We start from the raw sequence: 144179 nt of genomic DNA, 5'->3' as shown, positions 1-144179 counted from the left end.
TCATCGCGGAATATCTGTGCGTATCATCTTTTTACACAGCTCATCTAGATGCTCTCCTGATGCCAAATACTTGTCTATAGCAGTTCCTAAAATTCTTGTGCTGCTTGCTTCTTTAATCCTCTCTCTATTTATTTTAATATTTGCATTATAAATTTCACTCCGTTTGGTTTGAAACACTATATACATTTTTTTAGGCTGATTCACAAAAAAAGATATTCGTTTGCATTTTCAATATGCAGGAGCACTTCCTTTTAGGTTCCCCCCTTTGTCTTGCCTGTGCAGAGAATTGTTGCATCAACAGCATACATTGTAAGTTTCTGATTTATATAGACTGGGAAATCATTTATGCAGAGAATAAATAGTATTGACCATAGTACGGTACCTTGTGGCACACCATGTCTGACAGTTTGTAACTTAGATTTGCAAATGATTATATTTCTTCCACTAGTATGTCTGATTTCTGTAAATTGTTTCTGAGTCATAATGTACAATTTAATCATATCATGGGATTTCCCTCGAATCCAATATGGACCATATGGACAGAGAGATGAATAAATAAATCTTGATCTGCTCTTACTTGCTGAAATTCAGCAAATAAGCAGGAGGCACTGACTTGTGACAACAATTAAAAGTGTACATGTTGTTCTTTGATCTACTGATTTACTTTGCTGATGTTTATGTTTTCTCTTAGTTTTTTGGACAGTTGATTATGTAGAACTGTCAAAGCATATTTTTGAATAGTGGAAATAAAATCAGTTTATTCAGTTATGGGAGTATTGGTGAATCATTACAGTGTGTATTATGGAAGAATCCTACAAGCTGGTGACCTCTGGCACACAAAGACATAGAAACCCCAGTTAATGAACAAAGTTTAACAGTGACTATTCATCAAGACTTCATATGGGTTCAGATGGAAAGACAACTTTTATGACATTCCCATAAGTGATAAGACAGACTGCATGTATGACAAACAATATGTCTACTGAAACAGTAAATTCCAAAATTCCTACCTGAGAAACAAGAACTGTGCTTTGCAGTGTTAGACTTGACATAAACAAATAGACACACACCAGAACATTTAAAGAAGATAGTCTCTCATTCTGCTGGTAAAACAGATAACCAAATGACACTAGGAAAACATTATCACACAGTGTGCTGGTACCTCAGGCATTTTGGGAGTCAGGCCACAAGGTGCAAATCTCCATGCACATTCACTAATGGCGTCAGAGGCCTGCAGTAAATGTTGCAGGCTGCACTGTACCGAAGAAGAAGAAGAAGAAGAAGAAGAAGAAAAAAAAACCAAATCATAAACAAAGGATCCACCATCAGTCTCGGAAGCACCACCAACCACATAACCAAAATTAAACAAGCAGTATCATATGCAGATCTGACAACCCGTGGGTATCACCATTATGTCTGGTCAAGAAGAAAGATGGCACCTGGAGGCTCCGCATAGGTTACTATGCTTTGAATGCACTTACCCCCCTGACTGCTGTCCAGTATCTAATATAAGGAATTTCACAAAAGTATTGACCATAACTACAATTTTTAGCTTCGTTGACTGTAAAAAGGCTTATAACCAGAATCAATGGCAAAAGGCAACTTGTGTAACACTGCAGTGATATCTTTTGGTGTATCTAGGCATGCTATTCAGTCTAAAAAAAAAAATGCCATTTTGTAAATGAAGTGTTATGGGAATTGAATCTCTGTTCCATCTAGCTAGAAGATATTTTGGTGTTTCCCAGACAACAGCATTATGTGAAAAACACCTCAAGCAACTTCAACAGGATTCAAAAGCATGGTTTGATAGCGAATGAAACAAAATGTGTTCTGCACTAAAAGCAAGTAACATTCCTCACTCATGCAGTTTTGCAGCTGGTATTTGTCCACTCATAGAGAAGATGGAGGTCTTCAATACATCTTATGATGTCCAGTGCTTTTTACCAGCTAAGAAGATTCCTGGGCATCATTAACTTCTACCACTGACACCTGCTGGGAGCGGCAGAGATACAGACACCGCCAACAGCATCACTGGCAGATATGAAACATCACATGCCAACACCCCCTGCTATGGATGCCAGTGATGCAATATGCCTTTTGAATGGTAAATGCCAACGTACAAAACGCAGTTTTCTTGTCTCACCAGTCTGTAATGTGCTGTGAGAGTAGTGGTAGATGCCAACTAGCATGCTACCAACACAGCTCTCCATCCATATACTGAAAAATGTTGGAAACATTTACATCGTTTCTTCGCAGAAACTGATGGAGGCACAAACCAACTGGAGTGCATACAACTGAGAGCTGCTGGCCAACTATGAAGCTATGTGTCACTTCTGCTGTTATGTAGAAGCCAGCTTTTAAGCAATTCAAGGAGGGTTGTTCTCCAAATTGGCAATAAGTGCTCCAGATGAAACAGGCAAAAGGTTTTTTCACAAACTTCCTAACTCAGTTAAGGAAATAAAAGGAATTACAATTTTTGAAAACCACTGAAAAGTGTATCTCGCAGAGATTATTTAAAATGAAATTTCTAAGTTGTTATAGATGTTATATTGTTACAGGAAATATGTAATAATACTTTGTGTGTCTGTAAATTGTAATTCAGTTTTCTTTTATTGTACACATGTAGCATAATCTTGTATTTAAGCCTCTATATAATGTAATGTGGTAACTGCAATCACAACACAGATGTGCATGCCTTCTTCTTAAACTGTGTGACCCACCCAATACTCTCAACTAAAAATTATCAACTGGAGTCCATGGGCAAAGAATAAATAAAAAGATGACCTAGTGGCACCTTGAGATATGTCAATGATGTGACACTAAAACTGACATTTAATTTAAAAGAATTCAGATCTACATCTACATCTATACTCAGCAAACCATTGTGAAGTGCATGGCAGAGGGTACGTCTCACTGTACTACTTGTAAGGTTTTTCTCCATTCATTTCAATGTATGGAGTGTGGGAAGAATGACTGTTGAAATGCATCTGTGTGTGCTATAATGTATCAAATCTTGTCCTCACAGTCCATATGGGAGTGATATGTAGGGGGTTGTAGTATAATTCTTCAGTCACTATTTGAAACATTTTAAGTTGAGTTTCTCGGGATAAATTATGTCTATCATCAAATGTCTGCCAGTGCAGTTCTGTCAGCATCTCTGTGACACTCTCTTGCATGTCAGACAAACCTGTAACCATTCATGCTGCACTTCTCAGATGGCATAAATGTTGTCATTAAAGATGAAGAACAGATTAAGGGCACTTAAGAGTTATTCCAGTTTTGATTGTAGAGTGAGCAAGTACAACTTTTATTCAAAGGCATGTGATCCACGTTGGTGTCATTCTTTATAATGCACTATGTTGGAGAAGAAAACAACTGCTATTGAGAAATATTTCTAAATTGTATGCGAATATGTTAGCTTACTGAAATACTAGGCCCTTGTTTTTTGTTAAGCACATTTTAATCTTTTAACAGGTTTGCCACTTATTATGTGGTGTGTGTCTTTGCACAAGAATGTTTTCACTGTCGGTTTCCTGTTTTCTGATGTAGATGCAGAGCTGCTCACACCTTTCCAGAAAAGGGAGTCACAGTAGCAAGAATAGTTGTTCAAATGGCTTTGAGCACTATGGGACCTAACAGCGGAGGTCATCAGTCCCCTAGAACTTAGAACTACTTAAACCTAACTAACCTAAGGACATCACACACATCCATGCCCGAGGCAGGATTTGAAGCTGCGACCATAGCGGTCGCGCGGTTCCAGACTGTAGCGCCTAGAACCGCTCGGCCACTTTGGCCGGCCAAGAATAGTTGTGACTGATATAGTGTTGGCAGGTGTTCACATGTTCAGGTGTTTACATCTTTCGGAAGGTAAAATAATGTGCTCATGTGTTTGTATTTTTCAGAAGACTAATATGTTAGGGCATGCTTATATTTTTCAGGAGTTTAACATAATAAAGTTTCTTTGATTACATTTCTTGTGGATGATGTAAGCTCTTTGTAGACTATGTACCTGTCGTTTTATTTCCACATCATATACTGAGCAACATGGTTAAGACAGTGTTAATAACCTGCACTCACATTTGGGAGGAGTGGGTTTGTACCGTGCCCAGCCATCCTGACTTGTGTTTTCTGTGATTTCCCCATCTTGATAGAAAATGAAGCATTTATTGGCTGGGATATCCTCTTTGGGGTTTGGCTGCCATATTGCAAGTCTTTTTAGTTGATGCCACTTCGGCAACTTGCGTGTCAATGATGATGAAAATAGTGATGAAGGACACACAATACCCAGTCCCCTGCCAGGAATCGAACTCGAGCCCCCTTGCATGGAAGGCGGTAACGGTACCGCTGCGGTATGGAGGCGGACATCTTGATAAGGTTCCCTGCCATATTACAGGTCTTTTTAGTTGATGCCACTTCGGCAACTTGCGTGTCAATGATGATGAAAATAGTGATGAAGGACACACAATACCTAGTCCCCTGCCGGGAATCGAACTCGAGCCCCCTTGCATGGAAGGCAGTAACGGTACCGCTGCGGTATGGAGGCGGACATCTTGATAAGGTTCCCTAATAAGGCCACGGTTGACTCAGTGCCCTATCTTCATCTAATCGTATCCTACTGGTACTTAGTATTTGGTTGGTGCATTATCTCGTAGCATTTTTCCAGAAGGTTAATAAATGCAACAGATACACATAACAGAGACTTTAATCATTAATAATATAGACTCCTCCACTACTTACAACAATGCTGGGGTAACTAGTGACTAGAATACAAGTGGTTTTCAGGCGAAGACCTCACTGAGTCATGTTCAGAGTACATTTTCATCCAAAAAGGAAGTTACTTGAAGGTTGTTTGATAGAGAAGAGAAAAGGTGAAAATCTGAGGATGAAAGATCAGCTGAATAAGGTGAGTGTGGACGACTTCCCAGCCTAACTCTGGCATGGTGTTTTCTGTCAGTCTATCAGAATGCTGTTTTGTTTGCATTCAACCTTCTTTCCTTTATGTTAGCATAAAGACACCATCTCTCATCACCACTTATGATAAAGGATAGTAATGGTTGGTGTTGATTAACCAAAACAGAAGGTGTGTTGACGTGTTGGTGGAGGATATGGGCTAGCAAAGAGTGAGCCCAGGGAAGGGGGGGGGGGGGAGGGGGTGTATGGGCACAAACTTTTCACCTATGCAGTTCAGGAAAGCTGGTGTTCATAGCAAGTATCCAGATGATGCAGGCTGTGAAGCACATTATGTTCAACAACTGGATGGTCCAGCTGTCTCTAGGCCACAGTTTGGCAGTGTCCATCCATATGGATGAACATTGTTAATTGTCATGCCCACGAAAAAAACAGCAGGAGTTGCAGCTTAGTTTGTAGATCACATGGGTGCTTTCACAGGTGGCCCTGCCTTTGATGATATAGGACGTGCCTGTAACGGGACTCAAGTATGTGGGACAGGTCTTGCATCTAGGTATATTGCAGGGATTTGAGCCATGAGGCAAGAGGATGGGAGTAGAGGTGAGAAAGGAGGGACAATGCTCCTGGCAGGTTCAGTGGGTGGTAGAACAGTGGAGGATACCCAGGAGGATTTCCCTCATTTCATAGCATGATGAGATGTAGTTGCAACTCTGGCAGAGAATGTAATTCGATTGCACCAGTCCAGTGTGTACTTAGCTATGAGAGGAGTGCTCCTTTACGGTCAGACAGTGGGTATGTGGGGGTGTGGTAGGTGACTGGAGAGACAAGGCACAGGAGATCTGTTTTTGAACAAGGTTGGGAGGGTAATTTCGGTCTATGAAGACCTCAATGAGGCCGTTGGCATATTTGCAGAGGGACTACTCATCACTACAGATGTGATGACCACACATTGCTAGACTGTTTGGAATGGATGGCAACTGTTGATGTGATGGTATTGTTGGTGATTGGTAGATCCGATGTGGATGGAGGTACTGATGTAGCCATCCTTGAGATAGAGGTAATCATTGAGGAAGGTGACTTGTTAGGTTGAGAAGGATCAGATGAAATGAATGAGGGAGGTGTGGAGGTTCCGGAGTAGTGTGGATAGAGCGTCCTCACCCTAAGTCCAGATCACACAGATGTCATCAATGAATCTGAACCAGTTGAGTGAATTGGGATTCTTGTTTGTTGGCAAGGATTCCTGTAGATGGCCCACAAATCGACTGGCATAGGATGGTGGCATGTGGGTGTCCATTGCTGTACCATAGATCTGTTTGCAGGTGATGCCTTCAAAGGAGCAGTAATTGTGGTTGAGGATTTAGTTGGTTATGGTGACCAGGAAGGAGATTTTAGGTTTGGAGCTAATCTGGCATAGGGAAAGGCAGTGTTCAATAGCAGCAAGGTCATGGACATTAGGGATGTTAGTGTAGAGTGACAAGGCACTGACAGTGACGAGCAGGGTACAGGGCAGTAAAGGAACAGGATCTGTGAAGAGGCAGTGGAGGACATGGTCGATATCTTTTATATAGGTGAGTGGTTACAGGTGTTGGTCCATGAGAGCAGAAATTCTCTCAGTAGGGGCACAATAACTGGCCACAGTGGAGCATCCTGGATGGCTGGGTTTATGGACTTAGGAAACATTTAGAAGGTAGAAGTGCAGGGAGTGGTGGGGTTGAGGAGAGAGAGATAGACTCAGGGGAGAGATTGTGGGATGGGCCCAAGGATTTGAGGAGAGACTGGAGATCTTGCTGGATTTCTGGAATGGGGTCACTGTGGCAGGGTTCATAGGTGAACATACCAGGCAGTTGGCAGAGTCCTTCCACCAATAAGCCCTATGGTTCTCTACCAGGTTATAAAATTGGGATCAGTTTTTAGGTGTAGGATTGCAGTTCTTTCTGTGACTATAATACTGGTTTCCATGTTGAGGGATTTGGGGAATGGTGGTAAGACAAGGTTAGAGATTGGGAAATTGTTGAAAGTTAATAGAGGGTGATCTGTGTGCAGTGGAGATGGATCACGATTCGTTAGAAGGGTGACTTGAATCAGGCAGAGTTCAGTATTGGCTTTAGATTGAGTCTGATTGGTAGTGTTGGTGGTGAAAATGTGTTTCCACTGTAGAGACCCAGAGAAGGATGGAAGGTCATTAACAAGTCCATCATGACTGAATTTGGAAGTGTGGCAAAAAGCAAGATCTTTGGAAAGGACTGATACTTTGGTGGGACTGAGGCATTTTTAGGACAGGTTTATGACAGTATTTATGGTCTGGATTCTGTATGGTGGTGATAGGGAGTTCTGAGCATGTGGCAAATGTAGCAGCTTTGCCAGTGTTTGTAAGCTGTGAGAGAATGTGGGGGGAGGTTTGATGGAGGCTCTTGTAGGGGTTGTGGGTGATGGTAGTCCAAGGCAGGAGTAGGAGGTGAACAGGTTGAGAATTTTTTGACGTGGCATTGTGTGTGCTGATCTAGTTCCTAGAGGACAAGGGTTTCGATGTGGGAAATGAAATGCAGTAATTTGGGATTGCCTACCAGTAGATTTTTACAGATGAAGAGGCGGTGGTTTCAGCCTGATCTATATTGTTTTGCAGAACTATGGTAGTAAGGATTATAGACTGATGGACTCTGAAATGATGTAGGTGGAGGGGTTGCAGCTGGAGATGGGTCATTTGATGGTGTATCCTTTCTACACACACCAGCTTTTCTGAAATGATGGGTGGGAACCCTCCACACAACAGATCCTCTGTTCCCACAACCTCCCTGGCCCCAACCTTTGCTAGGTCCCTGTGCTGAAATGTAAAAAGAGATCACAAAAATCTTTTCTGTTTAATATATTCCAACCAAAATATTAAAATCTTCTTGACTTGGTAGTGCCTTCCTTGAGTAACCTTAGTAAACATTTGATAAGTGTCCTCACAACCAAGAAATCTACAGACTGCTTACAAATTTCATTTGAAAACCCATATGATTTCCAGAATTTTTTTTTTTTTTTTTTTTTTTTTTTTTTTTTTTTTTTTTTTTTTTTTTTTTTTGCATAGGCTGTATACCACAGAGGGACATTATCATCATGAACTGGTCTATAATTAACTATCTATACTGTGCTTGGTCAACAATTCCTCTAAACTTGAGCACAGGTCCGGCATTCCCCAAGGAAGTGTTGTAGGCCCTCTATTGTTCCTGATCTATATTAACGACATAGGAGACAATGTGAGTAGCCGTCTTAGATTGTTTGCAGATGATGCTGTCATTTACTGTTTTGTAAAGTTATCAGATGATCAAAATGACTTGCAAAATGATTTAGATAAGATATATGTATAGTGTGAAAAGTGGCAATTAACCCTGAATAAGGAAAAGTGTGAAGTTATTCACATGAGTACTAAAAGAAATCAGCTAAATTTCGATTATGCGATAAGTCACACAAATCTGAAGGCTGTAAATTCAACTAAATACTTAAGGATTACAATTACAAATAACCTAAATTGGAATGATCACATAGATAATATTGTGGGTAGAGCAAACCAAAGACTATGATTCATTGGCAGAACACTTAGAAGGTGCAACAGGTCTACTAAAGAGACTGCTTACACCAAGCTTGTCTGCCCTATTATGGAGTGTTGCTGTGCGGTGTGGGATCCGCATCAGGTGGGATTGATGGATGACATCGAAAAAGTACAAAGAAGGGCAGCTCATTTTGTATTATCGCGAAATAGGGGTGATAGTGTCACATACATGGTACGTGAATTGGAGTGGCAATCATTAAAACAAAGGCTTTTTTTGTTGCGACGGGATCTTATGAAATTTCAATCGCCAGTTTTCTCCTCCGATTGCAAAAATGTTCTGTTGGCACCCACCTACATAGGGAGAAATGATCATCATGATAAAATAAGAGAAATCAGGGCTCACACAGAAAAATTTAAGTGCTGATTTTTCCCGCATGCCGTTCGAGAGTGAAATGGTAGAGAGACAGCCTGAAGGTGGTTCATTGAACACACTGCCACGCACTTTATTATGAATAGCAGAGTAATCATGTAGATGTAGATGTACACGCTTCTGCTCAAAGCTGAATATTTAGCTTACATCCTTGAGGTATGAAACTATTGGGTCTTTGTGTAGTTTACTGAAAATATAAATCTTCTTTCTTCTTTTAGTTACCTTTCATACTTTTGTAATAATTGTTGCTATAACTGCTTCGTGATCACTGTGGACATAATCAAAGAGGTCAGATTTATTTTTTTGGTGGTAGATCCTGTCATGGGTGTGATTTCAAATTATCTGTTCTAACGTAAGCTATTTTCAGACAAGCAAATTCGTATTATTTTTCAGGGTGACTTGTTGTGGCTACCACTTACAAAATTGTAATTACCAAAACTGATCGATGTACATTTAAGGTCTCCTTCAATGATTAGGGAATGTGCACTGGTGAAGCAAAACATTGTGACCACTGTCCACAGCATGACTGACTGCTGCTTGGTGGTGTTGTGTTTGCATGTGACACAGTGTTGAAAGTATTTAAGTGGAGCAGAGACAAATGGGAAATCATTCTAGTGACAATATGAGCTTCAAATGGTGAAATTCACTGACTTAAGTGACTCTGACAACGGACAGACTGGTAAGGCCTGATGCTTGCAAACAAGCATTTCAGAAATGGTGAAGCTGTCCATGGGAGCATCTAAAGAAAGTGGTTAAAGGACAATGAAACCACGAATGTGACAGTGTGTTGGTCGTCCATGTCACGTCACAGAACATGGTTGTTGAAGACTTGCCTGCTCTGTAAAGCATGATAGGCAGCTATCTGTGGCAGATCTTATGGCAGTTTATAATCCTGGTGCAGAAGCATGTGTCTTGGAGCACACTGTTCAACACACATTGTGAACATGGGGGTCATCAGCAGACAACACATGCTTGTTCCCGTGTTGACCAAATGACATTGTCAGTTATGATTTCAGTGGGCACACAATCATTGAGGCTGAACTGTAGATCAACAGAAATGTGTCACTCGGACAGATGAATCGTGTTTCTTGTTGCACCAGGTCAATGGTCATGACTGGATATACTGTTACCTAGATGAACTACTGTTAGAATCATGCTCTACACCATGGACACAGGTCAGTGGGGGACAGTATTATAGCATGGAGGACACACACCTAGACTTCCACAAGGCCTGCAATAGTACTCAATGGTACCATGACAACCGTGGACAATGTGAAAATTATTACAGATCACTGCACGTGATGGCCTCCTGATGGGGTTGGCATCTTCCAGCAGGATAACTGCCCTTGTCACGAGGCCAGAATCAAGCTGCAGTGGTTTAAGGACCATCATAGTGAACTTGTGCTGATGCCTCAGTCACCAAATTTGCCTGATCTGAACCTGATGTAACAAGTCTCGGACACTATCAGATGATGGGTCTGATACTACAGACCAATAGCTTGTAATTTATAGTAACTGTGTGATCTGTGCATAGACATTTAGTGTTGCCTACCTCCAGAAACCCTCTAAGAATTCTTTGAGTTCATGCCAGGGAGAACCACTGCTGTATTGCATCCCGAGGTGGACCAACATGCTACTGAGCATGGGGTCATGATGTGACTTGGTAGACTTTACGGGTGTAATAATTCTTGATAACCTCCTTGGGTTTGCTGCCAGATCCTGAAATCAACATGATTCAATATTCTGGTGATCCATCTGTCTGCCATCTTCATATGAACACTGCTGCTGTCGAGTCCCACCAAAAACTGATGCCAACGCTGCACATCATCATCCTGCAAAGACCCTCATCCTGTAAAGACCCTCATACCGTTCACGGCAGACACACCACCCCCATAGTTGCTGCCTTCCAAGACTGTGCTGGTGCCGTGCCCTTAGCAGAACATCAGTGGAAATGATATATCATACTCAATGACAGTTTTCAAACACCTGGCCTGGCCGAACGGAAGAACATTGTATATTTAACCGTGACAGTACAGGAATCCATGTCCTACTATGAGGAAAACCATTGTCTCTATTGGTCAGATATCTGACAATCTAATTTCAATTGCTTTTTTATGAACACTGTTTTCTCCATAAGTACTAGTAACTATCACAGCCTCATCAAATTTCATCTCTTGTCCCTCATTTAAGCAATATTCTGCTACTGCCAATTTTCCCAGCTGTTGGCACCTCATGTAATTGCAATGTTTCACACACCTGTCCTGAACTGTGCAAATCCAGTCAATGTAAGCCTTCCGATGATGACAAAGAATTTTATATATGCCAGGCTTCCTAAGTCCCAAATCATTTTTCACAGAGCTGAGTAGTGCCTTATTCTTGGAAGGTGAATGTCACACACTCTTAAAATTAATACTCCTTAAAATTCTTCTAATCTTAAACAATACAGCACCAGCATAAGAAATAAAGGCCACAGACCCATACTTCTCTTCATGCACCTCTGAGGATGGTCCAGATGTCACAGCCTGATGAATTACTTCTCAGAGTATCCATTTTACTTAAACACAGCCATCAAATGTGCAATTTCTTGGGTTAAACTGTCCACATCAGAAATGACATATGCTCTGTGCACCAAAGTCCTAGGGACGCCATTACATTGGTATGGTGGACAGAAACTTTTAGCAGGATGGTTTGTGTGTTGGTTTGCAGAGTGTAGATTTAGATATAGGACTCTGGTGGCCTTTATTACTCATGATGGAGGCATATTATTTAAGACTGGAAGAATTTTAAGGAATTTTAGCATTAAGAGTGTGTTCCACCCACCTTCCAAGATTAGGGTACAACTTGGATCTGTGAAAGACGATTTGGGACTTAGGAATCCAGGCATATATAAAATTATGTGTCATTGTGGGAAGGCTTACATCAGCCAATTGATTAATACAGTTCAGTGCAGGTATGTGGAACATTGCCATCACATGAGGCTACAACAGTCAGGAAAATTGGTGGTAGCAGAACATTGGAAACACAGGATGAAATTTCATAAGAATGTGATAGTTGTCAGTACTTCTGGCCTGCAGAACAGTGCTTGTAAAGAGGCTCTTAAAATTGGGTTGGAAGGCAATTTGATGAATAGACACAATGGTTTTCCCCATAGCAGAAAAGGAACCCTGTACTATCCCACATGAAAACACAATGTTCTTTGGTGTGGTCAGCTTCAGTGTTTGAAAATAGCCCTTGGGTGCGATGTATCAGAACCGCTGGTGTTCTACTAAGGGTGGCGCCACCAGTCCAGTCTTGGAGGGCAGCAGCTGCAGTGGGTGGTGTATACACCACGTAGGGTAAAGAGGCCTATACGGGATGATGATTTGCAGACGTGGCATCAGTTTTCTGTGTGACTCAGCAGCAGCATTAGCCTGAAGATGGTGGACAGATGAACTGCCAAAATATTGAATCATTTTGATTTTAGGATCCAGGAAAACCTGAGGAGACTATCAGACGGTCATAATATTTTGGCTCACCACTTTACACCCACCCTGGATACTGAGACTCACCGAAACAATCTCGCATGTAGCTTCAATTTATATCTGAGTAGGGTTGGGTTGGGTTGGGTTGGGTTGGGTTGGGTTGGGTTGGGTTGTTTGGGAGAAGAGACCAAACAGCTAGGTCATTGGTCTCATCAGATTACGGAAGGACGGTGAAGGAAGTCAGCCATGCCCTTTCAAGGGAACCATCCCGGCATTTGCCTGGAGTGATTTTAGGGAAATCACGGAAAACCTAAATCAGGACGGCCGGACGCGGGATTGAACTGTTGTCCTCCCAAATGCGAGTCCAGTATATCTGAGTAGATTCAAGTTCCTAGTCTGCTACAACAGATACATCTCTATTTATTGTTTCCCTATTCTTTCAATATACACTTAGATTTGCACAAAAAATCTCATTTCTATAAATTTCTGGTTTCACCAATTTTCTATACTTAGCATAACGTGAGCTCCACTGCTTTTAGGAGTGCTTCAAACTCTGTCACTCTATTATGAATGTCTTTGTCAACTTATCACTAGGATTTTAGTAGTATCATATATGGGGACCTTTCTTTGGATTTTACACTAACACTTTGGGGTCTCCCACAAACCAAAATAATTTTAAATGCAGTAAATAAAGAAGCAGAACTTTGCCCTGACAGCAATGTCAAAATCATTGTTCCAAACATCAAAAATTCTAAAATAATGAAAAAGAAGGTTAGCGTTGGCCATAATACTGATGTTTTATTGATGGCAAAATCGATTTTCAATCACATAGTGATCATCTTCAGTGCTGTGGTGTACAAATTAAACTCATAGCCACTGGTATCTAGTTATCAGTAACCAACGCTGAGAAGTGATCATAATAACTCAATAACTAAAATAACTGACAGCAAGAAAATTGTTGAAACTTTCAACAAACATTTTTTTAATGGTCACATCACAAATAGGTTCTAGTGGTTCATTAGATGAACTCTTAAAAAATTAAAAAATATCATTCAATCTTTGTAGATCAAGAATTCTACATGTATTGATAGTATCTCCACCAAGCTATTGAGAGGATGTTCTGATGAAATAAGCAAGGTCTTAGCTCATATAGGCCTATACAACATATCAGTGCACCTAAGAGTATTTCCTGGGAAAATGAAATATGCTGTAATCAGATCACTTTACAAATGTGGAGATGAAATGAGTAGCATAAATTATTAACCTCTCTCTCTCTCGACCAAATTTTCAAATACAGTTCTTCCCACTCCATGGCGTATCTGGTACAGGAACTGCAGATAGTATTTTGAAAGAGAAATAGTTTTGGTTGCATGGAAAAGAGTGCTTTTATTGACATGTTGCACCCTTCTGGGACATCATCAGAAAATTGGTATGCCTGTAACAGCACCCGAACCTAGTATGTTCCAAAACAACACACATAAACATGGAATTTTCCAGTTTTTATACCTCAGGTTCTATTGGTGATAAAAAGTTAGAGTCAAATGTTTTGCATAGCCCTCGGGCTATGGACCGTTTGTATACCCAGCAGGAGGACTGTCTTAGCCCCACCGTCCTACAGCACAGGGTCAAGGTAGGAATATTACACACTCTCTCCTGCTTAGGCAAATGGAGCAAATCGGGTAGTTCTTTTTGTATTTGATGTTGTCTGTGGTGGGTTTGATGGGACTTGTGGAGGCACCATTAGTTCATGGGTGGTTCCTCAGAAAACTGCACAGAAAGGGTATTTTTATTCGATTTTTGTCATCATCACTAGTGGACTAAAATCCAATCAAGGATTGCAAGATGGCTACGCTCAGAAAATCGCCGAAATTTTTATGATAAATTCCTAAGATCCCAATCTCAGACAACCGTGAAATTTTTTTTTGATATCTCTGTCTGTTTCCAAATTTCAGGGGTTCAAAGTTACCCTACCACTAAACGTAAAATCCGGTATGAGGCGAAGCCTAAATAATAAATAACCACAGTGAATTGCTCAAATTTTAATGGTATATTCTCTAGGCATTTATCTAGAAGAGCCATCTCCACATTTTCAAATACCTTAATCTGTTACAACACCTAAAAAAAACATGTTTTTTGGATACCAAAACCCAGCCATGCATTCTGAGATGGCTATGAGCAACAAATGGCTGTAATTTTTAGAATGTATTCCTAATATCTTGGTCTCAAACAACCTGGAAAATTTTCTTCATATCTTTATTCGTTTCTGAGATACAGATGTTCAGAGTCACCCTACTTGTACATGTAAAATACTCATGTAAGATCCAGTGTGGGGCAAATTTTCCATTGTTTGATTTTGACTGACAGTCTTCTTCCATCTCATAATCCCAATGCTGTTTTCCTTTGTTACTGCTTTCTAATGCCCGTCCTTCTCACATGAGTTACATGCCCTGCTCTTGCAGGGAAAAGAAGGGTACCAGCAGAAAGATGCTCCTACTGAAGCTCAAAAAATGGAAATACCTGTTTAATTAGAAGATTCTGACTGAAAAGTGTGGTACCAGCTGCCACGTTCTACCTTCCTCAGCACCTTTAAAATTTTTCCCAAAAATTTTGGCACACAAAAATATTTGCACTTTTCTATGCTGGGACAGAAGAAGTGGCAGTGGCCAAGAGAGAGGAAAGTAAATAATACAGGAAGAAAGCAGACAGTGGTTGTGTTATAGAAAGAGCGAATGTGACAGTCTCAATGTGAGGGGAAGAGAGGGACACAATGGCAGTGGAACACAGTTGACAGTGACAGAACAGTGCTATGTAAAGAGTGAAGGAGACAGTGCCAGGGGAGAGGAATATAGAGAAACAGGAACTGGAAGTGGATGAGAGCCAGTGATAATGTGAGACAGAGTATACAACAATGACAATAAGGAAGAGAGCGATAGTAACAGTGAGAAGAGAGAGCAGCAGTAGGAAGGAAGGAAGGAATGAGATAGTAACAGTAAGAGAGAACAAGGAGGAGACAGTGACAGTGAGAGCAAGGTGTATTAGCAGGACAGAATGAAGGAGACTGTGGCTGTGATAGAGAGAGCAGCAGTAATGACAGTGAGCTGGGCTGAATGAGTGAGTGAGAAAGGGCAACTGCAAGTAGATGGGTATAAGCGACTTACAGTGATGGTCTAGTGGGTGTGAGTGAGCTACAGTTAGAAGAGCTTGTGGGAGATTGAGGTGAGCTACAGTTAGGAGAGCTGTGGGAGATTGAAGTGAGCTACAGTTAGGAGAGCTTGTGGGAGATTGAGGTGAGCTGCATGTTAAAAAAGCGCAAATATATTCACATGCCAAAATTTTTGAGAAAATTTTTAAAGGTGGCAAAGAAGGTAGAATGAGGTGGCTGGTACCCCATTTTTCAGTGAACAAAAACATATTTGCTTTTTTTGTGATCTGATAGAAGCATTTTTCCACAGGTTACAATATTCTGCAAAATTTGCATTCATCACATCTGTGGGGACCACTGTGTGTACCTTACACACAGCGGAGTTAATTGGTAAAGTAGTGCTGGCATAGGACCCACCTACAGGTTTTGAAACCACTTAACACAATCTGTACAATAAGCAATAATTCATTTCAGCTAGACTTAAAAATTCGCTGTAAGTTGGTTCTCTGACAGCACTGCTTTTTCGACTGACCCTGGTGTGTAAGGTACACAAAACGGTCCTCAGAGATGTGATGAATGCAAATTTTGCAGTGTATTAAAATTTTCTGAAGAGCAAAATGCATCAATAAAAGTATTGTTTTCCCTACAACCAAGACTGTTTTTTTTTCTTTTTTTCCTTAAAATTTCTCAAGAGAGCATTGGTTTTCGAGCATCTTGGAAACTTAAAATGACATTAACAAGAAACAGTTTGCCTTCAGAAAGACGCTTCTATGCATGAAATGTATAGCACAATGGAAATGGTCGTCTAAATTTAGATGGTGTATGTGATTGTGCAATTATCTAATTCCGTTATATTACACTGAATGAACTTAAGTGTGTTAGATAACAGTGATTAATTCCATGTGTGAGATTCTGAGGCAAAAGAGTGATATTAAATTTACTGTGAAACTCAAAAGCAGTAAAGCTGTACTCATATACTCACCCTGTACCTCTAGGCTCAAACATGAAAAACCAGTATAAAGAAAATTAAATAAGAGAATTATGAGAGTTTCTTCCTGTTCCATTCATGTATGGAGTGTTGGAAGAATGATTATTTGAATGCCTCTGCGAGTGCTGTAATTATTCTAATCTTGTCCTCATGATCCCTATGTGAGCAATACATATGGGATTGTAGTATACTACTAACCATCATTGAAACCCAATTCTTGAAATTTTGTTACTTTATTTCCTTGGGACAGTTTATGTCTATCTTGAAGAGTCTGCAAGTTCAGTTTCTTGAGCATCTCTGTAGCACTTGCCCACGGGTCAAGCAAACCTGTGACCATTCATGCTGCTCTTCTCTATATATGTTCAATATCCCCTGTTAGTCCTACTTGGTATGGATCCCACACAACAATATTGTAGAATGGGTCACAGACGTGATTTGTAAGCAATCTCCTTTGTAGACTGATAGCATTTCCCCAGTATTCTACCAATAAATCAAACTCTACCACCAGCTTTACTCACAAATGAGCCTATATGATCATTCCACTTCATATCCCTACAAAGCACTACATCCAGGTTTTTGTATGAACTGGCCGATTCCAGGCTCATTGGTATTACAGTCATATGATGCTATGGTTTTTCAAATGCGTAATTGTACATTTATAAACATTTGATCTTCACACCACTTTGAAATCTTACTAAAATCTGACTGAATATGTATATGTATGCAGCATCTTTCAGACAGTAATTCATTATAGATCACTGTATCTCCGGCAAAAATTTGAGGTTACTGTTAATATTGTCCGTACGGTAATTAATATACAACATGAACAGCTAGGGTCTCAACACACTTCCCTGGGGCACAACTAGCTCCCAACATACTTCCCTAGGGTACACCCAAAGTTACTTCTACATCTGGTGATGAGTCTTCATCCAAGATAACATGCTGTGTCCTCCTACCAAAAACTCCTCAATCCAGTCACAAATTTAACTTGATACCCCGTAAGACTGAACTATTGACAGTGAAATATTGAGTCAAATGATTTTCAATAAGAAAGACAGTATATACTTGACTGCCTTGATCCAAAGTTTCACACAATCAATATTTTCAGAATCCATGCTGGTTGAAATGGAGGAGATCATTCTGTTCAAGATATCTCATTATCTTTGAGCACAAAATGGTTCAAATGGCTCTGAGCAGTATGGGACTTAACATCCGAGGTCATCAGTCCCCTAGAACTAAAAACTACTTAAACCTAACTAATCTAAGGACATCACACACATCCATGCCCGAGGCAAGATTTGAACCTGCAACCGCAGCAGTCACACGATTCCAGAGTGAATTGCCTAGAACCGCTCGGCCACACTGGCCAGCCTTTGAGCACAGAATAAGTTCTATGATTCTACAACAAATTGATGTCAAAGATATTGGATAGTAGTTTTGTGGATCACTTCTACTATCCTTAGAGATTGGCGTGACCTGTTGCACTAGTAGTAGTAGTAGTAGTAGTAGTAGTAGTAGTAGTAGAGGGTTTTTTTGGGCGCACAACAGCAAGGTGTTCAGCGCCCGCTCAGTAACATAGTGAGACGGGTGTCAAGAAAATACTCAGAACAGTAAGATAAAACAGAACATAAAACAAAGGTAACAAGCTTTGAAAAATATGTGCCTACCCACACCGAAGTGTGGGACGAAGCAGGGCGTCAGCAGTAAAATATGGACAACACAGGAAGAAAGTGGTAGAGGGAGCTAAAACAATGTAGCAGATGGAAGTGGCTGGCTGACTGCAAGGAAAAAAGGAAGGAGTCAGCCACTCTGCAATACACTAAAACCTCCAGCCTAAAAGTTTAGGCCAGAGTCCAGACACATCACAAAACTTTAAAACCCTAGACACACACGTCTCATCGTTAGCTAAAACACAAGGCAGATCCCCATCAACTCGTGCTTCTGCCCTTGCTTCACGGTATAAAATGCAGTCTGTTAAAATGTGCTGGACAGAGATGTGCACACCACAAGCATCACAAAACGGAGGATCCTCCCACCGTAATAAAAAGCTATGTGTGAGAGGACAGTGCCCGATCCAAAGACGTGTGAGAGCCACTTCTTCCCACCTGAGCAACTGGCAGGAGGAATGCCACGGCCGAGTTGTTGACTCCACCAACCTCAGTTTATTGGCCGTCACCGCCAGCCATTCTTCCTCCCACAACTCCATGCACTTCCTGTGGAGTGCAGAGATGACAGACTACAAGGAAACAGGACACTGGACCACATCCTGCTCACTGCAGGCCTCCTTGGCAGCCCGATTGGCCTGTTCATTCCCCCATATTCCTACATGACCAGACACCCAGCAGAAGGATACGTCCTTACCCCGCTGTTGGAGCAAGTACAGTTGGTCATATATCAGCTGGACCATTTCAGTTGGGTACAGATTCTGCAGTGATTGTAAGGCACTAAGAGAACCGGAGCAGAGAAGAAATCGATCACCCCGAACACGATTCATCTGCTCCAGTGCCTTCAGGATCGCGTGGAGCTCTGCTGCGAAAACGGTATATTCATCAGGGAGGCAAAGCCGGGTAACATGATAAGGGAACACCACAGAACAGCCAAGGAAATTCTCCTGTTTGGAGCCATCAGTGTAAATGACAGTGAAACCGTGATGCACATCTAAAATGTTAAAAAACAGAGATTGGAATCTAAAATCTGGTGTGCTACCTTTCTTAAAATTAGTCAAATCTAAAATAAGTTTGGGTCTCCGGAGGAGCCAAGGTGGAAATCTGCTCCAACCGCGACGTAAAACACGAAGACCAGCCATAGACATCGCAGCGAGGCAATCCTGTGCGCGAATCCCATAGGGCTGCGTCGCACATTGCCAGTTATGAAATAGGCGTGCCAGAGGAGGATGAGCAACGGTATGGTATTCAGGTGTGTATGGTGTGGACAAAGTTTTATAGGCCTGGCACACTGTAAGTAGCCGTCGCCGCATATGAAGTGCCGATTCACCAGCCTCCGCACAGAGGCTTGGTATGGGGCTAGTTCTGAATGCCCCGGTGGCCAACCGACGTCCTTCATGATGCACAACATCCAACATCTTTAAGTAAGAAGGCCTCGCAGACCCATACACTGTGCACCCATAATCGAGCCGAGATCGCACAAACGCCCTGTAAAACTGGAGCAGACAAGTCCTGTCAGCTCCCCATGTACTGTGGCTAAGACATTTTAAAATACTTAATGCCTTAAGTGACCGTCGTTTCAGCTCTTTAAGACGAGGTAACCATGTAAGCTTCAAGTCAAAAACGAGCCCCAGAAATTTCACCGTGTCTTTAAAAGTAAGAATAGTGTCCCTCGTCCTCAACTCAGGAAAGGTTAAAATCGAATGAGAACAGTGAAAAAGAACACATACGGACTTCTCGGTGGAAAAATTAAAACCACTCTTCTGCGCCCAGTCATCCAAATGTCTAAGAGTAAGTTGCAACTGATGCGTTGTCATTGCAAGGCTTTTAGAAGAGCAAAACAAAGAGAAATCATCCACAAACAAGGAACACTGGACAGGACTTTTCACTATGGACGTAATGCTATTAATAGCGATGGCAAAGAGAGTCACACTTAAAATGCTACCCTGAGGGACACCGTTCTCCTGCTCAAAGCGATCAGGCAGGACGTCACCAATTCAGTATCTAAAATATCATGGCGAGAGGAAAGACTGAATAAAAAGAGGAAGACAACCACGAAAACCCCATTCCTGAAGCTGCTCCAGGATGGGATGCCTCCAAGTGGTATTGTAGGCCTTCTCGATGTCGCAAAATACACCTAGAAGGTGATGACGGCATAGGAAAGCTTGTTGTATAGCCGCCTCCAGGAGGGCAAGGTTATTGAAGGTGGAACGAAACCTCCTGAACACACACTGAAAGTGACTAAGGAGTTGTCAGGATTCAAACATCCAGACAAGGCAGCGGTTGACCATCCACTCCAAGGTCTTTCCCATGCAACTAGTGAGGGCAACACTACGGTAGCTACTCGGGCTCGTGCGGTCTTTCCCAGGTTTTAAAAAAGGAATTAAAACTGCCTCACGACATGAGTCAGGAAAGTGACCTCACTCCCAAATGGCATTAAAAAGTGCGAGGATTTCTTTGTTGCGCATTGTGAGGTGCCTTAGCATACTGTAATGGATCTTGTCATGACCAGGGGATGTGTCACGAGCTGCAGACAATGCAGAATCCAGCTTCCACATAGAAAATGGGCAGTTGTAAACTTCATGATAGGTGGACTGGAAGTCCAGACTACACCTCTAAGCAACCGCTCTATGGCACTGGAAACCCGGATCCTGACTGGTTGTTGCAGTAACCATGGCAAAATACACTGCCATAGTCTGGGCAATGTCTCGCGGATCTGTGTGGAGAGTGCCGTTATTCATTACAGCAGCCATGGGGCACCTCCCTCCTCTGCCAAAAATTCTCCTGATGATCTCCCACACATTGGAACTTTTGGTGGAACGATTAATGGTGTTCAGGAACTTTTGCCATGACCTCTTCTTGCTCTCACGAAAAATGCGGCGACATCTTGCCCTTGCCACCCGAAAGGCTGCAAGATTCTCAGCAGTCGGCCGACACTGGAACCGACGCAGAGCTGCACGCTTGGTCCTGATTGCAGAGCGGCATTCGGCACTCCACCAAGGGACAGGCTGCCTCTTCTGGTGGCCTGTGGAATGGATGCTGCAGCGGCATGGTGGACCATTTTGGTAATATGATCCACCCATGCCTCAACATTCACAGTGTTCAAACTGGGCCAACTGGCTATAAAGTGTCCAGTTGGCTCCACTGAGCACCCATCTTGGTGGTCTCCTTTCGGGGCCCACGCCATCTGGCAGGTGAATCAAGATTGGGAAATGATCACTGCCATGCAATTCAGCAACCACTTCCCAGTGAGCACTGGTGGCAAGAGCTGGAGAGCAAAGCGAGAGATCAATGGCAGAGAACGACTCAGTTGCTGTGCAGAAATGAGTGCTCTGTCCTCCATTGAGCAAGTAGGCACAGGATGACAGGAGAAGCCTCTCAATTGCTTGACCCCTGGGGCAGGTAACTGCAGAGCCCCAAAGCACATTGTGGGCATTAAAATCACCACAAACAATGAATGGCTGGGGGAGCTGTGTAAGAAGGTCGGTGAGAGCCGCTTCATCAAGTGCATCATGTGGAGACAAGTAAAGCGAACATACAGTCAATGGATGATGGACGTGCACGGACACAGCAATGGCCTGTAAAGTCATCGTAAGCGAGAGAGGCGAGGAGTGGTAGTCCGTCCTGACGAAAATAACTACGCCTCCTCTAGCTCTCTCTCCACGCAGGTCATCCTTTTTGTGGAGCGTATAGCCTCGTAGCTCAGGGGAGTATGATGGATGGAAATAAGTCTCTTGGAGACACAGACACAGAGGTCTACCCTGAGAGAGTAGACGAAGTTCCTCCACATGCGTCCTGAACCCTTGCAAGTTCCACTGAAGGATGGGAGCCATCTATGATGGGGGTAGCACCTTCATCCTGTCTCTCCGACGGAGCGGGGAGACTGCAGCAGGTGGAGGGGCAGGCGTGGGGCGAGATGATTGCCCCACACATACGTCGTATTCCATCAACTCTGGGCAAGAGTCAGATGAAGCCTCACGTAAAACAATATCTGCATGGTCAGGCGGTTTACCACGGGATTTGACCCGCTGTTGCTGCTGTACAGGAGCTTTCTGCGGTTTGGTGGGCTTTGGGGGAGCCGACGTGGGAGTGGTAATGGCCGTACAGGGCTTCGGAACAACCTCAGCTGTTGGGCGACAGGGGCTGGCCCAAGTTCGCCATTGTACATTTGTCTGCCGTTCGAGTAGGGGGCTACAGGCTCTGAAATGCTGGCTGCATTGCAAGTGCACTGACATCTGCAGGTGTTATTGCCAACACTCACTACTTCTGCCTGTGTTGAGGCATTGGCTTTTGAAGTAGGCTTCTGATCGATGGATGCAAAAGATGTAGCAAATGGGGGAGGTTGCATCGACTTGTAGATCTTTTTGGCCTCACCATAGGGGATACGCTTGGTTGTTTTTATTTCCTGGACTTTGCGTTCCTCTAAAAATATTCGGCAGTCCCTACTCCAAACAGGGTGGTTTCCAGAGCAATTGATACATTTGCCTGGAGACGAGCAACCAACTCCTTCATGAGCAGCCTTACCACAGTTGCCACAAGTCACTTCGCCTTTACATCCTAAGGTGGTATGCCCAAAATGCTGGCATTTAAAACAGCGCATTGGGGTCGGGAAATAAGGCCTCACACTAAGGCGAAGGAAGCCAGCTTTAACATGTTCAGGAAGTTTCGTGCTACTGAAGGTCAGAATGTAGATTTGCCAAGATTGCCATCAACCCTCTTCCTGATATGTTGGACATCAACGATACCTTCCAGAGCCCACTCACGTTGCAGTCCTTCCTTGGGAATGTCAACTACATCCTGGCATGCTGTAATTCATGGTGCTGTGCAGTTCAGTGTCTATGGCATACTCTCCAAGGCATTTAGCAGATTGGAGGTTAGCTGCTTGCTGGGAAGTGGAAGTTTCCATTAGCAAGGTCCCATTACGGAAGTGCTTCACCGATTTTAAGGAGCCACAGATTCCCTCCAAACCCTTTTGTATATAGAAGGGCGAAACCTTCTCGAAACCACCCTCCTTCCGTTTCACAATGAGAAACACATTATGATTACCAGAATGCATTCCGTTACCTAAGAGACTGGGTGTTAGAACCTTCCAGCGGCCCACCCTTTCCGCTGGGAGGAAGAAAAGAGGATTTCAAAGGATCAATCTCGGTACCACGAGCAGCTAGGGAACTAGTAGTCCACCTAGACAGAGCCCCGCGTGCCTAGGTAAGCCTTATACAACTGAGGTGCGGCAGGTTCCCCAGAGGTTGCCCGCAAACGACTGTTCCACCTCAACAGCCATGCATATCATCAGCGCGCAGCACACCTTGAGATTGAGGGGTTGTTTATAGGGGTTTATTCCATCCTCGCAATCCGGGCGGTCAAGCCAAGATCCCCATTCCCTGAGACACACAACGTCCCACCGCTGCGCCGCATGGTGGTCGCTGAAGTATGCCCAGAGCTTACGGTGACAGGGGACTGGCAGTAGAAAATAGTTAGAAAAGGAGGGCTAACTCAGCAGAAAGTTCAGAATAGAATCTGATAGGGATTCTGTCGGGCCCTGGAGCACCATTCAGTTTTAACGATTTCAGCTGTTTTTCAACACCACTTACACTAATACTGAGTTCACTCATCTTTTCAGTTGTATGAGGATTAAACTGGGGGAATTCTCCTGGGTTTTCCTTTTTAAAGGAATATTTGAAAACAGAGTTAAGCATTTCGGCTTTTGCTTCACTACCCTCAATTTCAGCTCCTGTCTCATTTGCTAGGATCTGGGCACTAACTATGGTGCCACTAACAGCCCTTACATATAACCAGAATTTCTTTGGGTTTTGTGAAAGGTCATTTGACAATATTCTGCTACAATAGTCACTGAAGGGTTCAGATATTGTCCTCTTGAGGGCCAAATGAGTTTCATTCAACGTCTTTCTGTCTATAGTCATACACTTTATTTTGCACCCATTACGCAGTAGTCTGTTTTTTTTTTTAGAAATTTCTTTCCAATGGCTGTATACCATAGATCCTATAATTTTGATATACAATTAAATTTTTCTTCAAAAATTTGCTGCTATCTATTTCAGGTGTGGAAACCCTATTTAATGTTATTCCGTTTTCTTGATCATGTTTTTAGCATTTAAGGTGCCAAGTGAGTACATGAATACAGCTTCATTACATTTGAGTTGCACAGTAATTTAATTCCATTCTTTTAGCTCAGAACCTCACACATGGAATGAATCACTGTTAACTAACCCAGTTAAGTTAATTCATTGTAATATGATCAGATTAGGCCACCACTTTATTACACAGCTATTACACTATTTAAAATTGGGTCGATTATTACCGTTGTGTTATACATTGTGTCATGCGTGACAGGACTTGGGAATTTTATATTCAACAGTCCTGAACCTGCAGCTTGGGGGGAGAAGTCAGGTACTGTTTAGCAGGTTACAGAGTCAATTTTGTTAGGTTTCACACTGTGTGTTCAAAATAATAATAATAATAAATCACATGGCAACTACACATCACTTTAGAAATGCATATGAAATATGTACAAAATTTACAAATTTAAAGACATATTATTTACATTACTGGTCACATCTGCAGTAGAATCCAAGAAATCTGAGAGGTTTCCTGGAAACAAATTTCGAGGGCACCCTTCAACAATATAACTTGAAAAGCAATTGATCCATTCCACAGCAATTATCTTTCTCCATCTGTGTAATATGACACTGCTTCTTCCATGGTTAATCTGGATCCTGTTGACTGTACTGTATATCCTACAGGGCAGTGGTGGACTGTTATTACACCATACTTGCATCCAAGCTTCAGGAATATTGAAGTTATGTTCCACCAGGTTGCTAGCTATTCAGAGTGGAGTTATGTCTGGAGCAAAATCTGTTGATTTGAATAGCAGGTATGTCCTCTTTAATTGCCAGTTACTGATTGTTGCAGATTTTTTTTTATATTCCATAAGAAGAAGAGGGGAGGCATAGTTTTCAAGTGGTAGGAGATAAAGCAACCCGGAAAATATTAGGAAAGAAATATAAATGGGATCAGATATCAGTACGAATTGATAATGAAAAGGATGTGGATAATATGTTACAAACATTATTATAGACAATCTATGGGGCCACTGCTGGAGTGAAAGATGTTGAATCTAAAATCAGTGGTGTTGAATCTTAAATAAGGTGTGTTGAATCTAAAACTCATGAGGTCAATGGTAAAGTGCAATATAAAATGAAGGCCCACAAAAAATTTATGAAGGATTAAATGGGTAATTCATTGGGCTCAAAAAGCAATGGGAAATGTTTAATTTAAAGATAAAGGAGGAGGTGGAAGATAAGGTACAAGAAACAGTAAAAGGATTTAAAGAGGAGGTAGCAGGATTTAAAAACAAAATGAGGGAAATAATTTCAGAAACTACTGAGGATAACTATATCAAACAAAAAAAATTAGAATTGAGAATAAATAGACGAAGGCAAAACTTGGATAAAGTTATTGAATACTAAGCAAAAGAATGTAGTCAAGGCAAAGACCAAGTTAAAATTCACTGCTGTCGTGTTTTCCAAGACCAAAGGAACATGCTATGGAAAAGGTGGAAAAAAATAATATAGACCACATCTTCAACACAGGTCAGAATGGGGTTACTTGAAAAGGAGGTTCAGGAAGGGCATACTGCAGTTCAAACAGTACACATAAAAGGCAGCATGTCACTTAAAGGGGTCAAGTTCAGACTGGAGTATGGATATTTCAGAAAGGTTTGAGACTTCTAATGCTTTTGCAAAAGGCTTTCTCAATAAATACTGACCCAGAGCTAAGCAGGAAGATGTAACAGAGAGTGTAAGAAGAAAACCCAAGTATAATAGTCAGTCAGAGAAAACATTAAAGGAATACTACAAAGAACTGGCCAAAAAATGAAGTTTTTAATTTTTTTAAAATTCTGTTTTTGCATGTTTGGGGCAACTATAAAAGAACAGTTGTAAACTAAATTTTCTACGGGGCAAGTATATAATAACAGTTGTACAGTAAATTTTCTCCTTTGAATCACTCTCCACTATTACCCCTAAGTTCTTTCAATGTAACAATGAGATTAGGTGCACACTTGATTACATTGTCACTTATACTATTTAAATTTAGGTTGACCATTTCTATTGTTTTATAAACCCTTTTCTTGTTCACAAACAACACCTTGGACTCTCTGAACTGTAAAAGTGTCCAACAGGTATTGCTGTAAATTGACAAAGGGCGGGTCATCAGATACTCATAGAGGAAGCCCTCCGTATAGCGTCATCGGATGAGAAGTTAATGTTTTAAAATCATACTTCAAAGGCAGGAGCAGAGGATGGCTCTAGATGTCTTGAAAAGAGCTTGGATAATGTGTCTATGGTGACTTAGAATGTTATGTCAATGCCATACCCAAAGAAGTCATGCTGTGGTTCACGACAAACTCTCTATCAATAAGAAAGTAAAATTAGGGTCATTCAACTCCACAAACACAAGACTCCAGAAGGAATTATTGTCATATGTAACAACTAACTAATCAAGCATATAAATTTTTCTAAGATTTTAGAACTGGAAACATCACATTCTCCAGACAATAACAAGATTACCTTCAGTGAAATGTGCCCCAAGAATTCTATATTGGAAATGCCGTGTGGCTAGGGCCTCCCGTCGGGTAGACCGTTAATGACATCACCATCACTAAATCAGCCTCTTCAGTTATTTTTGTTCCCTTATGTGTTATTGTATAATCATGAGGAATAGCATGCTAACTTCATAGAAAATCTTTATGGGACAGAAAAAAGTGGGAAACTTATGTGCAGCATACGTCCAAGAGTATCATGTTGAATCCCTTTAAGGATTTCTTGATGGGCTGTCCACTGGGCCCTCTTACCACTAATCTGAGGGGTGTACAATGGGGAGTTTCCCTTGTAAGTTGGAGGTAAGGAATTCCTGGAAGGTGGCAAATGGGTCTCTACTTGTCACAGTGGACGCCACCTCCCTATACACCAACATCCCTCATGTCCATGGTCTTACTGCTATTGAAAATAATCTTTCCCAACATGCTTCAGACTCCAAACCCACTACCTCATACATATTATTAACTTTATCTTAACCCACAACCATTTCTCCTGTGAAGGGAAGGTACATAAAGAAATCCGCGGCAAAGCCGTGGGCACCTAGATGGCACCCTACCATGCCGACCTTTTTATGGGCCATGTAAAGGCGACCTTTGTAGCTTCCCAAAATGCCAAATCCCTAGTCAGGTTCAGGTTCATTGATGATACCTTCACGATCTGGTCTCAGGGCCAAGACATCCTATCTTCGTTCCAATACTTTCTCTCCTATCCACTTCACATGGTCCCCCCACAACCCAGCATGCCATCTTCCTGGACGTTGACCACCTCCTCTCTGATGGCTCCATCCACACCTCTGTCCACATTAAATTCACCAACAGTACCTGCATTTCAACAGCTGTCATCCGTTTCACACAAAAAAATCTCTCCCATACAGCCTAGGCACCTGGAGACAGCGTACCTGCAGTGACAAGAACTCCTTTGCTCAATGTGCTGAGGGTCTCACCAAGGCCTTCACAGAAAGGCACCGTCCCCCAGACCTTGTAAGCAAACAGATCTCATGTGCCATTTCCCATCACACCCCCAATCCCGCACCAGACCCAAGAACCAGCCTCAAAGGAGTGTCCCCTCCATCACCCAGTACCACCCCAGACTGGAACAACTGAACCACATCCTTCATCAGGGCTTTGGTTGACTACCATCATGCCCTGAAATGAGGGACATCCTACCTGAGATACATCCCGCCCCCTCCTAAAGTGGTGTCCCCGTCACCCACCCAACCTCCACAACATCATAGTCTATCCCTATGCCACTCTAAATCCCAACCCCTTGCCACAAGGACCATGTCCCTGTGGAAGTCCCAGGTGTGAGACCTGCTCAGTCCACCTACCAAGCACTTGCTATTCCAGTCCTGTCACAGGTTTTTTCCTACCCCATCAGGGGCGGGCCACCTGTGAAAGCAGCCATGTCATTTACCAGCTCTGCTGCAATCATTGCACAGCTTTTTATATTGGTATGACTACCAACCAGCTGTACACAAGGATGAATGTTCAGTGCCAAATTGTGGCCAACAGCAAAGTAGACCACCCTGTTGCACAACATGCAGCTGAACGTAACATACTTGATATCAATGGCAGCTTCACTATCCCAACCATCTGGATCCTTCCCTCCATCAGCAGCTTTTCGGAAATGTGCAGATGGGAGTTATCCTTACAAAACATTCTGAGCTCCCATAATTATCCCAGCTTCAACGTACGGTAACATACTGTCCCCACAACCTCCACCCAACAGTTTCCAGATCCCCATTGTTCTGTCCTCTCCTCCCCACCCTCGTCTCCCACCTTGTTTATTTGCCACTGTCTTCCAATGCTCCTACCCAACTTTCCCCGCTTGTCTCCTTTTTTCCCCCACCTCCCAGCCCCAAAACCTTCTGACCCTTTGCTTGTTGGCATTCTAGTCCCTGCACACTCCACCAGACAGCGTTCATCTCTCCCCCACCCAAACACTGCTATCCCTTCCCCTTCCCCTCCTACTCCAGTTTGCTGCTTTCACCCCACGATAGTTGCTTTCCAGAACAATATGCTGGAGTTGGCAGTCATGTGCGCACAAGATGTGCTTGCTTGTGTGTATGAATGGTGTATTTCTCTTTTGCTGGTGAAGCCCTGTGGCTGAAAGCTTTATGCAAGTATCTTTTAATTGCGCCTATCTGAATTCACCCGCAGATGTCAATTTCTTTATGCATCTGGTATGTGTGCCAAAAATTTGATATAACATATAAAAAGTAGGATACATCATTCAGACTTTTTATGACAACTGTTGAATGATACACTTTTTCAATGCTATGCTTTAAGTTCATTTTTTTTAAAGCATAACTCTGTGCAGGGAAACAATAAACACCTCAGCTTGTGCACTGTAACTCTCTAGTCCTAGCATTAAGTAAAAATAATAACGAAAAGTATCTGGCATTACCATTAACACAGTGCATCTGCAAAGTCTCTCTGCAGTGGTAGCCTCATGTGTCTCATCCAGGTGGGATGCACAAGGTTGGCAGCACTGTCAAGTCCTCCCTGCACGTGTTCCGTGGACCTACAGTGGTAGGGTGGGGTTAGTAGTGTTGCGTGAGCATTGCAGCTGTTAGTTTTGTTATTGTCTAGTTCCTGTGTAAGTGAAAGCTTACTATTGCAGAGGGAGGTTTTTAATGGAAGACATTTTCCATGCAGGAGGAACATGTGAGGTGGAAATTTAGATTTGGTTTTCCTGCTTCAAGGTGTCAACATCGTGACACTGTACGTTGTTTAATTCACCAATTCCAGACAACAGGTTGAGTTCATAATGCACCACAAACTGGTAGGCCCACAACAGAACAGACATCACGTTGCAGAGTTCAACAAAATCAGTGAGCAGATTATGACAAGAGGAAGTTTTTCATACAACAGCACATAAGGCCATAACCAAAGAACTGGGGATGTACCCGTATAAAATTACTGCTGTGCAACAATTACATTGTATGGATCATGTGAAATGAATATCATATTCTGAATGGTTTCAGCTATTTATTAACCGACGTCAAGTTGGTGTTTTAGATCTAACCTTTTTTCAATGATGAGGCTTGGTTTCACCCATACAGCTACATTAATGCCCAAAATTCACTAATTTGGTGATCAGAAAATTAACATGCCTTAAGAAAAACGCCACTGCATTGCCAAAATGCAAGCACAGATTATAGGGCTGATCTTTTTGGATACTATTATCTCTTCTGATGTCTACTGTTCCCAGATAATTTGTACATTTATTACCCAGCTCAATGAAAACATACCACTCCCTACAACTTTTAGATGAAATCTTTGGTGACAGAGTAATTACAAAACGTCTCAGGCTCCTGCACTCACTGACTATTTCCTCTGTGGTGTGGCTAAAACTGTGTATCAAAACAATCCAAAGAATATAGATGAACAGAAGACAGCAATAATTGATTATCTACATTTGATTACATGTGAAACATTGGTAAAAGTGCTCACAAATAAATGTGAATGTGTTGAACAATGCCTTCAAGAAAGACGAAAATGTTTCCAGCACCTACTGTGGTATTGGTGAGTACAGTGTTTTTAATTGTAATTAATATAATTAATTTCATTATTTTAATTGAAATAATGTTGAATCCCACTTCTCAACATTACTGCAGCCACTACCAGCAAATCCTGGCCCCTAGCTTCTACAGCAACATGCAAGTGCTGCCAAACTTACGTCCTCCCTTCTACGCGAGACCTGCGAAGCTCGCTGCCATGGAGGGACTTTGTGGATGCACTATAGTTCTTACTTTCACTTAAAGATGACTACTGGGGAAAAAACGTCACATTTGATGAACTTCTATATCTTGGGGGTACATAGTAAATTGAATCTCAACTCAATTTTTTGCTGAAATGATTACAAATCTATTTTTACATATCTGGTAGCAATCTTGGGAGTGTTTATCTTTTCTGTGTTTTCAACATAGTATTTTGTGTAAGTTTCTCTGTTTAAGAGGTTTAATCTTGAGTTTTTGTAAGTGTAAATTCATTCAGCCTTAGCACAATAGTTGCTCACTGAACAGCCAGCTATGCAGCTCATTAATGCATTGGCGTACATTGATGACACATTAGGAGCATAACAAATTGCATATCTAGGATTGTCTGTTTTTATAGTTCACTTCTTCAGTTGGTCTTGCTAGGATGTGTGCATGCTGTGTGCAGACACAGGAGGAGGTGGTCGCAGTTCGTGCATTGCTGAATGTGCGTTTGGCTATGGTCAGTCACCTTCGGGCTGCTGCCTTGGGTTGCAGCGGTGGCAGAGAATCTGGCACGTCACATGGGACACCTCAGGTATCACTTGTTTAGCCCACAAGCTCGGCTTCCAAGGCACCTTCTAGTGCACTCGATGCAGTGGATCTGCCCTCACAGCAGGGTGAGTGGCTGGTGGTAACACGTTCGCGTAGCTCGGGGCAGAGGGCTAATGTGGATACTGGCTGCCTGGCACCACCCATTAACCCTGTGAGTGAACAGGTGGCTACTCCTTCAGCAGGGTCTGAGATGGCACATAGAGAGGGGGGGGGGGGGCGTTTCTTACTAGTTATTGGGAACTGCAGTGTTAAGCACGTTAAGGAGCTCCTTAGCAGTAATCGTTTAGGGCTGGAAAAAATGCCAATGTGCACTTGGTATGTCTGCTGGGGGGCCTCATCTGAGATGTGGAGGCAGCCTTTCCTGTGACTATCCAGTGTCCAGTCGTCTGTATGTTGTGGCTCACGTTGACACCAACAACGCATGTCGCAAGGGTTCCGAGGTGATTCTCAGTTCGTACAGAAGGCTTGCGGAGGTGGTGAAGACCACTGGCCTCACACACACACGCTGCAAGCAGAGCTCGCAATTTGCAGCATCGTTCCCAGAGTTGATCAGGGATCCTTTGGTTTGGAGCCGAGTTGAGGGTCTCAACCAAAAGCTTCATCGACTCTGTGATGGTCTTGGCTGCAGATTTCTAAACCTGTGTTATCGTGTGGGGATTCGTAGGACTCCCCTTGATATGTCATGGGTGCACAACACACAGAGGAAGCAGCTACTTTGGTAACAGAGTACTTGTGGAGTGCACTTGAGGGTTTTTTTAGGCTACGCAGTAGTTTGAGGTGTTCTGATGAACACTCGCCAGTCGATATGCTGCAAGGGAAGTCAAATGGCATTCGAGATAAAGGCACTCCGTCAGTCACAATTTCATCAGTAAACTGTCGAAGTATTTGTAATGAAGTTCCTGAATTTACTGCCCTCCAGGAAAGATCTCCTGCTCAAATTATTCTTGGAATTAAGAGCTGGCTGAAACCCGAAGTAGAAGGCTCTGAGATATTTAGCAAGTCATGGATTGTGTATCGGAAAGACAGGTTGGAGGCCATAGGAAAGGGAGTGTTCACTGCAGTTGACAAAAATATTGTATCTATTGAGGTCAAAGTTAAGTGTGGCAGTGAAGTTATCTTGTTGCATATAACAAGTGTAGGTGAAACCAAGTTAATTGTTGGATGTTTTTACTGGCCAGCCAATTTTGCTATGACAATTCTAGAGTCATTCAAAGAAAGTCTACGGTCAATAGTGTGTAAATACCCAGAACATGCAATACTACTTGGAGGCGACTTTAACCTGCCAAAGGATTGACTGGGATGTCTACGGATTCATTGCGGGGGAGGGGGGGACAGGCACACAGTCAAGCAACTTGCTGGGGAGCCCACATGAAATGGAAATATATTAGGCCTTGTAGCTAAGAACAGGCTGGACCTTATCGACAATACCAGTATAGAAACAGGGATTAGTGATCATGATGTCATTATAGCAACTATGATTATGGAAGTCAATAAATCAGACAATAAGGCTAGGATAGTGTTTCTGCTAGACAGAGCAGATAAGTAGTTATTAATATTTCACTTAGACAGTGAATTGGCATTACTTAGTTCCAGTAAGATGGATGTAGAGGAATTATGGGCAAAGTTTAAGGAGATAGTAAAATCTGGTCTGGAGAGTTATGTGCATAGTGAGTGGACACAGGATGGAAAAGAACCATCACGGTTCAGTAACGAAATTTTGGGATGCTGAGGAAGCAGAGGCTGCTGCACTCTCGTTCAAAAGGGAACGCACAAATGACAACAAGCGAAGGTTAGTAGAGATTCTTGTGTCTGTGAAAAGACCTATGCACAAAGCATATAACAACTACCACTGTCATACCTTAACAAAAGATCTGGCAGAGAACCCGAGAAAATTCTGCCAAACATACCATCATTTGACCATCGGACAGACTCCCACAGACACAGTAATAAGCATACCTGGTGTAGTGGAACAACTGAAATATTTGAAAGCAAATAAGAACCAGGTCCAGATGGAATTGGTTTCACAAAGACTCCTCTACGACATTGGCCCCTTACCTAGCTTGAATTTCTCACCCAGCAGACAGTTCCAAGCGACTGTAAAAAAGTGCAGGTGACTCCAGTATATAAGAAATATAATAGAACGGACCCGCAAAATTACAGAATGATATGCCTAACTTCTGTCTGCTGTAGAATCTTTGAATATATTCTCAGTTCGAATACAATAAACTTTGTTGAGACAGAGAAGGTTATGTCTACCAATCAGCATGGTTTTAGAAAGCATCACTTGTGTGAAACTCAGCTTGCCTTTTTCTCACGATATACCGAGAACTATGGATGAAGGACAACGGGCAGGTTCTGAATTTCTAGATTTCCAGAAAGCATTTGCCACGTACCCTATTGCATGCTGTTAATGGAGGTAAGAGCGTATGGAATAAGTTCATAGATATGTGAATGGACCAAAGACTTCTTAAATAATAGAACCAAGTATGTTGTCCTTGACGGCGAGTGTTCATGAGAGACAAGGGTATCGTCAGGAATGCTCCAGAGAAGTGTGACAGGACCACTGTTGTTCTCTGTACATGTAAATGATTTGATGGATAGGGTGGGCAGCAATCTGTGGTTGTTAGCTGGCGATGACATGTTGTATGGTAAGTTGTCAAAGTTGAGTGACTGTAGGAAGATACAAGACAAATTAGACCAAATTTCCAGTTGGTGTGATGAATGGTAGCTAGGCCTGAATGCAGAAAAATGTAAGTTAATGCAGATGAATATGATACTGTATTACAAGTATCCTGCTTGACAGTCAAGTCGTTTAAATATTTGGGCATAATGCTGCAAAACGAAATGAGGTAAAACGAGCATGTGAGAACTGTGGTATGGAAGGCAAATGGTTGACTTCAGTTTATTGGGAGAATTTTAGGAAAGAGTGGTTCATCTGTAAATGAGACCACATATAGAATGCTGGTGCGACCTATTCTTTAGTACTGCTTGAGTGTTTGGTATTTGTACCAGGTAGGACTGAAGGAAGACACTGAAGCAATTCAGAGGTGAGCTGCTAGATTTGTTACCAGTACATTTGAACAACACGTTAAGTGATACAGAGATGCTTCAGGAACTCAAATGGGAATTCCTGGAGAGAAGGCGATGTACTTTTCGAGAAACACTATTGAGAAAATTTATAGGACTGGCATTTGAAGCTGACTGCCGAATAATTCTACTGCTGCCAACATACATTGTACGTAAGGACCACGAAGATAAGATACGAGACATTAGGGCTCATATGGAGGCATACAGACAGTAGTTTCTCTCTCACTATTTGCAAGTGGGACGGAAAGTGAATGACAAGTAGTGGTACAAGGTACCCCTCTGCCATGCACTGTATGGTGGCTTGCAGAGTATTTATGTAGATGTAAAGAATAATATGAAAATGCCACTTACACTTACCATCTACATTCACCACTACAAGGAACTGGTAAATACAAACCATGTGTATTCGTTGACAAAGTGTTCCTACTTGGGGATGACCTCTAGGTCAGACCTGTAAATAGGTGAGAGCTGAAAATAATTATCAATCATTTTTCTTAATATATATGTTGTAATTCACCATTAAATGGCTTTTCAGTGTAACAAATTACAAGAGAGAGTTTAGGGTGCACAAATATGGTAATATGTTCTTATTCTGTTACTGTACATTAAAAAGTCAACTACAATAAACAAAAGAAAAGATGCAAGCAATAATTTTAGACATTAATAATTGTTTGTATATATACCACTATACACCAAAATAAATGTTCTGCAATGAACAGTTTCATACACAAACTCAAATATAAAGAACGAAATTGCGTCTTTAAAACTCCTCCACCTTGCATACAACATTGTTTTCCTTGATCCAAAAATGTAATAGGTTCATTTACAGGTGAGAGGTACAATGTTTTCATGACACTTATTGTCAGTCTTCCAAATGATAGAGCACAGCAATCAGTTGTCTTTTTTTTTTTTTTGCAGGTTTTATTTGACAAAGTGTGAGCTGAACTACATTTCTGAGTGAGGAGCTCCATTACAATGTTCACATGGTCACTCCACAAAATGCAGGGCACTAACAAAAAATGGTTCAAATGGCTCTGAGCACTATGGGACTCAACTGCTGAGGTCATTAGTCCCCTAGAACTTAGAACTAGTTAAACCTAACTAACCTAAGGACATCACAAACATCCATGCCCGAGGCAGGATTCGAACCTGCGACCATAGCGGTCTTGCGGTTCCAGACTGCAGCGCCTTTAACCGCATGGCCACTTCGGCTGGCCAGGGCACTAACACGTTTTTGCTTCTTCACAGGAGAGCAAATTGTATGAAGTTTTCTTGGAACAAAGGAACATGATTGCACTTGAATTGTTAGTCACTGCTACTAACACCTTTCTAATGAAGAGACTTTCAAAAGATGCAAATGAGACCACTCTTGCTCTGGCAGCTTGTGGACATAATTCATTAAAAAAAAGCTACAGGTGGGGCAGTATGCTATTTTCAAATAGGCCGAATACTGGCTCATAGGACACATTTCCCAGGTATCACAAGAATTTAAAGATATTTAGATTAACAGCACACCTCCTGCTGACTCGCAATTCTTTTCATGACTCAGCAAGAAAGATGTAGTTTGGGTCCACTTCTCCAGTGTTACATGTAAGCTGGCTGACCGATAATTAGAAAATCACAGTGCATGCCTGTGTAAATTTGGCAACAAATGTTATGAAAAGATTTTGTCACCAACCTTTAAGTGATCCTATTTCATTCTCTAATCAAGAGTTCTAGATACAATTGCTTCTTTATATCTGAGTTTGTTGATGAAACTGTCCTTTGCAGAATATTTAGTTCAGTGTATATTGGTACATATGTAAATAATTTTAATGTCTCTCATTATTGATTGCATCTTTTCTTTTGTTTCATATAAGCTAACTTTTTAATTTAGAGTAACAGAATAAGGATCTACAAACAATGGAAAATCCAGAATGGAATATTGACAATATTATGAAAAGGACAGTTTACTACTCACCAACAGGTACAACAGAAAGACAGCTAAACAAGTAAGCTCTCAGCCAAAATGCCTTCCTCTGGACTCAACATCTCCACTATATAGTCAGTAGCAGCCTAGCCTTTTCATAATAAGGATATATAACCATATTTGTGCACCCAAGTTGTCTCAGAATGACAAGGCATTTAACAGTGAAATGCAACATATACATTAAGAAAAATGACTGAAAACTATTTTCAGCTCTCATCTATTTACAGTTATGACCTACAGGTATTCCACAAGTACTTTAGGGACAATTTATCAAGGAATACACACTGTTTTTATTTACCAATTCCCTGTGGTGTTCAGTGTGGATGGCATGTGTAAGTGGCACTTTTATTTTATTTTTTGCCCATGAATAAAGTGAGTTATGATATTATTCTTTGCACCTATGTTTGCTTTCAGGTATGTAAACATTTCAGCAAAAAAAATCTAGTTGATTTACAATCGCCTACATACCACGCCCTCCTCACCCAAGACATTGAAGTTTGTCAAATTTGACTTTTTTCCCATGGAGTCATCTTCAAGTGAAGATAAGAACTATTAATTGCAACACTAAATGCTTTTCATTATTATTCAAGATTAATATTAGGACTAATGAGTTACAGAGCACCAGCTTAGGTCTATACTGTCTCCCTGTACAAACTTATGCTTAAAAAAAGCAGTATGGGAAAAAGTGTTTCTCAACATTCTTTATAAAAAATCTGAATGGTGTTTTCTACTTTTTATACACTATGAACTTTTTAGCATACATATTAGATGCATAAAAAAAATTGAGGCCTGTAGGCGAACTCATTACTAAATGGTAGGGCTCTGAAAACGGGGAAATTGGTACCTGACTAATGACCAGATACATACCCTTGAGCCTTCAGACCCTGCCAGTTAGCAGTTTTATTATTAAAACTTGTAGGTATCCATGTAACAGATATGATTATTCTGAAATGGTCACCTTACCACTCTCTGTGAGACTACTCAGAATCACCCAATATCAAGCTGAAAATGTATGCAAAACTTTATAGGCGCTCCTACAACCATGTTATACCTTATATATAAAAAGTGATGACTCTTGTTTCCATTTATTTCCTTCCCTTTTTGCTCTATTGACAAAAATGAAGACTCGTTCACTTGTTTCACATTCTTGCTAGAATAATACACTCCTCTTTCCAACTGTAACTTTTCTCTTGCATTTTGGACTGATTTACAGTACTTCCTATTCTGTTTCATTTCTGAGATAGATAGATAGAGAGAGAGAGAGAGAGAGAGAGAGAGAGAGAGAGATGAAGTTTAATTCAAACGTAGGATATGTGGAGTGCAGTGGCAGAAATGACAGGATTTCTGGCCACATAAGTACAGGGTTATAAATACAAAATTAAACAGGGGGTAATGCTGGGATAGATCTAATACGTACAGGTTCGTGTGCCTACTAGATAAAATAGACGATGAAGGTATTGTAAGAATGTATGATGAGATAAAAGAATTTATACAGTTCGCTAAGGGAGATGAAAATAATATTATTAAGGGGGACTACAAGAACATAATTTAAGCATTGCTAACATTTTGTTTAAGAATCATTAAAGAAGGCCACGTATGTGGAAGAGAGCTGGAGATATCGAAATGTTTCTGATGGATTATGTAATGATACAGCAGATTTCAAAAGGAGATTGTAAACTTCAAAACACATCTAGGGGCAGATGTAAACTTAGGCAATCCTGAATTTTGGTGATGAAAAAAAAAAAAAAAAAACTGCAGGAAGGTAGGAAATATAAGAGATACGACCTAGATAAATTGAAAGAATCAGACTGTTTAGAGTTTCAAAAGGACTGTTGGACAACAACTGACTAGAACACAAGAAAAAAAGGAGACAAAATGATAGCTTTCAGAGATAAAATAGTGAAAGTGGCAGATGATCAAATAAGCAAAAAGACAACGCCTAGTAAAAATCATTTGATAACCCAAAACATATTGCCTTTAACTAACAAAAGCAGTAAATATAAAAATGCAACTGAAACAGGTGAAAAACAACAGAAACATCTAAAAAAAATGAGTGTGACAGAAAATGCAAAATTGCAAAGCAGGAGAACTGCAAGCCTATGGAAGCATACATGACCAAGGGAAAACTAGATGCTGCCTACAAGAGAGAGAAATTTTGGAGAAGAAAAAAAGCATCTGCATGGATATTAGCAGTGCAGATGGTAAATCAGTAGTAAGCAGAGAAGGAAAATAAAAAATAAAATAAAAAAAGATGAAATAAATAGAAGCGATTAGGAGATACTGCAATAATAATTAGGCACAGCACTAAAAAGCCTAGGTTAAAATAGGCACATTGTATGGATGGCGTTCACTGAGAATTACCGAGACTCTTGACAGGGTAGACCAAGATAAAACTATTCCCACTGGTATGCAAGATACACGAGAAGAACGTAATAATTCCAATTCCAAAGAAGGCAGGTGCTGACAGGTGTAATATAATCGGACTGTCAGTCTAATAAGTCATGGTTGCATAATACTGACACGAATTACTAACAGAAGTAGAGAGAAACTGGCAGAAGGGTACCTCGAGGAACAGCAGTTTGGGTTTCAGAGAAATATAGGTATGCAAGAGGCAGTCCTGACCCTACAACTTCTTAATATATAGGATAAAGAAAGACTAGCCTACATATGGATTTGGAGGAATTTTTGGGTTGGAACGCACTATTTGAAATACTAAAAGTAGTATAAAATACAGGGAGTGAAATTTTTTTATAGCTTGTATAGATGTCATATTGCAGAGAAAAATTTCGTGAAAGGGAAGCAGTGGTTGAGAAGGGTGAGACAGGGTGGTGGTCCATCCCTGACATTATTTGTTATGCACACTGAGGAAGCAGTAAAGGAAGCAGAGGGAAAGAAATAACTTGAGGATTGCTGATAACATAGTAATACAGTCATTGAATGCAAAGTACTTGGAAGAGCAACTGAACAAAATACACTCCTGGAAATGGAAAAAAGAACACATTGACACCGGTGTGTCAGACCCACCATACTTGCTCCGGACACTGCGAGACGGCTGTACAAGCAATGATCACACGCACAGCACAGCGGACACACCAGGAACCGCGGTGTTGGCCGTCGAATGGCGCTAGCTGCGCAGCATTTGTGCACCGCCGCCGTCAGTGTCAGCCAGTTTGCCGTGGCATACGGAGCTCCATCGCAGTCTTTAACACTGGTAGCATGCCGCGACAGCGTGGATGTGAACCGTAAGTGCAGTTGACGGACTTTGAGCGAGGGCGTATAGTGGGCATGCGGGAGGCCGGGTGGACGTACCGCCGAATTGCTCAACACGTGGGGCGTGAGGTCTCCACAGTACATCGATGTTGTCGCCAGTGGTCGGCGGAAGGTGCACGTGCCCGTCGACCTGGGACCGGACCGCAGCGACGCACGGATGCACGCCAAGACCGTAGGATCCTACGCAGTGCCGTAGGGGACCGCACCGCCACTTCCCAGCAAATTAGGGACACTGTTGCTCCTGGGGTATCGGCGAGGACCATTCGCAACCGTCTCCATGAAGCTGGGCTACGGTCCCGCACACCGTTAGGCCGCCTTCCGCTCACGCCCAAACATCGTGCAGCCCGCCTCCAGTGGTGTCGCGACAGGCGTGAATGGAGGGACGAATGGAGACGTGTTGTCTTCAGCGATGAGAGTCGCTTCTGCCTTGGAGCCAATGATGGTCGTATGCGTGTTTGGCGCCATGCAGGTGAGCGCCACAATCAGGACTGCATACGACCGAGGCACACAGGGCCAACACCCGGCATCATGGTGTGGGGAGCGATCTCCTACACTGGCCGTACACCACTGGTGATCGTCGAGGGGACACTGAATAGTGCACGGTACATCCAAACCGTCATCGAACCCATCGTTCTACCATTCCTAGACCGGCAAGGGAACTTGCTGTTCCAACAGGACAATGCACGTCCGCATGTATCCCGTGCCACCCAACGTGCTCTAGAAGGTGTAAGTCAACTACCCTGGCCAGCAAGATCTCCGGATCTGTCCCCCATTGAGCATGTTTGGGACTGGATGAAGCGTCGTCTCACGCGGTCTGCACGTCCAGCACGAACGCTGGTCCAACTGAGGCGTCAGGTGGAAATGGCATGGCAAGCCGTTCCACAGGACTACATCCAGCATCTCTACGATCGTCTCCATGGGAGAATAGCAGCCTGCATTGCTGCGAAAGGTGGATATACACTGTACTAGTGCCGACATTGTGCATGCTCTGTTGCCTGTGTCTATGTGCCTGTGGTTCTGTCAGTGTGATCATGTGATGTATCTGACCCCAGGAATGTGTCAATAAAGTTTCCCCTTCCTGGGACAATGAATTCACGGTGTTCTTATTTCAATTTCCAGGAGTGTAGATACTGTCTTCAAAAACAAACATAAGCAAAAATAAAACATGGGTAATGGAATGCAGTCAAATTAAAATCGGCTAATGCTGAGAAAATTAGATCAGAAATGTTACACTAAAAGCAGTAGATGACTTTTGTTACTTTGGCAGCAACATAAGTTGTGGTGGTTGAAACAAAGAGCTATAAAATGCAATGGAAATAAATCATTTTTAAAAAAGAGAAATTTACTACACTGCATATAAATTTTAAATGTTATATAGTCATTTCTTAAGTTTATCTGCCTGGGCTATAGCCTTGTAGAAATGTGAAACATGGACAATAAGTGATTCACACAAGAAAAGAAGCTTTTCACATGTGGTACTACAGAATCTTAGATGAGCAGATCAAGTAGCTAAAGAAGAGGTACTTAATTGAATTGTGGAAAAAAAACAAAAATTATGGCAAAACTTTACTAAAAGAAGGCACTCATTGATAGGACACACCCTTTCCTAATCTAAAAGCCACTGGGTGAATGAATAACTCTTCTGCTGACCCTAATTATTGCTTCCCTACCTTTTACTGTCTACGGTATGGTAACCCTGACAGAAGGGTCTCTGGTCTCACAGGTTGGGTGTTGTGCTTAGGGCTAACAACCCTCTCAGCAAAAAGAAATAGTTACAAATCCCTAACTTACACATCGGAATGGATTAAGAAACAATGCTTTATGATGATATGGCAAACAAAAAACTGACTTATGAATTGGTATATGGAATGCAAGGAGTCTCTATAAACCTGGAAACATGCAAACATTGCAATACAAGATAAAGAAATACAAGTAACAATTCTGCAATGCAACAAGATTTCCTGGAGAATACATGCAGAACCTCTGACAATACATTATGTATAACAGCGGTGCACAAACAGAAAAGCATGAATTTGTAACAGCATCTCTCATTTCAAAGGAGCTGGTTGAAACAGTTATCAGTTTGAGGCAATTAATGAAAGAATATATCATATACTGGTGTAAGGTCGATTGTCAACAGTCATGCACCTACAAACAACAAAGAAGATGATGTAAAAGACAATTTCTATGAATACCTGGAGGGAGTGTGTATGACAACCAACTGCAACATGACACCTAAATTGTACTGGGAAACTTTAATGTCAAGATAGGGAAACAGAAAATTTGGAACCAATGACAGGTAATGAAAGCCTCTATGATGAAACCAATTAAATGGACTGAGAATGATCCATATCACTGAATCAGAAAGCACAAATGTTAGAAATATAAACTTTCCACGCAATGAGACATTGTACTCTGCAAATGGAGACACATCAAACCAAATCAACCACATATTGATCTCAGACTATGGAGTACAATCAGCGATCTGCATGTACTGGGATTCCAACGTAGCCTATGACTCAACTTGGTGGTTGCATCCATGGAACTCAACCTCAAAACAAATCACAGAAAGCACAGTGCATATGATGTCCAACCATTGAGGGACAATCCTGAAACTAGTCAGTAACAAGTGGAAGTGAGCTTCAGATTGGAAGTACTTGGCAAAAAACAGGAGAGATGAATGAAAGCAAGACTAAAGAATCAATGTACTCTGGATTAATTTCAAGAAAGTAATTTAAGAGTCAGTCGAAAATACATTACCAGAAGTAGAATGAAAGAAGTGATTCAACATTACATATGCAAAACAGTGGTAGCAGCTCACATCATAGCTAGGAAGGCATCGCTACAGGACAGAAAAAAAACGAAGAATCAGAACACACCTACAGAGAGAAACAAAAGGAAACACAAGGAAGACCCTACAAAGAGGAAAAAGGCTTTACCTGAAGTACACGATAGAGAGTATTGAGAATGACCAGAACGAAAACAACATTCGCAAAGTATATGGCACTGTCAATAACAGCAGAAAGGGATGTCAACTGCAAACAGCAGCTATTGGCAATATAAATGGAAACATTATCGCTAGATCAGATGATATACAGAAGGCTTGGAAGGAATATTTTGACAACTTATTACACAGGCCCGAGGTAAACAACAGTTTGAAAAAACTGACAGACCACATAGTGGCAGACAATGATGAAACACCAGGGGAATTGCTGAAATATGGTGGTCATAAATAGACCGCGGATTTTAGGTAAAAACCTATTTTGTTCCTGAGTTCCTATTTGCATAAAATTTTGTATTTATGCATTTCATGACTATTTACACTTAATAGCGTTAATTCTATAGGACCTAAAAAAGCCTATTTCGACGTTAGTGCCTATTTCGGCTTTAATATCCTAAAAAGTGCATATTTCATTATATAAGACAGTGGCTTCAAGTTTTTCCACACTATACAACAGATGGGAAAAAAATATTTTCTGCCCAGCGTGCGCTCATGCTTCATATTTGCCTAACACTTCGGTCTTTTTTTATATCGCTATCCCTGTTAATACCAAATACTCTTTATAAGTGTTTTATTATTCACATGTAAAAAATAGATCACGGATTAGGTTAAATTGAAGCAAATTCTTTTAATCAATAAATCTGGTGAATCCTCTGAAAGAAACAAGTTCAGCAGTGATTTGTGTCATGCACTTGCGGCAGCAAACATCCCCTTTCGGAAACTAAAAAACCCTATTTTCAGAGGTTTTCTCGAGAAGTACTGCTATCAGACTATTCCTGCAGAGTAAACTTTACGTAAGAATTATGTGGATTCAGCTTACAATGCTGCATTGCACAGAATCCGAGAAGATGTTGGAGAATCTTGTATATGGATTTCTATGGATGAAACTACTGACAGTCTTGGCCGTTATATTGCAAACCTGATTATTGGCAAGCTAGATCCAGATGCTCCATCCAGGGCTCATTTGGTATACTCAAAACAGCTGGCAAAAACTAACCAACCAATAGCACAGTTTGTGAACAATGGGCTTCAGGTGCTATACCCAACCGTAGTGGATGAGAATAAGGTGCTTCTGGCCGTCACTGATGCTGCTGCATATATTATAGCAACGTTTCAAGTATTAAAAGTATTCTACCCATTGATGCTGCACGTAACATGTGTAGTGCATGGGATCAACCGCATAGCAGGGCAAATAATGCTACAATTTCCTAAAGTAAATAAAATAATATCTATGGCGAAGAAAATTTTTGTTAAGGCACCATCAAGAATACAGGCATTCAAAGAGCAGCTTCCAGATGTCCCATTGCCACCAGAGCCTGTTGTAACCCACTGGGGCACGTGGCTGATAGCAGAATACTGTAGTATGCATCTCTCAGCTGTCCGGAAGGTGGTTGAAACTATACCGGAGGATGCTGCATCCGTAACTGCAGCAATGGAGTTACTCAAAGATTCTTCTTTAAAACGGGACTTATCTTACACTAGGGCCCACTACACATTTATGGCAAGAATAATTTCACACTTAGAAGGCTCACGGAGACCTATCTACGACAATATTTCTTTGCTTGAAGAAGTCAAAATGAAAATTAATGAAGTGCCATGTGAAGTAGGGGAAAAAGTACGGGCAAAAATGCAGAAGAAAACTGGCCTGAAGGAGTTGTGTGCAGTTGCTGACATACTTAGTGGAAAATCCAGCACTCCTGACTGCAGCATTCCTGTTCAACATGTGCCGAAAATGAAGTATGCTCCTGTCACATCTGTTGATGTAGAACGTTCTTTTTCAGCGTATAAATTGATTCTGACTGACTAGCGCCACAGTTTTTCACAAGAAAACCTAGAAAAGATTGTGGTTATTTATTGTGAAGCTATGGTCATCTTTTTTACGGAGATCTTTACCTTGCAGGAACTCAAAAATATTTGGAGTTATGTTCAACATTAATGTTGTAGATTGCTGTGCTCTGTAACTGTGTAAATATTCATTCTCCTTGTTTTAATGACTAATGAGATGTTCATACTGTCAACACTGTGTATTTTAATTTATTTTTATTTTCTCTGCATCATTTTTATTAGAGCCTATTTTAGGTTTTATATAACCTAAATGAACTACTGAAGGAGCCTATTTTAGGTGCCTAAAACACACTTTTTTACGACCTAAAAATCCGTGGTCTAGTCATAAATTTCATGAAAAATTGTTTCATTTTATCCTTAAGATTTGGCGAGATTTGATGAATGGAGGGATCAACCATTGTCCCTAAACACAAGAAAGGAGATAAATGAAAATGCAAGAATTATAGACTAATATTCCTACCAGCCACGTACAAAGTACTGTCACATTTAATATCGCAAAGACTCACCACCTATACTGAGGGCACAGCAGGGGACTATCAAATGGTTTTCAGAAAAATAGACCAACAATAGACAGCATATTCTGCATCAAGACCATCAATGAAAAAAAATTGGTAATACAAGAGCATCTATTACCTGTTCATATACTTCCAAAAAGCCTACAATTTGGTGCACAGAAAAACGGTATGGGAAATCGTGGCAGAATATGGAATTCTCAAGAAGCTCATCAGCTTGGTCAAAATACATATGGAGAAGGCAGCAAGCAAGGTGACATACTGTGGCTGACTATCAGACTTTTGAGAACAAAACTGGACTAAAGCAAGGTGATATTCTATCCCCACTTATTATCAACCTTGTCAGAGGAAAATTGGTAAGAAAAACCAAATGAGCAACAAATGCGAGCATCATTGACAAACAAAAAAATATCCCGGTCCATGCAGATGACCTAGTTCCAATAGGAAGTAACAGTGATGAAACTGAAAAACTGTTCAAGAAATTAAATGAAACAGGCATGAAAATGAGTTTAAAAATTAATGAAGAAGACAGAGAATACATGATCATATGACAGGAAAATATGACTACATGACAATGTGATAACCTTCACATAGAAAATGACACTTCCAAGAACACACTCAATTCTAAATGTCTAGGTGTAAATATAAAAATGGAAATTAAATGAACTCCCATGCTTCTTTACAGAGTGTAGGGGAACGATGCGGGAGACCCGCACCGCCTTACTAGGCAAGGTCCTAATGGAGGTGGTTTGCCGTTGCCTTCCTCCGACCGTAATGGGGATGAATGATGACAATGAAGACGACACAACAACACCCAGTCATCTCGAGGCAGGAAAAATCCCTGACCCCGCCGGGAATCGAACCCGGGACCCCGTGCTCGGGAAGCGAGAACGCTACCGCGAGACCACGAGGGGCGGACAGGTGTAAATATAACTGATTGCAATAAGAGACAAGTCTAACACTAAACTTGACTATGGAATGCAAATAAAGTTTACTTTTCCCTCCAAGAACTTCTATCCCCAAACTCTTGATGAGGAAAACCAAGCTGAAACTCTACAAAGCAATCATCAGGCTATACAGAGCTGAAGTATGGAGCATGACCAAAACTTCCTAAATAAAGCGTACAGAAAAATCTTTGGGTCAACACTTGGCAAAGTAATACAAAGATGGATTTGGAGATCCAATGAAGAACTAATTAAGCTAACTGACCAACCCTCGTTAGCGAGCATCGCCAAAGTGAGAAATTTGCAATGGGCAGGCCATGTTAGAATGGACCAGGACAGAATAGTGCATCTGATATATGACAAGAAGATGGAAGGCTCCAGACCCCCTGGAAGACCAGAAGCAGATGGTAACACAAGGCGATCTCAGACTGCAGAATGCTGGGTATCACTAAATGCGAGGAAGTGGCAAAAAGACAGGAAGAACAGGAGGCAGATAGTGAGAGCGGCATGGGATTGTCATGTCCCAAAGAAGCCAACAGTGTGAGTGTAACATGGCCTTTCTCTGTCAAAGTCACGAAATTTCTACCTTGCCCTTTCAGTTTAATTACAAAAAGCATATAGAGTAATCTGGGAGGTATATAACAGAACATCAATATCCTAGAATCCGAAAGTACAACATCGAAACATTAGGTACACATGAATTCTTATATGCACTGGAACCCTTTATTTTTGGGGGGTAAGTCAGGATTTAAAGTTTTGGAAAAATATGACTTAACGGATAATAAGTGACCATCTTCTTGTAATAACAAACATTTCGAAATGCAGTTACTAATTTTAACCAGCCAGAGGTTGTCGTCAGAGTGTAATTGCAAGTGCTGGAAGCTATGAAGTTAAATTTCTGCTGTATTGTCTACATAGAATAGACCTATAATGAAAATAATTTAACGGCAAAGAAAACCACTTACCAAACTGTAGAAATGTAGAGGGCACACTATTGTGTGTACTTGTCAACAGCTAACACTACTGCTTTATGGTGAGTGGTGTCCTTTATTCTTAAATTATTTTCATTCTGGCAGAACTTTCCCTACTACAGTGGTGTGCAAAACTTATGGACAAAAATACCTTCCGCAATGATATGTCACTGCCAAGTAACACGGCTTGATGAAACTTCAGCCATAAATAGAAAGAAATGCTACAGAATGCCTCTGAAAGAAAACACAATGAGAATTTAATTCATTTTTTCAAAGACAATTCCACTGAAACCACAATGATTTACGATGGTTCCCTGGATATTATAAAATACTGGACATGATTCTTAATAGTGATCAACACACCATAGATGCAAATTTGTGTTTTGCAATGTGTTCTCATGCTGGCCACATGGTTGGTAGGGAGTTCTTCGGCTAGGGCATTCCATTTCTTCACCAGCACAGCTGACAAGTGCTGGATGGTCATTGGTGTATATGGATATGCTGCAACACCTCCCCCAAATGCATCCCACATGTGCTTGATGATATATAAGTCAGGGTAACGAGCGGGGCAATCCATTCACCACATGTCCTCTTGTTCCAAGAGCTGCTCCCCCTGGCCAGATTGGACTGGTCATGCACAGCCATCATAAAACTGTCAGGTCTGAATGCATCTAGGAAAAGATGCACAAGGGAGAGATAACAGGTTTACAATAACACTGACCAGAGAGTTTACTATGCTCAAAGATCTAGAAGTCAGTATGTCCACACAACATAATGCCTACCCACACCATAACAGCTGGACCACCAAAAGAATGTTTGACATTGTTACTGGGTGCAGCACATACCCTCATATGGCGAGAGGTGGGAAAGTGTAATGCAACTAGGAACACTGTCAAAAATGATTGTTTTAGTGGTCCAGATGTTATGGTGTGGGGAGGCATACTGTTGCATGGGCGTACTGACCTAGAAATCTTCTGAACACGGCACACTCTCCGATTAAAGTTATTGTGACACCGTACTCTTTTCTGACGTGCATTTGGGCCTGAATTCATTTTTATGAATGACAATGCACGACCAATTTGAAATGTGCAGACAAAGCCGCTCTTGGAACGACAAGCTATTTGGCGAATGGACTGGTGTGGCCTGGGCTGCCCTGCTGCCCCCCCCCCCCCCCCCCCCCTACTTCCCAAGACTTAAATTCCAAAGCCCATCAAGCACGTGTAGGATACACTGGGGAGACATTTCAGTATGCCCAAATGTACCACCAACGATCCACCAATCACACTGGTGGAGGAGTGGAATGCCCTACAAGAACTCTTGAGAACCTGGTGGCCAGCACAAGCACACATTGCAGAGCATGCACTGTTGACCGCCGTGATCACACATCCTATTTAGGACAATGTTCCCACTTTTGTTTTCTTTGCAGGATCACAAGTTGCAGTGACTCCTTCATAATTATTGTCTTTGAACAAATATATCATTTCTGTTCGTCTCGTTGCATTTTTCTCCAGTTACATTCTATACTACACCGTAGCAGTTCCTTCTATGTATTGCCCAGGTTTCATCGAGTTATGTTACTTGACTGTGACATCATGTGAATGTTACTTTTGTCCTTAAGTTATGCACACCAATGTCTCATTGACAAAGAAGTGGAAAACTTATATTACTGGTTGCTGCACCTGTTGACAACTGCCTGGCCAAAACCAGTAACTGCATTTTAGTTCTTTTTGTGGAAATTGTCACAACAAAATGTTATAGAAAAGCAAGACTTAAATCTACGAAGAAAAGCTTTAGTTAGATGAAAAGTAAGCCCCCAGAAATTATACAAACATTCCAAGAAACATGAAGTCTGATTCAGTGAGCAACCACAACTGAGGATCATATTGATAAGATTCAGTTTTCAAAGCTATTTTATTGGCATGGCTACTGTACCATCATTGGATGCTACACAGCACTTAAGCCGCCTGAGAAGCGCCTGTCTTCTCCACACCAACAATGAAGCAATAGTCACGCTAATAAACTATCATTTACAAACCCGCAGATTTCTCCGTTTCTTCAACATTCTAAGAAAGCAGCTGACACTGAAGATGCAAAAAAAATTATACAAGTACACTGCCTCAAAGAAAAGGCACAGGGCACACCAGCCAATAGTACAGCTTGTAACACCAATGCACGTAACTTTAGATGCACACTAAATAGATGACAGAGTTAAAGAAATTCTGTACATTACATGCAACTTTTGGTTACATGAAAAATGTACCAAAGTATGTTTGAAATCCATTAGTGACAATCTATAGTGATTGTGTTCCTACTGTTTAGAACAAGAAAACATGTGCTTAGCCTCTGCAGTGACACCAACTGATAAAATTATAAAAGTGTTATTAATTGATACAGACATTTTGTAAAGTGAGATATGATTATTGACAGCAGAAAATAAAGACCTGAAGTGCGAAGTGAACTGTAGTTGTACAAAAACAAGTTGTTGTGGACCATAAACAAGGAAATGAGCAAAACATTAACAATGGGCAAAGATGCGAAAATGGGCTGAGTGATACATGCAAAAATTGATGTACATCCAGGAATCAAGTCTTAAGAGATCAATAAACACCTCAGTAATATATGCTTGGAAGAAACTTCACAAGATGAATCCAGCTGAAATACAAAACTGCATTCCTACACATAGGGACAAATTCTCTTCGAAGCAGCAGTGCGGTAGAAATCACCGGTGAGACAAGTAACATTATTCCAACAGCAATAGACTTCTACAAAGCTTCTACGATTGTAATAAGTGACATAATATACAGATCAGTGAGCAAACTGTACATAATGAGAATAAATTCCCGAATCAAGGAGTACTGTAATGGGGTAGGAGCTGTATTTATAGATTCTAGTAAATTCTTATATTATAAATGTCTGGAGAAAGATGATTTACATTTTAAAAGACTGGGTTCCGAAACATATAGTAGAATGTTCACTGACACCTGTGGTACAATATGAAATAAGGGGATGTTAAAGAATCTAAACAAGTTCCAACCAATAGTAAATCTAAAACTGTTAAGTAGAGCTGAGACTAGGTTGCATATATCATGCACTAAAATGTAAATGGATTATATGCTGAATACTCAGATGATGAAAGTTCTAAACTAGATGAGCTTCAAATTTTGTTCAAGTTTAAAATACTGAAGTCATTTGTGTAAATGAACTCTGGTTTAGTGGAGGTTACTGAAAAATACGAGATTTTGGAAAACCAATGTGGCTTTCAGTGTGGAAAAAGCACAGACACAATTAACAAGTTTGTGGTGAACATTAGCACATCACTAGACAATATAAATAAAGTTGCAAGGATCTTTTGTGTCCTCAAAAGCTTTCGTCTTTTTATCACTCACTTCTTATCCATAAACTTGACAAGTATGGAATTAGGGGTAGGTAGTGTTCTACACTGACTTACTTCATACATGTGAAATAAGAAGCAAAGAGTGGATGTCTCTACAAATGCAGCAAATTATTCTCCCAAATACTAAGACAGTAATATAACGTGTCCCTCAAGTTTCTATCCTAGAACCTATTTTGTTTCTATTCTACATTAACGATCTGTCAATCAACATAAATGCCCCATCGGTTTTATCTGCAGATGACATCTGTATTACTTGAGGAGCATGAGAACATTCCTGTCAGTATCATCAGTACAATAGGTCACTTAGAAACATGGTTTCATCCCAAGAACCCGTGTGATCCAGTTCAGAACAAAACAGTCAACACCCCACGAAACTGATAAACCATAAAAATCAAAATCTAGACGTGAATTCTATGAAACTTTTAAGATGAACCGAATTTAAATGGGAATAAACATGTGGAATATCTAGTAAACAAACTATGTAGCTTTGCAATGCAAATATTGGCAAATGCCACTGACATGGACACAAAGAAAATTGTGTACCATAGCTACTTCCAGTCAATTGTAAGGTACAGTGGTATTTTTTTTTTTGGGCAACTCTAGTGACCTGATGCGCATTCTGAAATTACAGAAAAGAATTATTAGAAATGTCTGCTGTACACTCAAGGAAATCATGTCATCCATTGTAAAAAAAATCTGGAATCATTAACAGTACCCTCTATATACAGGGTGTTACAAAAAGGTAAGGCCAAACTTTCAGGAAACATTCCTCACACACAAATAAAAAAAGACGTTATGTGGACATGTGTCCAGAAACGCTTAATTTCCATGTTAGAGCTCATTTTAGTTTCGTCAGTATGTACTGTACTTCCTCAATTCACCCCCAGTTGGCCCAATTGAAGGAAGGTAATGTTGACTTCGGTGCTCGTGTTGACATGCGACTCATTGCTCTACAGTACTAGCACCAAACACATCAGTACGTAGCATCAACAAGTTAGTGTTAATCACGAACGTGGTTTTGCAGTCAGAGCAATGTTTACAAATGCGGAGTTGGCAGATGCCCATTTGATGTATGGATTAGCACGGTGCAATAGCCATGGCGCGGTACGTTTGTATAGAGACAGATTTCCAGAACGAAGGTCCCGACATGACGACGTTCGAAGCAACTGATCGCCGTCTTACGGAGCACAGAACATTCCAGCCTATGACTCGCGACTGGGAAAGACCCTCTTGACTTTCATTTATGGGGGGATTTGAAAGCTCTTGTCTACGCAACCCCGGTACCAAATGTAGAAACTCTTCGTGCTCGTATTGTGGACGGCTGTGATATAATACGCCATTCTCCAGGGCTGCATCAGCGCATCAGGGATTCCATGCGACGGATGGTGGATGCATGTATCCTCGCTGATGGAAGACATTTTGAACATTTCCTGTAACAAAGCGTTTGAAGTCACACTGGTACGTTCTGTTGCTGTGTGTTTCCATTCCATGATTAATGTGATTTGAAGAGAAGTAATAAAATCAGCTCTAACATGGAAAGTAAGCATTTCCAGAGACATGTCCACATAACATACTTTCTTTCTTTGTGTGCGAGGAAATGTTTCCTGAAAGTTTGGCTGCACCTTTTTGTAACACCCTGTATATCTGATTTCTTTTTTTTTGTGTACCAATTTAGAATATGCAAGAATAACTGCTTTGATCACACTCATAAGACAAGAAATACAAAAACGAACCATGGAGATTCCGTGATGGAAAGTAACAATATTATGAAAATGACAGTTCCTACTCAGCATATGTTGGAAAGTGAGCTTTCAGCCAGCAACACCTCACCCCCCCCCCCTCTCTCTCTCTCTCTCTCTCTCTCTCACACACACACACACACACACACACACACACACACACACACACACACACACAGGGAGGGGGCTGCAAACACAACTCACGGCCACAGAGTCTGGCCAAGTCTGGCTCCAGCTGCCAGACACTGCGGTTGCATGCTCGCATGCGTGTTTTCAACAAGGCCAGCTCACTTTCCAACAGTCTTTTTGTAGTGACTATCTGTGACTCAGCATCTCCTCTGTACAGCGAATAGCAACTATCCTTTTCATAATAAATACAGAAAATTTTATGCTCCCTGCTCGGCATTTAAACTCCTATGCTAAAACTCCCCAGTATTTGGGAATGAAAATTTATAACCAATCAAAACCCAAGAACATTTTGCATATCAACCTAGATTCACTGAAACGAAAACTACATGATACTTTGCTTCAGCAATGCTACTACTCAGCTGAATATTTCATGAACAATGAACTGAACATTTGAGCAGAATGCAGTTTATAAATTGTCTTCTTATGTGAATATGTAAAGGTATCTTTTCACAAAAAAGTTGCATTAATGCATAAATAGAACTCTGATCTTATTAATGGTAGCTTTATATAACTGAAATTGTATTAACCATATTTTGACATGTCTCCAGTATTCTATCAAATGATTAGCATATGTATGTTACATTCTCACTGTTATAAACTTTTTTATAGAATTATGGACACTCAAAGTTGGACTATCAAAAATATTAGGAAAAAGATAGATTGTTACTTACTGCAAAGATGACCCACTGAGTTGCAGAAAGGCATGATGAAAATACTGCTAGCTTTCAGCTCAAACCTTCTTCAACAAAGAAGTGTGCGTGCGCACGCACGCACGCACGCACGCACACACACACACACACACACACACACACACACACACACACACACACACACACACACAAAACCACCACTAGCTTCTCCGATTGGAATGTGGCTGTCCTGTGAACAGCATTCTGGAGTGGGGCAGAGAAGGGGGAAGGATAGCAGGGTACAATTGGGGGGGGGGGGAGGGGGAAGCACTGTCTGGTGGGGCATGCAGGCACTAGAAACTGCCAGCTGCAGCATCGCGAAGTGGAATGTGGAGGGGAAAATCAGGAGCGGAAAAGGAGAGGAGCGGGGAAGGGGACAGAATTGGCAGGTACCTGGCCGAGGGCGACACACCAAGAGGGTGAGGGAATGCGAAAAGGGAGGAGGCGACAGGACAAGGGGGCAAAAACTGTTGGATGGAGGGTGTGGGAACAGCATATTGCCAAAGATTGAGATCAAAATAATTTCAGGAGCAGAGATTGTGTTATCCTTAAAACAACATTCCCTCACCCTATTCGTGTGCTGCCCTCTGCCAATGTACCCGACTGTCTTTTCCCCTTCTCTGCTCCTTTCCTTTTCCGCTCACCATTTTTTCCCCTACACCCCACCTCCAAGTGCTGCACATGCAACGCCTTGCCAAGTAGCTCTCTTGCCCACCTGTACCGTTTCCCCTCTCCTTCCCTCCCCACTCTAGATTGCTATTCGTATTGACAGTATCATTCTGGTCAGAGCTGCCAGTGGCACTGGCCATGTGCGCTTGTCTGTGTGAATGTGTGTGTTTTATTTACTGAAGAAGGTTGTGGACAGAAGCTATAATATGTGTCTTTTTCATTGTGCCTGTGTGCAACTTGACAGGTATCTTCACGGTGAGTAGCAAACTATTCTTTTCCTAACATCATTGTTTATAGATTTATGGAACATATGTTGCACTTGCATACTACAAGTTTTCTGGAGATATTACACATAGTATGTAGGAATTAAGTGGTTTACACCAAGTGCTGATCATGTGAAATCCAACTTTCTTTGTTCATTCAGGAGCTGCACAAAGCAGCAGATAGCAGAGCTCAGGTAGATGCTGTATTTTTTTTTACTTCCTGAAAGCCATCACCCAGTAAACAAAATACTGAGAACACACAAGGCAAGACAGATGACTTCCTAGCAAACGGTATTCAGTATGCCTTTCTTAATTGAGAGGCATCATCAGACATGTCATAAAATTCCAGATGCTTCTGGCATTCCTCAAAGTGGGTTCACCATGCCACTGCTGTTGATGATTGTACATATGAACTTGGTGGATATCTGTATTCTTATGAAGATGTTTGCAGACAAAGTAGTTACAACTGTTAGGGAATCACTACAAAATCTGGATCAACTTGCAGATGATCAGCACACTGAGCAAAGATTGGCTGCTAATTATGAGTAAACCAATGTAAATAACACAGATAAACAGCAACACTGATTACACAGCTTACAAGAAAGATTTTTACAAAACCCTCACTCAACCAATCCTTTTGTTTTGTACACCATCCTGGACCCTAATCAAGTCAGACCAATAGAAGAGCTACAAAGGGTTTAAAGAACTGTACAATACATCATGGGTTTGTTTAATCAATGCAAGTGTCACAAATGTCTAGCAAAATGCCATAGGAGGCAGATAAGGAACACTGCGCATGATAGAGAACCTTACACACAAAATTCAGTTTGAGTTTGTTCCAAAGCGAATCACGTAATAAATTACTTCCACCTACATAAATTTTCATAATGACAATGACACTTCCAAGTAACAATATTAATAATTATTATACTTTAATTTATATGATAATAAACACAACTTGTTTTTCACAGTTTACTTTTATTTTCCTCCCAGAATAATTTTTGTCATAAAATTCTAGCCTTTGCTTGCCCAAAATCTTACATTAAAATTCTTACATTTTAAAACAAAACTTTCTGTAGTTGTAGTAAATGTTATATGACAAACTTTATTGTATTATTACGAACTATGTAACAAAATCAGAACATTACATAACCAAGCATGAGGGGGACAAAAAATACATCAAACAGCAAAGTTGTCAATATGTAAATAAATCTTTTATCAACACAAATAATGATATAAGCAGAACTTATACGTATTGTAGGATATTTGTTCTGATTTTAGGTATTACATCCCTATAATTACATAAAATCCAATTCAATTTAAACCAACAGAACATTTAACAGAAATTCATGCTGAAATGAACTATATATTTGCAAACAAAGTTGGTTAAATTCAGAATAGGAATCACTTCATAAATGTAAGACTCTAATATTAAAATCTGATACTCTAAGTAACTTCCACTTCTCTCAAAATAAATTTCTGTCTTTGATAGAATTCCACACAGTCAATCGTCTTGCCATACTATCAAACTGTCACATAGTTTACTTCAAACGCAATACCTTGAAGATATTAAGGCATAGTACATATTTCAACTCCCTCCAGTTACAAATGAGATAATATGATTGATATAATACTAATGTGAAAAATAAGCTATTTCTAAAATGTAACTGCTTAAGCTAAGAATATGAAATGCACAAGACAAGGATTTTAAAAAAATATGTGCAAATATAAACCACTCTAACAATGTATATGCTCCCTCTGATGGCACCAGAAAAAGCAAAGCTTCTTTCAGATCTACACTTTCAACATTTGTTACATATTTTTTCTATTTCAATATTTCAATTATCTCTTAAAATAATGCAAAAAATGTTCATGGCATTTATTGATACTCTATATAATGAAGCACAACAGGAGAGTGCTATTTTCAACCAGGACAGAATAATGGTCTACTATATACACAATTGGCTACATCAACTTCCACAGTCCTAAAAGTCATATCTCTAAATGTGGTATTCAGTCAGTAAAATATGAACACACTGCTATAAATTTCTTGCTCTACTTGTAGAATTTCTGACAGTTAAGGTTACAGAAGAATATAACATTCCCCATAAACTTCAGGTTACCAGAAATTAATTCAACAGTTCAATAAAGAAATCACTGTTCAAAAGCTAAAAACAATAATTTGTTTAAATTCATTTCATTCAGCGTGTGCAAACAAATGAATATTTACATTATTCAAAAACATTTCAAACAAGATAATTTATGTAGTAACATGGTGACACTTAACATCGTGCTGTCAGTTTTTAAGTTCCCATGAACTTAAAACATTTCTTCCAGTAATCAGGTTGATATCTGAGGTCGCTGTGAGTGTAAATCATGTAGGGTTTCACTATCTCCTGAAAACCTGAAAAGAAACAGTGGGCAATTATAGTTACAGTGTATTTACAAATCTAAATATGCACTAATGATATGAATTAATAGAGGGAAACATTCCACATGGGAAAAATATATCTAAAAACCAAGATGATGTGACTTACCAAACGAAAGCGCTGGCACGTCGATAGACACACAAACAAACACAAACATACATACAAAACTCAAGCTTTCGCAACAAACTGTTGCCTCATCAGGAAAGAGGGAAGGAGAGGCAAACACAAAAGGATGTGGGTTTTAAGGGAGAGGGTAAGGAGTCATTCCAATCCCGGGAGCGGAAAGACTTACCTTAGGGGGAAAAAAGGACGGGTATACACTCGCACACACACACATATCCATCCACACATATACAGACACAAGCAGACATATACAGACGCAAAGATGTTGTTGAATGACAGGTGAGGTAGAGTGGCGGCAACTTGAAATTAGCAGAGATTGAGGCCTGGTGGATAACGGGAAGAGAGGATATATTGTAGAGCAAGTTCCCATCTCCGGAGTTCGGATAGGTTGGTGTTAGTGGGAAGTATCCAGATAACCCGGACAGTGTAACACTGTGCCAAGATGTGCTGGCCGTGCACCAAGGCATGTTTAGCCACAGGGTGATCCTCATTACCAAACAAACACTGTCTGCCTGTGTCCATTCATGCGAATGGACAGTTTGTTGCTGGTCATTCCCACATAGAATGCGTCACAGTGTAGGCAGGTCAGTTGGTAAATCATGTGGGTGCTTTCACACATGGCTCTGCCTTTCCGGGATACAGGACTGGAGTAGGTGGTGGTGGGAGGGTGCATGGGACAGGTTTTGCATCGGTGGCGGTTACAAGGGTAGGAGCCAGAGGGTAGGGAAGGTGGTTTGGGGATTTCATAGGGATGAACTAAGAGGTTATGAAGGTTAGGTGGACGGCGGAAAGACACTCTTGGTGGAGTGGGGAGGATTTCATGAAGGATGGATCTCATTTCAGGGCAGGATTTGAGGAAGTCGTATCCCTGCTGGAGGGCCACATTCAGAGTCTGATCCAGTCCCGGAAAGTATCCTGTTAGAAGTGGGGCACTTTTGGGGTTCTTCTGTGGGAGGTTCTGGGTTTGAGAAGATGAGGAAGTAGCTCTGGTTATTTGGTTCTGTACCAGATCGGGAGGGTAGTTGCGGGATGCGAAAGCTGTTGCCAGGTTGTTGGTGTAATGGTTCAGGAATTCCGGACTGGAGCAGATTCGTTTGCCACGAAGACCTAGGCTGTAGGGAAGGGACCGTTTGATGTGGAATGGGTGGCAGCTGTCATAATGGAGGTACTGTTGCTTGTTGGTGGGTTTGATGTGGACAGACGTGTGAAGCTGGCCATTGGAAAGGTGGAGGTCAACATCAAGGAAAGTGGCATGGGATATGGAGTAGGACCAGGTGAATCTGATAGAACCAAAGGAGTTGAGGTTGAAGAGGAAATTCTGGAGTTCTTCTTCACTGTGAGTCCAGATCATGAAGATGTCATCAATAAATCTGTACCAAACTTTGGGTAGGCAGGCTTGGGTAACCAAGAAGGCTTCCTCTAAGCAACCCATGAATAGGTTGGCATACGAGGGCGCCATCCTGGTACCCATGGCTGTTCCCTTTAATTGTTGGTATGTCTGGCCTTCAAAAGTGAAGAAGTTGTGGATCAGGATGAAGCTGGCTAAGGTAATGAGGAAAGAGGTTTCAGGTAGGGTGGCAGGTGATCAGCGTGAAAGGAAGTGCTCCATCGCAGTGAGGCCCTGGACGTGCGGAATATTTGTGTATAAGGAAGTGGCATCAATGGTTACAAGGATGGTTTCCGGGGGTAACGGATTGGGTAAGGATTCCAGGCGTTTGAGAAAGTGGTTGGTGTCTGATGAAGGATGGGAGACTGCATGTAATGGGTTGCAGGTGTTGATCTACGTAGGCAGAGATACGTTCTGTGGGGGCTTGGTAACCAGCTACAATGGGGCGGCCGGGATGATTGGGTTTGTGAATTTTAGGAAGAAGGTAGAAGGTAGGGGTGCGGGGTGTCAGTGGGGTCAGGAGGTTGATGGAGTCAGGTGAAAGGTTTTGGAGGGGGCATAAGGTTCTGAGGATTCCTTGAAGCTCCGCCTGGACATCATCAGGAACGGGATTACCTTGGCAAACTTTGTATGTGGTGTTGCCTGAAAGCTGACGCAGTCCCTCAGCCACATACTCCCGATGATCAAGTACCACGGTCGTGGAACCCTTGTCCGCCGGAAGGATGACGATGGACCGGTCAGCCTTCAGATCACGGATAGCCTGGGCTTCAGCAGTGGTGATGTTGGGAGTAGGATTAAGGTTTTTTAAGAAGGATTGAGAGGCAAGGCTGGAAGTCAGAAATTCCTGGAAGGTTTGGAGAGGGTGATTTTGAGGAAGAGGAGGTGGGCCCCGCTGTGACGGAGGACGGAACTGTTCCAGCAGGGTTAAATTTGGATAGTGTCTTGGGGAGTTGGATCATTAGGAGTAGGATTAGGATCATTTTTCTTCGTGGCAAAGTGATACTTCCAGCAGAGAGTACGAGTGTAGGAAAGTAAATCTTTGACGAGGGCTGTTTGGTTGAATCTGGGAGTGGGGCTGAAGGTGAGGCCTTTGGATAGGACAGAGGTTTCGGATTGGGAGAGAGGTTTGGAGGAAAGGTTAACTACTGAATTAGGGTGTTGTGGTTCCAGATTGTGTTGGTTGGAATTTTGAGGTTTTGGAGGGAGTGGGGCTGGAAGTGGGAGGTTGAGTAGATGGGAGAGACTGGGTTTGTGTGCAATGAGAGGAGGTTGAGGTTTGCTGGAAAGGTTGTGAAGGGTGAGTGAGTTGCCTTTCCGGAGGTGGGAAACCAGGAGATTTGATAGTTTTTTTGAGGTGAAGGGTGGCATGCTGTTCTAATTTGCGGTTGGCCTGTAGGAGGATGCTCTGAACAGCCGGTGTGGATGTGGGAGAGGAAAGATTCAGGACTTTCATTAAGGATAGGAGTTGACGGTTGTGTTCATTGGCTGAGTTGATGTGTAGGTGAAGGATTAGGTGGGTGAGGGCAATGGATTGTTCAGTTTGGAACTGGTATAGGGACTGATGGAAAGAAGGGTTGCAGCCAGAGATGGGAATTTTAAGTGTGAGGCCTTTGGGGGTAATGCCAAATGCCAGACAAGCCTGAGAAAATAAAATATGCGAGCGTAATCTGGCTAGCGTGAAGGCATGCTTGCGGAGGGAATGTAAATAAAACTTAATGGGGCCGTTGTGGGGGTGTTGTGAGGGTGACATGGTATTAGAAAGTGGAAAGTGTAACATGAGGTTGAAATGAAAATGAAAATAACTGGAGAAAGTAACTGGAGATCTGTTGTGAAAAAGGCGAAAAAGTGTTGGATAAAGCTGGGCTATGTTGATCCTGTGGTGAACTTGAGTTGGTAGACAACGATGTGCACAAAGGTTAGGTGGTTGTGTTGCCGCCAAAACACGTTAAAGGATAGAGAGATTCGGGAAAATTTCGAAAAAACGGCGTGTAAATGTATTAAAAAGAGTGGTTTTGTGGTGGCAGATTATGAAAATGAGGCTAACAATTGTCTGGCGAAGAAATAATGACGTTAAAACCTATGGGAAGCGGCTAAAAAATTATCAGTGATGTGGGAAAAACGGAAACGGAAATAAAGCGAAAGTTATCAGAACTAGACGAAATGGTTGTTTAATAGGTGAAAGGAACTGTTTGTGTAGTAGAAACGGTGGATTTTATAGCAGCGGTAGTGTTGAAAGCGGAAAAAAATTTTTTGGTTATGGTTTGGAAGTGGGTGACGTATTATTGAGTATATATAGGCGGGATAAAATTGTATAGTAGATTATGGTAAAAAGGAGAAGGTGAATACAAAGTGAAACTACTGGCAAAAACAAAAAGAGAAAATAAGACGACAGTAAAGATTTCGAAATGCAACAGTGACAATAACAAGCGTGATTGTTGGGTTCAAATTAATGATATGAATTAATAGAGGGAAACATTCCACATGGGAAAAATATATCTAAAAACCAAGATGATGTGACTTACCACACGAAAGCGCTGGCACATCGATAGACACACAAACAAACACAAACATACACACAAAATTCAAGCTTTCGCAACAAACTGTTGCCTCATCAGCCTTCTAATACCATGTCACCCTCACAACACCCCCACAACGACCCCATTAAGTTTTATTTACATTCCCTCCGCAAACATGCCTTCACCCTAGCCAGATTACGCTCGCATATTTTATTTTCTCAGGCTTGTCTGACATTTGGCATTACCCCCAAAGGCCTCACACTCAAAGTTCCCATCTCTGGCTGCAACCCTTCTTTCCATCAGTCCCTATACCAGTTCCAAACTGAACAATCCATTGCCCTCACCCACCTAATCCTTCACCTACACATCAACTCAGCCAATGAACACACCCGTCAACTCCTATCCTTAATAAAAGTCCTTCATCTTTCCTCTCCCACATCCACACCGGCTGTTCAGAGCATCCTCCTACAGGCCAACCGCAAATTAGAACAGCATGCCACCCTTCACCTCAAAAAAACTATCAAATCTCCTGGTTTCCCACCTCCGGAAAGGCAACTCACTCACCCTTCACAACCTTTCCAGCAAACCTCAACCTCCTCTCACTGCACACAAACCCAGTCTCTCCCATCTACTCAACCTCCCACTTCCAGCTCCACTCCCTCCAAAACCTCAAAATACCAACCAACACAATCTGGAACCACAACACCCTAATTCAGTAGTTAACCTTTCCTCCAAACCTCTCTCCCAATCCGAAACCTCTGTCCTATCCAAAGGCCTCACCTTCAGCCCCACTCCCAGATTCAACCAAACAGCCCTCGTCAAAGATTTACTGTCCTACACTCGTACTCTCTGCTGGAAGTATCACTTTGCCACGAAGAAAAATGATCCTACTCCTACTCCTAATGATCCAACTCCCCAAGACACTATCCAAATTTAACCCTGCTGGAACAGTTCCGTCCTCCGTCACAGCGGGACCCACCTCCTCTTCCTCAAAATCACCCTCTCCAAACCTCCCAGGAATTTCTGACTTCCAGCCTTGCCTCTCAATCCTTCTTAAAAAACCTTAATCCTACTCCCAACATCACCACTGCTGAAGCCCAGGCTATCCGTGATCTGAAGGCTGACCGGTCCATCGTCATCCTTCCGGCGGACAAGGGTTCCACGACCGTGGTACTTGATCATCGGGAGTATGTGGCTGAGGGACTGCGTCAGCTTTCAGACAACACCACATACAAAGTTTGCCAAGGTAATCCCGTTCCTGATGATGTCCAGGCGGAGCTTCAAGGAATCCTCAGAACCTTAGGCCCCCTACAAAACCTTCCACCTGACTCCATCAACCTCCTGACCCCACCGACACCCCGCACCCCTACCTTCTTCCTAAAATTCACAAACCCAATCATCCCGGCCACCCCATTGTAGTTGCTTACCAAACCCCCACAGAACATACCTCTGCCTACGTAGATCAACACCTGCAACCCATTACATGCAGTCTCCCATCCTTCATCAAAGACACCAACCACTTTCTCAAACGCCAGGAATCCTTACCCAATCCGTTACCCCCGGAAACCATCCTTGTAACCATTGATGCCACTTCCTTATACACAAATATCCCGCACGTCCAGGGCCTCGCTGCGATGGAGCACTTCCTTTCACGCTGATCACCTGCCACCCTACCTGAAACCTCTTTCCTCATTACCTTAGCAAGCTTCATCCTGATCCACAACTTCTTCACTTTTGAAGGCCAGACATACCAACAATTAAAGGGAACAGCCATGGGTACCAGGATGGCCCCCTCGTATGCCAACCTATTCATGGGTCGCTTAGAGGAAGCCTTCTTGGTTACCCAAGCCTGCCAACCCAAAGTTTGGTACAGAGTTATTGATGACATCTTCATGATCTGGACTCACAGTGAAGAAGAACTCCAGAATTTCCTCTCCAACCTCAACTCCTTTGGTTCCATCAGATTCACCTGGTCCTACTCCATATCCCATGCCACTTTCCTTGATGTTGACCTCCACCTTTCCAATGGCCAGCTTCACACGTCTGTCCACATCAAACCCACCAACAAGCAACAGTACCTCCATTATGACAGCTGCCACCCATTCCACATCAAACGGTCCCTTCCCTACAGCCTAGGTCTTCGTGGCAAACGAATCTGCTCCAGTCCGGAATCCCTGAACCATTACACCAACAACCTGACAACAGCTTTCGCATCCCGCAACTACCCTCCCGATCTGGTACAGAACCAAATAACCAGAGCCACTTCCTCATTCTCTCAAACCCAGAACCTCCCACAGAAGAAACACAAAAGTGCCCCACTTGTGACAGGATACTTTCCGGGACTGGATCAGACTCCGAATGTGGCCCTCCAGCAGGGATACGACTTCCTCAAATTCTGCCCTGAAATGAGATCATCTTGGTTTTTAGATATAAATATGCACTAAAATATTCTAATGAGCAAAAACTCACACTAGCAACTCATTCCACATATACTTCTAGGAAAACTGATATTAGGCATTTCAATGCTCATAAATTATATAGTATATATTAATGATATAATATATCCTAAACTTACGCAGGTCTTCAGTTCATTATTAAATTTTCCCCACAAGTTAATTTGTGTATTCATTTAATGACACGTTATACACTTGACTCTTCTCTCATTTTGCAATTTAACTTATGCATACTCATTTATGATCAACAGCCAGCTAATTCTGCCTGCCATACTGAAGGAACATTCATCAAAGTGGCAGGATTTTAATGGTTCACACTAGCAAAGGCAAATGCTGACACAGCATAGAGCTGAAGGAACCAGTAGCGAATATTTTCAGCAAAGCAACTAGACAGCGTGCGTCAAAACTTAAGATAGAGAGAACTATACAGATACGGCTTTTCCAATGAGCTAATCTAATAAACAACGCCAGACATCCAGGCACAGTGTGTCCGCTACCCATTCTTAGAACTGTTTTGTACTGCACTCATGATATGCATATTACTAACAAGCACTATAATAATAAAAGCTGCGAGAATTCGATTATGACTACTGCTGCAAAAACGGACAACAAAATAACTGTATGCAGATTCTGCATGATAAAAATTGGTAAGAGGGAGAAAAGTGTTAACAAGAATAGCTGTTTGCATATATAAAATTTAAAAACTCACTTCTGCATTTTATAAAAAAACTAGGAGACTGTGTTGATCACCACTTTTACTACATGGCCCAGATGAAGTTTGGCTACAACAGAATTCTATAAATAATTATGAGAGGCATACTACAAAAGCACACAAAATGAGGAAAAGTGTGATATTTTGTAGCCAATGATTCCTCCTCACAGTAGAGCTGAAGGAAAATGTAGAGGGATGAAAGAAAATTACTGTTGAAGTCAAATAAACCTCAAGTCAGGGTAAACTTACTGGACAGGAGAGGGAAAGACTTACTGTTGGTACCCACACCAGATGAGATTTGAAAACCAGATAACTTAAATGCAGAAGATATGGTAATAAGCAAGATGGGAGTTCACTGTAAAAATACTGCAAAAGTTTCATAAGAGCAGAGAACTAAGTGCATAATACATGTTAGACAGGAGAGGGGAAAGGGAAAATTAGTTCAGAAAGTTCTTATACATACAAAGCAGTGTATGTTCAGGATATCCTCCCCTGGAATGATTTCAAATTTGGCACAGAAACAGCTGGACTCTCAAGTAGCAGCACTGTAGTGGTTATAACAACCCAGTTCCAATAGAGGGGAGATATGGGCAAAAAGTTTCTTTACAGTCCCTGACACATAGGCTGCCCTGCACAGCAGGCATGTTGTGCAGGAACAGTATAGGCCTGCCAAATCAACTTGCTTTGCACGGCAGCCTACATGACAGGCACAACAAACATTTCTCTGGGCCCTGTTAGACTGCCCTACATGACTGGTGTTTTATGTTGCAGTGGTACTGACCAAGCTTTATGGATCTGCTTTGCATGGCAGCCTGTATGTCAGGGGCAAATAAATGATTTTCAAACCCCTGATGTGCAGCCTGCATCACAGGCATATTGCGGGAGTAGTGTCGGCCTATTTTATTGAATTGAAATGGAGAATTTGGGGGCAGAGGTGGAAGGAGAGAGGGGGAGGAATATACAGTCAGAGAGGGGATGGCGGAAATGCAGAATGAGGGGGGAGGAGGAGATGGAGAGGCAAAGAGTGGAGATGAGGAAATGAAAGGCAGGAGGATGAGATGGACACAGAGAGGGGAGAAGGTAGTGTGTTCAATGTACATGTATAATGCATGTGCAGGTGAAGCCAAGGGGAAAAGGCCATTAAGCACTAAAAGATAAAAGGAAGTGAAGGAAAGGAATAGTTAATGAATGGAAATGCCAAGACCACAGAAATTACCATAAAATTTAGGCGGGTGCCAAAAACCAAGCACAGACCACAAAGCCAGTTCTCACGTGCTAAGTTCCAAGAAACTTATGTTGGGGAGAATCCAGATAGCATGTGTAGGTGCCTGTTTCACAATATATTTAACATGCAGAAATTGTATTGGTTTCCACAATCAATGTGGCCTAAATTTATGTTAAATTCTGTGTTCTCAGCTTTTCCTTTCATTATCTGTTCCTTTTATCCTCTATTTTTTATTAATGTTTTCTAACTTCTCATCCACCTCTCCCACCTGGCCTCTTTCTCCGGATATTTTTCAGTAATATCTGTCTTGCTTATTACCTGTTCTTCCACATTTAAGTTATCCAGTTTTCAAATCTTGTCCAGTGCAGATACCAACAATCTGTCTTTTCCTCTAATCCCGCCCAATAAGTAACCCTATGTCCACAGATCGGGGTGAATTTCCCACAACTATTTCCATTTCTTAAACCTCACCAGTCCTTTTCCTCCTTCATACATGTTTTCCCCTACTGCCGCTTGATGCCCAGACGTTTGTATTTATTCATATTATATTTCCAAACACTGATTATTTTTGTAGATAAACAGTAACACTGATAAAACTATATGAATGAGAGAGTAAGCTGTCATGCCAAGAATTCCAGCACAAACCGGTCAGATCACTCTGTTGAATTATAAAAGCAACATACTTACCAGCATAGATGAGTATCTTATTGCATTTTACACCTGTTAGTGATTAAGAAGACAAAGAGTGGCATAATGTAAAATAATTATTGCACACAGATAGGCTAGTGCTAAATCCCAGAAATGAATTATTAATAGACTGAAAGGTTACGGTGAATAATTAAATGAAATGCCCCACGAGAGCAAAATATTCTATTCTATACAACAAAGAACATGAAACTGAGTAAGAAATCATCAATAACAACCCAAAAGCTTACACGAGAAATTTGGAACTAGACACTATATCAGAACATCAAGACCCCCTCTATAAGTCATGAAACAGACAAGAGTTATTTTGCATATTAATATAATGTTGGTGCTATAATGGTCCTTTCACTTCAAAAAAGCTACAGATGTTTAATCCCTTGTAAAGGCCACAAAAGAAAATTGTGTGGGACTTACTATCAAAAGCACAATTTCTTCGTGCACTGAACTAAAAATAGCAACACAATAGAAACCAATTCTGCGAACAGTCCATTCACTAATTTTCTTCGTTACTTAAATTTACACAAGTCTTAATTACAAAAATACATGTCATTTTTTCAGTTTTTCCCTGAGTATTTGTTGACAAACCATAACCACAAGCCCTGTGCAAGGCTTATTCACCTGGCTAACATGCAGCTGAGTGGTGGAGCGGTTTCAGGTCTGGAGAAAAGACTTAACTTTGCTCCCACCCCTAGTTCATACTAGTCACAGACATCATCAGCAAAGCTGAACAGGTTACAGTACAACTACGGCCTAAAGCAATTGAAGTACATCGAGAAACTTGTGCTCTGATGAGAACTAAGGTTACAAAGTCAAACATTACCATCAGAGAAAGGGCAGCCATTCCGGACCCTGTGCCCTGAGATTGTTATCTTAATGCAGAAAAAGGCACTACTACTGTTACACTCTCCAACAAGGACTGTACTAAGATGATGCAGAGCCTGTTAGATGACAACTCCTGCAGGAAGATCAATGCTGACCTTGCCAAGAAGGTGGAGAACGAGACCGGACTGACGAGTTACATGAGGATGTCAAAAGAAATCATTAACAAAGGACTGTGTGTCTGGCCCAGGAACTGGAACATCTCAGAACTATACTACAGAAAAACAGTTATGCAAAATGGCCTACTGAGCACATTCTTCATGCCACCACTACAGTACAACCTGTGGAGATCGAAGAAGTCATGCAGGAAGAGGTAACCACAGCCATTATACTGCATACCAACATAGCACACTAGCGGAAAAAGTCAGGTCCATACTGAAAAAGCACCAAGGAAGAATTGTCTTTTGCCTGCTCAATAAAACACCAGCATAATTGGGGAGCGTCAAAAATGAGCTCAGTCTGCAAAAGGCCACAGTATATCAGATTCCATACCACTGTATGCACCACTGAAAACTGATGCTGATAACACCAGTGACATACTGGACCAATGTATCTCAACAAGTCAGCAGTCTCAGAGCATTGTATGTCAAAGAATCATGCGCTAGAATATGAAGGTACTAGGATTTTAGCAGACTTCAAAACACTTGGGCAGTGCTATAGAGAATCCATCAAAATTTACACCAGGGACTATCTTATATACTATGACTGTGGTTATAAACTCTGCGCACCCTTCGGAACTCAGTTCGTCAGCAACTCTAACGATGATGACATGTCTGATTGGCAAAATATAGTGCTCATTTACACTATCAACCGGCAGTACACCCTAGACTGTAAAAAAAACATTTAGGAGTAAAGGAGATCACTCACCAAATAGTACAGACATTGAGCCATCGACAGGCACACACAAAAAAATGAAAACTTGCTCTCTTTCGGATAAATCCTTTAACAAGCTGGAGAACGCGTGCAGAGGGTTAGCAGAGGTCGAGGCCACAACTATTACTGGAATGAAGGGGGGTATTACAAGGATAACTCCATCTGCATACTTAAAGTTGTTGCTGGGTGGAAGGGTCAGTTGGAAGAAAGGAGGGAAAGTTGGGTTTAACATGCCATCGACATCAAGGTCATTAGATGGATTGTGGCAACAATAGGGAAGAAAATCAGCCGTTCCCTTTCACTGGGACCATCTCGGCATTTGCCTAGATCAATTTACAGAAATTACGCAAAACATAAATCAGGATGGTCAGCCAAGCATCTCAACCCCCGTCCTCCCGCATGCAATCCAATGCGTTAGCTGGAGGATCCAGATGGCACAGGACGTGAAGTACTGATTTATCTCTAATAACCTGCTCAACACATCTGCATGTCACATTCCTATCCTGTATACCTGCTGCCTACCTGACAACACCCTCATCTTAGACCACTGTGTGTGTGTGTGTGTGTGTGTGTGTGTGTGTGTGTGTGTGTGGGGGGGGGGGGGGGGGGGGAGTAGTAGCATATACATGCTTTAGCTCATTAAAGGATTTTTCATAAGCTATCATGTTTTTATTCTGTTGTGTGCCTGTCAAGAGCTTAATGCTTCTACTTTTCAGTGAAGTGGTCTACTTTACTTCTACATTATCCAGATTCTACCAAAAACTTTCCATAAAAAGAATGTCTGCCATGCCTTGCTTTCAAATGCAAATTTCACATCACTGAAGGCACAGTTGTCCAAAACCAAACCTTCCAATGTGGCATATGAATTATTTTTTTGTGGGATTTATCACAAAATGTATTGAATTAACTTTTTATGGGACATCAGGATCACCTACAATTGGCTCAATACAACACATTTAACTTTCTGCGTATTATCTGTGACAGACGGAACTAATGGATCCATTTGGGTTACAAAGTAAGGTAGGAGCACACAATGCAATAATGACCCTCCTATGACTTACTTTAGAAGATGGTTAAAGGAAGACAAATCTATGTTTACAGAGTGCGAGGAAGTTTTTGTAATACAGGGAGGGAAATGTTATATACAACCTGTATAGATACCAGACTGCAATTTGGGAAGCAAACAGCTATACTAGAGAAGATATAAATGCAGACTGACAATAGCTACAAAATAATATTTCAAAAACAGAAATCTGTTAAAATTTAATATAAAATGATCCTGGTTCATAAATAAGATTTCAATTTGGTAAAGAAAGAAAGTGTAGGGGGTAAAATGGCACAAAGATATCAATGTTTGAATACAGTAAGCGGGCTCAAATCGACTTCGGTTGCATCAGTTATGCAAAGGTTTGCATAGGACTGACTAGCTCAGAGAGAGAAATTATTAACAGTGGAATGTAACTTCTTAGCACCAGCCATTCTGCAAGAAACATTTAAAATTATTCAACCAACACTGGAAATCAACTGCATTCTGGGCCAGACTCCTAAGAACATTGAATAAATAAAATACGCACTATTCATTCTCACTGCCAACAGAATGGAATTCCATGTCAATGGAATGTAAATAATACATTCACCGAAAAAATATTTTGAGATTGACACTGACAGTCCTGCGAGTCTTGTGCTCAATCTGGAATTTTTCTTAGCCACACAAACTTTGAGTCTGAGTATTTCATCACTACTCTACCACAACCTGATTCTGTTGTTAAAACGGATTTTTTAAATACTCAACTGTTTGATGCTTACTACCACAATATGAACAGAAATTTTGTGAAAATAACAGAAAATGGCTTAAATAAAACTGAAACCTGCAAAAAATAATACCAAAATTTATCATTACATAAAGATATTTGTCACCAGTTTTGCACCTAAATGGACTGAAGACATTAGATTGCAAATTTACAAGAAAGGCTATAGCAGCCTCGGTCTGTCTGATATATAACAACAACAATAATAATAAATAATGAATACGAAACAAGTGTCAAATCCATAATTTTCAAAGCTGCTTTGTTATTTGGTGAGAAATTGAAGTTTTATTAAACAGAATGAACAGGTCCTTTGAATAGGTTTGTGGAATTTATTTATTATTTTTCGAAATGAGAAGAGCTCCATAGAACCTTCTCTCTTTATGTAACAAAAAAGAGACAGAGATAAACATCGAAATGAGTAACATCAGGTAATAACACTTACGCTGTATGGTTAATCTTACAGCAAACATAAAGTAAGAATCAGATAGAAGCACCTGCTATCATCAGCAAAAATTGTTATCAAAAAATAATTGAATAAGTTTAAAAATTTACACACTTGACCTTAAAAACAAGAGAAAAGTAGCAAGCTGTCTCACTAATTTAAATACAATAATTTAAATAATTACAAGCTTCATCCAAGCAATAAATTATTAGTTTATCAGTAAGAAAGAATACTGTCATTACTCAACCTCACAGAGTAATTCAAAATAACATTACTATTCTACGACAGAGGCAACGACGCTCTAACCTAAATGGACAAGCCTAACTGTCTCTTTGTCGTGCAAGCTAAGTGGTTAGTACTATTCCTACATTTCCTAACTTTGCACTTTTCACTGATCTAATGTTTTGCGATGGTCCTGACTGTTGCACAGCAGTTTTACACAAAAAGTGATGGAACTGTATTGTAACAGGACCGCTGTTATTGTCTATAAACATAAATGATCTGGGAGACAGGGTAAGTATCAGCCTGCTGATAATGCTGTGGTGTAAGAGAAGGTGTCATCGCTGAGTGACTGTAGGAAGGTACAACATTTATTAAATATCCGGGCGTGACGTTGCAAACCAGTATGAAATGGAATGAAAATGTCAAACAAATAGTCAACTTTGATTAAAGAGGAGATTTAAGGAAAGTGGTTCATCTCTAAAGGAGATTGTATTTAGCACACTAAAGTGCGCATCATTTATGACAGCGGCCGTGTTTAGGTTCGCTCTGCGCATCTGATGTCACAAAACACAGTCAGCCAATGAACAGAGAACGACGTTGCCAGAGCTCGACTGCAGTACAGAGCATGGAAGAGTGTCTTCAGTTTTAGAAACGTTCAGTCATAAATAAAGTAATTGAACAAAAGCAATGTCTTGATAGCAGACTTTCTATAAAAGAAAGTTTGGAAAAAGCATTCTTTACACCAACTGTTTCTTCATATTCTATTAACTAATTAATAAGCAATAAGTCTCCTAATTCAGGTGATAGCAAGGAAATTCATTCTTGCTAACCGCTTTTTCGCAATAAAGAACAGCGGTAATTATTTATTTCCTATTGTATTTCGACGAAACGTGAGTAATTCATAGTCATACCAACAGTGTTTGTCGGCATTTTGCATGACTCATTAAAATCCTCTACGAATCTGGTTGAACGATGAGCTGCATTAGCGTAATGGTTAAGGTGTTGGGCTACTAAGCTAAAGGTTCTGAGTTCAAATCTTGTTCGGTGCCTCATATTTTTTGTTTACTTGAAAACAATATCGAAGCATGAATTTTATTCGTTTGAATGTAATTTTTTGAAATTTCTAGTGGCAACTAAAATCGACCATATGGAAAGTATGCGCTGTGGACTTTTACTACTGCAAACTCTTCAAAATTTCGTGGAATGGTTTGCTACATTTAACGCTGCACAATAACTGTGTTGAACATCGATGCAAAATTAAGTCATTTATGGGGAGAAAGTATCAGTCAAGAAGATATGTAAAAAATCAAAGTTTTGGGCCAAATACTTTTTGTGAAATCAAATGATAAGTGTGTCAAAGCAGTCGGAACACCATGTGTCTGCACAGATGAGCAGTGCAGTAATGACAAAATGCGGGGAGCACGTCTCTGAAGTAGTGAAAGGGTTAATGCGGCCTTGGTGGCTTTACTTAATAAACTGCGCGCTCCCCCCTAAATGTAGGTTTGCGAACTATACTATACTATGGCGCTGCTTCTCTTGGTGCGTGCAACTGGCAACACAGCAATCTCCCGCGTCTGGGCAGGCATGCGCGAGCCGCCAAGATAAAAGAATTGAACTATAGTGTGATGTATTGCTGATTAGTGTTTGAGTGTTTGACATACAAATCAGGCTGGATTAAAGGATGACGCCAAAGCAATTTAGGAGCAGGCTTTTTGATTTGCTACCAGTAAATTTGAACAACACACAAGTATTACGGAGTTGCTCCCAGAACTCAAATGGGAATCCACGGAGGGAAGGTGACATTCTTTTGAGTAGAACTAATATTGGGTTTTAACTTTCCTTGCAATATTTTAAACATAGTTATATAACATTTAACTTAGAGGGAGGGAGTGAAGGGGGGGGGGGGGGAAATTTCACGTGGATGCATGGTATCACGGCAATATAAAATAGTAAGATCTTCTTGGGCTTCTATCCGCATCGGTTGGTTAATATCTCACAAGCTTTCAAGCGAGTTCTCCTCGGAAACTGTCAAGTAGTAAACGAGTGCTGTACCCTCCGTGTTATATAGCCATGTTGCTGGCTGTGACATCACTGGTGCCCTCTTCCTTGCCAGCTATCAGGAATGCTTCAACCTCATCTGTCATTAGGAGGATGAAGGGATTTTGGGAGGCATCATAAAAGAAATGGTACAAATAAAAATGAGGATGGCAGTTTGTAGCTCACCACAGCCGAGGACCCGGCAACTGAGAGCGTGAAGCGGGCACGACAGACAAGGGACATAAACATTACCACAGTTGGCAAGGAAGACAGCATCCGTGACGTCATAGCCAGCAGTTCTGCTATATAACAGTGAGGCAACAGCGACACGGCAGTCATTTACCATTTGACAATGACTGAGGAGAACTCGGTTGAAAGCTCGTGGGAAGTTAACCACCTGACTCAGCTGGAAGTCCTGGAAAATTTTATTAATTCATATCACTGCAAGACCACATATTCATACATTACATACCTCTACATAGAGGAAACATGTTGCAGCATTAAATGCCTGGGGAAACTGTGTGCTACGAAGGGTACCTGTTAACTCTTTGGAGCACGGTGGTATACATAGTATACCACCTTTTGAAAATTTTCTTGGCTCTTTGCACAGTGGTTTAACTGCACGACCACCACTCTAATATGCTCACCTAGTTCTCTACTTATCAGACAGATGGCACTCACTGCCTATAAGGAATCAGTTCCCGCCAAGAATTGCATAGATTACAACTGTGAAAGCTGCGTGCTGAGTTGTGCATGGTTTTTGCGTGTGAATAGTGGTTTATAACGAATTTCTTGTTGCGCCTGTGTTTTTTCCATATCTTGGACGTCACAGCTACGGTATGAACCCATGTATACATTCATATGCACAATCTTCCGTTATTTATATACAATTTATTTTGGTGGTATATTATTTGTACCACCGTGCATGTAGCAGTATTCTATTGCATTTCGTTTCCTAGTATAAAATTCTAAATCCTCCGCTACAAAGTTTAGTTTTTAATTGTGTTGTGACTTATTTTAGCTCTTTCTCCATTTTGTTTTGCTTACGTATTCTTTACTTGGATTCAGGCTGTTGTTTGAAAATGAAAATGTCAAGAAGAGGCTTACGAGATGAAGAAATCGAACGATTATTGTGTGAAATTCCATCAGACGAGGATTCCACTGTTGACACCACAGATGACGAATCTGATTATGAAGCAAGCATTGTTGCGGAGGCTATTGTGTCGTCTGAAGGCGAAGTTTCAGAGAGCGAGGAAGAAAGTGAGTCCACTCCGCCAAAACGCGCTGCTGACACAGCGCCAACTTGGGGACAACAATTCAATGCTACCTCAGGAATGCAGTTCGACAGTGAATCAGGACCAAGTGCTTTTATTAGGGACATTGATGATCCAGAACCTATCGATATATTCGAAAAAATATTTCCAAAAGAGCTAGTTCAGCTAATCGTTTTCCAAACAAATTTATATGCGACGCAATCTGGCAAGTCTTTCACTCCAACAACTGACAATGAAATACGAACTTTCCTGGGAATCAACATTTTGATGGGTATAAAGCGTATGCCAGCATACAGAGACTACTGGTCTAGTGCCCCAGAACTTCATGATCGTTATATTGCATCTCTGATGGCAGTAAATCGGTTTGGATGGTTACTGAGGAACATTCATCTGAATGATAACACATTGCATCCAGAAAAAGGACACCCAGGTTATGACAAACTGTACAAGCTGCGACCAGTGATCAAGATACTATCTGAATCTTTTTCCAAGTGTTACCAACCCAGCAAACACCTAGCAATTGATGAGTCAATGATCAAATTCAAAGGCCGCAACAGTATGAAACAATACATGAGAGATAAACCCATAAAGCGTGGTTACAAAGTGTGGATGCTGTGTGACAAGACCTCTTACAACTTGAAATTTGATATTTACACCGGAAAAGTAGGTGACACAGTGCAAACAGGCCTTGGGGAGCATGTAGTGCTGAGTTTGTCCTCTGAACTCGTAAATAAAGGCCATTATCTTTATTTCGACAACTATTTCAATAGCTATAACTTGTTGGCTGGTTTACAGCAGAGAAACATATATGCCTGTGGGACAGTTCAACCAACAAGGAAACATTTACCCAAATTAAAAACAGACAAAGAATTAAGCAGAGGTGAATTTGACTGGAGGGTCAGCAACTGTGGCATCCTCTACTTGAAGTGGAAAGATAAGAGAGCTGTTCATCTCCTTTCAAATTTTCACAGTCCTGAAGTTACTACAGTGACTCGCCGTGAAAGAGATGGTTCACGCATAGAGCTACCTTGTCCTCAAGCAGTGATGGATTACAATGCACACATGAACAATGTCGACAAGTTCGACCAACTGAAAAAATCATATGAAATAAGCCGGAGAAGTAAAAAGTGGTGGCACCGAATATTCTTTCACCTGCTTGATGTCAGTATCGTCAACAGCTATATAATTTGGAAGGAACTAGGCGATAGAGAAAAAATGACTGCCAAAGTCTTCAGGATGAGTATCCTGCAAAGCTTAGTAACCCAGAAAACACCATTGAGGCCATCTAGACTTCATGAGAGTCAAGTCCACGTAAAGAAAAACAAGCCATATGTTTCCTCACGCCAGCGTCTCGACAATTCATCCCACCAGCCAGAGCGTACTACCGCCAGACGTTGTGCGAAATGCAGTACAAAAAAGAAGCAAGTGCGCACTTTCTGGATGTGCGCTGAATGCAAAGTGCCTTTGTGCCTTAGCAAAACAAAAAGGTGCTTTCAAGATTTTCACAAAAAGGAATAAGAAACATATTTTATTTGTAAGGTTTGTAATTTGATTTTGTATTGTAAATGACCAATTGCCAGAAATAAAATTATTTTACATTAATTATACTAATTATTACTGCTTAGAGTAGAATTTAAAGGTGAGTTACAAGCACAAACCAAGATATCTCAAAAACTTTAGGTACGGCCCTAAGTGGCATGGTGGTATATTATATATACCACCATCTAAAACCAAAATCAATACAATAAAAAATTTTAATTCATGTTTTCCTTTATTAGCAACCCCACCAGACATAGAAAATGCATGTTTTATTAAAAAATTAATTAAACATAAAATCTGTGCATCAAAGAGTTAAGCTCTCTAGCCTTCCTGCTACGCTGCCAAGATGAGAAAACTATTCCAAGATTTGTCATGTTGCGTCATCACATGAACACTTCGGCAGCCAGAAGAATCTATCATCGTGCCAACTCTGCCCTGCTGTGGGGAAGCTTACATTTCACTAAGAGGCAGCTGGATTAAAATGGTTGTGAGCTAATTCAAATAGTCGCAAGCTACTGGCTGTCCACCTGCAATTGACAGAGGTACCCTCGGAACTAGATTAGGAGTGGATCAAGGTGGCCACCATAGCACAACAGGTGTCATCAAAGAAACAGAATGAGAAATTCATCAGGTTCTCTCAACAGCAACACGATGCAGAACGAAAATCTACTGAACGAACTGTATCAATACGCGGAGACATATTGACACGGGTGCCATTTCAGCACTTAAGAACAGTCTTAACTTTGCACCAGCACCTCTGAGTACCCCAAGTGATACAGGTTGTGGGATTGAGAAGCAGTCGACAAGATGCCTGGTTCGTCTGTTTTGTTTTACGGCACAAAAATAACTAGAGTCATAATGCATCCAATTATAACTGTAGAACACGAAGACAACTAATATGTAACTTAGGTTAAATGATTTCCTCATGGCGAGAGGACCGAGAAGAGGTCATTCAAGTGGCTGGGAGAAGCTTAACAACCCAGAGCTTTTTTTCTGTGAAGGGAGGACTGGTAGTAACATCAAAGTGACACCACCTGCTGCAGACACAGAGATCATCGGAGGGAAAGTAAGAACTAATGGGCTGAGGTACGAAGACTGCAGCCTGTGCAGCAGCCTCATTTCCTGTCAGATGGACGTGACCGTGAACCCACATAAACATCACAGTGGCTCCATCATGAACAAGTGACATCTTTCCTGGACCCATTTCACTAAGGGATGGATGGTGTACAACACACAGGGGCTTTGAAGGGCACAGAGAGTGGGAGCAGACGAGGCAATTGAAAAGCCTGCATTGTCAGATGTACAGCGTGGCTTGATATGGGGCAAAGTGCTCTGCTGTAAATGCTGAGCGGTATTCCGGAAGGCGATACTGAGAAACATCTGTGCCAGTACGGAGGCACACTAACACCAAGGTCAGTTCGGGAGCCATCAGTGTACACAAAGGTACTATCGCATAGTTCCGTGCAAAGGTTGTGAAACTGGAGGCGATAAAGCGAGGCCTGGAGTAGTGTCCTTAGGAAGCAAATGAAGGCCAAGGCGAACACAGGCCACTGCACAAAGCCAAGGTGGTGATGGGTTTACACCCACTGAGTAAGCTGTAGGCAGTGTGAAGTTAAGCTGCCTGAGCAAGAGCCAAACGTGAACTCCAGCAGGTGAGAGAGAAGAGGGACGAGTCCCATACTGGCGGTCAAAGGAGTCATCGAGCGAGGCGGCATAGGATGGGTTGCCAGGCATGGCAAACAAATGGCATGCACATCTGCCGACGAGAAAGTCACGGCGGGAGGACAGTGGTAATTCAGCAGCTTCTGCACACAGACTCTCAACCAGGCTAGTGTAAAATGTGTAAGTGGCCAAACAGAATGCCACGATGGTGGATAATATTGAGATGGTGTAAGAGGGATGGACGTGCATATGTAAAACGAAACACGAAGTCTAGTTTCAAACGGACAAGGTAACCAGTATGAACAGAGGAGAGTGGCTCAATCTGCTCCCCACTGAGGACATGTAGGCCACTGAGGGACTGCTTACAGTGGGCTGCCGGGTGAGTAAAGATAATTGAGCCACTCCTGAATACCATGCTCAATGAGACTGGTTGAGGAGAAGTGCAATAGATGGCAAAATCATCACGGAAACCCCACTTGTAGAGAGTACAGAGGATAAGAATCCTCCAGCAGGTGTTGTGGGCTTTCTCCAAATTAATAAATATGGCCACAGTCTAGGATTTCCGCACAAAACAACTCATGGCATGTGTGGACAAAGTGACGAGATGGTCAACTGTAGAATGCCGCGCACTCTAAATCCACACTGTGCAGTGGTTTGTAAACTGTGAGATTCAAGCCGTCATATCAGCCAGGCATGAACCATACATTCCATGACCTTGCAAAAACAGCTGGTGAGAGAAATGGCGTGGTAGCTAGAGGGAAGGCATATGTCCTTACCGGGCATAGGTATGGGTATGTCAGTGGCTTCACGCCAATGTCTGGAAATGTGTCATCTGCCTGGGTGCGCTTGTACGTATGAAGGAGAAGAGTGCTTGCCCGCAATAGAAAGATGCTGCAACATCAGAATGTTAACATCGTCTGGCCCTGGGGCGGAGTATCATGATGAACTGAGAGGACCATCTAAAGCCCTCATGGTATAAGCACAGTGTAGCACTCACGTTTCTGTGAAGAAAGGTGTATCGCCCGAGCTTCCTCAGCTCGTTTCCGACGGAGGAAGGCAGGGTGATAGTGGGAGGAGCTAGAAATCTTCACAAAATAGTGGCCCAAAGTGTTGGAGATGGCAATAGGGCCCACCATGTCATTGTATGCTACTGTTAGGCTGTAAATTGGGAAATGGATATTGGTCCCAGAGACCCATCAGAGGTTGGCCCACATGACAGAAGAGGGACTGGAATTGTTGAAAGAACTAGTGAATGAAATCCAGTTAGCATTTTTGCTATCCCAAAGAACATGCCGACACTGTGCATGTAACTGTTTGTAACAAACGCAGTTTGCCTTCATAGGATGACAGGGAGCACGTCTCCAGGCGCAAATTGCGTCGCAGTACATCTCAGTCCACCAAGGGACCGGGACACAGTGTGCTAAAGAGGAAGTATCAGGAATGGAATGTTCTGAAGTGGTAAGGATAACGTTTGTAAGATATTCTATCTGGTCTCACAACTGGAGAAATAAAGTTCGTCAAAGGTCGCCAGGGAGGAATAAAGCCTCCACTTGGCTTTAGTAAGCTGCCATTCGTGTGTGCTCGTAGGTGGGGCACAAGTCAGCAAACAGATAATATACACGAAATGGTCACTCGAATAGCTGTCAGAGGGGATGGACCACTCAAGACGATGGGCAAGCTGGGCAGTGTAGAGAGACAGGTCCAAATGGGAATAGGTGTGTGTGGAGTCCGAAGGGAACAGGGGTGCTCCTATGTTAAGCAGAGGAGATTAAGTTGACTGAGATCAGCCAAGAGGGCACCTCTCTGACAGGTACTGGGAGAACTCCAAAGGGGATGGTGTGCATTAAAGATGCTGAGCAGTAGAAAGGGGTAAATCAGCTGTCAAATAAGCTGGAAGAAGTCTGCCATGGTGACAACAAATGGCAGAGTGATGTAAACGGTGCAAAGGGAAACGGTCAAGTGAGGAAGGAAAAGGCGAACATCAACAGCTTGAAGGCAGGTAGTCGGGGAGATGGGTTGACTATGGACGTCATCCTGTGTGAGCAGCACGACTTCCTATGACAATGCCACCTGCAGGAAAAAGGTCAAAATGGACCGGGAATAAATGTGAGAGCTCAAAGTGGTTGTGAGGATGAAGTTTTGCTTCCTCAAGGCAGAGAACAAGTGGATGCTGTGATTCTAAGGGCAGCTGTAAATAATCTTTGTTGGATCAAAGATCGTGAACATTCCATTGGAGGAGAGCATGAGGAGGCTGCCAAGTGCCAGCCTTCGAAGACTCGCTGCCATACAGCACAGAGGCAGCAGCAACCTGCTCCACGAGGTCTACAGAAGCATCGGCTTTCTCCTCTGTCGGCCTGCGAGTCCAAGGCAGAAAAATGGTTGGTGGGCACCGGTGACACGGAGGTCGGCCAGGCAAGGGTATCAGACGGCGACACTGTTGAAGAGGATCTTCGAGTCGGTGAAGGAGAAGACCATTTGCCTTTGAATTCTTGATAGAAAGACTCTCATGTTGGTAGACGAAGGATGTAGGAAGTCTTCATGGGAGTGTTCCTTTGTCCTTTCCGACCTGTCGGTTGTGTAGCTGGTGACTTCACCCCGTAAGGCAGAGGTTTGGTGGCATTTTGCGCAGCTGGAGGAGAGAACAGAGATGCTACTATGCCACTGGGCGATTTCACAACCATGGTGCAAAATTTGAGGTCGCATGTCTGCATGACCATGTCCTTTGTGGAGAACAGTACTGTAGGTACCAGATGGTAGAACGCAGGTTTTCCAACTAGCCAACAACTTGCAAACGACCAGGTAAGGCCCTTTTTCCTTCACCGAGATCTCCTGGACAGCCTGCTCATTAAAAACATGGGACAATCATGGGAGGAAGTGGCTTGGTCGCCATTGCAGTTGATGCAACGGGGACGAGGAGATGGACACTTGCCCCTCCCTACCACAGGTTACACCTATGGCTGGGCGTTGACAAGATTCTTGAGTGTGGTTGTAACAATGACACTTGTAGCAGAGCATCACATTCGGAATATATGGTCTGACAGTAACATCTTTGATGCAAGAATCACTATATCGAAAGTGTGTGTGTGTGTGTGTGTGTGTGTGTGTGTGTGTGTGTGTGTGTGTGTGTGTGTGTACGCATCTACTTTTCTTGTAACCTGATGGACTGCAATGACACCTTCATCAGAGAGGTATATTTGGATTTCTGCCTTTGTCAGGCCATCGAGCAACCTAGTGTAAATAATACCACGGGAAGAATTCAGCATTCGATGAGCCTCGACACGAGCAGGATAGTCATGGAGGAGCGAATCTGCAAGCAGTTTTGTGCTTGAGAATCTGAAGTTGTCTCCAAAAGCAAAGTGCCATTGCATAAATGAGAGCAGGATTTCACAGAGTCAGCAATTGCAGTAGCAAAAGACTGTCCATCTTCAGTACGTGAAACTACAAGAAACCTTGGTGCAGCTCTAAGGGTTTTTGAATTGTTAGCCTCATTCCGTTTCATAACCACTGACTGTGAAGATGATTGGCTCATAGTGAGAAAATCCCCCATGCTTGCCAGCATCCCTAATGGCACTCCTTCCAACTGGGGGCCACTTCCAGAAGAGGGTGTAACCACCTTAGGTAACCGTTCACACCTCAGGTCACACCACCCGAACACCTGACGGAGGGACCAATCAGCAATTAGGAAAGGTAGGAGCTCAGGCAATCACCCCTCCCTGGGCCTGGCCAGTACCAGGGGTTTCATGTGAACAATACCTGTCGACCTGGGCAAGGGAATTATGCGTTACCCAGTCACCTGTTGTGCATCAGATGCATGGGTCAGCCTTCAGAAGCACACGGGAAGGAAGAAGAAAAAGAGGAATCTCAATCGCTAATAAGGAGGAAGGATATGAGAAGAGGAGCGAGAAAAGCAAAAAAGGGAAAAAAACAGTAGAGTGTATTCTGATATTGACAAACGAAAATGCGGAATACATTTTCAAAAACAGCCCGGACATGGTCCCCAAGGGAGGGAAAAAGACCAGCAAGAGAACAAACGTGCAACATGGAACAGAAAAGATGCTGTAAAGGCTGGGGCCTCATGGTAAAGATATCTAGCATGAGTGCACACAATATTCGTCGTGAAATGTGTCCAATTATTTCAAAATCTAAACCACCGTCATCTAACTTGACTACAGCTGAATGCTATGGACTTCACGCTATCCACAATCGCCTCATCATGGTTCTGACAGTAGACAAGGGCAGCACATGTGTCAATCTGAATAAAGCTGACAGCAACGCCAAATTTCAGTTGACTCTCAAGGAGGACACCTTCCAGAAACTGCCACGGGATGTGACAACAGACATCAGAGCGCCTGAAACATTCATAATTGGAAGAGGCCTTTATTAAGAATCTCCTCCCTCAGTCATAAAGACCACCTATGCTCTATGGGCTACCGAAGTCCACAAAATAGCTGCTTCTCTTCAACCCACTGTGAAAACTCAGCCGCAGAGCATACAGCAAGCCTACACACATGGATCGGTTCATCACCTCTTATCACGGGCTACTTCTGGTGAGAGAAGTAGGAATAAAACCACCAAAGAAGAGAACAAGAAACTTGTGTGAGTTTTTCTGTGGTACAGTCTCAGGAAAAGATTAGCTGGCTCGTGAAAACAACACATCAGTTTTCAGTCCCTAGGAAAACTCCTGAGGCCTGTGAAGGATGATCTAGGATTTAGAACTGGAATGAACAAAATAAAATGTCAGTGTGGTTGATGCTACGTCAAACATCACACACTGTGGAGCAACAATATGCTTACGCCAATGCTAGACTGAAAAATCAGCTGTGGCAGAACATGCTAAAAAAGAAGTTGACACCGAATTCTTTACAACAAAAGATTTGTCATTATAAGGACGAAGGGATTTTGTGATAGCACCATAAAAGAAGCAGCAGAAATAAAAATATCAGAAAACACCATGAACAAGGATGGCAGTTCGCAACTCAGCAGTAAGGAACAGGGCATCAGCGATGTCACACCCACCAGAGCAGATATGAAACAGTGAGGCCACGGCGATACAGCAGAATGTCGGAGGAGAGGTCGGTTGAAAGCTCATGATATTTTAAGCACTTCACACAGTTAGAAGCCTGAAAATATTTTATTAGCATTAATGTGGGATCGTAATGACTGATGAAGTACAATTACTCCATTTTGGAAGCATGCAAAAAATTTATAGATCTTCGCTGATTTCTCAGCTTTTTTCTCCCCTAAATTATTTCTTAATTTTGGCTAAGCAAGCCTGTAGGTGGAGAAGATACTCTAAATGGATGCAGTGCTGGCTGGGCAAGAAATGAGGCTTTTCACAAAATTAACAAACCAACATACAAAATTAATAAACAAAGTTGGTAAGTTCCATTTCTTTTTACTGGTTTCAGCTTCATCATCTTCCACCATTTGTTTGGATGGAATTGTGTTACAAATGCATCACACACAGTGGTAGGAAAATAATCAGAATCAGCAACCCTAAAAGACGTAACAGTCAAGTCCACTCTGGATGCATCTCTATGAGCAGCCAGTTTTCTGCACTTTCTGCTTGTTCATCAGTTAACCTGCTCCCTCTAAATCTTGGATTTAACATACTAGCAAGGCAGCGAAAGGATCCTAGTTCTTGTTCCTTTCCCTGTTTTATTAACTTCTTATAGCACCCTGGAGTAAATGACATTCCACCAGAACTACTGAAATCGTTGGAAGAGCCAACCGAGAAAAAAATATTCCACCTGGTGCGTAATATGTACAAGACAGGTATAATACCCTCCGAATTAAAGAACAATATTAATTCCAATGCCAAAGAAAGCAGGTGCTAACAGGTGTGAATATTAATGAACTATCAGTTTAATAAGTTATAGTTGCAAAATAATGATATGAATTCTTGGTTGGTTGGTTTAAAAGAGGGGGGAAGGGACCAAACTACGAGGTCATCGGTCCCTTGTTCCTAATAAAAACATACCACAAGTGTGAGAATAAAACAAATGAGAAATATAAAACACAAAACGGAAAGAAAGGAAAAACCACAAGAACAAAGGAAAGGCAACGAACATTAAAGGGAACTAAAGAGGACAAGAAAAACAACAAGAGACGCTAGAAACAGAAGTGAGTAAAACAAGAAAGTATATTACAGTAGCTGGCCGACCACGTGAATAACAAGGAAAAGCCAGCCACTCTGCAATGCATTATAACTTCCACCATAAAAGCACTAGGGTGGAGGACACAGAGGGACAAAGGACATGCACTAAACCCTACATAAAAGTACAAAACCCACTCTCGAGGATAAAACATAAAACTAAAGCTGCTGCTGAGGCATCATTGCCCAACACCGAAGGTAGGGGAGCTGGGAAAGTTAAAAGTCCACAGAAGGGAGGCTAAGAGTGGGCAGTCCAGCAAGAGGTGGACAACTGTCATTTGGAAGCCACAGCGAAACAGAGGTGGGTCCTCGCGATGGAGTAGGTAGCGTGCGTTAGCCATGTATGGCCAATGCGGAGCCAGCAGGTGACAACTGCTTCCTTGCGAGGGTCCTGCATGTAAGACTTCCACACATTCATAGTCTCCTTAATGACACGTAGTTTGTTGTGCATACTGTTATGCCATTCCATCTCCCAAAGCCGGAAAACCTGCAGCATAAGACAGAATGCACGTCAGCTTCGGAGATGCCCATCCCCAGAAGCAATTTCCGCATTGCCTCTTTGGCCAGCCTGTCGGCAAGTTCGTTGCCTGGGATTCTGATGTGTCCTGCGGTACACACACACACACACACACACACACACACACACACACACACACACACACCACTGAACGATGGGAGCGTTCCACGGAATAGATGGACTCCTGGATGGACACTACCAGGGGATGGCGAGGGTAGCACTGGTCGATAGCTTGTAGGCTGCTCAATGAGTCAGTACAAAGGAGAAATGACACGCAATGGCATGAGCGGATGTGCTCAAGAGCACGACATATGACCGCCAGCTCTACAGTGGAAACACTGCAGCCATCTGGTAAGGAGTGCTGTTCAATACGTCCTCCATGAACATATGCAAAGCCTACGCGACCATCAGCCATTGAGCCGTCTGTGTAAACCATGTCAGGGCCCCAGGACACGTCAAGAATAGAGAGGAAGTGACAGTGGAGAGCAGCAAGTTAATGGAGTCCTTAGGGAAATGCAAAAGGTCAAGACAAATCTGCAGCCGAGGCGTATGTGAATGGACCACAAGTAGTAGAGGTGATAAAGGGATGGACTCCAGTTCAGAGAGAAGGGACCACACACGAACCGCAATCGTTAACCCCAACCTGGGCTGCCAATGCGGGAGATGGACTGCTGCGGGTGGGAAAAGGAGACGGTAATTCAGATGCTCAGGAGAACTATGAATATGTGCAGTGCAACTGGCAAGCAGTTGTGCATGTCTGATCTGCAATGGAGGGACCAACCTCCACCAGTACTCTGGTCACAAGACTGGTCCTTAAAGCTCCTGTCGCTAGTCGAACACTGCAGTGGTACACAGGGTCAAGTAAATGCAATGCTGAAGGCACTGTCGAATCAAACTACAAACCCATAGTCAATTTGGGATTGGACAAGGGCTCTGTAGAGCTGCTGCAGCGTACAGTGATCTGCACCCCAATTGGTGTTGCTCAGGCAACTGAGAGCACTAAGATGCTGCTAGCACTTCCACTCAAGCTGACTAAGGTGAGGAAGCCAAGTTAATCCAAAGTCGAATATCAGTCTCAAGAATCGAAATGTCTCCACTACAGTGAGTGGAACATCATGATCTAGGTCCGGAAGAATGGTACAACGCCAACAAAAGTGCATGACACACAACTTTGCAGCTGAAAACTGTAAGCCATGGGCTAGAGCCCATGACTGCGCCTTGTGGATGGCTCCCTGTAGGCGCGGCTCAGCAACACCAGTACTGGTGGAGCAGTACGAAATACAGAAATCGTCTGCATACAGGGATGGTAAGAATGAAGGCCCTATAGCTGCTGCTAGACTGTTCATGGCCACTAAAAAGAAACAGATGATCAATACAGAGCCCTGCGAGGTGCCATTCTCCTGGATATGGGGGTAACTATGGGAGGCATCAACTTGGACATGGAAAGTATGAAGCAACAGGAAGTTTTGGATGAAAATTGGGAGCAGGCCCCAGAGATCCCACTCATACGATGTGGCAAGGATATGATGCCGCCAGGTCGTGTTGTATGCTTTACACAAGTCAAAAATGACAGCAACCAGGTGTTGGCATCTGGAAAAGGCTGTTTGGATGGCAGACTCGAGGGGGACAAGATTATCAGTGGTAGAGTGACCCTGGCAGAAACCTTCCTGACATGGGGCCAGGAGGCTACATGACTCCAGGACCTAACTCAACCGCCGACACACCATACATTCCAGCAGCTTACAAAGAATGCTGGTGAGGCTGATAGCTATCCATGTCAAGCGGGTTCTTACCGGGTATGAGCACTGGAATGACTGTGCTCTGACGCCATTGCAGTGGAAAGATGCCATCGCACCATATCTGGTTGAAGATGAGGAGACGCCACTTGTAGAAAGGCGAGAGATGCTTAATCATCTGACTGTGGATCCTTTCTGGCCCAGGAGCTGTGTTGGGCAACATGCAAGGGCACCGAGGAGCTCCCACTCCGTAAATGGGGCATTATAGAGTTCACTGTGGCATGTAGTGAACGAAATCACTTTCCCTTCCATCCGCCCGTTTTAGAGTGTGAAAGGTTGTGGGTAATTCTCCAACGCAGAGGCAAGAGCATAGTGCTCAGCAAAGTGCTCGGCAATCGCGTCTGTGTCGGTAGACAACACGCTATTTATGTTAACACCAGGAACACCTGTTGGGGCCTGGTACCCAAAAACTCGTTTCATCTTGGCCCAGACATGGGAAGGGGACATATGGCACCCAATGGTCGACACATACCTCTCCCAAAACTCCTGCTTCTGTCGTTTGATTGGATAGATGAGAGAAGACCAGGACTGCAAATTGAGAGATCAAGGGCCGAATATGTGCCATGTGGCACACTGAAATGTGTGGCAGCCCCAGTATTTAAGAGGCAGAGGTCGAGTTGCGACAGTAAATTTTCGACATATCTGCCTTGGCCAGGAAGAACTGTGTCGCCCTGCAATGGGTTATGAGTGTTAAAATCTCCCAAAAGTAGGAAAGGTTTAGGGAGCTGATCAATCAGTGCAGCCAATGCATTCAGGGGTACTGCAGACAGTTACTTCCCGCGTTGTCCTTATCCTGACAGCCACTGCTTCAAGAGGGATTTGAAGGGACACAGGATCACTGTACTACGTTCAGGACTGACACCTGACTTTTTATTATAGCTGCTACGGTTCCCTTAATATCCCTTCTAACCACAGAGGGCAGGGGTCCGCATTGCCGGGAACCAGCTTTCCTGGAGAGCAATGCAGAAAGCAAGTGTAAAGCTTAACAGTTGCCGTAGCTCAGCCAAGTGGCGAAAAAACCGCTGCAATTCCACTGGAGGATAATGTCATTGTGAGACTGGGAATGCATGGAACATTCAAAGGCTGTTTACACCTCAGGGTCACCTACTGCCACCGACTTACTGCCTGAGCAGTCTATATCCATTGTGTATGAAAGTCTGGCAAGATCTAGGTCCTCAGTGGACACCAGGATCTCCACCCCATCCTCAGACGCAGAGCTTGTAGGTAGCTGTGGTGTGGGTGCCACTGCAATTTCCTTGGTCTTAGGGGTCTTCTTTTTAGATTTCTCTTGCTGCTCCTTGGGTTTCCCTGGCTGGGAGGACTTCAATGGCTCATTCTTCAGGACTGAAGATTAGCGTGAAGTCCTACAACTAGCTGCTTTTGAGCTCTTCAGCCATTGGCGGGGGTCATATTTCCCACTAGCAGAAACCTGGGAAGGCAGTAACCCAAGGGACTCCTTCCTAGTGAGAGAAGCCGAAGAAGACTTACGTTTCTCCAGGTTAGAAGTGGGGACATCCGTCCCCGATGGTTGGGGGGGGGGGTTTGCTCCCGAAGTAGGTGGTGCAGGAGGAACAGGTAGGGAAATGGCCCCCACCATCAAGGGGGCAGGTGTAGTCTTCCAGCTCTGAGAGATGACGGGGGATGGTGAAGCTGAAGGTGCCAGAACTGTTGTAGTGCCGGCAGAAGACTATGTATACAAGGTACCGGGGCGAATGAGATCTGCTGCCATCCTTTGCTTGACATCCTCCCATGGTGTGGCCAGGGAGGGGAACGATTTGGGGTTGTACTTATGTGCATTGAATTGACCTCTTGATCGCTTAGAGACTGCTGGTGTTTCACCACCAGCAAGAGATGGAGGATTACACTTCACTTCATGGTGTCTCATCTGCCCTGATGCCACCCACTCCGACCAGGGGGCCTCCTCACGGGCGCCACCAAGCCGCAGTAAAGGCCACCTGGCAGGATGGCCATTGCCGGGAGTCCCGATGCCCCAGGGGAACGGGCATCTAACACTTGGCACACGTGGAGAGTTAATGGCGCAGGCATCAGCAGAGTGATCCCTGTGTGGTCAGGGGACTACAACCAACAGGGTACATGGTGGCCACACCACAATGGACTGGCTACCATGCTGGATATCAAGTGCAAAGAAGTCCATGGCCATCGTCGACGCAGAAAGCAACACTGCGTAGTGCATGGTGGAAATGCATCCAGGAAGGTGTCCTCGTTGAAGACAAGAAGAATGAGCAGGACTGAAATGCGACGACGAGAAAGTGGGCTAAAGATCTCAATGCACGACGGACACAACGCACCATCAGGGTGTATACGCGGCTAAGGAAAAAAATTCCCGAATTTCCTGGTTAAAAATACACTTTCTCCCAGGTGAAAAAACGCTTTTTCCGTGTGAAGTGACAGTATATTTTACCTTATCAATTCTTGGAATGGTTATGGTTTTATACATGGGCGTAGAATTTCCCATCACTTTAGAAAACGAAACTCGGGGGGAAAAAGACATGTTTTGGAAATATCTTTGATGTGCACCAACATGTACGCTGCGTATTTTCGTATTACAAAAATATACATTGGAATTCCACCAAACACCGCATGTTACCTTCCGAATCATTGAAACTGAGATTGCAATGCGCTTTTGTAAGCGTCATAGCTCATGTCACATGATCTCACCAGCCGATGACAGCGGATATTCACAGCATAGGACACGTGGTGTAGTCAGCCAACAGCAATATCACTTAAGTAGCATGAACACACAAACAGGAAAAGTTAATAGTTTAAATTAATATACATAGTGTTGCTACAAGAAAAGAAAAGCTTTCACATATAATATTGGTCTCTAAGGTTAGTAAGCTGCAAGAAAAGCTAAGCTTCCACATAAAATGTTGACCTTTTTTGCACATTTTACACTTTAAGATATATCACACAAACGTGCCAGTAAAATTTTTAATGATTACATAAATATGCGATCTCCAGGGTTCAAAATTCTTCTAAATGGTTCCTCATCAAAGAGTTGATTTTTACATGAGAGTCAAACACTCTGATTTAATAAATTCATGGTACATTCTTGCACACAGTTCAACCTAAGTAAAAGGATATTTCCTTGGGAAGTAACGCTTTTCAAACCACCATTCGCAATATTTTCCCGCGACCTGTTTCTAAACAGGGTCGTTTCAGCAGTTGCCAGGTAACACAGATAACACGCGACACCCCACTTGCGCTGCTGTCATGATGTAGGAAGCCCATATGTATGTACGTGTAAAACATCGAAAGATCACACATTATGTCATAAAAGAAACAAGACATCAGAGGATACTACAAGAGCATCGGAATTTCGTGAACCATACTAAAATGTGTACATTTAAAATGCATACTTAAAATGCGCATTTGTATGTCCAGATTCCCAATGAAGTAGACCTCGACCTGGTATTAAGCTTTTCAGTGTGGTTTTTGGGATGTCAATTTTCTCGCAGCACCATTACTGTATTGTGTCATGTTTGGTTCTTTAATATGGCATAATGCCATACGTGCTGGAAGATGAAAACGGGCACTTGAAATGCAGCGAACAATTGAAACTAGCCAGTACTGTGGAATTAAACATTTCGTTTCAAATATATTGACTGCCTCTGCGAAAAGGGTTATTAAAAATCAAATTTCTTTAGCAAGCAGACAAAAATAACTTCATTGTTCTGCAAGGTGATAAATGCTTGACTGTAGGAAAGTTGGAAATAAAAACAAATCTGAAACTAGTGACATATTTTAGCCTTCCGTAATTATGTGAATGTATTTTAATTCACTTGATAGCTCCTCGCCACATATCCATTTTGTTTTCATTTGACGTGAGAGTAAATGAAGGGGAAACAGCAAAATCACTCAATGCAAACACGGGTCACTATAAACTCAGACTGCACTGCGCATCAGTCTCGGATCTAAGATACTTGTAAAAAAAAAAAAAAAAAAAAAAAAAAAAAAAAAAAAAAAAGCACCAATTTTCAAAAATATGTTCATCTTGTAGCACACATCTTTCTGAAACGTCTGAAACATACTTGTGTTCGAGAAAATGTAAGAGACATTATTTGGTCAAAACTGTGCCAAAGTCCAGTGCCACGCCCCTTCGAGAAGTATTCTGTTACTGCACGTCACTGTATTTCGCTCTGTGGAACTGAAACGTGTGTATTTTGTAATGGATGCCATCAAACTATATTCAGTACAGTGTAAATTGAAATGTCCTATGGTGCCTCTCCTACTCCCAGTTGGCCAGTTTGACAGCCTGTCCCTGAATGAGATTTTCACTCTGCAGCAGAGTGTGCGCTGATATGAAACTTCCTGGCAGATTAAAACTGTGTGCCGGACCGAGACTCGAACTCGGGACCTTTGTCTTCCGCGGGCAAGTGCTCTACCAACTGAGCTACTGAAGCACGACTCACGCCCGATCTCACAGCTTCACTTCTGCCAGTATCTCGTCTCCTACCTTCCAAACTTTACAGAAGCTCTCCTGCAAACCTTGCAGAACTAGCACTCCTGAAAGAAGGATATTGAGGAGACCTGGCTTAGCCACAGCCAGGCGGATGTTTCCAGAATGAGATTTTCACTCTGCAGCGGAGTGTGAGCTGATATGAAACTTCCTGGCAGATTAAAACTGTGTGCCAGACCGAGACTCAAACTCGGGACCTTTGCCTTTCGCAGGCAGTTTTAATCTGCCAGGAAGTTTCATATCAGCTCACACTCTGCTGCAGAGTGAAAATCTCATTCTGGAAACAGCCCCCACACTGTGGCTAAGCCATGTCTCCGCAATATCCTTTCTTCCAGGAGTGCTAGTTCTGCAAGGTTCGCAGGAGAGCTTCTGTAAAGTTTGGAAGGTAGGAGACGAGATACTGGCAGAAGTAAAGCTGTGAGGACCGGGTGTGAGTCGTGCTTGGGTAGCTCAGTTGGTAGAGCACTTGCCTGCGAAAGGCAAAGGTCCCGAGTTCGACTCTCGGTCCGGCACACAGTTTTAATCTGCCAGGAGTTTTCAGCCTGACCCTCTTAAAAAAAACTTCCAATTAATACTGGAGGGGATTATTTGTAACCAGAAGAACAAGGACTCTTCAGAAAATTTGCACTCTTTCTTGCCTATTAGCAAATAACTTGCTGTTTTGTGTGACGTAAAATTAAATGTAGGACACACAAAACCAGTAAAGACAAGAGACAACAGGGTGTAAACGCGGACAAGGAAAAAAATTCCTGGGTTTTTCCCGGTTAAAAATACACTTTGTCCCAGGTAAAAACACACTTTTTCTGTGTTAAGTCACAGCGTATTTTCCCTCAGGACTGCAAAACTTATCAATCCTTTGAATGGGTACAGTTTTATACACGGGCAGACTTTATTGGCAATTTAGAAAACGAAACTCAGGGAAAACGACACGTTTTGGAAATATCTTTGATGTGCAGCAACATGTACGTTGCATATTTTCACATCACGAAAGTATACATTGGAATTCCATCAATTCCATCACGTTACTTTCCGAATCATTGAAATCTAGATTGTGATGCGCTTTTCTAACCCAGTCATAGCTCATTTCACATTATCTCGCCAGCCGATGAGAGCGGATATTCAAAGCATAGGACACATGATGTAGTCAGCCAACAGTAACATCACTGTTAAGTAGCACGAACACACAAACAGGATAAGTTGATAGTTTAACCCTAGGAAGCATGGTGCCAAAAACAAACACGAATGCATATCCAGGGCCTCCAAGGCCCTGCCCTAATTTAAAATTTTCTTATTTTCATATAATCATTTTTTGGAGTTAAGTTTATTTCTGTCAAATTTATTGTCACATTGAAAGATTCCTAAGATACAGTAACAGGATCTGGTGGGCCTGATTAACATTTTATTAATTTTTTTAAAGAACTGTAAGAGTGAATTTTGATTACTTACATCCATTTACATACAACATATACAAATAATTTTATTAATTGACTTGTAAGTTGCAGTTTACATTTTATAACATTTATTTCAACCAATTTCTTCAATTAAAGCATACTCATTATTCACAATATTATGTATATAGGCAATATTTTGACAACCAGTTATTATTCATTGTTCACACAAAATTGCATTTTCCTTAAGTTTTCAACATGTGACAAACAAGAAGCACAAAGAACGCCACTATGTTCCTTACAAATGTTGGTTTTACACTTAATGCATGTCATAGCACTTTTCCTGTGTTTATTATATGGACAATAATTGCATCTTGTTCTTTTTCCTGAAACAGGTAGTTGTTTCGGCAATATGACATCTTTTTGAACACCACATCTTTGCATGGCATTAATGATTTTCTTTGGAAGATTAGGGATCTGAATACAAAGTTCCATTAGTGGTCTTACAATTTATTCTGCTAAATCACTTAGGAACAAATGCCTTGTATCACTTCTTCCACTATGGTATGTTAGATGCTGGGCAGAAAATAAAATTTCACTGTTCATTGCTGCAACGTCCATGATATTCATCCATAATGCAAATGGCCATCATCTTGTTTGTCTCTTGCAAGTGTAATAACGAATTTTCTGGTCCATTTGATCTACTCCGCCCTTCGTAGAGTTATAGAACTTTATTATGTCTGGTTTCTTTTTTGCATGAGTTTCACCAACGTTTCTGTTGTGATGCATTGTGCTAATGAGAACTACAGACTTTTTCTTTTTGGGAACTTAACTCACCATGTCACCTCTAAATGCAAACAAAGAGAAATGAATCGCTCTTGAGGCAGATGGTTTCATCTCATTAGGAATTTCTGGTTTATTTTGTTTGATTGTTCCCACCACTATAATTTGCTTCTGAAGCATCTCTTCTGCCAGCTGCACACTACTAAAGAAGTTGTCAACAGTAATATTTTTTGATGATCCTTCAATGCTTTTAGCAAGATATTTCACCATATTCAATCCAAGATTTTTCTGATTAGGTTCATGGGGGCTTCCTTCCCGTGTAAACAATTCCGTCTACAGCATACGCAGATATAAATCACATAACCAAAATATTTTTATGCCATACTTGGCTGGTTTAGAGGGCATATACTGGGTCAAGCTGCATGTTCCACGGAATGGGACTAGCTATTCGTTAACTGTGATCGAATCATTGGGAATCATTCTATTTCTACACTTGTCAAGCAATAGTTCCCATACACAGCGGACAGCGGCAAACTTGTCATCTGCAGATCGAGCTTCACGGGTACGCCTGTCATCAAATCTAATCATTCTCCTTATATCTTCGAGTCTATTTACTGACATGGTGGCCTTTTATGTAGGATTTGCCTTTTTATCCAAGAATAATTCTCTAATAGGGACATCCCAACTCTTCTCAACACCAGAAAACAGTAAAAGACCAAGAAAACCCTCCATTTCAGCAAGCGAAATGTTTTTCCACGTTTTACCACGTAAAGCAGCCACTCTTCTGCCTTCAATATTTGTGCAGTTGATGATTTCCTCTAGTATTTCCTTGGAGATTAAATAGTCCCAGGCATCCTTAGATTTACGATATTATGGACAGGTGTACGAAAAGTTAAAGGAGGATCTACTTTCCAAATCGTTCCATTCCAGCTAATGTATGTGTGGTCTTCTATACTTTTTTGTGATGGTTCTTCATTTTCAGACTCTGATGAAGTAATATTATCGGAAGGACTGTCATCTGCGTCAATATTCACATCTGCAGGTTCATTGGCTGATTCTTCACTACTTGCATCTTCAAAAAATTTCCTTCCTCGCAAGAATCATCTTCAAACCACTGAGCCACAACACTTTCAAAATTAGCTGCATTTGCACTTACTGACTCTCTTGCTTTGCGTGTCGAAGCCATAGCAAAAGGCGTCTCTCTCTAACAGCAGCTTGTGCAGCACTAAATGAGTCATACTCTTAACAATATGGGCCTTGCAGCAACAAACAAACTACAGTAACAATGAGGCTGACAAGAGCAGCACAGGATAACAATACTATGCAATAATGAAACATTTGATAGCAAAAAGATCAATAATACATCGACACTGTCAATATGTGAAAGTAGTGTGCATTATTTTTTAGTTATGCTATTACTACTACAGCTACTGCTGCTGTTGGCGCTCCTGTTGCTGGAAATACCACTACAGTTATTATTGAACTAATAACTGTTCCCAAACAAATTTTGAAGACAATATAGGCTAAAGAACATTTATAAATGTGTGAGGGCTTCTGAAGCCATGCTTATGTATTCACAGTATATGGGTAAACATATTGAATTATACTAAAAACTTAAAAAGGTATCTCATTCAGACTTGATAGGAGGAATGTCACAGTGTTAGTGGAGGGGGGGGGGGAAGACATACAAGGGCCTAGGAGGCCCTGTATATGCATCCTAGGGTTAAATTAATATACATAGTATTGCTACAAGAAAAGAAAAGCTTTCATTTACAATATTGGTCTCTCAGGTTAATAAGCTGTAAGAGAAGCTAAGCTTTCGCATATAATGTTGAGCTTTTTTGCGCATGTTACACTTTAAGATATATCACACAATGTGCCAGTAAAATTTTTAATAATGACATCAATGTCTGGTCTTCAGGGTTCGAAATTCTAAATGGCTCGGCATCAAAGAGATGATTTTTAAATGAGATTCAAACGCTCTGTGATTTAAGAAATTCATGGTACGTTCTTGCACTTAGTTCAACTTACGTAAAAGGATATTTACTTGGAAAGTAACACTTTTCAAGCCACCATTCGCAATATTTTCCCGTGACCTTTAGGAATAGGTTCTTTTCAGCAGTTGCCGGAGAGCGCAGGTAACAGGCGACACCGCACTTGCACAGCTACCCTGACGTAAGAATCCCGTATGTACGTACGTGTGAAACGTTGAAAGATCATACATTATGTCATAAAAGAAACAAGATATCAGAAGATACTCCAAGACTATTGGAATTTAGTGAACCATACTAAAACATGCACATTTAAAGGGCACATTTTTATCTCCAAATTCCCAATGAAGTAGACCTCAACCTGATTTTAAGCTTTTCTGTGTGGTTTTCGGGCTGTAACTTTTCTTTGAGCATCAGTACTATATTATATCATGTTTGGTTCTTTATTATGGCGTAACGCCATATGTGCCAGAAGATTTTGTGCACTTGAAATGCAGCGAACAGTTGAAACTAGCCAGTAGTGTGGAATTAAACATTTCGTTTGAAATACATTGACTGCCTCTGTGAAAAGGGTTTATGAAAGTTACATTTCTTTAGCAAACAGACAAAAATAACTTCATTGTTCTGGAAGGCGATTAATGCTTGACTGTCAGATAGGTGGAAATAAAACAAAATCGGAAACTAAAAACATATATTAGCCTTCAGTAATTATGTTGATGTATTTTAACTCACTTGATAGCTCCCGGCCACAGGTATCCATTTGGTTTTCATTTGACATGAGGGTAAAGAGCAAAATCACTAAATGTAAACATGGGTCACGTGGCGACTACCCACTATAACTCAGACTGCTCTGCGGATCAGCCCCAGATCTACGATATTTGCTAACCGGGTCAATACTAAAAAAATTGAATTTTCAAATATATGTTCATCTTGTACCGCATATCTTTCTGAAAAGTCTGAAACATAAAACATGTGTTTGAGGAAACATAAGACATGTTATTTGGTCTTAAGTGTGCCAACGTGCAGTGCCACGCCTTTTCATACAGCATTCTTCTATCGGATGTCACTGTATTTCACTCTGTGGAATTGAAACGTGTATTTTTGTAATGGATGCCATCAAACTATATTCAGGACAGTGGAAACTGAAATGTCGTGTGGTGCCTATCCTGCTCAGTCGGCCATTTGGACAGCCTGCCACCCCTTTTTTAAAAACAAAATAAAAAATCTCGCAGTTAATAGTGGATGGGATTATCTGTAATCGGAAGAAAAATAACTCTTCAGAAAATTTGCACTCTTTATTGCCTATTAGCCAATAACGTGCTGTTTTGTGTGACAAAAAATTAAATATAGGATACATAAAAAAAGGCAAGAGACAAGCAAGAAAGTACACATTTCCTTCAATCCTTAGCTCCTAGCATTCTTTTCTCTCCAATTTTGCTACAGCTTTACATGGTGTGCTTTCCTTTCTGTGAAAGAATCTATTACCTCATCAACGTTCGTCAAACGTTTTTCTACAATTAAAATCAAAATGTCGTTATCTAATTCTGAAAAAGCTGTTAATACAAATAAAATACCCCAAGACTGGTGTGGTTTCTCGATCTGTTTACGTCGATTTTGTCACTGCTAGATAAAACAAAATTGGCCTTTCTAATATTGCAGCAATTGTGTAACACACCAAATAAACGAGACTGTTTTGACACAAAGTCATTTCTATAAAACAACCAAATATAATTCACGAAGTACCAATATCAAATGCCTATTAGGCCTACTACAAGCAAAAAGCTTTATGTTAGGAAATAGTTTCACATTTCATTCATACGCACCAGTTTCTCAAGCACGAGATTGAACAGTAGTATTACGAAATTTTTATATAAAATTTGGAATCTTTTTATTCTTCCATAATTTGTGCGATGGCCCCGTTTCTTCTCCTTCCTCGTTCTAACAAACAATCTTGTGAAACTTCCTGGCAGATTAAAACTGTGTGCCCGACCGAGACTCGAACTCGGGACCTTTGCCTTTCGCGAGCAAGTACTCTACCATCTGAGCTACTGAAGCAAGACTCACAGCTTTACTTCTGCCAGTGCTAGTTCTGCAACGTTTGCAGGAGAGCTTCTGTAAAGTTTGGAAGGTAGGAGACGAGGTACTGGCAGAAGTAAAGCTGTGAGTACTGGGCTTGAGTCGTGCTTCGGTAGCTCAGATGGTAGAGTACTTGCCTGCAAAAGGCAAAGATACCGAGTTCGAGTCTCGGTCAGGCACACAGTTTTAATCTGCCAGGAAGTTTCATATCAGCACACACTCCGCTGCGGAATGAAAATCTCATTCTGGAAACAATCTTGTCATCACCAATTCTGTAGCTATTCCTGCCATTGTCAAAATTTGTTCACTGATTAACTTTACTAACCCTGCCAGAATCACAGGTTTAGTTATCCCACGATTACTTTCCAGTTAGGCATTATTACGTGTTCGTACGACACTTTTTCCGCGTTACTTCCAGAATAGAACTTAAGCTGCTGCTAGCCAGGGACTGTACAACTGGTCCTTACTAGTGTAGTGATCTGGCCAAAAATTTTCTGTCAAGATTTCATTTTCTTGGATACAGCGAGAAGATAATATGTAATCTTTCTCACCTGTTATTCCTGTCAGTCCTTTATTTCCAGTCTGGTAGTCTGAATCTATGGATGTCACTAGTAATTGTAACAATGCTGATCATTCGCAAACCCAATCAACCACATAAACAGCGATTGGCCTTCATCCATTCCGCTTTACTCCGCTCAGCTCTTACAGCCCCATCCCTTTTTGTCTGCGGAAAGTTTATTTCTAGATGCGACGAGGATTCTCCTGACAGGAACATCACGTACACTATGCACGCATTCAAAAATCAACTTACGATTCATTCAGAAATCAACTTAAAATGTGTTCAAAAATGTTCAAAAACCAACATGGAAGCGTTTCAAAATCATATGAATAATCGATAGGCAAATGTGCGCTAGATGCTAGGCACTTTTTGAAACAAGTTTTTTCCCCCTCAAGAATATGAATTTGGCGCCCCTTTTCCTGGTAGCATTTAGCCACTTGCAGCGACTACTTGCACAGCCAACAGCAACATTCCTGCAGCCAGAAGCGGGAGTACCTACTAGTCAAACACGACTCAACTGTGCATGCGCATGAGCCCGGTCATAACTGCTAAAACGAATCTAATGTAAACAGCTGTGACTTCACACTCATCGGAGGCAATTTGTTGTTATGAAGCATTGCATAGTCTTCCTAAAGCCTTTGACACATTTTGCTGTTGCCAGACGCTTGCATGAGCACTGTGTGTCATCGTATATGATGCATTTCCTTTGCAATTTAAGTTATTTTCACTTTTTTCCTCTCGTTTTTGTTTTATTGTTGAAGAATTATTCTGCAGTAGCAGGACACAATAATATCCTTTGTTAGAGTATCTGTTCTTACCAGTCAAAATTCCCAGGTTTTTCCCAGATCTCCTGGTTGTCCCGTGTCATATACACCTTGAGCATGTGAGGCACCCTTCCCCGACTGGCTCACTCTTCAGGAAAATATTGAAGAATGGAGGTCAAACCCTACAGAGGACCATCACATAAAGACCGTAACCTGTGGAACTCCTTTTAGTTGCCTCTTATGACCGGTAGGAATACCTCAGGCCTATTCTTACCCCCGGACCCGCAGCAAGGGACATGAATTCTTTACAGAAGAAGAACAGAAAAACTGTGTTTGTAGAAAGCTTTCGATCTAGTCGACTGGACTATAATCTTTGGAATTCTGAAGGTAGCAGGAGTAAAGTATGGGGAGCAATAGGTTATTTACGTTTTGTACATAAACCAGATAACAGTTAAGAGACTTGAGGGACCTGAAAGGGAAGCAGTGGTGTAGAAGGGAGTGAGACAAGGTTGTAGCCTACCCCCGATGTTCAATCGATACACTGAGCAAGCAGTAAGGGAAACTAAAGAAAAATTTGGAGTAGGAATTAAAGTTCAGGGAAAAGAAATAAGTTTTTTTTTTTTTTTTTTTTTTTTTTTTTTTTTTTTTGTAAGGCTTGCCAATGACATGTAATTCTGTCAGATACAACGAAAGACTTGGAAGAGCATTGGAATGGAATGGACAGTGTCTTGAAAGGGGGATATAAAATGAACATCAACATAAGGAAGACAAGGATAATGGAATGTCACCGAATTAATCCGATGGGCAGTAAAATAACTGATGGCCAAAGTAGAGATATAAAGCACAAACTGGCAATGGCACGAAAGCAATCCTGAAGAAGAAAAACTTGTTAACATTGAATACACACTCTGAAGTGCAAAGACCTCTTTTCTGAAAGAATCGTGTGGAGTGTAGCCCTGTACAAATGTGAAATGTGCACAACAAACAGTCCAGACAAGAAGAGAATAGAAGCTTCTGAAATATGTTGCTATAGAAGAATGCTGAAGATTAGATAGATAGATCAACATAACTAGTAAGGAGGTACTGATAGAATTGGGAAGGAAGGAAATTTGTGGCACAACTTGACTAAAAGAAGGATTATTTTGAGACAACAAAGGATCACCACTTTAATAAGTGTGTGTGTGTGTGTGTGCGCGCGTGCGTGCGTGTGTGTTTAGAGCAAGTGTTAGTGTTTAGAGCAAAAACTGCAGGGCAGGACAAAGAGATAAATACAGTAAGCACTCAGAAGGATGTAGGTTGCAGTAATTATTTGGAGATGAAGAGGTTTGCTAAAGGTAGAGTAGCACGGAGAGCTGCATTGGATCTGTCTTCAGACTGAAGAACCTCAACGAACCATGGTTCCATATAAGCACTTTCTGAAAGATCGATCCATAGTCTGACAACCTGTGCAAGCTTTGTACTGTCTGCTTAAAGGTCCAAGACTCTTTAAACTCTGACAGTTGTCAGAGGAGCTGAATAGCATCTTCATAAACTTCAACTTTATCAAAGATTTTTCTAATGTTAGCATGGACTACTTCAGAGTGCTCTGTTACGATTTCAACATATTTAGAATAAAGTAGTAGTAGTAAGAATGGGTTAGAGTTTTGAATAATTTAATCACAACTATTTAAACTGAACTATTTGTCAGTACAAGAAAAATTCACAAAAAACAATTTAACCTAATGGGTTGCATTTTTTTTAAAAATACATGGATTCTTCTCAACCCTAATTCTAGCACTGGTGGATCAAACCATTTTAAGTGGTCCAGTGCTGGTTGCTTGACCATGATGGAAAACATTGATATTCTCTTGGTAAATCACTCATGTTTGGTGGACTCAAAAATATTTTTAAGAAAATTTCATTGGTTACCACTTAGAAACAGTGGCCACTTTTGTTTCAGGCTGCAAGCTGGTTTTTTTTGCATTTACAAGTATCTGCGGTTTACTAAATTATTCAGTAATGGGTTGTCCCAGCCCTTTCAAATAAGAAGCATTTAGTTCAGCACACATTGAACAATAAATTAAATCCATGATCATCTAGCTGCTGAATGTAATCCTTAATATATTTTTAATGGCTCAAAGGTACTGCTCGCAAATTCAAACTTCAGTATAAATTTCAAACTGAGATTTAATGGGAATTAGCAAAAATAAATAATAATACCAATATGAGTCAAACATACATTTCTTTAATACCTGCAATATCAGGACTAACAGATAAAGTGTACGAGTTACATAATTTAAACATATCTACACTCCTGGAAATGGAAAAAAGAACACATTGACACCGGTGTGTCAGACCCACCATACTTGCTCCGGACACTGCGAGAGGGCTGTACAAGCAATGATCACACGCACGGCACAGCGGACACACCAGGAACCGCGGTGTTGGCCGTCGAATGGCGCTAGCTGCGCAGCATTTGTGCACCGCCGCCGTCAGTGTCAGCCAGTTTGCCGTGGCATACGGAGCTCCATCGCAGTCTTTGACACTGGTAGCATGCCGCGACAGCGTGGACGTGAACCGTATGTGCAGTTGACGGACTTTGAGCGAGGGCGTATAGTGGGCATGCGGGAGGCCGGGTGGACGTACAGCCGAATTGCTCAACACGTGGGGCGTGAGGTTTTCACAGTACATCGATGTTGTCGCCAGTGGTCGGCGGAAGTTGCACGTGCCCGTCGACCTGGGACCGGACCGCAGCGACGCACGGATGCACACCAAGACCGTAGGATCCTACGCAGTGCCGTAGGGGACCGCACCGCCAATTCCCAGCAAATTAGGGACACTGTTGCTCCCGGGGTATCGGCGAGGACCATTCGCAACCGTCTCCATGAAGCTGGGCTACGGTCCCGCACACCGTTAGGCCGTCTTCCGCTCACGCCCCAACATCGTGCAGCCCGCCTCCAGTGGTGTCGCGACAGGCGTGAATGGAGGGACGAATGGAGACGTGTCGTCTTCAGCGATGAGAGTCGCTTCTGCCTTGGTGCCAATGATGGTCGTATGCGTGTTTGGCGCCGTGCCGGTGAGCGCCACAATCAGGACTGCATACGACCGAGGCACACAGGGCCAACACCCGGCATCATGGTGTGGGGAGCGATCTCCTACACCGGCCGTACACCACTGGCGATCGTCGAGGGGACACTGAATAGTGCACAGTACATCCAAACCGTCATCGAACCCATCGTTCTACCATTCCTAGACCGGCAAGGGAACTTGCTGTTCCAACAGGACAATGCACGTCCGCATGTATCCCGTGCCACCCAACGTGCTCTAGAAGGTGTAAGTCAACTACTCTGGCCAGCAAGATCTCCGGATCTGTCCCCCATTGAGCATGTTTGGGACTGGATGAAGCGTCGTCTCACGCGGTCTGCACATCCAGCACGAACGCTGGTCCAACTGAGGCGCCAGGTGGAAATGGCATGGCAAGCCGTTCCACAGGACTACATCCAGCATCTCTACGATCGTCTCCATGGGAGAATAGCAGCCTGCATTGCTGTGAAAGGTGGATATACACTGTACTAGTGCCGACATTGTGCATGCTCTGTTGCCTGTGTCTATGTGCCTGTGGTTCTGTCAGTGTGATCATGTGATGTATCTGACCCCAGGAATGTATCAATAAAGTTTCCCCTTCCTGGGACAATGAATTCACGGTGTTCTTATTTCAATTTCCAGGAGTGTATAATCTTTTTTTTTAATGAACCATCTAATTACATTAACTTGTTTCACCTTATTTGTTTTTGTTACATTATTCACTGAACAACAGAGAAATTTCTTCACTCAGTTTGGGCATTAGGTTAAAAGTTTTCCCAGTCACATCCTGAATTCCTGAGGAGACAGCTTCTTCAGTAAATTTTTAACAGGAATCAAGACTTGATCCTTTTAAACTTTTTAAAAGAAGGTCCTTGGTCCTGGTGGGTGGTAAAATGTAATACACAAATCTTGGCTTTGACAATCAATATTATTAACTTCAGCAATCCACCATAGTTAGTCATAAACAAAAGCCACTATGTCCATAGTTTGAAGTGTCAGTGGTACACATTTTCCACAATGATTAAGTTCACTATCAGGGGATATTTGTGGGAACTTACACTGGAGCAAGATGTGAGGCTTAAGTATAAGACAATGAAAAGATCATGTGCCTTTAATCTAATTAAGTGTTGAATCTTTCCTTCACGACACTGGCACAGAGTTTTTGTATTTGTCACATTTTACAGAACCATAGGTAATCCCTTTTACCTATTCTTTACAGAATTTAAAGATCTCTTGTGGTGTCAAGATGTGGTTCTCATTCGTCCACTGCAGACTGGCTTTTGCGACAGCTAACATTTTTGTATCCCTGACACCATCACATGCATTCTTCTCATGGCACGACGGAAAAAGTGCCACTCTGGATCAGTCCCAGGTCCACATCTAGAGGGGGGGCAAACCAAGGTATCTGCAACGAGCAGAAATTTCAGGGGGCACCAAATTCATATTCTTGAAGAAAAAACCTTCTTCCACAAAGCACGCTGCTCTATCAATTATTTATATGATTTTGAAACGCATCCCTTGCAGTTGTAGAACATTTCTGAACACATTCTAAGTCGATTTCTGAATGAATCATGAAGTTGATTTTCAAATGCGAGCATGTTTACATGCCGTCTCTGCTAGGGGAATCCCCATTGCATCTAGAAACAGAAACGTTCCCGCAGAGAAAAGGAGACGGGGCTGTAACAGCTGAGCCATATAATCCCAAACGAGTGAATGTTCGATCTATGGAGAAGAATGAAGATACAGAGACACCCACCACTTTGGCCTATTTGCTGCATTTTGGTGCCATGTCATTAAGAATGAGAAGAGTCCTCGGAAGATATGTATGGTATTAGGTGTGTGTTTCAACCGTCTGCAAAACTGAGGAACCTGTTGGGTTCGGTTAAGGATGATCTTGGCCTGAGGAAATGCAGTGTGTACAAGATTCCTTTTCAATGTGGGGCAGTATATATAGGCCAGACATGTCGCACAGTACAACAATGCCGCGATGAATATCAGCATCATACATGCCTTCGTCAACCGGAAAAGGCAGCAATTGCACAACACTTTCTTAATACAGGACATCGCATGATTTATGGAAATACGGACATTTTATCCCTGGCATCATCTTCCTGGGACTGTATCATTAAGGAAGCAATACATATCTGTACAGCCACTAATCTCATCAAAAGGGATGTGGCATTTCAACTGAGCACAGCCTGAAACCCTGCATTGGCTCTATTAAATCACGAAACAAAAATCAAGATTTTTTGATAACAGACCTGTCATAACATTGGTCTAGTACAGTCTTTAGTGAGTAATGTCTGGCCACACTGTTAGTTAACACAGCATACAGAGCACACTCAGAGAGCTGCTCTGCGATTTTCAGCAGAGAGCGTTTGAGTATGGTACCATCTATCTACAGATCATTGCGCATGCGTGATTTCCACACCTGCGCATTCTTCGTGCACATGTCCTAGGAAAGGTGCGTCGATGTGCAGATACCGTCAGTCATACTTAGCAACCAGCAAGGTTAAACCACCTGAAGATGTCAGATAGTTGCTCCATGGAAATATTGTGGAATTTGCACAACATGATCCGGAGGAATACCGCAGAAAGGAAAGCACACAGTGTCAACCTGTAGCACGATCATAGAGAAAAAAATGCTGGGACCTAAGAACTGAACTGTGTACTGTCCTACTTGTCTCTTGTTTTTAATGGTTTATGTTTCCTATATTTAATTTTATGTCGTATAAAAGAGAAAGTTGTAAGCTAATAGGCAATAAAGCATGCAAATTTTCTGAAGAGTTCTTATTCTCCTGGCCATAAATAATCCCACCCAGTATTAATCATGTGGCTTTTTTTTTATGGAGGTTGAACGTCAAACCAGCCGACTGGAAGGTCAGGCACCACAGGACATTTTAATTTCCTGAGGCTGCCATTACAAAATATACAAGTTCCACAGAGCGAAATACAGTGACATGCTACATAAGAATGCTGTATGAAGAGGTGTGGCACAGAACTCAAGACCAAATAACATGTCTTACATTTTCCCGAACATACATGTTTTATCTCAAATGTTGAAGGGAGGTGCCACTATCAAGTTTTTACCCCGGTTCGCAAACATCTTAGATCCAGGGCTGTCAAGTCCACGTCTTCTTTGTGAGAGGAGATCATAATAACTTTTTTGTCTTGTTTTTACATTGGCTTGCAGCACCACCAGAGATGTTGATCAGTTTGTTTATGGAAGAGCAATTCAGTTTTATGTAGTTAACTGCAGTTGAAAAATGTACAGTAGCATTGTGTTCACAGTAGTCACTTACAATATAATGCAACACAAATGGATGAACTGTGGCCTGTTTGTTTGCCCAGTGGTGTCCTTGTTCTTCATCTTTGAACAACAAAAGAATAGTTTACACAAGTCAGTAAGAACGAAGCATTCGTCAACTGCCAAGGTTTGCTTTTTCTTTCAGAAATTTACCAAGCTTTGGCAATAAAATGATGTGTTTTCAAGATTAGCTACCAACACTTCAAAAAACTTAGTTTTGTAATTGTTGCCATTACCATTCTATCTTGTGTCATCCATTGTTTGTGTTCTGTCAGGCATCAAATTGTCTTCTTCTGATTCTTCAAACATGTCAGGTAAGTTTGTTTGCTTGGACAATACTGAAATATTCTCATGATCACACAACTTTAACTGTAAACTGGAACTGCCAAAAGATCTTTGTAGTCAAGTCTTTATGACTGACCCCATCTATCATCCACTTGACATTCTGGTGATACAAACATTATGGATGCCGGGTGCCCCTTCAACAATGCGGCATTTCGGTCTCAATTCGTAAAATTTTGACCATATCATTTTATGTCAATATTTTCTTTTTTGAAGTCAGTGAAGCTTTCATTTAAATTACATTGTATTAACCTTCTTTGTCTCTGAACCTTAGTACCATTTTCTTTCACAGAAAAACAATCCTTTCTGCCAGGCATCAAATGGCTGTTATCATAATCTTCATAAAACTTTATAACCTTTTCGATCATGTTTGTTTCTATGATATTGTATTTTTCCTTTGTACTAGGGGTAATATTCCTTGCTCTTTTACATACCGCCTTTTTAGTTAGCGATGAATTTGTCAGAATGTTGGCTAACTTTTGCTAGACTTCCAGAATTTGGAATCTTAACTTTATCCTCTTTGTTTGAAATATGACATTTAGTTTTTAGCTTTTCTATCAAATCATCGTATTTGGTCAGGGAATTTTGAGAACTTCCATCCAGGTTACTGCATCTTTTCTTTTGAAATGAAACTTCCAAATTATTTTGGACAGTGGTTGCTACTTTCTCAAGTTTTGCATTCAATGCAAAAGGTCTTTTTTCTTCACTTAATATTCTAGTTTTACTAGCAAATGATACATCGAGGAGTTCACAAGCTAAATCCACTTTTTTATAGTTTCAAATGAGTCACTAAATTCTTTATCTGAACTATCACTCACTCTCTCTTTGTTAATAACAAATATTTTAGAACAACATGTTGGACACAATGACTTTCCTGGTATTATATTGATGTAAGGGCTTTTATTTTTAAAATAATGATCAAACATTTCTCTCAGACCTTTTGTTATAGGCTTTTTATGCTTCTTAAAAGGGTCCAAGCAAGACTGGACAAAACTTCAATGAAATTTCTTTAAGTATTTAATTTCATGGTACTTGCAACTTCAGCTCACCTCTGAGCCAACTCTTAAGTAAATCAACACTTTCTTCTTCACTGTAATCTTAAATTATTGTTAAACAGCACACTTCAGGGGCTCACTGTTAACTGAATACGAGTGAACAGTTGTTGGTGGAAAGGGGAAGACAACACACAGGCTTGGCAAACTGCCAGTTGGCTTGACTCAGGTCTTCGGCTGAAATTTCTTTAATTTTTCTGACATGTCGCCTGCACGAGTAGTGACATTGTCAAAGCTTCACTCTCAATTGCTGGTGGTGGACTAGGAGCATGCCCTGAACTAAACGCTTCTTATTTGAAAGGTATGGGGCATCCCATTAGTGGATAATTCAAAAAACCACAGATGCTTCTACATGCATAACGACCATTTGAGCCCAGAAACTGAAATGACCACTGTTTCTAAATGATATAAAATAAAAAATTTTAACAGTGTTTTTCAGCCCACTAAACATTAGAAAATTCACCCAGCAAATATCAATATTTTCTGAGATGGTCGAGCAACCAATTATTTCTTTCCTGAAGCATTTGGTATGGAATTACCCTGGCTGCATCAATGTTAGATATAGTGTAGTACTGCAGTGTTAGGACAGAGTGGACTCTGGATTCAGAATGGGATAAAGCGACTGCCTCTCATCTCTAATGTGTTGTTCCCAGGTGAGGTGTGTATCTAGGGTTACCCCTAAAGATACTTCGCAATGCAAGACTACGGGATAGGGCCTCCCATGCTCCCCAATGGCTGAAAAACTACTGGCACTCTTTCTCGGACGATTCTCCAGGCCTGGCTTTTTGCAGCAGCACTGCACTTCAGACCGCACTTTTCATCCGTTCATCATAAGAATAAACAAACACGATGACTGGTCAGAGGCCATAGCATGCATACACTGGTGTTGCTACGCTCGTGGAAGTAGGTCCTACTTATGTATTACATATATTATTACTGAGTTACGTTAAATGAAACGTTAAGGTATTCAAATGTACTAACAACCATCAACGTTTTTCTTAATCACGCATTAGCTATGTAGTTTTTATTTAAAAAATTGTGTAGTCACAGCCTCTCCAGCGTTGTGCTCTGATTGTCGTGATGTTGATTCGCAGTATGAAAATGGTTGAAGCTGCTTTCTGTTCCATAGTGAAATTGCCGAGAAATAGGCTATTCTTTATGTATCTCACAAATTTATGGAGGTAATGGCTTTAACGTTTTCCCAACAGTTTTTATACTGCAGTTGATAAACTCTCCTGCACTGAATGTATAGCGCACTCCGTAGCGTAATAGAATGTGAAATCATTGTGGTTACATGTGCATTGGTTCAAATCCCCACACTATCTTTTTTTTTCCTCTCTCCTCGCTCAATTTGAAATACCTATATCTTGTAATTATAAAACTCATCATCATTTTTTATGAATAATGCATGTCATCTTGTTTCTAATTACATACTGGACATGAAACTCCTGTTTCCATTTCAAATACAAATTCTTAATTATCGATGATTTATGAACGACTTAAAATATGTTTAAATTAAGAAAACATAACAATTTAATTTTTAACGCAAAAATGAAAAACCAAATTCTCTTTATTTGACCATGTCCATCATTTCATAACACAGAGACAGATAAGTATCACAGAAACAAGAAAAACAATCTTTTTCACAGCATCGAGCACATTATACAAATGCTGCATTTTTACATTTGCTACTGTACCATTACAATATGAACCGAACAGATCTGATCTGGAGCCAAGCTGTGCGATTTGGCCCGGTAAGTAACAAGACTGTTAAGCTGCCAGACGCACCGGAACTAACGCACGCAGCTTTTTCACACTACGTGGATTCTGTTGTTGATATGTTCGTTATCAACGTAGAAGGTGACACTTTCAGAACCGAAATGTATTTTCGGATTCGGATAAGGAAGGAGCTAAGAGATTACCAGACGACTGACTGTAAGTAATACCTTCAGTGGCTTCAGTATTTAACTATATGGAGAAATCCTTCGATACTCTCTTATGTTACACACAGACCATGCAGAAAAATTACCTTGCCGTTATATCAGGAATTTTCATCATTCTTGTTTTTAATTACAATAGTATGTTAGTTAAAAACAATAATGTGTTGCAGTTTTCATCTGAGGAGTGTATTGTGGGAGATTTGCAGTGTATTATTTCATTCTGCTCAAAAATTAAATGACATTCGAAGCTCCTCTGCTCATCTCTTTTTACTTGTGAACTGCAGCTGTCCACGTCACTGCTGGCTAGCTGTATGACCAGTGCTGTGCAAGTTAAATGCGCCGTTAAAGCTGGTGTCCCATATAATCGCTAAGTCGATGTGCGCGTAACGCACAGCACAGTACTCTAGACAGTTTGGCTGCAGTCCAATATGAAACGGAAATCCAATGAGGTTCAGAAAACGCCGAAGAATATATAGTGCAATGTTTACATCAGGTTTATCCTTATGGTGAACGGATTATAGTAGTCGTAACTCCCAGCATACCACTTGCCATTTGGAGACAGTGGCACATGATATAAACTTTGATCTGCACACAACACTAATGCAACTTTTTTGACTTTTGACTTGTCCGATTATTAGAGAGACTACAGAAAGGGGCCAAGAACGAACCCTTGCAGTACTCTCACTTGTATTGGCCTAGCTGTGGATATGTTATCTGGACACTGAAGGTTCTGTTCCTGGGGCGGGCCATGATAAGCCTGACACGTGGCATTCGTAACCCCAAGACAAAGAGTTTCTAGAGGTGTCCCTCATGCCACATGCAGCCCATGGCCATGGAGACCCCAGGAAGTACTGTCCCTGCGTAGTCCCAATGCTTAAAGACAGCACAGAGGTGATGGAATGAAGTTTACACACAGTAAGCAACTATAAGACTTACAACCTAAGCACACTTTCAAATTATCAAATATGACTAGCTGCAGGGAATTTCTGAATCTAATACTGCAAGAACAGCAAATTGATAACGACACTCCTAGAAAGATGAACAGGCCAGTAAGCTGCTCCTACTGTTCTAAAACATGATGCCAGTGACATCTGTTTACCATGTGAGCCTGGCTATAAGATCACCAAACGTTTCTTCCAGGCAGGCAGTCTACTATTTCAATGTGTGAAAGCTTACAGTTTAATGACCCATTGACATGACTACTAAGAGAATGAAAACAAGTTTCGATGCTCATGGAGACCGGGGGAGGGGGGTAAGAAATCGCCTATGTCCTTTTCAAAGGAACCACCCCAACATGTACCTAAAGAGTTTAAGGTAAATAAGAATCTGGATAGCCAGAGGGCATCTGAACTGCTGTTCTACACAATCCAAGTCCAGTCATGCCACTTGGTTTCTTGTGTCAACATGGCACAACCTATCAGACTGCAACAGTGCCTGTAAACATCAGTAAAATATTACCGCCAAGTCTTGTTGTACACAGCAACAATGTCACAACACTTCACAAGGCAACTTTGACATTGGTGACTTGACGAGCTTGTGCTTTACGCAACTGAAAATTTTACTTCTTCATACATTGATCTTTCATATAATAAATAAAGGTAAAATTAAAAATAATCTAGTTACTCAGAGGCTTATTGGCAGAATGCACTGAATACGAAGGCTGAAAAGTTGTATTAAAGCACGATGTACTCTCCTGTTACTTACTACACAATGCTCTACAATGTAAATTTGAATATCTTATGTTCGAAAATCAAATTTTATAGCCAGCATCTGTAACACTAACTTCTATTCTTGTATATGTTTGAACTGAATCAGCAGTATCAAAATCTGGTTTCAAACAACAGTTTGAATGACAATCAAAGAAGAGCTTAAATCAACACTTGTACAGATATGAAAGACAACGCAAAATTAATTTGTGGAGTTTGAACAAAATAAATAGCCAGAACAGACAAACTGAATGAACATTGACTGTCCCAAAGGGGTCAAATAAACACCTACAATGAAAGAAACACAATAGCAACAAAACATACACACATACGGAACTTGAAGTCACACAGATACACACGAATTACAGCTCTGGGACTCACTTTCAAAATACAGCTGTCTAAATCAAACGATGTATTTAGGCAAAAATATAACTTGGGAGTTGGGCGGGGGAATATGACAGAGACATTTAAAATAAGATTTAGGGCAAATGGATTGTGCACAAGGTTCAAATGGCTCTGAGCACTATGGGACTTAACATCTGTGGTCATCAGTCCCCTAAAACTTAGAACTACTTAAACCTAACTAACATAAGGACATCACACACATAAGGACATCACACACATAAGGACATCACACACATAAGGACATCACACACATAAGGACATCACACACATAAGGACATCACACACATAAGGACATCACACACATAAGGACATCACACACATAAGGACATCACACACATAAGGACATCACACACATAAGGACATCACACACATAAGGACATCACACACATAAGGACATCACACACATAAGGACATCACACACATAAGGACATCACACACATAAGGACATCACACACATAAGGACATCACACACATAAGGACATCACACACATAAGGACATCACACACATAAGGACATCACACACATAAGGACATCACACACATAAGGACATCACACACATAAGGACATCACACACATAAGGACATCACACACATAAGGACATCACACACATAAGGACATCACACACATAAGGACATCACACACATAAGGACATCACACACATAAGGACATCACACACATAAGGACATCACACACATAAGGACATCACACACATAAGGACATCACACACATAAGGACATCACACACATAAGGACATCACACACATAAGGACATCACACACATAAGGACATCACACACATAAGGACATCACACACATAAGGACATCACACACATAAGGACATCACACACATAAGGACATCACACACATAAGGACATCACACACATAAGGACATCACACACATAAGGACATCACACACATAAGGACATCACACACATAAGGACATCACACACATAAGGACATCACACACATAAGGACATCACACACATAAGGACATCACACACATAAGGACATCACACACATAAGGACATCACACACATAAGGACATCACACACATAAGGACATCACACACATAAGGACATCACACACATAAGGACATCACACACATAAGGACATCACACACATAAGGACATCACACACATAAGGACATCACACACATAAGGACATCACACACATAAGGACATCACACACATAAGGACATCACACACATAAGGACATCACACACATAAGGACATCACACACATAAGGACATCACACACATAAGGACATCACACACATAAGGACATCACACACATAAGGACATCACACACATAAGGACATCACACACATAAGGACATCACACACATAAGGACATCACACACATAAGGACATCACACACATAAGGACATCACACACATAAGGACATCACACACATAAGGACATCACACACATAAGGACATCACACACATAAGGACATCACACACATAAGGACATCACACACATAAGGACATCACACACATAAGGACATCACACACATAAGGACATCACACACATAAGGACATCACACACATAAGGACATCACACACATAAGGACATCACACACATAAGGACATCACACACATAAGGACATCACACACATAAGGACATCACACACATAAGGACATCACACACATAAGGACATCACACACATAAGGACATCACACACATAAGGACATCACACACATAAGGACATCACACACATAAGGACATCACACACATAAGGACATCACACACATCCATGCCCGAGGCAGAATTCGAACCTGCGACCGTAGCAGTCCCGCGGTTCCGGACTGAACGCCTGAACCGCTTGACCACGCCCAAGGTTCAGAAAAAAAGTGTAAAAAGATTAGGTAGAAGGAGAAGATTATTGCACACAATCTCAAAGCAGTAAAATTCCCATAAACTGAAGTTTCATCAGTCAAAACTTAAAATACAAAATAATGTTGCTATCTTATTGGTACTAAGAGTAGTTTTCTAAAATTTCAAATCTACTGACCAAATTAATATATTATTTTAATTATGCAGAAATCTAGAAAGCAGATTCTAAGAAAATTTAGAACCTTCTGATCTGAAGTTGTGGTTCTTCAATAACAACACGAGAATGAGCACACAAACTATTAGAGCATAAACTCATAACTATATTTTAATATTCCAATTACATATTTAGTCCAAATTCTTAAAAAAAAAAAAAAAAGAAATCACAAAAAATTAAAACATTCTGGCCACGATGTATGGATGTTAGGTGAGGATCTAACCTCCCAGTTAGAAGAGGAGGTAGGAACTCTCAAATATTCAGTTATACAGGTTTGGTTTATATATAAACTTGCACATTAAGACGTGACACCGTGAAAACTATAACACACTTACCACAAGACAAAAATTTTCATTATGTACGATCCCAAGCAAAGCAAATGCCACAGGTTCATTAAAAATGAAACCACAACAAAAAACTGAACACAATAAAACAATTGCTATAGGATGGAAATAAAAAGAAACTTAAGAAATAATTATAAACCTTAACCGAAACACCAATCCCGGCCTTTACTCCAAGGAAACAATAAAAACTTTATATCAGGATGGTAACATGGGAATTGCAATACAAAGTTCCCTGGAAACCACACTGATACGGAACAAACGGCTTCCAATTCAAGAACCCAGTATTACTCTGCATGCAACCATCCTCTCAAGAGTTCGCAGAGTACATTGATGAAGCTAATCAGTCAATAGCTGTTGATAAATGTTGGATTTTTGTCTGGCTCAAGGACTGGGATGATGATACATCTCCCCACGCTGAAGACAGAGTCCTGCAAGCCAAAACTAGTTGAAGACAAGGAGTACACGCAGCCTTTCAGAAAAAATTCAAAATATAATTTGGCTTGGTAATGGGAGGAACAGAAGAAGTTGTCTTCCACTATTTCTGCCTTAGAAAGATAGATAGGTAAGAAGAGGACACCAATGCTGTTGCAAAGTGGGTCACATGGTGTTAAGCAAGAACCAATGCACCTGCACAATCACCACCCTGAAGGGCAACACATGAAACAGTTGTTGAATTTTGGCAGCCCAGAGGACTACAGATTTTGAGACAAAGCAGCATACCCTATGGAGGAGATGCAGTGCTTCCAACATTCCTTCTTACAATGCGTAACTAGATAGCAAGCCTTAGTGCAGTGAGTTTGTAAAGTGAGGAGGGCAGCCAGTTATGGACGCCACTTCAGACAGAGGACCCTATAATTATCCAAAATTGCTGCTGCTACATCTTTGGCCAACCATGGGTGTGGCCGGCAGCAGAGTATGCCTGCAGAAAGAGGAATAGCTGCTCTCGTGCCACAGTCATTGCATCGTTGACATCTCCCACAACCTTGTTGATGTGATCTGACATAGGGGACAAGGGTGACAGCAGAGGCATAAAACTAACAGTTGGCTCTTTGAAGAGCTCATTACAGTACCTGGTTCACCAGATGGTAACAAGGAAGTGACAGGATAACAGGGAAGTGTGCTGTTTTAGGGCACAAAAACAACTGGGGTCATACACACCCAAGTCAAAACAAGGTAACACAAAGACAGAGAGAAGATAAAAAGCGACTATACATCGGTCCCAAGTGACATAGGAGAAGACAGCTAAAAACAGGGACATGGAGAAAGAGCTAAAAGACACCATACAGAAAAGGAAGTCCAAAACTAGACATCAAATTGTCTCTGCCATACTGCTTCGGCAAATAAAACGCGGTTGACAGCCCACGTCTCATTTGCTAAAACGACCAATAAATCAGACGGCAAACCCAAGCAGGAACATAAATGGTTAAGAAATGGGCATTCCATCAGGAAGTGGCGAACAATTAAAACTTGGGCACAATGTGTACAAAGTGGTGGGGTAGCGCCACTTTGCAAATGACAATTGCTAAAAAGGCAGTCCCCATTATGTAGCCTAGTTAAAATGAATTCCTTTGAAGTGAGGACCATTGGAGATGCCAAAGGGACATCACCTCCTGACAGACAGCAACACAGAGGTCACTGGAGGGAATACATGGACTCTCAGGTTGAGGTACAAGAGCTGCAGCCTTGGCAGCAGCCTCGTTTCCTGGCAGACCGGCATGACCAGGAACCCACAGAAACATCACACTGGCTCCACCAAGAGTGAGCAAGTGACAGTTTTCCTGGACCCGTTGCACTAAGGGATGGGCAGCTTCAGCATACAGACTCTCAACTGGGCTAGTGTAAAAGGCTACACCCCAGGGTCACCTGCTGGCACCAGCTAAGTACCTGCAGGATCGACATCCATTGTGTCTCAGAGCCCAGTGAAATCTAGGTCCTCAGCAGATGCCAGAATCTCCACATCCTCAGACACAGAGCTTGTAGGTAGTGATGGTGTGACACTGCAGTGCCTTGGTACTTGGGGGTCTTATTGTGTTTAGGTTTCTCCCACTGCTCATTAGGTCTGTCCGGCTGGGAAAGCTTCACTGATACAGTCTCAGGGACTGAGGAGGACCGTGAGCCCTACAACCAGCTACCTATGGTTGCTTCAGCCACTGGTAGGAACCTGGGAAGGGAGTGACCCAAGAGATCCCTCCTTCCTGGCAAGAGGAGCGAAAAAGACGTTACGCTTCTCCGGCTGAGAAGTGTGGACTTAAGTCCCCAATGATTGGGGGGGGAGGGGTGCTGCTGCTCCTGAAGCAGGTTGTGCAGGAGCAACAGGGAAGGAAGTGCCCCCACCATCAAAGGGACAGGTGGAGTCTAACGGTTCTGAGAGCCAACTGTACATGGCGGAACGGGAGATGGTAGAACCATTGTTGTAGCGGCAGCGCAGAATGACATCATATGCACAGGATGTAGCCTCTCATATTTTTTCTTAGCCTCAGTGTATGTCAGTTGGGCCAGGGTCTTGTATTCCATTATTTTTGTTTCTTTTGGGAGAATTCTGCAGTATGGCCAGCAAGGCGAATGGTGCTCTCCGCAGTTGACACAGATGGGAGGCGGGACACAGGGAGTATTGGGATGTGAAGAACGCCATAAACTAGACACGTGACACTGAAAGTACAGAGGGAAGACATATGGGCGAACTTCCAGCACTTAAAAGCGCTCATCAGGGTGAGGGATATAGAGCTTTACATCACAGCGGCAGACCATCACCTTGACCTTCTCGGACAACGTATCACCCTTGAAGGCCAAAATGAAGGCACCAGTGGCAACCTGATTATCCCTCTACGACAGGTGGACATGCTGGACAAAATGTACACCTCGCCACTCTAAATTGGCGTGCAGCTCATCGTCAGACTGCAAAAGAAGGTCCCTGTGAAATATGATACCCTAGACCATATTTAAGTTCTTATGGGGTGTGATGGTAACAGAAACATCTCCCAGCTTGTCACAAGTGAGTAGTGCCCATGGCTGGGCAGAGGATGCTGTTTTGATCAAGACCGACCCTAACAGCATTTTGGACAGACCCACCCCCTCCCTAAACTTGTCCTCTAAATGCTCCACAAAAAAAACTGAGGTTTCACTGACAAGACAGATTCCCCATCAGCTTTTGTACATGCAAGGTACTGAGGTGAATAAGCTTCACTGCCATCCTTAGCCTGGTGTTCCTCCCATAGTGTGACCAGGGGTGGGAAAGATTTGGGGTCGTATTTCTTGGCATTGAAGTTAGACCTTGACCACATGGTGACTACGTTTCATAGCGTGTCATCTGCCCCGATACCACCCACTCTAACCAAGGGCACTCCCCACAGGCGCCACCCAGCCGCACCAAAGGCCACCTGGTAGGATGACAATTGCCGGGAGTCCCGATGCTTGATGGTGCAGGCATCAGCAGAGCAATCCCTGTGTGGTCAGGGGGCTACAACCAACAGGGTACATGGCAGCCACACCACAATGGACTAGCCACCGTGCTGCATATCATGTGCAAACGAGCTAAGAGTCCATTATCGGTGATAGCGCAGAAAGCAATACTGCACAGAGGACGGAGGAAAATGCACCTAGGAGGGCGACCTCGCCCAACAGCTGGAGAATGAGCTTAAGTGCAGATCCAGGTAGAAGGATGCAAGAGGTCTCAGCGCATGATGAACACTTTGCACCATCTTGAAAGACATCAATTTTACACCAGTGACTGTTGAACTTTTTATTTCCACTATTGCAATTTCGACCTTAGACCATTATCAAATGCAGATGTTTCAGATTTAAGCCATGTCTACTTTATACAAGCTGACACATTTATATGTCATTGTCATTTGCTGTTTACATTTGTAACGCTACTAAGCAACTTTTGCACTAAACCACAGCAGCGAACTCAAAAGTTACTAGTGATGGTGGAAAGAACACATGTATATACAGACTGTGCTGTTTTACGATATATGGACATATGTGCTCGCACCACTTAGCGATGTTATGAACGTATGTAACAGCAAATGACAACGACATATAAATGTATCAGCTTGTATAAAGTAGACATGGCTTGCCAAAACATCTGCTCCTGATAATGGTAAAGGCCGAAATTGCAATAGTGGAAATAAAAAGTTTAACAGCCACTGGCGTAAACATGATGTCTTTCAAGAAATTTCACGACTGTGAATCCCAGTTATGAAAAGTTTTTTGCACCATGTAAGGTGCCCTTCCTCAATTGGCTTGCTGTTCAGGAAAATTTTGAAAAATGGAGTTCAAAACCTACATGGGACCATCACAAAAGCCGAAACATGTGAGACTCCTTTTAGTTGCCTCTTACGACAGGCAGCAATACCCCGAGCCTATTCTAACCCCCAGACACGCAGGGGGAAGGGCAGAGGCAAACCAAGAAGTACAACTGAGGACGCACAGGACACTGAGGAACCGCGTACAGTGGGCTGCCATGTAAGGCACATGTGGAAGGACCAAGAGTGTTTCCTATCGAGCATAAGCCCCAGGAATTTCATAGTGTCAATGAACGGAAGGGCAACAGGCCCAAGATGGAGAGATGGTGGTATAAACCAACTGCGTTGCCACAAATTCATACAGACGGTTTTATCAACGGAAAAGCGAAAGCCACTGTCTATGCTCAAGGAGTAAAGAAGCTCAAGACATCGCTGAAGACACCACTCAGCAAGACAGGTCTTTGGAGAACTGCAAAAGATGGCAAAATCGTCAACAAAAAGGGAGCCAGAGATGCCCGGCGGGAGACAGGTCATTGAAAGGCTAATGGCAATAGCAAAGAGGACATCACTCAGGACGGAACCCTGAGGCACAACGTTTTCCTGGGTAAAGGTGTCTGACAAGACAGAACCCACGCTCATCTTGAAAACTCTTACATTTAAAATTTGAAGGACAGGCGGCCATAGAAGCCTCATGTGTAAAGAGTACAGAGGATACCAGTTCTCCAGCTGGTGTCGGAGGCCTTCTCCAAATTGAAAAACACAACCACAGTCTGGGATTTCCGCAGAAAACCATTCATGACGTGGGTGGACAAAGTAATGAGATGGTCAACTACAGAATGCCGCGCTCAAAATCCACACTGTGCATTCATCAGTAAACTGCAAAACTCGAGCCACCATACCAGCTGGGCATGAATCATACATTCCAAGACCTTGCAAACACAGCTGGTAAGAAAGGTGGGGCAGTAGCTAGAAGGAAGGTTTTTGACCTTATCGGGCTTATGTACGGGTATGACAGTGGCTTCAAGCCAGTGGCCGGGAAATATGGCCTCTGCCCAGATGCGGTTGTACGTTTTACGCAGAAAGTGCTCGCCCACAGGAGAAAGGTGCTGGAACATCTGAATATGGATGGTGTCTGGCACTGGGCCAGAAGATCGGGATGGACTGAGAGCATGATCTAGCTCCCTCATAGTAAAGGCGGCATTGTAGTACTCATGATTCAGAGAACAAGGGTTTTGCCCGAGCCTCCTCCGCTTGTTTCCGATGGAGGACGGCAGGGCGATAGTCAGAAGACCTTGAAACTTCCACAAAATGGTGGCCCAAGGTGTTTGAGATAGCAGTAACATCCTTGATAACATCGTCTGCTACTGTCAGACCGGAAATTGATTGGGGAATGGATCTTGGTCCCAGAGAGCAGTAAGTGGTTGGCCCACATGACACAGGAAGGGATGGAACTGTTAAAAGTACTAGTGAATGAAATACAGCTAGTTCTTTTGCTATCCCGAAGGACACAGCGACAATTTACACGCATCTGTTAATAATGAATGGAGTACGCCATTGTAAGATGACGGTTGAAAACACGGAGAGCACATCTCCCTGTGCGAATGGCATTGCGGCATGCCTCAGTCCATGAAGTGACTAGGTCATGACGTGGTAAAGGGGAAGTGATAGGAATGGAACGTTCTACAGATGTAAGGATAATGTTTCTGAGATATTCCACCTGGTCATCTCAACTGGGGAAATCTTGTTCTTCGAAGGTCGCCAGGGAGGAGTAAAGCTGCCAGTCAGCCTTAGTAAGATACCATCTGGGCATGGACGCGGATGGGGTAGGAGTCAGCTACTGATAGCACACGGGAAATGGACACTCTAGTAGGTGTCAGAACGAACATACCACTCGAGACGATGGGCATGCTGGGCTGTGCAAAAGGATAGGTCCAAATGGGAATAGGTGTGCGAAGAGTCGGAAAGGAAAGTGGGTTTTCCAGTATTAAGGCAGAAGAGGTTAAGTTGGTTAAAAAGGTCAGCAAAGAGGGCACCTCTCTGACAGGTCCTGGGAGAACCCCAAAGTGGATGATGTGCATTGAAGTCACTGAGTAGCAAAAATGTGGGAGGTAGCTGCCCGATAAACTGAAGGAAGTTTGCCCTGGTGGCATCAAATGATGGAGGGATATAAATGGTACAGTGAGAAAAGTCAGGTGGGGGAAAGAAATGGTGAACTGCAACAGCTTAAAGATGGGTAGTCAAGAGAGATTTGCTGACTATGCATGTCATCCCGTACAAGGGACATGATGCCCCCTTGAGATGGAATGCCGACCTTAGGGGGAATGTCAAAGTGAATCAGTAAAAAATGTAAAAGCTCAAAGCAATCGTGAGGGTGCAATTTCATTTCTTGAAGGGGATGCTGTGATGCTAAAAGCAGCCATAAATTCTCTTTGTGGGACTGAAGGCCATGAACGTTCCATTGGAGGACCGTCATGATGAGGAAAAAATGTAGGGGTGTCAATTCGGCAGCTGCCGAGTGACAGCCAGTGTAGAGCTGCTACTACAGGGCACAGAAGCAGGAGCCTGCTCCATAGGGTCAACAGAAGCATCAGACTGCATGTGCGGTCGGTCTATGGAGTCCAACACTGAAAATCGGTTGGTCGTGCACACCGGCGATATGGAGGCCGGCCAGGCTAAGGTACCACGTGGCAACATCGTAGAAGAGGATCACTGAGTTGCCGAAAGAGATAGTTTGCCTTTGGTGGACTTCTTCGAGCCTTTCCGGTTAGCAGAGGAGGACTCTGGTGTTGTTTGGCTGGAGGGACACAGGAAGTCTACACGAGAGTACTACTCCTGTCCTTTCCGGCCTACTGGTTGTGTAGCTGGTGGTTTCACCCCTAGAGGCGAGAGTTTGACAGTGTGTTGCACAGCTGGAAGGGGGACTGCGATGGTACCATGACTCTGGGCAATTTCACAACCTCAGAGCTGAATTTGTGTTTGCATCTCTGTGTGGCCATGTCCTTCATGGAGCGAGGGGTAACAAGACTGTAAAACTGTGAGGGACGGGAAAAACCCACCGTGGTACAACAACAAAGTTAGGAAACTACTGCGAAAGCAAAGAGAGCTCCACTCCAAGTTTAAACGCAGCCAAAACCTCTCAGACAAACTGAAGCTAAACGATGTCAAAGTTAGCGTAAGGAGGGCTATGCGTGAAGCGTTCAGTGAATTCGAAAGTATAATTCTATGTACCGACTTGACAGAAAATCCTAGGAAGTTCTGGTCTTACGTTAAATCAGTAAGTGGCTCGAAACAGCATATCCAGACACTACGGGATGATGATGGCATTGAAACAGAGGATGACACGCGTAAAGCTGAAATACTAAACACCTTTTTCCAAAGCTGTTTCACAGAGGAAGACCGCACTGCAGTTCCTTCTCTAAATCCTCGCACAAACGAAAAAATGGCTGACATCGAAATAAGTGTCCAAGGAATAGAAAAGCAACTGGAATCACTCAATAGAGGAAAGTCCACTGGACCTGACGGGATACCAATTCGATTCTACACAGAGTACGCGAAAGAACTTGCCCCCCTTCTAACAGCCGTGTACCGCAAGTCTCTAGAGGAACGGAGGGTTCCAAATGATTGGAAAAGAGCACAGGTAGTCCCAGTCTTCAAGAAGGGTCGTCGAGCAGATGCGCAAAACTATAGACCTATATCTCTTACGTCGATCTCTTGTAGAATTTTAGAACATGTTTTTTGCTCGCGTATCATGTCATTTCTGGAAACCCAGAATCTACTATGTAGGAATCAACATGGATTCCGGAAACAGCGATCGTGTGAGACCCAACTCGCCTTATTTGTTCATGAGACCCAGAAAATATTAGATACAGGCTCCCACGTAGATGCTATTTTTCTTGACTTCCGGAAGGCGTTCGATACAGTTCCGCACTGTCGCCTGATAAAGTAAGAGCCTACGGAATATCAGACCAGCTGTGTGGCTGGATTGAAGAGTTTTTAGCAAACAGAACACAGCATGTTGTTATCAATGGAGAGACGTCTACAGACGTTAAAGTAACCTCTGGCGTGCCACAGGGGAGTGTTATGGGACCATTGCTTTTCACAATATATATAAATGACTTAGTAGATAGTGTCGGAAGTTCCATGCGGCTTTTCGCGGATGATGCTGTAGTATACAGAGAAGTTGCTGCATTAGAAAATTGTAGCGAAATACAGGAAGATCTGCAGCGGATAGGCACTTGGTGCAGGGAGTGGCAACTGACCCTTAACATAGACAAATGTAATGTATTGCGAATACATAGAAAGAAGGATCCTTTATTGTATGATTATATGATAGCGGAACAAACACTGGTAGCAGTTACTTCTGTAAAATATCTGGGAGTATGCGTACGGAACGATTTGAAGTGGAATGATCATATAAAACTAATTGTTGGTAAGGCGGGTACCAGGTTGAGATTCATTGGGAGAGTGCTTAGAAAATGTAGTCCATCAACAAAGGAGGTGGCTTACAAAACACTCGTTCGACCTATACTTGAGTATTGCTCATCAGTGTGGGATCCGTACCAGGTCGGGTTGACGGAGGAGATAGAGAAGATCCAAAGAAGAGCGGCGCGTTTCGTCACTGGGTTATTTGGTAACCGTGATAGCGTTACGGAGATGTTTAATAAACTCAAGTGGCAGACTCTGCAAGAGAGGCGCTCTGCATCGCGGTGTAGCTTGCTCGCCAGGTTTCGAGAGGGTGCGTTTTTGGATGAGGTATCGAATATATTGCTTCCCCCTACTTATACTTCCCGAGGAGATCACGAATGTAAAATTAGAGAGATTAGAGCGCGCACGGAGGCTTTCAGACAGTCGTTCTTCCCGCGAACCATACGCGACTGGAACAGGAAAGGGAGGTAATGACAGTGGCACGTAAAGTGCCCTCCGCCACACACCGTTGGGTGGCTTGCGGAGTATCAATGTAGATGTAGATGTAGATGTAGAAGAACAGAACTATAGGTGCCAGACGGGAGAACACAGGGTTTGCAACTAACCAGTAACTTGCGAGTGACTGGGTAAGGCACTATTTCCTTCACCCGGAACTCTTGGACAGCCTGCTCATCAAGATACACGGGACAATCCTGAGAGGAGGTGGCATGGTCAACACTGCAGTTGATACAGAGGGGAGAAGGAGGCAGACAATCGCTCTCGTTTGCATCCCTACCACAGGTTACACATTTGGCTGCGGAAAAAAAGTGTGGGTGGGCACTAAGGAGGAATCTACATTTTTCAATACATGATGGACAGCAATGACACCCTGATCAGAGAGGTAAGATTGGATTTTGGCCTCAGACCGTCAAGCAGCCTGGTGTAAATTACACCGCAGGAAAAATTCAAAGTTCTATAGGGCTCGACACAAACATGGTAGCCGTGGAGAAGTAAGGCAGCAAGCAGTTGTTGTGCTTGAGAATCAGAAGTAGTATCCAAAAGCAAAGTGTCACTCTTTAAATGAGAGCAGGATTTCACAGGGCCAACAATTGCATCAACATGTTTCTGAATAATGAATGGATTGACCATGGGGAAGGACTGTCTTCAGTACGTGAGACCATGAGGAACCGTAGTGCAGCAGGAAGTGTCTTTGAATCACTATCCTCAGTATGTTTACTTTTCGTGGACGTTGATTGAGAAGATGATTGACTCATTGCGAGAAAATCTCCCATGATTGTCAGCGTCTCCGAAAGCGTGCTCCTTCCAACTGGAGGCTCCCTTCACAAGGGGGCACACCCATCTTAGGTGACTGTTCACACCTCAGGTCACAACTCCCGAACACCTGACACAGGGACCAATCAGCAATTTGGGGAAATTGCAGCTCAGGCAATCACCTCTCCCTGAGCCTCGCCTGTACCAGGAGGTACATGCAAACCCTACCTGTCAACCCGAGGCTGGGAATTATGTGTTACCCAGTCACCATGGGCCGGCATTCAGGGGCGCACAGGGAGGAAGAAGAAAAAGAGGAACCTCAAATACCGAAGCGGAGGAACGAGAGGAAAAGGGAAACAAAGAAAGGAAAAGGGAGCACAAAACAAAGCGAGACTGTTCTTACATCAGCAACACACATTGCAGAACATTCCCAATAACATCCCAGACATGTTACCTAAGAGAGGGGGAAAAAGAATAGCAAGAGGATAGACATGTAGCATGGAAAGGAAAAAATGCTGCAAAGGCTGGGGGCCCGTGGTAGCCAGGCACAAACCCACCAGAGAGTGGCGAGCCCCCTGGTGGGGCAGAAAAGTGGTCTCTGTCACAAATACCATCTGGAGTAACCAATGTAGCTAAGTCATGAGACTGGGAGAACAGACTGAAAGGCCGATAACTGAAAAGGTCATATGAGTGGCACTAAAGTGGGTACGAGTACAGTCGTTGAGGAGACACAGATAGATATCAGAAAGAAACTGGTCAATCAGAAGACCCCTACCAGATTAAGTATTACTTCCCCACAGGGATTGTGCATTCTGAAATCCCCAAGTAGGAGAGAAATGGGGGAGAGCAGTTGGTCACTTCAAGGGAGATAAATAAATGTCACAAATGGTGATCACTGTGGCAATTTGCACTTTAACTGCTACTGCTTCCAACATGGTATGGAGGGGAATCCACTAACTGACATCTTTACAGAGCAACATACAAGCCCCAGCAATGATCCTCTTGCGGCCAGTAAGACTGCGACAGAATGCACGGTACCCACAAAGTGTTGGGGAATGGTATCAGCGAAGTGAGTTTTATCTGTGGCGATACAGACAATGCTTAAGTATGCTGTGCAGGAACACACACTGACCAGTTTTCAAGAAGGAACCCATATCCAGAGACAAAGAACTAGGACACTGGAGAGTGTGGCAGTCTGAGATGCATGTGAATTCCACATTACGTCGATACACCAACATGAGCAGCCTATCGCTCTGCCTCCATTACAAACAGGCTTCAAACAGCATGCCTCCTACATCAATGCAAAGCCCGTATCAGTGGTCTTAGCCTCACGCACATGAGCAAATATTTGCAGTTGTCTCTGAAAAATTTCAATTACTCTGTAGACAAACAACAAGGTCCTCTGCTGACATTACAAGTGTGCCATATGCAACACTCTTCATGCTATTCCACAGAAAGTAGGCGAGAGGTGTCAGATCCGACAAGTGTGCTGGCCATGAAAGTGGTCCGCCTCTACCAATCCATCGACTGGGATATGCGACATTGAGGTGATTTCAGATATTGACATCAAAGTGTGCTGGAGATCCATCGTATTGCAGCCTCATGTCTCTCAGAACATCTAGTGGCACTAAATCCATTAGTGTAGGCAAAACATCTCTAATAAATGTGAGGTTAGTCCGTCTAGCAGTAGATATGGCACAATGATATGGTCACCAATTATGCCTTCCCCAACATTAATACCAATCCTGTGTTGGTAATTTTGAATCATCTGAACATGAGAATTTGCGTCTGCCCAAACACATATTGTCCAAGTTTAAAATGCCATAAACACAGCTGTCTTTATTACAGAACTTTATTTGCCCAGATCACACAAAAATACACACTGTGTAGTAAGAACTGTATTTAGATTCTGAGAGCATTTCCAATGCAGCTGGCAACGTCAGGTAATCATCTTAATATGTCATCTCTGGTAAACGTGCATTCAATCCGTAAATAACACCAAGCTCGGGAACTGTGGCTGGAGTACGCATTGTACCCCTGTGCAAACTCCACCCGTCAGGCGTAGTCCTCCTACCATAATGCCTGGACTTTCCGCATATGGTATGGATGGATACAGTGTTCATGGACAACACACCACACGGAACTTTTATCCTTATGCAGTGCCTGTGTCACCACCCAAGTGCTGGTGGCTGGGTCCTCTCCTCGTCCTTCTCCAGCTGTAGTAAGCATGGAAGACTTAACATTTTGGCAGTTAACAGAGGGCAAACAGTAGCCTGGGGATAGTATTTGCAAGTACCAAGCATGAAGTGCTACTACTATACTGTACAATGGACAAACCTCGGGCAGAAAACACCTACATGCAACTTCCCCACTCCTCTTGAGGCATCTATGAATGGCCACAGACATGGAATGATGGTTACATCTGCCTTGAAAATACTCTGCATATGACATTGCCACAGCTCTCTCATTGCCATCTGCTTTGCCATACACATTTCTGCAGTGAACTGGTACATGTTGCACTGCTATCATCAACATTACTGTGCCAGCAGACCAAACAAGAACTGCGTGGAGGAATGTAGCACATGCGTAGAAATGTTGTCAGGCTCAGGTCATCCATCTGCAATATACAGATGCCAAAAGGGTTGCATATCTTCTGTATTCAGAAACCCAAACAAATCAGAACACACAGTCACTACAGTTCAGCCTCAGGCTTCGACACTCTCCAGTGCCCGAGCCGTGCGTTTCCGGATGTGTGTGCCTTCCCACACAACATACCTTGCACTGTGTGTTTCTTTTCTTTCTTAGATATGTTTGTTGAGATAGCAGAATTGCATTCGTTCAATTCAATATGTTTTAGCCCAAAACACCTGTCCTGATGCCACTTACTCTGATCGAAGGTTCTCCCCAGTCACCATCTAGCCACAGCAAAGGCTCACAACCTAGCCACAGCAAAGGCTCACAACCTAGCCACAGCAAAGGCTCACCACCTAGCCACAGCAAAGGCTCACCACCTAGCCACACCAAAGGCTCACCACCTAGCCACAGCAAAGATAATACAGCATGAGAGCTGTTGCTGGGAGTCCTGATTCCCCAATAAAATGGACATAACTCTTTGACCCAAGTATGACATTAGCATGTCAGTCATCAAGAGTATGACCCCTGTGTTGTCAGGAGGTCCTACCAAAAGGATACATAACAACCCCACCACAATGGAGTGGCTGCCATGTTGGCTTTTAAGCGAATGCATTCTTCTCCAGTTGGTCAACGCTACAGAAAAATTTTTGTAGAATGGATGTCAAACCCTGGAGGAGGACGAAAACTGTTTCAGCCACAAAGCAATTGGGGAAATGAATGATGATGATGAAATACAGCAGAAACTAGTGAAATAATACAGTGAACATCAAAGGCAGCCAAAACAAGAATGGAAGTGAAGTAAGTATACTCAAGACTGTTGACTGCAGCACAAAGAAAGGAAATAGTTCCCGCAATAGCTTGGAAGCCCTTGCTCGAAACATATGCCTCACAAAAGAATCTTGAGGCCTCCAAGAGGCTTTTCAACACTTTGGCTTCTGTGGGCATGGTTACTCGCCCTGCTACATCATTCCCCAAGATGCTATGGACAAATATACGAGTGCCGCTTGGTTTTCCTTACAGTGCTACAGATGTCTGCATGCTTCCTGAACCACGAACTCAGTGCTGCCACAGAATAACAAAGTTTCAAGTATTTATCATACAATGTACGTGCCTCATTATGTGCTATCATTCGCAAAAATATCTAATTTTGATATCCTGAATCATGTATAAGATATGACGATTGTTATGACACGATTTGTTACGCACAAGGAAGTGAATAGGTGCATTGTTCGCGATCACCCTTCAAATATAAAAGTCCTTAAATCAAGAACAAAATGAGATTTCAATTCTGCTCTCAATACAAAAAAAAATTTCCATCTTTTACCTACATTTCATTCACTGCAATGTGCAAATTAAAATCAACCACAGGAAAAGTCTAAGGAATGCATTTTTACCTCTGCAAGATCTTAAGTTTTACTTTATTTAATCCTGCATAGTAACTATGACATATAATGGAAAGAAATTCAGTCTTATCGAGCGAAGATATAAGACCGTAACATGAACAAAATTCAAATTTTTTCACCTATTAATTTTCGAAAAATATGAAGGTAAGTATTTCATATTGCCATCTCTCAACACAAGCACCAGCATTTGGCAAGCAGTATTATACAGGGTGAGGCAGCTAAGTCATAACACTCCTTGTATCTCCAGAATTGTAATAGATACAAAGATGCCGTTTGGACAGTGAATTGCAGGGACAGGGGCTACTTGAATACATCACAGTTCATGTTTGTGTTATTTTTTATTACAAAGATATGAGGCCCTATTTGGTTTTTTAAATGGAACCCTACGTTAAATTTTAGCGTAACATGATGGGCTTAAAAAGACGGTTTCAAATATGTATATATCATAATATTTTGGCAAATAGTTTTTGAGACACAGATATGTTCCCGTATCGTATTCGTCCTTCGAAGCAGCATTGTCCAATGTGACCTTTCCTGTTGACCACTGAGGAACTTAGCAGGGAAGGCATTGTTTTCCTGCTTCTCGATAATTCCACAAGGTGACACACAAGTTAACTGGAGAGAAGGGTATAAATGTGCTGCTGTGGTGAGACAGTGCATTTCCGTCACAGTTTCTTGGGGCAGACATGTACACCAACAAAGAAAAGTTAGATATGCTTCTACTGTATGGTAGAAGCAGAAGGAATGCTGTTAGAGCAATAAAGCAATATGGAGAGCTGTATCCTGATTGAGAGCATTCTATGCACCAGCTTCTTGCACGTTTGCAAGAAACTATTTTAACTGGGATCATGGAACGCCATACAGAGGACAAGGCAGAAAACTACAACTGGCGAGGTACATGAAGAAAGCGTTCTAGCATTGGTGCATAACGACCCTAAGGTTTCGTCACGAAGTATTGCCTCGGAATGTGGTGTAAGTCAGAGAAGTGTTGTACGCATATTGCACCAGCATAGATTTCACCCGGTTCACCTCTCATTACATCAATCACTGTCCAGTGTGGATTTAGAACGGCGTCAGGAATTTTGCCACTTTCCTCTGCAGCACCTACGAGATAATCTAAAGATCTTTTCACTGAGAGTTTTTTTTTTTTATTGATGAAGAGACTTTCACCAGCCACGGTAACGTGAATTTGCATAATATGCATTACTGGTCAATGGAGAACCCTCATTGGCTTCGACAGGTACAGCATCAGCAACCGTGGAGTGTTAACGTGTGGTGCAGCATCATCAGAAAAGTCATTGTGCGGCCGTACGTCATTCCGGGTATACTAAATAGAAATAGCTATGCACAGTTCCAGCGAGAGGATCTGCCCATTTTGCTGGAAGAGGTACCACTACACGTCAGTGCATGTGGTTCCAACATGAGAGCTGTTCTGCTCATTCTTCTCGTGTGGCAACAGAGCTGTTAAATGAAAAATTCCTGGATTGTTGGATAGGATGGTGCGCTGAAGTGAAGCGGCCAGCCCAGTCTCCTGATTTGACCCCTCTTGATTTTTTTTGTGGGGAGCAATCAAACAAATTGTATGCTCAAATACCAACTACACCCGACGACATGAAGCAACGTATCATCGAAGCGTGTGCTGATATCTCAAGTGACACCCTCACAGCCATTCACAAATCGTTCGAACGGGAACTAAAAATGTGCATTGCAGCAGAGGGGAAACATTTTGAGCACATGCTTCAGTAAAGTTTTGTATCATGTGCAGTATGTATTTTGCATCTTTGTGTGTATTTGCTTCGTACTGTGATCAATAGTAAATATTTTCAAATAAAAAATAAATACGTATGAAGTAATTGTGACCAATAAGCTCCTCATTTACATTTGTATTTCTGTTACTTAAACCATACTAACATCTTGTAGTATTTTAATACTGTACGTTGTCTCCTATTTTGGTATCACAGTTGTCAAACAACTGAATAATATTTGTGTGACATCATCAGTTAATTTTTGCGCAAAATATCACAGTATGTATTACTATTGTCGTGTGTGTGTGTGTGTGTGTGTGTGTGTGTGTGAGGAAGGACTCGTGTACTATTTGCCTAAATATTATGATATACAGATATTTGAAACAATTTTTTAAGCCCATCATGTTACGCTGAAATTTAACATAGGGCCCCATTTAAAAAACCAAAGTTGGCCTCATATCTCTGTAATAAAAAACAGGACAAACATGAAATGTGATGTATACAAGTAGCCCTGTCCCTGCAATTCACTGTCCAAACAGCATCTTTGTATCTATTACAGTTGGGGAGAAACAAGGGGTGTTATGACTTAGCTGTATCACCCAATATATAAAAAATCTTTAATGCAGAGAGCACGTCTGTAGCAGCAAAAGGATTAAAGATGGGAAAGTTCCGACTGTAACTTGTCTAGATAATGAAATGTCAGCCACTGAACTGACGAGCTGAACATCTATAAAAAGCTCAATTTTTTGTAATGCACTCCTTTTGACGATATAGACACTTACTATAAAAAAAAATGCAGTGGAGTCTCAGCTCCAAAAAAATATTTTTTGTTGAGATGTGAACATTAACATAATAATGAAATGATTTAACTTCCTACACATTTTGAATACAAAGAGAGTTTTAGGCAATTCTAATGTGGATGTGAACCTGTTATCCTCCCAAATGCGAGGCCATTGTTCTACCTCACTCAGTAATTCCATGAGGATTTTAAAAATAAAAAAATCAGCATGTCTTGGACCATGTACCTAGAGATATCCAGTAGAAAAAATTACAGTACACATATAAAAGGTCCTGGCATCTCATATCATTAATGAGAAATAATTATGAAGCTAAAGACAGACTTTGAAAATCACACAAAACTCTGAGCCTATAAAAGAAACTTCTCTAAACTTAAAATACATGTGGCCAGTGTTGATTAAGAGACTGTGGCTCTCTCCAGAGAAACTCAAGGTAATGATAGAAGAAGGCGGCTATTCAAGCCAAACAATATTCAATGTAGATGAAACTGGTCTGTTCCAGAAGAAGGTGCCTGAAAGAACTTATTGTGCATGAAGAGAATATCTTTCCAGGTTTTAAAGCTGCCCAAGATCAACTGAGAGTTGCAAATGCAGCTTGTGACTGTAAATTAAAATCACTCAGTTTGTGATCAGAAAATCCAAATGCTTTAAAAATACATCTAAAGCTGGATTGACAGAAATTTTGAGCTTCCGTGACAGATTCCATTTTTGACTTGTTTGGTCATCACTCCATACCTGATTAACATTATTGCCAATGAAAACAAATCTCATTTAAAGTGATGCTATTAATTGACAATGCACCAAGTCATCCTCCTTTTACTCCAATTAATTTGACGTGCTTGTGAAAAGCAGCATTTTTGCCACTGAATACGACCAGCTGGCTTCAATCGATGGACCAAGGTGTCATTAAAACATTTAAGGTTTACTACACAGGACAGTTATTTGCATATCTCCATGAACTATGACACAAAACTGTTGAAGACTTTTAGAAGCAATTTAATGTTTCACATACCATGAGAGTTACTGGACAATTTGGGAATGAAACTTAAAACACACACACACACACACACACACACACACACACACACAAAGTACTTTAAATGGTGCCTGGAAGAAATCTCTGTGTATTTTTTTTGCCATGACTGAAACCTAGATCCTGATTAAATTGATAATGTGATTAGGAAGTGGTCGATATTACCAGAAATTTGGAAGTGACTGGTGACGACATTCAAGAACTGCTGGATTCACACGCTCAGGAACTGACATTTGATGAGCTTATAGAAATGTGTGAGCAAGATCAAAACATTGAACAACTTTATCTTTACACCCGATTCAATCAGAAGATCAAATGATGATTGCAAACTCGACACAACATCTCAATTCAAGTGAAAAAGTGTTACAAATTTTATATATAAAAAAAGGAGACTCCAAAGACATGCTATCCTCATTTCTACTACAAAACGGAGATTAAAAAATTATTAATGCGCTACAGGGAAATTCTGCTTGGGAAGGAAAAAATATTTTGACTCTTCAGATAACAGGAGATCTACATCATAATACTGTATTTAATTCCTTAGTGAACTTATTCAAATCCATCTCTACAACAAAGCGTCTACTTAATTTCAGTCTATTATACAGGGTGAAGGAAAAATTGTGTCACAAAACATTAAACCTGGGTAGCTGAAGCCAGTAGGAACCAAAAATAGTAATGTTGTGTAGGTCGACAATGCACCATTTTTAAACTACATAAACTTGACACCACACAGCCTAGTTGACTGTGGGATTGCTCTGTTGCCATTCGTTGGTTGGTGGGCAGCACTTTGGTGGCGGTTCACACACACAAATGTCCCTCGCCTTGGATACATCATGATCTCCGGCAGGCAAAGCATTCGCGGTCATTCATTGTCCAGAGCATCCAGCAACAGGGCAATCCCACACCCAATCGGAGCGTGTTGTGCATCAGCTATCCAGGTTAAAATTTCGTGACAATTTTTCTCCACCCTGTACACTCTAAATCTCACAAAACAAATTTTATTGCATACACTTCACAGCAGAAATACAAGTTTTGTCTTGAAGGACTACTGTACACTGTTTTAAAATTAAATTCTCTCTTGACACTTGTGGCCCAAAGTTAAGACAGGAGCAGTGAAAACAAGGTCACTACCTCTATCGTGTGTAAGTTGGCAGCATAGCAGCTTTGCTTCACCAATGGCAGAATGTCTTCCAAGTCTTTCGCGGGGGCATGACTCGATAAAATCTTCAATTTGCAAACTGCATCAATTCCAATAAAATTCTCGAGCTTTCGATGGCTAGCTCTGCCATCGTCATCAGGAGTAAAACTACTGACTGCCAGGACTGGCACTATTCCTCACTTATATACCTATGATTATGGCCACTGGCACCAATTAAGAGAGGGCTGAAATGACGCGTGCATGGAGGATGAGTTGGGCCGCTCATGGCAGCTCCAACCCAACGTCGGACCGAGTGACGTCAGGTGGCGCAATGGACCAGCACTACATTTGAAACTGCCACTCCCGCCTCCCTACAAGCATTAAGCATCTGCTGTTGCTTCCTTTCGAAATCCGAAGCCCACCCCCCACTTAAGTGTGTAGTCCTGGTCTCTGTTGAAATTGTTGCTGTTCATTCAAATCTCAACTGCCTCTTTTATAACTGAGTCCCAGTAGGTTGACGGTTGAGCCAAGAATCTTGTGTCTTCAAACTGTATTTTGTGACCATTTTCGAGGCAATGCTCAGTTATGGCCGACTTGGGTTGAGCTCCCTTTGCTTAATGTGTTTTGTGTACATGGACCAGACAATTCACCCACTTGCAGAGCATTGTACGAAGCACAAGGGACATATTAAGCAAAGGGAGCTCAACAAGTTAGCCATAGCTGAGCACTGCATCAAAAACGATCACAAAATAAGGTGTGAGAACAAGAGTCTTGGCCCATGCATCAACATGCTGGGACTCAGTTATAAAAGAGGTGGCCGATATTAGAATGAACAGCAACAATTTCAACAGAGACCAGGGGTACACTTTAAGCAGGAGCTGGGCGGTGGATTTTGGATGTCGAAAGGAAGCAACGGTGGCTGCTTAACGCTTGTAGGGAGGTGGGAACGGCAGTTTCAAACGTGGCGCCGGCCCCTTGAGCCACCTGACATCACTCGGACCCACAGCGGACTGGAGCTGCTGTTAACTGCCCAACTCTCTCTCTGTTCACACGTTATTTCGGCCCTCTCAGATTGGTGCCAGCGGTCGTTACGGTAGGTATATAAGTAGGAAATATTGCCAGTTCTGACACAGTAGTTTTACTCCAGACGACGATGTCAGAGCTAGCCATCGAATTTTATTGGCATTCATGTGGCTTGAAAATCAAGAAGATTTTATTCAATGGCAGAATTAATTTGCAGAACACCAATTCCATGTGATCTACATAATTTATTGTTAAACAATGTATAACGGCGCAGAAAACCAGAACAAATCAACAATAGTATGAATGACAAGCAAAGTTCAAGAACAGTGATGCTGCTTCTAAAAATGTGCAACATATGTTTGGTGGAGCATGAAGTGTTGGTATAGCAGCAGACATGGCAATCACCAGTAATGATTTTTACATCAACAGGAATACAAGCAGAAAGACAATAAAATTTACACTGCACACACACACACACACACACACACACACACACACCTCCCCCGCCGCCTTTTGAAATTTTACACAGATAATATAGGACATCTACATTACTTGGTGACTATCCTGGAATCCAAACCTAGTTGTAGGATGCTTAGCTAACAACTTCCAGGGGCAAATGTTTTTTCAATATTTTACAATTATTCACTGAATTAAGACATATAATATTATGTTATACAGATTAATATAATAAGCATTACTGTTAGAAACTGTGTGTTTGTCTTGAGGCAGGGTAACTGACAGTGCAGAATGAGTGCGTTAGCAACTTCCAACAGAATTTACATGTAATTTCAACCTTTACAATTTGTGATGTGAATACCAAATGTCTGATTCTACACCACTACGATTCACTGTGCAAATGATCTGTGGAACACAAAACCAACTAACTTCCAACAAACTTTAAGCATAATTTCAAAACTTGTTCTAAAGTTTTTCTCACTTATACACTTAACGACAAATATGTGACGGACTCATTTGTAAAGTAATCAGACATTTGAAGTTTTTTTTATATGCGAGTTGGATTCTTTAAGCAATTGGTGTTTACCAATTTTACATAATACAGGCTAAAATAATCATCGGATATTTACCCGTTTAGTAACACAATGTGTGTAAATTTACCAGGCAATTTTCAATATCCATAAAAGAGAGCAAACATTGGCAACAGTTATTCTGCGTGAAATTAAAAATGTCTGCATCAATCACAAGGCAGGATTCACATGTCCAGTTGATGTGAATGTAATATGGAAAGATTACTGTCACTGATGTCTTGGACCTCCGGCTACACAACAGATCTGACTGTCAGCACAACATATATTTTGCAGTCCTATTCTTTCACTGACTTTCAAAACAATCTGTCACCTTCCTACCTAAACCTTGCGCTATGCCAATGATCAGCTTTTCATCACAAGCAAGATTTTGTTGGATACGGATGAACTGATAGGAGCAGGGGCACCAGCATACAAGAAAACACTCATTACACACATTCGTGGCAAATAGAATGAAATATAGAAAAATCATCTGATGTCATTACAGCAAATTTCTATTTTCAATGTAATTACATATTTTCAGAATTTATCTCCAATACGGTTTTTAAAGTGATTCATGGACAAATAATCACACTATACCAATTGAAACCACGGACAATTATGTCATTAGCAAAACACAAGTTGGAGCAGTCTTCATTATTGCCTGGAATATTAATGTAAGCAGTAAAATCAAATTATTAAAGTAGATGACATCTACTTCGGCACCCACGTAAAAGCCACTGCAGTGCTGAAATCGGCAAACTGTCGATGATACCTGGATTAAAATACGGTACTGCCATTATATTTTAAGACATACTGGTTGTAGTGAATCATTCCAACTGAAAATCCAGTTTATTAATACATCCCGTCTGCAATGTTTTTTCAACTCGCCAGCACCCTACTATGACACTGCTATGAGTGGAACAACAATATTAACAGAAAAATGATTGAACAGGCAATAATTTAACAGCAAGAAATCAGAGCTGCCACTAAGTAGCAGTAGCTCCATTAATCCACAAGCACAGCATAATCAAAACTGTAACACTAGATAAATGTGATTTAAAAAACTGATAGCTGTTGCAAAATACACATTAGCAGAAAATCTATCAAATGTCCTGTAGATGTCACCCTACTGGTATTACATAAATATTTATATGCATGTGAACTACACTTCAAATTACTTATTTAGCAAGTAATCCTTAAAATTAGTTTGGAAAGGGCAGAATTCAAACATTTCAATTCAATCCCACAGTTTCGCCATCAGTCATTAAAGCACAGCTGCACCCAACGATTCAGTTCCAATAACTGATGAGAAAAAAATGTTAAACTGTGCATAACAAGTTTAAAATTAAACTGTAGTGAAAATATGTTCCAACTTGTGTACAATTTAACACACTATTCCTTTTCCATACTGTAAGATTTTAAAGTGTTACAGCTCTTTGAATTTGGATCACATCCACTAGTTTCAAGAAGGTCGTTTACACATACTGGACCTTAAATTGTGATCACACATACTGATAACCAAACTATTACGAGCATCAACCCACAATACGATTACATGCAGTTTGGTGGCATTGAAAGCAATTGGTAAGATGAAAGTAACAACTGGAGTAGCAACGAATGGGGAATAAGTTTAGCAATGATACAGGCTGCAAATGGGGAAATCCACTGATATAAGTGACTGATTATGGGCAGACTGTTGTGGCCCTACACCAGCAAAAGGACATCTTGGAAATGGTGCTGGATGTTGGCTGTTTGCACGATACTGTCATGAGCATTTATGGAAGGAGGTTCTAGGGCAGTGAAACAAGGAGTAAGTGACAAAGTGTTGCACTTCCATACATCACAGAACATGGAGGTCAGAGGTATGCCAACACTGTAATGCAAGATAGACAGCAATCTGTACAGTACAATGTTTGTGATGGCAGAAGCGTTTCAGTGAAGACAATTGAATGCACAATATTGAAAATGGGGCTCCACGCCTGACTAACCTTACATATCACCCGCCAGCTCCACACCCACAAACCACATGCCCATAATTTACTGAAATTGCATGACCTGTGTACCGACATCCAGTGTCGTGTACCTTTAGAAACCTGTCAAGTGGCTGAATCCATGTTACAAAGAGACACTACTGTGCTGCATTTCAAAGGTCAATTAGCTATGAAGTAGGAGGTCACATTGTTTCGGCTTCTCAGTTAAGACCACCACCTATAGTGTTGTTCAAATAGCCTGTGACTTTATATGTAACTCAGGAGGGTAATAGCATAGTTGTTCTGATGAATAACTATGGCCACCCCATGTCACCAGAAATTCCACTGGTAGACCATACTGTTGGCACTTTTGTCTGGAAACAGTACTCGGTTTGGGGCATCAGTGGCTTCCGCCTGGTTTGCTCAACACATATTGCAATGATGCTACCTTCCCCCTTTACCACACTAAATGTCAGGAATCACTTTTCATTTCATGCTGCACATTATATTATACACCTTAATCTAATTCAACTCTAAGCATTACTACACTACAACATACAGACATCACAAGAACTGTGAAAATATTGAATGAGGAGTTGGGAGTGTTAAATTAGATGCACTGTTAGCTTTGCAGGGAAACTCTGGTGAGTCGACTTAGAAATATTCTGACTCTTATTGGAATCACTTTCAATACACTGAAAGCAAGTCACCTGTACAAATATAAGATTGAGTTTAAATTGAACATTTTTACTGATAAGTTACTGAGCTAATATCCTTAACTTCATATCTCCCATATAGGAACAAGTATATACATACATGCCCACTCCTCTCACTTTTCACAGTATACAGACAATACAAAGTACATAACATGTGCCAACATATCCATACAAGACTGGTCACCTAAGTAATACAGGTTTTATGAATTTACCTTGCAGTTTTAGTTTTTAAAAGCAAATGTGCAATAAACAGTGTGATCATAAAAAGACAGTTCAATCTGGTACAATCATCAGTATCAGTCCAGGCTACACCACAGATCCTAGCCCAGGAAATCTAGTCTACCCCCCCCCCCCCCCAGAAAATGGCAGCTTTGATGCTGAACTGACTTGCAAATAGTCAACATTTTCTCCATATTTTGAAGCGAGCTTTAATGTAAAAATGAAACAAATTTGAAGATGAAATCTTACGTTTCCTTTACAGAAAAGAAAACTGATTTTAAATTGCTGAATATTTTGACATATGCTAACAGATGTTAATTATTAAACACTCCAGTAACACTGGCAACAACAGCAATAAGCTAAATGAGTTTCTCTAGACACAGAAAAGGCAAAATAAAGTGAACTTGTGGTAAACAAGCTGTCAAGCAACATTTACCAACTACAAAATCTTGGAGTAAACAACTCTTACTGCTGACGTCAAAAACATGCTGTAATTCTACAATGTGCATTTAAATATATGTTTTAGTAAAACATTATTACATCCAGTAGGTCACCATTACGCAAATAAAGCAGGATTTCATTACAGCAAATAAAATAAGTTCTCCAATTCTCATTTCACACATTAGATAGCTGAATGATTAACACTATTTTAGGCTGCCAATACAGAAACTTAAACATCTTTAGCATGAGATACAGAAAAGTAAATTATTACAACTTACTTGTATTACCACAACTCTCCGTCCTTTTCTTTTGCTGGAACTTCAATGATACGAGGTTTATCAATTATTCTTGCAGAGCGGTTCCCTTTCTCTACTATGCCAATTATCCATGCTTGGTAACCTTCCTGTTTCTCAATATCTTTACAGTATGCTGCTGCTTGTTCTCTTGGTAGGCAAATTAGCAACCCCCCTGATGTCTCAGGGGAATGTCCTTGGAGAAGTTGAAACATATTGCCACATGCTTTTGCAACAGCTGCCATTTTTGCTATAACTGGTAAGTTATGAATCACAAAAGACACCTCGTTCTTTTGATGTCTAGCAAGATTTTGGGCGTGACCAAGTAATCCAAAGCCTGTAACATCCGTCGCACCATGAGCGTTGTACTTGTGCATCAAACGAGCTGCTATACGATTAAGTCTTGCCATGGAATCCATCGATCTCTGATAGGCCTTTCTAACATCATCCTCTGACACAACAAGTTTAATGCGGTTCCATCTCTCTGGCTGCTCTAACCACTGATGTGCATTAACTGCTACTTGTGTGCCTAAAGGCTTAGTCAAAACCAATACATCTCCAACAACTGCATTATCAGGAACAATATATTCATTTGGTTGGCACACAGATGTCGCTACACCTCCAATTGTACACCAGGGATTCACAACAGTTTGACCTCCTGTCACGGTGGTGCCTGCCTCCCACGCCGAATCCTTAAATCCTCTCATAATCAGTGGAATAACAACATCCCTTTCCTTTTCAGTCATTTTTGTTGACACACCAAGTAACATCAGCATGTTGTCGCATTCCGTAACACCCATGGCGTAAAGATCACTCAACACATTGGCACAAGCAATCTTACCCATCATGTAGGGATCATCAACTAATGGATAAAAGAAATCTGTTGTTTGCACAAGACACAGCCCTCCATGCCTCAGAGGAGTCACGGAGGAATCCATACCAATTCCAATACGAGGAATATGCATATGCATGAAGTGTGCATGTTCATCCTGTGCATTGTTATCGTCTTGCTGGAGCCCCTCGAGGAGTTTCCACAGAACCTCCTGAGGAGCTTTACACCCTCATCCTTTCAGATCAGCAAAACGCGTCAGACGGAAAGTAGCGTCTAACTCATGTGCAACAGGATCAAAAGGCCTCCTTAATGCAAATGCGTTTGGATTACCTCCTAACTCCAACTGTGCTACGGATAACGCATCTTGCGACACTGCTGGCCCCTGAAGTTCTGCCATACTGCCGCAATTTGCAGAAAAGTTGGTAAAAATGATCAAATATTACACAACACAACTAAACGCTCAATGCCTCCAACCTCTCGACAGATTACAAAATGGCGATACGATGGCGTTCTATTGTTCCGAGCGCTTGGTCGGCGGGATTACGTAGGGTGCATTCCATTGGTGGCTCTTTGCACTGAACTTCCTTGCTCTCGATACACGAAATAGCAAAGAAATTTTTCAGAGCAAAAATCCTAATTGTTAGTTAAAACATTCTTCATATACATTTTTTTAAGATAAATAATATTTTAAAACAATATAAAGTGACTTAGACCTGTTACTGAGAAATAAAGATATGAATGAATAGCATTTTAAGTGTTAAATGAAGGCAATATTGGTAAGTTGTTCCTTATAAATACTATTATAGATTCTTAAAATGAGAATATCAATTTTGGATTTGCATAGAAGCCTTTTTCATATTGCACATTTTTCTAAGAACTTAGTTGTGCGCATGTGTTCCGCCCCTACGGCTAAGGAAGTCCACAAGCAGTACTGTGATCTTTAAGCTCTGTAACGATGACAGTGATACCAATATGAAAAGCAGAAATAGAAAGAGCAACTTAAATTTGTATTGTGGGTGAGAGAGGAAGTAACATTTCTGTCGAGGAATACGAAGTATGCGCGGGAACGCTTGGGTACCACTACATCTTGTCAGTTCGTAGTATCATCGTAATAAAGCCCAATTTTGCTTGGTTTACCTCCTAATAGACGAGACATGTAATGCCTGAAAATATACTAATGTAGTTTGCTTTGTAATACTTTGCGTAGTTGAAAATACGATTTAATATTCGTTTTGGCAGAAGTGTTCCCAGATAGTCGTATATCACACAGCACATGATAGAGACTAAGATACGAAGTTGGACGCTGTCATCTTTTTGTGAAAAAAATATTTTGCGTGTTCATCGTACTAAAAAACTTATGCTATGAAGTTACTATTAAATGCGAGTGGCAGGTGGGTTGATGATGTTGTAAATTAACAAAATTACTAATTTCAATACAGAATCGCCTGTGACTAGCTAAAAGTTAATGAAACGTAAATAAACGAGACGCAATTAAAGTTCAGAAAGTTTGCGAGTCACCGGTTTTCTCAGCTAGATTGGAAAATTATGTGCTTCCAGATGGAATCGGCAACTTCGTTGAACAATTTTAAACACGCCATTAATTAGGACATATGGTTCTCATATTAGGTGAAATAATGTTAATGGTGTATATGTACGTATAGCAGGTGTAAGCGTGTCGCTAGAAGAGTGTTCTTCGTTTCTAGAGTATTTCCTTGTAGACTCAACAACGGACACATGCCTACATCTCACGAAGTGTTTTCGTACCCTGGCCGAAACCTCAAATTCCCATACAGATCCTGTTAATTTGTCAGTTGTTTTGTCGTAATATTTTCGTATTGCGACGTTATCCTTGACTATTAATTGCGGCTCCTGTGACTGTCAGGTTGTTAACGTCGACAATTTATTGGTATAGCATCACATTGTTTACAATTTTCAATAGAGTGGTGAAACAGTAATAATTTTGTACAGTATTAAACTGTTAATGGGCAGAGTAGAAATACTTAGAAAATAGTACAGAAAAAGGAAGACGTCAAGAGAATTAGGTAAGAAAACGAATGTAAGTGAAGCCCAAGTGTGGAAAGAAAAAATGTCAAGGGAGAATGGGCGACTGTCTTAGGAACTAGAGAAAGAAAGGGGATGGGAGATGCGACAGATGAAGGATAGGGATTATTAAGACTATGTAGGTAGCAGGGTAAGTTCCCATTTGCTCCAGGGAATGCAGTCAAATTCTCTATCAACTTTGCAGTTTGCATATGACTGCAAACTATCCAATTGTGGAACATGTCGCTCAGTTTAATGTTGCAGATTGTAACAGATATGCTTGAAACCATGCTGTCAGGCTTTCCGCCGCCACCCCCAAACTATAGCGTAAGAGGCATGGAATTCCTCTATAACGTATTCTGTGTTTAGCAAACACATTGATATACTATATGCTAATCGTTGTCCTTGGCCCATCCCCTTTGCCCAACCATTTCCTCATTACTGCCACCATGCCATCTGTACACCCACCTTTTTCTTTCCTTTGTCAATTCTCATTTTCTTAACTTCCTTCCATTTATGCAGCTCCTACACCAACCCCAGCTAAGATCATTGGTAGTCGTAAAATATTTGCAGTGTCTAAAATTCATACTGCTCTGGTTTTTAACTCTTCCAGTATATAATCAGCTACAGTGCTGTCTGAACAGTAAAGTTTTTTAAATTCTTTTTATGAAGGACTAGGTAACTCACATATATCACATCATTTCCATTTACCTCTGCATCTATACTTTGCAAACCACTGTGAGGTGCATGGTGGAGGGTACATCCCACTGTACCAGTTTTTAGGGTTTCTTCCTGTTCCATTCAGGTATGGAGTGTGGGAAGGATGATGGTTTGAATGTGTTTGTGCATGCAGTAATTATTCTGATCTGATTCTCACGATCCCTATGTGAGCAATATGTTGGGAATTGTAATATATTCCTAGAGCCACCATTTAAAGCCGGTTGTTGAAACTTTGTTAATATCCTTTTTTCGGGATGGTTTACAGCTATCTTCAAGAGCCTTCCAGTTCAGTTCCTTCAGTATCTCTGTGAAACTCTGCCATGGATTAAACAAACATGCTGCCTGTCTTTGTATATGTTCAATTTCCGCTGTTAGTCCTATTTGGTATGGTCTCCCACACTTGACCAATACTCTAGAACCAGTGGAACGAGTGATTAGCAAGCAGTCTCCTTTGTAGACTGGTTGCACTTCCCTAGCATTCTACCGTTAAACCGAAGTGTACAGTACAACCTGTTTTACGTGAATGGAGCTAACATTGTTGCACACCAACACATTGTTGCTTATGTCATTTCATTTCAGAAACCCTGAAGATCTGGATGTATATGCGCTACGCATTTGTTGTGAAAACATTGCTTTGAATTAGCAATTCTTGCATTGTAACTCGGGGATCAGTTCTGCCAGGACTTCAGGAGGATCAAAAAGGACAGTTTCTATTCCATAAAACAATTTTATTAAGGATGAAAGAAAAAACAGCTTCAGCTCTAAAATGACAATTAGCGGGTCCCTTATCAACCCAAACACCAGAAAACTCCAATAAGTTAGACAGGTTGTGAATATTAGTTATATGATCCAGTTTGGAAATCATGCTTCTGCTATGCATGCCTCAGACCACAGTGTAATATGAATACTTCATCAGAATTTACACTTTCATCATTACAAATAGCCATGGTTCAGCAATGGAATTCCAAGGTCACTCAGACTATGTGATAGTTGAAGAACAAATGCTTCGCTGGGGGTATTGATCTCATGATGAATGACAAAGCTCGTTTCCATTTATCTGATTATGTTCACTATTTAACTTATGCTGTTTGTTAAATAAAATCCCTAAAGACTTGCAATAACATGTCTTCAACAGTGACATGGTGACTTGTAAGTCATCTCATGATGTATATTTGCAATCCATTTTGTTTGTGTACAGGAGACATGTCAATAATTTATAAAACAGTTACAATGATTTTTACATTAATAAATAATAGCACTATAATAAATAATAACACAATAAGGATATTTCTTGGAATATGTAATACATTGTATCCAACTCAAATTTCCAGTTTGTCTCGCATGAATTCATCCACTGACTAATAACACTTCAGTGTTAGTACCTCATATAGGTTTCTTTTAAGTGAACCTAAATTCATCTGCATCAACTGTTTCTCTTTTAATTTACTTCAAATTTTCATTCTCATGTATAGGTCCCTGGGCATACAGTCTGAGGTGGTAGGTGGGGAGCTTAATGTCTGGTGTACAAAAATATAAGAATCTCATTTATGTATAAGGACAGCAAAGTTAATATTTTTAGTTTTCTAAATAATGGTCGACATGGTTCTTTGTGGTTTGCAGTGCACATATTTTGTATTATTTTCCTCTGCATTTTTAGTATCCGTACCACGTTTGACAAGTTAACCCCAAAAACAATACCATACCTAAAAATGGATTCGAAGTAGCTCGTATATACTACTATTCGTGTGTCCATGTCAGTTGCAGTTGATAATATTTGCATTGCAAATGCAAAGCTGCTCAGTTTGTTTGCCAGGTGTTCAATGTGTGCCTGCCAGCTCAGATTTTTATCTACATTTAAACCTAAGAATTTGACTGAGTCAATTTCTTTTATACCTTGATTGTTGTGCACAATCTTAATCTGCTCACATTTTGACTGTTTGGTTTTGAACTGCATCATGTGAGCCTTAGATATGCAGACAGTTATGGTAACTGAAGAGCATTACTTGAACATTTCAGTAGCCGAATTAAGAAGACAGCTTCGAAATCTTAAATTAATGTTGTTCCAACCAGATGGGGTAGCTGCTCACACAGCTGACACTGTTTATTTATTTATTTTTATTGTATGTATCCATTCATAGACAATAAATATTTTATGGATGTTGGCCAAGTGTACATGTAATTTACGGGAAACCATTTCAAGCAAATAGAACATACACATAGGTAAATAAAAAAAGTACAGACAAAAACCTATAAGGTCATAAAATATAACACAGAATAATGCAAAATCATAGAATATGTTGTACAACAACTTTATGCTTGTGGTACACCACACAACAGCTTTCTGTTACATATCCTAATAACTTAAGAGGTTTAGGGGTGAAATATGGAATTTTCAGTTTTGCCCTAATATAAATAATTTCAGAAAATGTTTGTGGGTATACATAGTCATTTACTAAGGAGAAACATTGTTAGGGTAGAATTTTTTTTAAATTCTGCTTTAAATTTGTTTTCATGTCTAACTTTCTGATGTTGACTGGCAGTCTGTTGTAAAGGTTTGGACCAGCGTGGCTCACATGCCTTTGAGTGTTCTTCTTTTAGTTCGCAAATTATAGACTTCTGTGCTGTTTCAGTTATTGCTGTTATGGAAGTTGGCATTTGTTTGAAAATCTACATGGTGGGTGCTGACATATACAACACATTTGTATGTCTGTAATGAATATTTTTAATATTTGAAACTTTGTGAATAAGAGTTTGCAGTGAGCCCGTGGATGACGGTGTGGTGTTATTCATATAGTCTTTTACAATAATTATAAGAGCAAAACAGGCTGAATTTAGTTTCTGTGAAAGCTTCAGTACATGGTCATTAAAATTTAAGTTTTCATAAACAAGAATCCCCAGAAATTTTGTAGATGTCACTCTGTCTATGGTTTTGTTACCCAACAGCAGATGAAGATTTATGTTTTGGCTTGTATTTTCGAGCTGGATGTAATTTGTTTAATTTGTGTTTAGTGCAACCTGTTTGCACTGAACCAGGTGTGGACGTTCTTTATGACTTGATCAGTAGTTGTTTGAAGCAGTTGCTTTGATGCACTTATCATCACACTAGTACCATCTGTGAATAGAATGCCGTGTGATACACCATCTGATGTGTGGATGTCATTTGTTAGACAGGAAACGATGTGGGACCTAGGATACTGTCTTGTGGTACTTCTATTTCCTCTTTTTTTTCGTATGATATAAAATTTATTTTGTGTGATATCCTACAATCTGTGTTCTGTTTTACAGTTATGACTCAAACCACTTTTCCCTGACTCTTGAATACCTAATATATCCAATTTTTCTAAAAGAATGCCATGACTGACAATATCAAATGCCTTGGAGAGATGTAAATTTAATCCTACTACGCTATTGTCTTTTTCTATATTTTTGATTATTCCTTCTATGAAGTACATTTCTGCTGTTTCTATATTTTTACCTGCCTGAAACGCATGCTGAGTACTGTTTAGCAATAAAGTGTCATTTAGCTATTTGTTGATTCTGTGCTTCATCAATTTTTCTAATATTTTGGTAAATGCTGGAAGGAGTGATATTGGCCGATAGTTCTCTACCTTATACTTGTCACCATTGTGATTGATTATTCGAGGGTTAAAGACATAGTAAAAGCCGAAAGAGGCCATTCACTAGAAAGTCTCTATCAAGCAAAAAAATGGACACCACTAATGTGGCATCAGTTTCAAGTTCTAAGACTTCATTTTATAGATCCCCCCCCCCTCCCTCCCTCCCTCTGTGAAATACTCACAAAATGTTGTATCAGTAATCATATTAAAAGGCGCGACAAATCGGGTATTATTATTTGAGAACTGTCAGATCTTTCTGCTACATCCTGTTCTAAATAAAAACACTACTGTGTGGAATGGATTTGGCAGACATTCAAGAAGATGGTGGTGTCTTTTATATAAGATGCGAGGCTCTGAATGAAAGTTTCGAGTTGCTGTTCAGTCAGGGCCAAGGTGCATTCTCTGAGGACTTCGAAAGCCAGCTACTGTACGGCAGCCAGGATGATTGTTTTTGTTAATTTTAGCAAGCAGGTAGAAGGTGGTGGTGTATGGATCAGGGGAGAGGTCTGTCGAAAGAGGTATGAGTCTAGTGAGGGGCTTGCATATTTAAGGACTTTTGCTGCAGAGTCTGGACAGAAGGAATGCAAGTGATTACTGCAAATATCAATATGATTAGATAATCGGAAATGCCCTGTGGATAGGGCCTCCTGTCACGTAGACCGTTCGCCTGGTGCAAGTCTTTCAAGTTGACACCACTTTGGCGACTTGCATGTCAATGGGGATGAAATTATGATAAGGACAACACACACCCATTCCCTGAGCGGAGAAAATCTCCAACCCAGCTGGGAATCGAACCCAGGCCCTTAGGTATGACATTCCGTCGTGCTGACAACTCAGCTACCAGGGGCGGATAATATCATTGGATTAGAACTACAGTGGAACTTTGATTTTACATTCTCTGATTTTACACAATTTGTAGCCCCTGTCAATACCCATAAGATCAATGCTAAAAATTCCCCAGTTTTACATTTCTTCTCGGTAAGATTTACCTCGATTCTAAGTTCTTACTTGACGTCTCGCTTGACTTCACACTGTTTTCTTCCTATTGATATTTGATGTGACTGAACGAGTTATATGCACCTCAAAACACAAATGGTTTGCACCACGGGTGGTGGTGAAATTAAGGGAATATTTTAGGCCATTGTGGAGAGGGGAGATGTGAGAGAAGAAATGCTGACATAATCCGCAATCTGTGTTGCCAGCACAGCTTGAAACATTTAGCTTCACCACATAATTATGAAATAAGTACTGCTAGGTTGCAGCGGTAATGGAAAAACATGACAGTAAATGCGAAGTGTTCTGGACCGAGCCAATACGTGACGAATGGGTCCAGCCACCATCTCTTCTTGTGCCACTTGTAACTCAGTCTCATCTTTCTGCATGTGTTTCTGATGTACTGTATTCAGCAACAATGTCAAACTGTCAACCTTTTTAAATTCAAACACTGAGTCTCGAAGAATAAGCTCAGTCATAATCAAGGAAACTTCACTCATTTTCGGTTAGTGAACTCTTATTTGCAGTCGCTCAGTAGCCAGTGCAGCCACCACACTAACACGTCCTGGATGTGTGCAGGATTGGGGGGGGGGGGGGGCTTTCAGCAACAGGACTGCAGGTAGGGATGAAAGCATTTTGTTAAGTGCTGAAAATATACTTTTCGTGCAGGTGATGTGCCGTGACAAAGATATCAGAAGGAAATAGAAGGAGGGTATTGCGATAGCACATTTTAAAGACTTTCATGTTCACATCAGACATGATACAGTTGCACCAACTAAGTGCACTACTCATGCGTGTACTTTGCGCCACAAACTGTAACACTTTAACAGTGGTGAGTGTATAAAGTGCAGCTCATAAGGCGAGCATTTAACTATAACAGCAATGGTGATGAAATATGTCTGTAAGCAGATGTCAACAATTATGCTTGAGGTTTAACCATTTATCTGCTGTGATGATTTTGGTTTAATTCAACATGTTCATAAATTTTTCCTTTTCTCTGGGTGAGCACAAAGGATGATCTCTCA

General features: G+C 41.7%; 1 protein-coding gene across 1 annotated transcript; it reads right to left on the bottom strand.

The window, feature by feature from the left end:
• Window positions 1-54555: 54555 nt before the first annotated feature.
• On the bottom strand, window positions 54556-136300 carry LOC124605775 (inactive selenide, water dikinase-like protein). The gene is made up of 2 exons (XM_047137660.1): window positions 134938-136300; window positions 54556-56001 (listed from the first exon to the last, which is right to left on the bottom strand). The coding sequence occupies exon 1, from the start codon at window positions 136179-136181 to the stop codon at window positions 134943-134945; it is 1239 nt and encodes a 412-aa protein (XP_046993616.1). The 5' UTR covers window positions 136182-136300; the 3' UTR covers window positions 54556-56001; window positions 134938-134942.
• Window positions 136301-144179: the final 7879 nt, after the last annotated feature.

Source organism: Schistocerca americana, chromosome 3, assembly GCF_021461395.2.
Source record: "Schistocerca americana isolate TAMUIC-IGC-003095 chromosome 3, iqSchAmer2.1, whole genome shotgun sequence".
In the NCBI taxonomy this organism is placed as follows: domain Eukaryota; kingdom Metazoa; phylum Arthropoda; class Insecta; order Orthoptera; family Acrididae; genus Schistocerca; species Schistocerca americana.
This window is presented reverse-complemented; position numbering and strand designations above follow the sequence as displayed.